The 123,676-nt window shown below is 40.3% G+C and overlaps 5 protein-coding genes across 6 annotated transcripts; 3 read left to right on the top strand and 2 right to left on the bottom strand.

Annotated features, from left to right (window-relative positions):
- Positions 1-26,539: 26,539 nt before the first annotated feature.
- Positions 26,540-33,624, bottom strand: tceanc2 (transcription elongation factor A (SII) N-terminal and central domain containing 2). The gene is made up of 4 exons (XM_060829733.1): positions 33,482-33,624; positions 31,072-31,213; positions 29,558-29,751; positions 26,540-26,852 (listed from the first exon to the last, which is right to left on the bottom strand). Exons 1-4 carry the CDS (start codon positions 33,569-33,571, stop codon positions 26,664-26,666), a joined length of 615 nt encoding a protein of 204 aa, XP_060685716.1. The 5' UTR covers positions 33,572-33,624; the 3' UTR covers positions 26,540-26,663.
- A 295-nt stretch (positions 33,625-33,919) lies between these two features.
- tmem59 (transmembrane protein 59) lies at positions 33,920-68,611 on the top strand. Its single transcript, XM_060829734.1, has 8 exons — positions 33,920-34,139; positions 43,209-43,314; positions 46,145-46,239; positions 55,746-55,895; positions 58,235-58,316; positions 59,844-59,967; positions 64,194-64,311; positions 67,715-68,611. Exons 1-8 carry the CDS (start codon positions 33,951-33,953, stop codon positions 67,865-67,867), a joined length of 1,017 nt encoding a protein of 338 aa, XP_060685717.1. The 5' UTR covers positions 33,920-33,950; the 3' UTR covers positions 67,868-68,611.
- Positions 68,612-77,446: 8,835 nt separating this feature from the next.
- Positions 77,447-79,258, top strand: LOC132818501 (low-density lipoprotein receptor class A domain-containing protein 1-like). The gene is made up of 4 exons (XM_060829560.1): positions 77,447-77,531; positions 78,156-78,287; positions 78,364-78,492; positions 79,070-79,258. Exons 1-4 carry the CDS (start codon positions 77,447-77,449, stop codon positions 79,216-79,218), a joined length of 495 nt encoding a protein of 164 aa, XP_060685543.1. The 3' UTR covers positions 79,219-79,258.
- Positions 79,259-81,427: 2,169 nt separating this feature from the next.
- Positions 81,428-109,353, bottom strand: lrrc42 (leucine rich repeat containing 42). The gene is made up of 8 exons (XM_060830258.1): positions 109,109-109,353; positions 97,977-98,462; positions 95,547-95,678; positions 94,783-94,901; positions 92,275-92,363; positions 90,190-90,303; positions 88,695-88,770; positions 81,428-81,909 (listed from the first exon to the last, which is right to left on the bottom strand). The coding sequence occupies exons 2-8, from the start codon at positions 98,441-98,443 to the stop codon at positions 81,656-81,658; spliced, it is 1,251 nt and encodes a 416-aa protein (XP_060686241.1). The 5' UTR covers positions 98,444-98,462; positions 109,109-109,353; the 3' UTR covers positions 81,428-81,655.
- hspb11 (heat shock protein, alpha-crystallin-related, b11) lies at positions 109,297-120,126 on the top strand. Of its 2 annotated transcripts, none has more exons than XM_060830260.1 (5): positions 109,297-109,437; positions 115,538-115,644; positions 116,193-116,261; positions 116,376-116,419; positions 119,873-120,126. In XM_060830260.1, the coding sequence occupies exons 1-5, from the start codon at positions 109,343-109,345 to the stop codon at positions 119,978-119,980; spliced, it is 423 nt and encodes a 140-aa protein (XP_060686243.1). In that variant the 5' UTR covers positions 109,297-109,342; the 3' UTR covers positions 119,981-120,126. The 2 variants fall into 2 exon arrangements, with proteins under 2 accessions (XP_060686243.1, XP_060686244.1); XM_060830261.1 differs by having other exon boundaries at positions 119,876-120,126.
- Positions 120,127-123,676: the final 3,550 nt, after the last annotated feature.

Genomic DNA, 123,676 nt, shown 5'->3' on the forward strand with positions numbered 1-123,676 from the left:
ATAGGGCTGGTCCTGCTCTAAGGACATGATATAATTGTATGTTTCCAGTTGTAATGGTGTATTAATCAGTTTGGAGACCTGACTTTTTGGAGGGTGGCCATTTTGTAAAGTTTTTTTTTAATGCCTTATTAGCAGGAAACTCGGTGCAGCAGTAAAGCCCAGTTTCTGTGAAATTAACCCTAAAGAGCAGTTAATATTCGAAACAGTGACTTCTTCATCTCTGGATGCTGCCTGACTTGCCGTGTTCTTCCAGCCTCCTGTTTGTCTACTTTGGATTGCAGCATCTGCAGTTTTTCTGTCTCTGTGAAATTCTTGTTGTGTTAATTTTCCTATTATAGGATAGTGCAGCTAATCAGGTTTGTGCTGGTTCTTTCAAAGCACAAGCCATTTAGTCCCATTCCTAGTTCTTTCCCTATTTCCCTGCAATTTCTTTTAAAGTATTTATCAAATTCCTTCTGGAAAGCTATTGTGTTCCATCACTCTATTAAGCGGTACAATTCCAAATTCAAATTTTGTTAATAAAAAGGTTTTTCCTCATGTTGCCCCAGTTCTTTTCATCACCCTAAATCTGTGACCGCTGGTTATTGTCATTTCCATGTTTGGAAAAAGTTTATCTTTACTTCCTCTATTTACTCTAATTTTCTACATTGGATGTAGCTTGTCTTAAATGAACCTGTCAAGGAAATACACACATCATAAAAAGTGATGTTATTTGGGGAAGGTGCACTTTTTGAACAGCACTGCTCCCGCACAATCGTGTGATAGTCACATTCTCAGTGAGGCCAATATACTCAATCATATCTTGAGCTGGGGCCATAGAATATCAGAAATAAACTTGTGACATGATCACACTAAATTGCTGAATAGATTTTTAAAAGACCTGATAATGGGGGCATTAATAGTATTAAACTTAATACAGGTGAAATAATTGTTTGTCAATAGATGGTGCTGAAAGAAAAAAATGACCTTTATTCGGCTAACAATTAGACTGTTAAAATATTTTTATACAAATACAAGTAATATTAGAAATAAATTGATTGAGTTACTGCTCTATGCATTATTAGAGTATTTAAATATTGGAGATTTTAAGAATGTGGCAAAACATTGATGAAGTTAAATAGCTGACAAGGAAATAGAGATAAGTATCACGGCACAATCAATGGTAACAGAAATAACGATTAGAGCAGTTTAGAGAACAATGAGAAGGAAAATCATTGATAATTACAGAAGTAATGATAAAGTTTTTTGAAAGACTATTTAGGACTTCTTAGTATTACTGACAGATACTTCAGGACAAAATGGATTGGAATTTCAGCTGTGGCAAAGGTGTTCAATGATTATTTTACGTCAATTCACGTTTCTCTGGATGTTATCCAACAGCCAGGTGTGACTTGGACTGTAAATGGAAAATTGATAGTTTTACAATAGAGAGCAAGATATCTCAAAATAAAGCATCTTAAATAAATGACATGGGCACTGACTTGAAAGAGCCCCGTCCTTATCCTTAACAGCTTATTGGGTTCTGGGATCATTCCCTCAGTTTGGAAAGGTGCTGATTTTGGAATATGAAAATAAAAAGTTGTAAGTCAGAGACAAGAAACACCAGGTTCATAAAACCTGGCATGGATTAGAAATTATTTCCATTCACATAGGCAGAAAATTGTGGTTAATGTACATAAATATGTTTGGAGGTTGGTTATCAGGGGTGTCCTGCAGGAATTGTTTAAGAAGGGCGGTAAAGACAAGCCAGGGAACTATAGACTGGTGAGCCTGATCTCGGTGGTGGGCAAGTTGTTGGAGTGAATCCTGAGGGACAGGATGTACATGTATTTGGAAATGCAAGGACTGATTCGGGATAGTCAACATGGCTTTGTGCGTGGGAGATCATGTCTCACAAATTTGATTGAGTTTTTTGAAGAAGCAACAAAGAAGATTGATGAGGGTAGAGCAGTAGATGTGATCTATGTGGACTTCAGTAAGGCATTCGACAAGGGAGACTGATTAGCAAGGTTGGATCTCATGGAATACAGGGAGAACTAGCCATTTGGATACAGAACTGGCTTAAAGGTAGAAGACAGAGGGTGGTGGTGGAGGGTTGTTTTTCAGACTAGAGGCCTGTGACCAGTGGAGTGCCACAAGGATTGGTGCTGGGCTCTCTACTTTTTGTCATTTACATAAATGATTTGGATGCGAGCATAAGAGGTATAGTTCGTAAGTTTGCAGATGATACCAAAATTGGAAGTGTAGTGGACAGCGAAGAGGGTTACCTCAGATTACAATGGGATCTTGACCAGATGGAGTTTAATTCAGATAAATGCGAGGTGCTGCATTTTGGGAAAGCAAATCTTAGCAGGACTTATTCACTTAATGGTAAGGTCCTAGGGAGTGTTGCTGAACAAAGAGACCTTGGAGTGCAGGTTCATAGCTCCTTGAAAGTGGAGTCACAGGTAAATAGGATAGTGAAGAAGGTGTTTGGTATGCTTTCCTTTATTGGTCAGAGTATTGAGTACAGGAGTTGGGAGATCATGTTGCGGCTGTACAGGACATTGGTTAGGCCACTGTTAGAATACTGCGTGCAATTCTGGTCTCCTTCCTATCGGAAAGATGTTGTGAAACTTGAAAGGGTTCAGAAAAGACTTACAAGAATGTTGCCAGGGTTGGAGGATCTGAGCTACAGGGAGAGCCTGAACAGGCTGAGGCTGTTTTCCCTGGAGCATTGGAGGCTGAGGGGTGACCTTATAGAGGTTTACAAAATTATGAGGGGCATGGATAGGATAAATAGGCAAAGTCTTTTCCCTGGGTTTGGGGAGTCCAGAACTAGAGGGTATAGGTTTAGGGTGAGAGGGGAAAGATGTAAAAGAGACCTAAGGGGCAACTTTTTCACCAGAGGGTGGTAGGTGAATGGAATGAGCTGCCATAGGATGTGGTGGAGGCTGGTACAATTGCAACATTTAAGAGGCATTTGGATGGGTATATGAATAGGAAGGGTTTGGAGGGATATGGGCCGGGTGCTGGCAGGTGGGATTAGATTGGGTTGGGATATCTGATCGGCATGGACGGTTTGGACCAAAGGGTCTGTTTCCATGCTGTACATCTCTATGACTCTATGACTGTAATTGTTCCTGGGGCCAATGCTTTTTAATATCTTTATGAATGTTGCTTTGACCATGATGGGAAAGTGAACTATTTTTCTGTAGTTCCAGTAATCCACAGGTCACAACATAATTGTTTTACTTGGGTCCCGATATAATCCATTTCTCGACTATAGTTTTAAAATAAAAGATCCATCAACTTTCTTTAATGAGCACAACATTATTTATTTATTTTAAACAAAATTATTCAATGATGATGCAATACTGGTTAATGAATTTAGTTTGTAATATGAAAATCTAAAATTTTACTCCTCTAAATAACTGTTACAACATGGGGTAAACCGTCCTGCTTAATTTAAACCAGCAACACAGTGCAGTAATCTGACAATTCGAGAGTCCAAGAGCTATTTAAAGTAAAAATTAACAACTTTATTTCTTAAAGTATAACAGACAATAATTAACTCACAACTATTTACAACTCCTTCCTCCACCCTATATTTTACCTTTCCTTCTATAATATTAGTCCGATAAAAGCCCCCGATTAAGAGTTACCAGAAATTCAAGTTTCAAAAACCAGCCAGCTGTTGAATCTTCTATTTGGATCTTCCTGTGTCGTTGTCTTCTTAGGGATTATGCTTCATAGGTCACAATAAAGGTACCTCTAAGAGAGCTATTCTCTGGGCAATCTGCAGATGTCGTTGGTTTGGTGGTTCTCCTCCAACTCTTAAGTTTTTTTCTGGTCTTATACCCCCACAGCATCGGATTGTGTCATCGGCTTTTAAGATTGCCAATAAACTAAATTCAAACTTGATTGTAATTTGGTATTTTTCAGGGTATAATTTAAACTGATTGGCTTAATTCAAATCTGTTTTGTCATTTCCAGGCAACCAGCTAATATAACTTTTGACCCAGTGTTACATTGTTACCTTATTCAGAACTATCGGTGCTGTGTCAGGTAGTTCTTCTCGCTTTTTAACTCACTTAAAGGTACAGTACACCCACATCTTCATAAACATAACCCAAATAAACACTCAGACATACACTGAATAAAAAAAATTTTAAAAAAGGTTCTCTCTTTGCAGTTTGGGCAGAAAATACGTTTGGCGAATTTCTCTTAGTTCTTGATGGCAGAAAGAGGATAAGATGTGAACTGTTCAAATGTGGCTAGCAAACATTTTTTGCATGCAAAGACTGATAACAGGCAGATATCTCTAGGGTCTTTGCTGATACGTTTTGTTCAGGAAACAATATTGAGGATTCCATGAAGGCAATCTGTGTTCAAACTAGACTGGGACTCCAGCTACCATATTGGATCCACAACAAGGAATTTTTCAAAAACAGAAGAGCTGGGCCAGGAATCTCTCTTCCTTCTTTAGGTTGGCCACCAATTGGAAAATCCAAATGACCCCCAAAGCCAAATCTGCAACCCGACAGTCTTAAACTCAGGCAGCAGCTCCACAGAAACAAGCAGTTACCACAAGACTTGTGACTTTAAAGAGATCACTTCGTTTTTAAAACAAGTTCCAATATCTTTCACTGACCTTTAAAAAGTAGCCAGGTATTCAGAATCATTCAAAATGAAGTCCATGATCATTATTAATACGAGTAGAAAGTGATGTCTGCAGATGCTGGAGTATCAGAGCTGAAAATGTATTGCTGGAAAAGCGCAGCAGGTCAGGCAGCATCCAAGGAACAGGAAACTCGACGTTTCGGGCATAAGCTCTTCATCAGGAATGAGGAAAGTGTGTCCAGCAGGCTAAGATAAAAGGTAAGGAGGAAGGACTTGGGGGAGGGGCGATGGAGATGTGATAGGTGGAAGGTGGTCAAGGTGAGGGTGATAGGCCGGAGTCGGGTGGGGGCGGAGAGGTCAGGAAGAAGATTGCAGGTTAGGAAGGCGGTGCTGAGTTCGAGGGATTCGACTGAGACAAGGTGGGGGGAGGGGAAATGAGGAAACTGGAAAAATCTGAGTTCATCCCTTGTGGTTGAAGGGTTCCCAGGCAGAAGATGAGGCACTCTTCCTCCAATCGTCGTGTTGTTATGGTCTGGCGATGGAGGAGTCCAAGATCCTGCATGTCCTTGGTGGAGTGGGAGGGGGAGTTAAAGTGTTGAGCCACAGGGTAGTTGAGTTGGTTGGTCAGGGTGTCCCAGAGGTGTTCTCTGAAATGTTCCGCAAGTAGGCGGCCTGTCTCCCCAATATAGAGGAGGCCACATCGGGTGCAGCAGATGCAATAGATGATGTGTGTGGAGGTGCAGGTGAATTTGTGGCGGATATGGAAGAATCCCTTGAGGCCTTGGAAAGAAGTAAGGGAGGAGCTGTGGGTGCAAGTTTTACATTTCTTGCGGTTGCAGGGGAAGGTGCCAGGAGTGGACGTTGGGTTGGTGGGGGGTGTGGACCTGACGAGGGAGTCACGGAGGGAGTGATCTTTTCGGAACGCTGATAGGGGAGGGGAGGGAAATATATCCCTGGTGGTAGGGTCCGTTTGGAGGTGGCGGAAATGACGGCAGATGATTCGCTGTATATGGAGGTTGGTGGGGTGGTAGGTGAGAACCAGTAGGGTTCTGTCTTGGTGGCAGTTGGAGGGGCGGGGCTCAAGGGCGGAGGAGCGGGAAGTGGAGGAGATGCGGTGGAGGGCATCGTCGATCACGTCTGGGGGGAGTCTGCGGTATTTGAAGAAGGAGGCCATCTTGGCTGTACGGTATTGGAACTGGTCCTCCTGGGAGCAGATGCAGCGGAGACGAAAGAATTGGGAGTATGGGATGGCGTTTTTACAGGGGGCAATGTAGTCTAGGTAGCTGTGGGTGTCAGTCGGTTTAGAATAGATGTCCATGTTGATTCGGTCACCCAAGATAGAAATGGAAAGGTCTAGGAAGGGGAGGAAGGAGTCTGAGACGATCCAGGTGAATTTGAGGTCGGGGTGGAAGGTGTTGGTAAAGTGGATGAACTGTTCAACCTCCTCGTGGGAGCACGAGGCAGCGCCGATACAGTCATCGATGTAGCAGAGGAAAAGGTTGGGGGTGGTTCCAGTGTAGTTGCAGAAGATGGACTGTTCCACATATCCTACGAAGAGGCAGACATAACTGGGGCCCATGTGGGTTCCATGGCAACTCCTTTGGTTTGGAGGAAGTGGGAGGATTGGAAAGAGAAATTGTTCAGGGTGAGGACCAGTTCAGTCATTCGAAGGAGGGTGTCAGTGGAAGGATACTGGTTGGTACAGCGGGAAAGGAAGAAGCGGAGGGCTTTGACTCCTTCGTGATGGGGGATGGAGGTGTACAGGGACTGGATGTCCATCGTGAAGATTATTAATATGAAGTCACTATAGCAATGCCATCTGTGTAAGTGCACAAAGCTTCTGATGGCACACAATTTGTCAATGTCAGAACTCTGCAGTATTACAAATTTAAATACGTTTGATGATTAAACCAGAATCTGACAAATATTCTTTAATGTAATTAAACATGTAGAGTGTAATGGGGGGGGGGGGGTGGGGTGGGGGGGGTGGCAGGATAGAAACCAAGCGTGCTTTCACAATGCACGATTCCTAATTAAACTCAGTTATAATTGCTTATAACTCTCCAAAACATCATGGCAAGAGTTGAGAAAATGTAACTAAAGCAAATCGAATATTTGGTTGCCTAGATAGAACTATTCAATGTAAAACAATTTGTCTTCTCCTGGGTAAAGCATGTTCGGAATGCTGCATTCAGTTTGGATCTTCTCTTTCGTGGACTATCCAGAAGTTCTGGGAAATTCTGAAATTATTCAAATTGAAAGATTAAAACTATTCTGAAAGATTTAAATGGTGGGTGTCTTCCCTATAGAAATGTCTAGTTTTGGAGATATTTTGAAAGATATAAAACATTATTACATTGTTTGATATTTTTCCTTCCAAGACACAGTTTCAGCTAATTAGGTTGAGGAAGATCAAAAGTCATGTATCTAAGTTATGAAAGTGTAGAGGTAGGTTAGATGCTGGATAGTCCCACATCTGCCAGAGAATAGTCAACATAGAAACATAAGACTTTGGAGTCGGCTATCAGGCCCTTCAAGCTTTTTCCACCATTCAATAAGATCTCAACTGGTCACATCATAAAAGGTAGGTAAAATATCAAGCACCAACAAGCTGAATAGCCTCTTCCTTCGTGCTGCAATAACTCTCTGACTCATGTATGACTTATGTGATCTCATGATCTTGTGTTGATTAACTAAGAGAATTTTTTTTGATTGTTCTTGGACATCTTAAACCTTTTTTCTCTACCAGCAGATTATAAGATCAGTGGCAGGGGTAGAGGGGTGAATGTGTGCTTGTGGGTATGGGTGTCTGTACAATGCCCATGCCAATGCTGGTGTCAGGATTGGCTCAGTGGACCTACTGGTCTTTTCCATTGTGATTATTTAATATATTTGCCTGATCACATTTGTCTACAGTAGCCTGACTTCAGTAATGGTGCTGATATGACAATGCTACTGTTACTGCAGCAGTGCATAGTAGATGATCTACCTCTCCACTTTTATAACTTAAATATATGATCTCTGGTCTTCTCCAACTTAATTAGTAGGCTGCAGCAAAGCAACAATAATTTGACATATTGATATTTGAGGCACTGTTTTTATGCAGAACTATTTTGTTCAACATTTCATTCAAAGTTGATAGGTCACCAGTGACTCGGTTGATGTTTTACCCTGGTGCTGAGTTACATAGATCAGGTTTGATCCCTGCTGCCTGTCTGTTATTGACATGGAGGTGCTAGTGTTGGACTGGGGTGGACAAAATTAAAAATCACACAACACTAGGTTATAGTCCAACGGGTTTATTTGAAAGTACAAGCTTTCGGAGCGCTGCTCCTTCATCAGGTAGCTAGTGGGGCAGGATTATAGGACACAGAATTTATATAAAAGATCAAAGTGTCATACTACTGATACAATGTATTGAACAAACCCAAATTGCTGTTAAGTCCTAATCACTGGGGAGATCCAAGATGGCGGTGATCCAACAGGTCTGAGTCTGCAGAGCTCTGCCCAAGACTCAGGCAGAGTGCGGTGTCCACCCTCACTTCACCTGTTAAACTATTGAAAATAGTTTTTGCCCAGCACCCTTAGCCATTTTGCATCAAATATTAACAGTTTGGTGCTTTTTAAAAAATGACTAAGGGCAAAGGCTCGTTAAACTCCAAGAGAAGAGCGACGGTTCATTGAGGAGACCCAGTCCAGGTGAGAGAGTCAATCTCAGTCATGCTGCAGAAGCATGACCGAGAGATCAGGAAACTTGGGCAGCATGTTGGAGGGGCGGAGCAATGGGCCTCGGCCTCGGAGACTGCTGCTGAGTCATCTGTGGGTCAGGTCCGGGCTCTGGAGCAGTGAGTCCAGACCCCGGAGGAACATAACGATGACCTCAATTGCTGGGCCTTCCCGAATGGGAGGAGGAAGACCAGCTTGTGGATTTCCTGGAGCAATGGCTCCCACAGCTGCTGAAATTGGAGTTGGAGCTGGGCCGGGTACGGGTTGAGCGGGCCCACCTGATTACTGTACACAGGCCAGGGTCGGACCATTGCCAATGCCCAGTCCTAGTCCAACTTCAACATTATAGGGAAAAACAAATACTGCTGGAGGCTTCCAGAGTCTTGGGGAAGGATTCCCATGCCATGATGTACAAGGGCTCCAAGATAATGTTGTTTCAGGACTTTTCTCTGGCTGTGGTCTGCAAGTGGAGGGCATTTGATGAAGAAGCATCTGAGAGACTTAAATATTCAAAATTCCATGTGATATCCGATAACGCCACACTTCAGTCATGGAGGATTTGTATATAACGTTGGATCACCAGAAAAAGTAAAATAATTCCTGGACGCTCTAAAATAGACTGTGGGACTTGAACTGTATGGACAACAACTTTATTTTGCCCCCCTTTGTCTTTCCTTCTTCCTTTCTTCCTCTTTCTTTCCTCCATCCTCCCTTTGGGAGAGTGGGGGGGGGGGGGGGTCTTGGGGCTCGTTCCTTATTCTTTCTTCAGTCTCTTATCTATAGCTTGCATGGTTTATCTGATTATTGAGAGATGTCTTGTAGTGTTTTTATTTTGTAATTTTGTAATCTTATATACTTTTATCTTGTGCTGTTTTGTTAAGTGTATCTAGGTGATAGTGTGGGGGGGGGGGGGGGGGGGGGGGGGATCACCCACTTTTAACTTCTATTTTATGAGATAGTGGAATTTACTTATTTTACTTTGTAATGCCTGGGCCAAGGGCAGGGCCCTAGCTGGGAGAGGTTATGGTGGGGTTATTGGAAGGTAGTAGTGACCCCTGTGAGCAAGGGGGAAAATCTCCCTCTAAATATAGTTTATGTTATTTTTATTTAGGAGTAGGTCTTAGTTATTTTGATTTAACTGTTTTAAAGAGTTTTTTTTAATATGTGAATTGTTTCTGGTCTGTATTCAATGTCTTTTGGGTGGGGTTCTTCCTCTTGGGGGGTCTCGGGCTTCCCTGGACGATCATGGCTAGCCATTTGTTTAGGTGGTGCACCTGGAATGTCAAGGGGAGCCACTCGCCAATCAAATGGAAAAAAATACTATCAAGTCTTAAAAAAGAAAGGGTTGGCATAGCTCTCTTACAGGAGACACATCTACTTCATAAGGAACACTCAAAGCTACAACATGGTGTGTTTGGTCAGACGTTCTTTTCATCTTGCAGCTCAAAAAGTAGGGGAGTAGCTATTCTTATTCAGAAGAATCTTCCCTTCCAAATGCTAAGCCAGTTGAGTTTGGACAGTATATATTGATTAAAGCCCTAATATATGGAGAGGAATACATGATTTTGAATCTTTATTGCCCCCTCGGCACACCCTTTTAAATTTGTAATGGAAGTGTTCTCTAAGTTGATGGCTTTCGGGGTCATAGGGGGAGATTTTAATTGTATCATTGCCCCAGAGACAGACAGGATATCTAGGAACTCTGTGGGCATATCTTTGAGATCTAGGCAGCTGGCAGATCTGAATAGGAAGTTGGGGGCTGGTAGATGTGTGGAGGTGTCTCCATCCAAGGGCAGAGACTTTACTTTCTGTTCTAACGCACACAAGTGCCACACCAGAATCAATATGCTTTTTGTCCCCTTGACCCTTTTGAACTCTATATTGTTCTGTAAAATAGGTAATATAACTATTTCTGTACATGCTGCAGTATATATGGAGGTTAAGATGGTTGGTGATGAGATAGGTCCCTGACATTGATGTATGGACCCTCTTTTATTGAAGGATGACAAGTTCATAAAATACTTTTCACAGAAATTTAAAACCTTCTGGGATATCAACTTGGGCACAGCTAGTAACCCCTCGACGATGTAGGAGACTGCAAAGGCATATGCGCGAGGCCTGGTCATCTCACATTCTGCGACCCCGAAAAGACAAAAGGGAGGGCAACAGCACCTGCTCGAGGCTCGCCTAATGGCAGCTGAGACAGTGTATGTTGATAGACCCTCCATTACTAAACCACAGCGGATCACAGCCCTTAGGGCAACTTTGAATACCGCACTTACTCAAACAGCAAAGAGGGAGATATTATTTGCGAAGCAGAGACTATATAAATACTGTGACAAGCCTGGCAGGTATCTAATGTATCTTGGCAGAAAGAAAAAGGCTTCCCAAGCCATTACATTTATTAGAGAGTACTGGTACCCGGACTTAAAATCGTAAAAAGATCAGTGCAGCCGTTAGGAAGTACTATTTTGGATTGCATAAGTCGCAGGACTGTGAGGACAGAACAAGGAAGATGGAGTCTTTCTTTAAAAATCTGGCCCTCCCAGGCCTAACCTCGGAGCAGGTGTCGTTCTTGAATGCCCCCCACCCCGACAACCCAGGAAGTACAGGAAGTGGTGAGGCAGCTTCAGAGTGGCAAAGCGCCTGGACCAGATGGATTCCAGACTGATTTTTATAAATAATTTATAGGGGAATTGGCCGGGCCACTTATAAATGCGTATAACTATTCATATAGCCAGGGCTGCCTCCCGCTTTTGTTGAGAGAAGCAAATATTTCTCTCATTCTTAACAAGGGAAAGACCCCAGAAGACTGCTTCTCATATAGATCCATATCCTTGTTTGGAGAGGGTCTTATCATTCATTATAAAAGAAGACCAGACGGGGTTTATAAAGGGTCGTAGATCAACTAATAACATTAGAAGAGTCTTAAATATGGTACAAGTTTGCCAGCAGAGAGCGATACCAAGTTTAGTTGTCCGCCTTGATGCAGAGAAGGCATTCGATCAGGTATAATGACCATATCTTTTTTATTTGCTGGAACGTTTCTGCATTGGAGAGCTCTTTGCTAAATGGGCCTCAGTATTATATAATGATCCCAAAGCAGCGATGATCACCAATGGCTTAAGTTTGGATGGCTTTAACATCGGCAGAGGCTGTCGTCAGGGATGTCCTCTCTCACCATTATTATTTACGCTAGTGATCGAACCGCAGGCGGAAACTATACGAACTGACCCTAAAATAACGGCTCCGGAGGTTGGAGCGGGCAAGCACAAAATTACTCTCTATGCAGATGATGTCCTCCTTTTCTTAAATGATTCTTTGACATCTGGGCACCGACTAATTCAAATGATCAATTTATTTGGTATGTTCTCAGGCTACAAAATCAATTTTATGAAATTGGAGGCCATGCCATTGGGAGATCTTGCCAGTATATCCAATTTTCTGGATGGATTCTGTTTTCCCTTTTGGTGGTCACTAGGAGGTTTTCTGTACTTAGGTATTTTCATCACTCCGGTATTTGGTCAGCTATATAAAGCCAATTACACACACTTATTAGAGAAAATAACACAGGACCTTCAACGCTGGGAAGATCTCCCTATATCTTGGTTAGGCAAAGTAGCCTTAGTTAAGATGAATATTTTACCTCGTCTTTTATACCCCATGAGAATGCTCCCCTTGATGCTGCTGAAACAGGCACTGCGTAAGCTTTAGGATTGGCTTGGATCCTTTATTTGGCCCCTTACCAAATTAGAAAAGCTGCAGCTTCCACAAGTAAGGGGAGGGCTGAACTTTCCGGATTTTAGGAGGTACCAACTGAGCTCCCTATTATCTTAAAAATAGCTGTTTGGGTCTCTTATGACCCACAATCAATCTGGTTAGATATTGAGGCCTCCCAAGCAAAACGTCCCCTCATCAATCTATTATTTATGGACAAGATGAGAGTTATTATGGACTATTATAAAAACCCTATTGTATTAAGTACAATCAAAGCCTGGAGGGTAATGCGACAAGATGAGAGTAACCTACAAAAAAACCTCCCCTTATACCCATATAGTGGGAACACTACGATTCCAGCCAGGGTTGACCGATGCTATATTCAAAATCTGGGAGTTCAGAAGTATCTCCTGTTTAGGAGATCTGTTCGATGAGGAGGTCATGACGTCCTTTGAGCAACTACACCAGAAATTTGGGCTACCCAGTAGGGACCTCTTTCGGCATTTTCAAATACGAGACTTTATACAAAAGAAGACCACACTGATAATCAATCCTTATAAATCGGATAGGGAAAGGAGAGTGCTTCGGCAGATGGGTCTGCCCTCGGTCAGTACTCTCTACCACCTACTATGCAATAAGGTATCGAAGGACATGGAACGGTTATATAAAACCTGGAGTCAAGATTTAGAGCTTGAAATCTCCTTAGAAATGTGGGAGGATGCCTGGGAAAATGCCAGGAAGATCTCTATCTATGACAGAACTCAGGTTACTCAATTGAAGATATTTCACAGGGCTCACATGGCACCTAAATGACTTGCAAAGTTCAAGGCAGGAGCATCCCCAATGTGTCCTAAATGCAAGATCGAAGTTGGTACTCTCACGCATTGTCTGTGGACATGCCATAAGATCCATAGGTATTGGGACAGAGTAGTGAATGCATTGACAAAGATTTTGGGTACGGAGATTGGATTGGACCCAGTGTTCCTACTCTTGGGCTCCGCAAATATCCCATGTTTGGATGTATACGGGAGGAAATTATGCACTATCCTTTCCTTTTGTGTGAGGAAAAATATTTTAGTAAATTGGGTATCCGAAGGTCGCGGTGTGTGTGTGTATGTGTGTGGGAGAGAGGTTCTTCCAGATAAACTTGTTGGACTATAACCTGATGTTGTGTGATTTTTAACTTTGTCTAATCTTGGTAAAGGCAATGCAATAAGAAGATGGTGATAATGTCTAATACAGAGACCAAGTTCTGGTTATAGAAAACGATGGGTTTGCTTATAGAGACACAGATAAGGTTGTTGGTAACAAAAATAAATGCCTCATTGCTTTAGTTGAACTCAGGATACTTAGCTTAGCATTATCATGTCACAATCTGATACATCAAACAGGGACTAACATTGATTGACAAACTTTAAGTCAGTTACTTACATTTTTACCATGTCTAACATCTATTGGTATCAAACTCTAACATATCCTTCAATTATCAAAACTAATGTTGGTAGTATCTTTCTATCTCAGAAGATGATGGACTGCTTTCGAGGAATATATCATTTCTGGATTGAACATTGTTTGTTGTAGCTGCAGAGGCCAATTCATGAGTGGCTATTCCTCATTCAGCTGACACAGTCAATAGTATTGGCTCAAAACTGGCAGATGTTTGCCATGATCTTGTCATTTCTTCAATCCACTGCTTTTTCCATTCCCTTTCTAATGATTGTCTGCAGGCATGGTCTTTTTGCATGTTTTATAACTCTATGACTTCCCGTGCATCCAGTCCAATCCTGATCGATCCAAGGTCCCCTTTGCAGACATCCTTGTACCACAGACATGGGTTCTCAGTTGGTCTCATGTGATTGCAAGCTCTGCATAGAGTTTATGGGGATGTGGTCATCAACAATTCGGCTCATATGACCCAGCTATTGGTGTCAGTGGTAACTCAAGTGAGCAAATTTGCTGGGGATACCTGCATACCTTTTTAGTACAATGCTGCAGGTACAAATCAATATGAAGAAAATTAAATATCTTTCCATCATGAAATACTTTAATTTAACTTTTCATTTGTTTTCTTTCTTTCTTAAAACCTCTAACTAATGCTGCTGTACACTTACATTGTACATTGCCCAGATAGTTATACTTCCTGCATGTAACCTAGACTGTAATTGTTACCCACTGACCCCTGCTGGAGAATGTGAATGTAAGAGTAGCATGATCACAAATAACCAATTTCCAAGGAAACTCAAAGAGGATTCCCTACGCACCCCACCCCCATCCATTTCCCCAAAAGAAACAATATGCCTGATATTTAGTATATTTAGACATTAAGTGAATTTTCATAGGAACATGTCTCAGCCATTTAACTCTTTAAGCCTGGTCTGTCTTTCAACCAGATTGTGGCTGATTTGCAACCTAAATCCATATACCTTTCTTTACCTTTGGCTAATAAAAATCCATAAATCCTGGATTTTGAAAAACTGACCCAGCATCAAATGCCATTTGCAATGAACACAGTTACAAACTTCTACCACCATTTGCATGTCAAAATGTATCCTAATTCCACTCCTGAAAAGCCTGGCTCGAATGTTTAGCCTATATTTCTGGTCTTTGACTCTATAATGACCAGTCATTGTTTTTCTGTATTGGTTCCACCTTGAATCTTGTAAAAATTTGACAATCCAAAATATTCCTAAGATATAATGCCCAATATTGAACACGATAGTCCAGGTATTTAATCAGGGATTTATGTATAGTCCTTCAGATAAATACCATATGTCTCTTTTTGTTTATACCTGTCCATGATGTATTAATGACTTATGCACATAGATAACCAAGTGTCTATGGACCATTGATGCCTCTAGCTTTTCAGCTTTTAGACAGTACTCTGACATATTCCTTTTTGGATCCACATTGGATGATCTCATACTTGATATCCATTTGTCAGTTTTTCTCATTTATTTAGTCCATTAATACCTCTTTTACTTTTAATTCAGGAACCAAATATCTCATCTGTGTGGCCATCGTTCACATCTAAATCAAAACCTAATAAAGTTATTTGACCCAATGTTCACACATGAGCTTTCAAATAGGAGTCATGAAAAAGTGATCAAAACAAGAGTTCTGACTAATTTTAATTTACCCATGAGTTTTGACCAATACAGCATGAAGCAGGAAACTACGACACTTATGTAGCAGTTTCACACAAAGCAGATGTTGTACTTGTTTTTTTTAATATCGATACTTTCATTGAAAATTTAACATTTTTATAAGTTTACAAAAATAAAAAAAATCCCAAGTATAAACATTGATATACAATTAAATCTTAAATAAATAATAACCAAAATTTAACAAAAGAAAAATACCGAGAGAGAAAAAACAAAACTCAACTAACTACTAATCTAACCTACAACTAACCAGTGTGTATAATTAAGTCTCTTACATTATTCAAATAAGAGAAAGAAAAAAACCAAAGGATAACACAGAAATTGGATAGTGAGATACATGCTCGGAATGTGTTAATATCAAATGTAACAAGGCCCGTATTTGTACGGGATTCCTCTCCCAAGGGGCCCCGGACCAGCCAGGTTCGCAATCTCAATTAAATAAAAGCCCTTATTAGGATAGCTGAAATATCTGTATTTATATAATTCAAGGAGGGCTGCCATATTTTATAAAATAATTCAGTCTTTCGGTGCACCATATTTGTAAGGAAGTCAAGGGGAATACATTCCATAACTAATCTGTCCCAATTTGAAAGTCCAGGGGGGCCCTCAGTCAACCAGTTCACCAAAATATTTTTCCTTGCACAGAAAGAGAGAATAGAAAATAATCTCTTCTCGTGCATATACTGGGAGGGTAAGTTCAAAAAGTCCGAAAGGAGAGATACAGGGTCCACTCTAATTTCCGTTCCTAAGATTTCTGTCAGAGCACTTGCTACTTTAGTCCAATATCTACGGATCTTATGACAGGTCCATAGGCAATGTACAAGAGTGCCCACCTCTATTTTAAATTTGGGACACATTGGAGATGCTCCTGCCTTAAATTTTGCCAACTGATCCGGTGCTATATGGGCCCTATGAAGTATCTTCAGCTGAATAGCCTGAGTTCTGTTGCAGATGGTGATTCTTCTGGTGTTTTCCCAAATGTCATTCCACATTTCTATAGAGATTTCTAGTCCCAAATCCTGATCCCATGTTTTAAGCAGATTGTCCATATCTCCCGATACTTCATCATGTAGTAAATGATAAATAGTACTGACGGAAGATACCTCCATTGGCTGTAGCACTCTACATTCTCTATCTGATTTATCTAGTAACGTAGTCTTCTTCTGTATGTAATCTCGAATTTGGAAGTATCGAAAGAGGTCTCCATTAGGTAATCTGAATTTCTGACGCAGCTGTGCAAAAGACATCAGGACCCCTTCTTTAAATAGATCCCCTAAACAAAAGATACCCCTGGATCTCAAGAGTTTGAAAGTGGCATCTGTAAACCCTGGTTGAAATCCCCATGCTCCCACTATTGGGGGGATGTTTTATGTGAGTTGCCCTCATTTTGCCGCATTATATTCTAAGCTTTAATTGTGTTTAGTATTATAGTGTTTTTACAGTGATCCGTAATGATTTTCCTCTTGTCTGAAAATAAAAGGTTAATAAGTGGGCATTTTATTTGAGAAGCCTCGATGTCCAGCCAGATCGATTGCGGGTCAGACAAGACCCAATCAGCTATGTAACTTAATAGGGAACTTAACTGATATTTCCTAAAATCTGGGAAATCCAATCCTCCCCTTGCCTGTGGAAGCTGTAGCTTCTTCAGCTTAATGAGGGGCTGTCTATGATTCCAGATAAAGGAACCCAACCAGCCATATAATTTACGTAGTGCCAGCCTCGGCAGCATCACTGGAAGCATTCTCATAGGGTATTGGAGACAGGCAGGACATTCATTTTAATTAGTGCCAGGAAATTGGAAGGTCTCCCCATTGCTGGAGGTCCTGTCTTATCCTTTCCAGTAAAAGTTATCCTTGTATAACTGACCAAATACTGGGGCAATAAAAATGCCTAAATATAAGAAACCCTCCAGGGACCACCAAAAGGGAAAATGGGATCCGTCCACTAAGTGGGGTATCACAGCAAGGCCACCCATTGGCATAGCCTCCGATTTTGAGAAATTAATTTTATAGCCTGAGAATGCACTAAATGTATTAATAACTTGGATTAAGCGAGACACGGACTTCAGAGGATTACTGAGGAATAGGAGAACATCATCTGCATAAAGGGTAATTTTATGTTTACCTGTACCAATCCTTGGGGCTGTTATATTAGGGTCAGCCCGTATAGCTTCTGCTAGTGGCTCAATTATTAGCGTAAATAGCAAAGGCAAGAGAGGACATCCCTGACGGCAGCCCTATCCACACTGAAGCTATCTGAGCCTAATCCATTGGTAATAACAACTGCTTTGGGATCACTATACAATATTGAGACCCATTTGGTAAACACCTTTCCAACACCAAACCTTTCCAATGTGTAAAACAATATGACCATTCAACCCTATCGAATGTCTTTTCCGCGCCTAATGAGACTACTACTCCTGGTATCTTTCCCTAATGGCAGGCTTGAATCATATTCAAAACCCTTCTAACATTATTGGATGATATACAGCCCTTAATAAACCCCGTCTGATCCTCCTTTATGATGTGTGGCAATACCCTTTCTAGCCTCAATGCTAATGTTTTAGAGAGGATTTTAAAATCTACATTTAGCAAGGATATTGGTCTGTATGATGTGTAATCTTCTGGGTCCTTTCCTTTTTTAAGGATAAGAGAGATATTTGCCTCTTTCAACGAAGGCGGGAGACAGCCCTGACTTTATGAGTAATTATACTTGGCCATAAGTGGACCAGCCAATATTCCTGTAAATTCTTTATAGAATTCAGCTTGAAAGCCATCTGGGCCAAATGCCTTACCGCTCTGAAGTTGCCTGATTGCATCAAGTATTTCTTGGATTGTTAGGGGAACATTCAAGACCGATACCTGTTCCGGAGTTAAGTCAGGAAAGGTCAATTTTTAAAAAAAAATGATTGCATCATCCTAGCCCTGTCTTCACAATCCTGCAATTTATATAAATCAGAATAAAATTTTCTAAAGATTGCGTTAATCTTTTTATGATCATGAGTCAAAATACCTGTCTTTCCTTGATAGACGTGATAGTTTGAGGGGCCTTTCTTTCTTTGCAAGAAATGCTAAGTATCTACCCGGTTTATCGCCAAATTCATATAACGTTTGTTTTGCAAATAATATTTCCCTCTTAGCCGTTTGGATAAGCATGGTGTTTAGAGCTGTCCTAAGGGCCGTAATCTTTTGCAATTTGATAATAGAAGGTCTGTCAGCGTATGCTGTTTCAGCCGCTTTTAAGCGAGCTTCAAGCAGACGCTGTTGTTCTCCCTTTAATTTTTTCTGGGTCACCGAGTATGAGATGATCAAACCTCGCACGTAAGCTTTGATGGTCTCCCACATCATTGATGGGTTGCTGGCCGTACCTAAATTAATTTCTAAAAAAGTTTTAAATTCTTGAGAGAAGTACCTTACAAATTTACTATCTTTCATCAGGAAGGTGTCTATACACCAATGCCGGGGGGATGTCTCATTGTTCCTCGCCTTGATTTCCATATATACAGCAGTGTGATTGGAAAGTGCTATACTGCCTATTTTACAGGATGATATGGAATTTTTAAAAAATGAGGGAGCAAAAAAACATATCGATTCTGGTATGACATTTATGTGGATTGGAGTAAAAAGAAAAATCTCTGCCCTGTGGATGAAGACATCTCCATACATCTCCTAGTCCTAATTGTTGTTCAGATCCACCAATTGTCTAGATCTGGGAGATAGTCCTGCAGTACTCTTGGGAATCCTATCTATTTCCGGATCCATAATACAATTACAGCCTCCCCCTATAATTGTCTGACAGGCACCAAGAGCCAACAATTTTGAGAAGGTTTCCTTTATAAATTTAAAAGGATGTGCCGGGGGGCAATACAAATTTAAGATCCCATATTCCTCTCCATTTATAAGGGCTTTAATCAGAATATATCATCCGGATTTGTCTTTTATCTGATTTAGAATTTTGAAAGGTAAATTCTTCAGAATAAAAATAATAACTCCCCTGCTTTTTGAGCTAAAAGAAGAAAAAAAGGCCTGATCAAATCCACCGTCGTAATTTCAAGTGTTCTTTATCCAATAAATGTGTCTCCTGTAGGAGAGCTATATCAACCCTTTCTTTCTTGAGGTTTGATAGTATTTTCTTCCTTTTGACTGGCGAATTACTCCCCTTGACATTCTAGGTACACCACTTAACCGACTGATCAACCGTAATCGTCCAGGCAAATCCGAGACCCCTCGGGAGGGGAAACCCTATCCAGAACATCCCGAGCATAGAGCATATAAAATTCACAAAAATAAAGGCTCTCTAATACACTCACAACAGTATAATAAAAATACTATTTCTAAATTTTAAAAAATGTATTTAAATGGAGATTTTCCCCCTTGTTCCCAGGGAGTATCACCTCCTTTCCAAAGGTCCATCGTATCTTCTCCCAGCCAGTGCCCATCCTTACCCAGGCGCTCCTCAATAGGATGAGGAAAGTTCAAATATACTACAGAACTAGAGTTAACAGTGAGCACCTTACCGCCACCCCCCCCCCCACCCACACCAACACCTGGATATATTTGGTAATGTTAATACCATGTATAAACACATATAACTATAAAATTACAACCTCAACAAGTAACAATTAAATATAATAATATAAAATAACAAGGGAAAACAATCCTGTCCTAGAGACAGAGGTAAAATAGAATAAGGTAAACCATCTGCTCCCACCATCATTAACTAGACCCCCCGCCTATATATATAATAAATATATATATAAAATAATAATAAAAAGTGGGGGAAGAAAATCGTTAAGTAGAGAACAAATAAATAAATCCCTCTCCCCACCCCCCAAGATAATATTAAACAGTAAGGTAAAAGAAAAGGGGGATGAATACATTAAAAAAAGGGGGGATGTAAACCCGAGTGGGGGGAAAGCAAACCAACATCAATTATCTCTTACAATTTATTTAAGAGAGTCCCAAAATTTATTGGCCTTTTCCAGCGATCCGAAGTTATACACGGATCCTTCATGGTTAAAGCATAGCGTCGCTGGGTAGCGCAGGGAGTACTGAATATTTAAGTCCCTTAAACACTTCTTTGCCTCATCGAACACCTTCCTCTTTCGGACCAGAGCTGGGGAAAACTCCTGGAATAACATGATCATGGATCCTTTATAGATCATGGCTTGGTATTTTTTTCAAGATTTCTGGAGGCTTCTAAGAGTATCTACCTCTCCTTATAGCTCTGCAGCTGGAACAGGACCGGGCGGGGGTGCTGGTTCAAGCCGGGCCCGCGTATTGCAATCCGGTAGGCCCATTCCACCCTTACCTGGCCTGATCCAGTCTCCAGATTTAAAAGCTGTGGAAGCCACTGTTCAAGGAACTTGTAAGCTGGCCTTCCTCTTCCTGTTCGGGAAGGCTCAGCAAACGAATATTTTTTTGACGACCTCGATTCTCGCTGTCGTCAATGTGGTTCTCTAAGGTCCGGACTCGCTGTTCGAGAGTCCGGACCCGATCCACGACCAATTGTGCCGTAGTTTCGGAGGTTGCGGTCTATAGCTCCGCCCCTCTGACTCGGCGCTCAATTTCCTTAATGTCTCGGTCATACTTTTGCAGCGAGGCCGAGAGTGAGTCCCATTGGCTTTGGGATTCTTCAATAAAAGCATCGATCTTTGCATCCAGTTTGGAGATGATTTCCACAAGGCTCGCCACTGTAGGTAAGTCCCCCCGGGGCGGCTGCGGATGCCTCTGCTGCAGCTGGAGAGGGTGGGAGAGGGGTTCCTGCTTGCTGAGAGCTGCATGCTCCCTTCCCTTTAGTCATTTTTACTGGAGATTAAATTGTTTAAATTCAATACTAAACAACTAATTACATTAAGTAAAAGCTATTTTAAATGATTTGGTGAGAGTGGTGGGGGTGGGTGACCACTTTGCCCAAGTCTTGGGAGGAGCACTGTAGACTCAGACTTGCTGGGTCACCACCATCTTGGATCCCTCCAGATGTTGTACTTGTTGATGGAGGACATTGGGAGATATTTTAAATGACCATCTGGGAAAATGATGTTCTGGCCAAAAGTCTTTCATCAGGAAGGGCTTTTGCCCGAAACACCGGTTTACCTGCTCCTCGGATACTGCCCAACCTGCTGTGCTTTTCCAGCATCACACTCTTGACTCTAATCTCCAGTATCTGCAGTACTCACTTTCACCATCTAGGAAAATGCCCTGTGGTCAATGTACTTCTCTGGGTAACCACCTTTTCCTAACATTGGTGATGCCTGTCATTTTTTTTAAAATTGTAGACATTTATTTCAAGCCTTATTTTAGTTTTACCAGTATCAACAGTATTCTATTTTTGTACCTTTCAACATTGGAAAGTGAAGTATAAGAATGGAAGTCATAGTTATTTTAAGCAAATATTGTTGGTTCATTCAAATCAATGTATAGTTAGATTTTTGGCCAAATAATCTTTTCTTGTCTCTCTTCATCCTTTTATTAAAAGTAAAGCCTTGGCAGAAGACCAAAGAAGTCATTTGACAGAAACAAAAATCATTAATTACTGGAAAAACTCAGATCTGTCAGTTTACATGAGAAAAAGAGTTAATGTTTGGAGTCCTGTGACCTTTCTTCAGGTCATTTGATCTTGGGAGATGGTGCAGAGCTTGGAAACAGAACGATGTTGAACATGGGCAGGTTTTCACCTGAGGTCAGTGTGAAATAGTTATTTTTCCATAATCTGTGGGCCAACGCACAAGCACTCAGTTGCAGCAGTTGAGGAGTGGGGGTGGGGGGGGGGGGGGGGGGTTGTTCAGTTCAAATTGAGCCCTTTGTGAAGAGTAGAAGTCATTTTTTTGGGAAAGGTGAGAAGTGCATTACACTGAAAGCAATTTACCCACTAAGTTACTTTCAAAATCTGTCATTTGCACAATGTAGGAATGAATCTATGTCTCACTAGTCAAAGGTACAACTAATTGGAGAACCAGTAAGCTTTACCAGCATTAATTGAACAATCAGACCTGATATTCTTTACTGCAATTCTTTATCCAACCAATGTCTGAAAGTCAGTTGGTATTAATTATTTTAAAAATATTTCAAGATAAAAGCAAGGGGATTTGGTAGAAATCTTTTTGTCCTACTCTAGGGCTTCAGTGCAATAAACCCTGTTTGACTGTGGTGCAGAAGTGAGGGAGGGAGTGGTGCACTGTCAGAGATCCTACATTTCCTATGAGACATTTGACTGAGGCTCCACCTGTCTTCTCAGGTGGTTGTAAAAGCTCTCACAGTGACGTTTAAAAGAAGGCTAGAGGAATTATTTTGGATATTCTGATCAAATTTTGATCAACAATCTCAATTAACATTTTTTTAAAAGTATCTGCTATCACATTGCAGCTTGTAGGAGCTGAAAGTATGCAAACTGTTGGTTACATTTTCTACACATTACAACAGCAACTTTTCTTCAAAAGATAAAGCACTTTAAAATGGCTGGTGATTGTGAAAGGTTGCCTCATGAATACAAGTCTTTTTTCTATTCTCCCATCACTTCATCACTTGAAATCCAATAGAATGCAGGAGTAAGTGATTTCAGTGTTGGAACAGGACTACAGATTTGATCAAATAAAAGTGGATATAAAAGGAGGGTTTGAAATAAACCAATATTTACTTCGAGTGACACAGTGTAGCAAGGCTGGGATCATATAATAGTCTATCAGCCATTGTTAAATGTGTATCGATGTAAGTATGCAATATTTACAAACAACATGAATTATGCAAGGCATATGCATCACCTCACTTTCCATGCCAAATGCTTTAAAAGAAGTAACTTAAGATATGTCCTTCAAGCACTGAGAAAAGTTTTTATTGGATTTTAAATGTTTTCACTTGTCTGCCACACCTAACCTATAAACCATAAAGGAAAACAAAGGAGTTAAGCAAAGCAACATTGTGCCAAAACAGCTCAGTACACTTAATGAGCAACATTCTGATAAACGGTCACCTTGCATCAAGAGGAGCAATAGAAAGCAGCGGCCCAGTGATATTACTGCTAGACTATTAATTCAGCAACCCTGGTCATGTTCTGTGGGCCTGGGGTTTTAATGTGGCCATAGCAGATGGTGGAATTTGAATCCATTAAAAGTCTAATGATGACCATGAAATCATTGTCAGAGGAAAACTCCAACAGATTCATCTATGCCCTTTAGGGAAGGAAACTATCACCCTTACCTGGTCTGGCCTACATGTGACTCCAGATTCACAGCAATATGGTTCACTCAACTGCCCTATGGGCAATTAGGGATGGGCAATGAATGCTGGCCTAGCCAGCTACACCCACATCCAATGAATTTTTTTAAAATCAGCAATCAACATTCAAGGTGCAAATAAGCAAAGCTAGAAGTTTCAAAATAGAGTAGGGAAAAAAGGCAAGATGCATGGTTATCAAGATGCATGGCTTTTAAGAACTAACATATTGTTAAATGAAGTAGAATTTACAGAAGTTATGGGTTGGACAGATACTTTTTTAAGCTTTCGTGTTGTCTGTGTTGTTACTTTGTGTTAGTTTTGTCTAATGTATTTACTGCAGGCCTCATTTTTTCCATTTTCTGTGTTTGTTGCTGTCTAATATCTATGGCTTGTACTGTGTCTGTCCATTCATGGTCTGTTGCAATAGTGAGTAAAGTTATTTGGTGCAAAATTTCCTGGTTGTATTCACAAAGTCTGTTGTGGGCATCATTAATCATTTCTCTAAGCATTTTGCAGCCATTTTGCTCTGCTATTCTTTTGGCTAGTGGGGTGTTAAGGTGAGGTTTAAATTTAAGACATTTAGGTCGTACCGGTTTCCTTAGACATTCGTGCAGGAAGTACAGTTCTTCGCGGGTGGTGCTCTGTCAGATGACATTGGTTTCCCATTATCAGTTTTAGAGCATTACGCCCATAGGTGTTAGCAAGTTTTGAGAAGATTTGTAGCTCAGGTTGAGGTTCTGGACTTGAAAGACCTTATACAGACAACAAGCAAAACTAATGTCATTTACAAAATACCTTGCAAGAACTGTAACAAACACTACATTGGACAAACAGGCAGAAAACTACTCACCAGGATACATGCACATCAACTAACCACAAAAGAAAATCCACTATCATTAGTATATTTGCATACAGATGAGGAAGGACACCACTTTGACCGTGACAACACATCCATCTTAGGACAAGCCAGAGACATGCATGAGAATTCCTAGAAGCATGGCATTCCAAACGGAACTCTATCAACAAACACTGACTTGGATCCCATATACCACCTCCTGAGAAAAAGAACAGGAAAAGAACAAGAACATCAATCCAAGGAAACCTAAAGTGGGCCATACCACCAATGCTTCACTGAAGGCTCACTGATGATGTTCCTTAGTGTGATGATGAAACTATCGAAAACAAACCTTCCAGCTCAGCGAGCAAATGTATTTCCAGAAATTAAGGATCTTTCATGTTATTTATTACATTAAAGTTTGACCATAGCCTGGAGTGGGGGTGTTACTGGACTAGCAATCCAGAATCCAGGCTAATGTTTGAGGACATGGATTTGAATTTCACCACTGTAGATGGTGAATTTGAATTCAATAAAAGTCTGGACTTAAAAGCTTGACTAATAGAAACACCAGCAAATGCCACCAAAAAAAAACCCCAAACTGGTTCATCAATGTCTTTTGGGGAACAAAATCTGTTGCCCTTATCTGGTTTGGTCTAGTCTACATGTAATGTTAGACTCACAGCTATATGGCTGATGCTTAACTGTTCTCCAGGTGATTAGGGATTTGTAATAAATGTTGGCTTAGCCTGCAATGCACACATCTCATGAAACCACCTCCACACATTTTTAAAAAACAGTTAACAAAGATCTAGTGGATTTAATAAGGGTTGATAAGCTACTCTATCAATCATAAGAATGATAGAATAAGATAAGATTTTAATTGGTGTAAAATACATGTTGTATCTAGCCTGCCCACAAACAATTTCCATAGTAGTACAGTTCCCTTGTTCGTGCTCCCAAAATTAAGCTGAAGAAAAACAATGATGTTACAATGTTCAATATGTGGCAAAAACAGGAAAGGACAGGAGTTATCTTTGACCTTCAATTAGATATCACTCAATTTTTGGTAAACCAGTGAGCTCAGTGTGAGATTGAAAATTATTTCAACTCAGCGCCTCATTAATAATTCACTGTAAATCATCACTAGGTAACAAAAGAAATCAATGAATTTTATTACAAAGTACTTAACAAAGTCAAAAAGTATTATTGCAACTTTAGCATTTAAAAGGTAAGATACTTTCTAGCAAGGCTGGAAATGTTGCTTTCAATTCCCTACCATCCTGATTTGAATGTGTAATCACCACTGCCTCTTTGCCACTGGATCGAAGACCTAGATTTCCAAAGCCAGTACTATTGTGGAATTACCATTGAAAGGACTTAGCAAGATCCAAACCTACTTTTTCAGAGCTACTAGGAATGGACAACAATAGTGTAGCATGGCCAAATGTAAACTGGTTCAAGAAGCAATTACTGTACATAAATTTTGTAAAAGGTAGACTGAAAAATATGGCAAGTATGATAGATGGGATAATGTCATGAAACCATCAAAGCTGCAATTATCTTTTCCTGTTTGCCTTTTCCTTAAGAATGTATAGGTGTGGTGCTTCAGATAGTTATCAGCCTTTTGTACATTATTGTGGAGGACATTGCAGCTCAGTCGAATCCATTTTTGGATGAAAGCACACTTTTCAGATAGGGGTTAAGAATATACCAGCTAAATCTTGGATAATGTTTCTTTCTATAACCAAGGTTTTCAAGCCAATTGCACTGCTTTTATCAGTTTTGTTCTTCCCTATTGCTGGTCAAAATCCTGGAATAGCTTAACAATAGAGGGTATCCCTACAACCCAAGGAAGTCCACGGTTCGAGAAGGCATCTCACCACTATGTTTGGGCAAAGGATTGGCAATAAATGCTGATAGAGCCAACAATGATCTTGCTGCATGAATAAATAAATCTAATGATCAAAAACTGAAGCCAAAATTAGTCTACACACCTTAAGAAGCATGATTATATCTTTACAGTATCATCAAGAACCCGATCTTAATAATGTGACAGAACAGGTTCAGTCATATGCACCAAATACCTTTAAAAAAATTTTAAAATACATTTAAGTTACAATGAAGCAACCAGTTTAATCTGCCCAACTAATTATCACTGACCCCAAAATATTCTCTCAGGAGAAATTTTGCATTCATTGGCAACTTTGTCATTATGCAATTATAGACAGTGAGTCACAAACAAACCAAAAGAATTCTCCAACAGCTGTGTACAAAAACCAGGAATTTATTAATAAAGATCACACATTTGACATATTCATATTCTTATGATTTAAATAAAAAAGGCCACAGTTTAAAAAGTTCACAATTTTTAAGTTTATGCATAATTCTTTAACAACCCAGAATGAATCATTTCTTGTGGTTTTCAATGAGCTGCTTCACTGGCAGTCTGTAGGTTTTAACTTGTTCTCGGACTTCAGACTTCTGTTTTAAAGTAAAGACCAGAGTTCGAACTGTCCGTCCGTAGGGGATGTTGATCAAACGAGAACACTGATGAAAAATCTCTCGCTCTATATTTTCAATCAGCAGGTCATCATTCTGTAGAAATATTAAACAGTGTATTTGTGAATATATAATGAGTGGTAAAAAAACGTAACAAATGACATTATGCCTTTAAATGCTAAAAGCTACATATTCACATAAAGTACCCTGAAATAATGATTACAAACCAAGAAGAGCTTATAGCACAGTCAATGACTAGAAAGAACAAAACAAGTCCATCTATACATGTCAAAAATGATTGTGCTCTTTATAAAGTGATGTGAAAGATATGCTAATTCTGATTAAGGCTCTCTTCTCTCACTCACAGGTCGCTTTGCGACCTCCACTGAAAAATATCTCCTGGTATCTCCATTACAAGTAGCAAATATGTGACAAGGAGTCACACGTAGGCTAGTCCAATTAAGGACAGCAGATTTCCAAGAATAAAGGCAGTCAGCTAACCAGATGGGCTTTTAAGAAATAAAATCTGGTAATTTAATCATTCCTGACAAATTTTTCCGCCAGACTTATTCATTAGTTGATTTTAATTGTGGTGGGTTTCTGAAGCATTTCCCTGGGTCTCTTTCATAATAGAATATGCCATCATCCCTTGAAATGGAGCCTTGACATCAATCCCAGACTATATAACTGACTCTTAATGTCTTAAAAGAAAACTAAGGCTGGCAAATAAATATTAGCTTGCCCAGAGCTTTCAAAGCAAAATATCTTGTGTGCTGTTTCCCTGAACTCAGGAGGTTTTTATGTATTTCTTGTCCTAGTGTAAAGCAGCCTTGAAGCTAGTGAAGTGCAATATCACCATTGAACGACTTAGACTCCATACACACTTGGTGAACGTGTTGGAAATGAATCGGATGCCACTATACAGTTTTCATTTTCCAATTATTTTACTGTCATACCCAGTACTGACATTTCCTATTCTGAACTTCAAACTATTTTTATGTTTTAAAACTGGAAAAAAGACAGCTGCAATTCTTTTGCATATTGAAACAATTCCCCTCAAATGCAAGCAACAAAAAAGTCTTGCAGGATTGCAGATCAGTGCCTTTCCCTGAAACCAATCAAAAATTATCTTGTCAGATTGGATGGGCCTTTCTAAAGCTATGACATTATTCTCTAAAACTCTTAGAGATGTTAATCCACAATACAGGATGTACAGAGTGAACATCACTCTTTAATGGGCGGCACGGTGGCACAGTGGTTAGCACTGCTGCCTCACAGCGCCTGTAGACCCGGGTTCAATTCCCGACTCAGGCGACTGACTGTGTGGAGTTTGCACGTTCTCCCCGTGTCTGCGTGGGTTTTCTCCGGGTGCTCCGGTTTCCTCCCACAGTCACAAAGATGTGTGGGTCAGGTGAATTGGCCAAGCTAAAATTGCCCATAGTGTTAGGTAAGGGGTAAATGTAGGGGTATGGGTGGGTTGCGCTTCGGCGGGTCGGTGTGGACTTGTTGGGCCGAAGGGCCTGTTTCCACACTGTAAGTCTAATCTAAAAAGGATTTTGAAGTTCTTTAAAAAACCATCTGATGAGGCAGCCATGTTCTTGTCTGCTTTTAAGAATCAGCTAAACGTTGTTTTACAGGTAGTTCCACAAAAGCCATCAAAATAGTTTAGTTGGCCAGAAAACCATACCAACAAGTAAGCTGCAAGTCATCAAGCAGCCAAGGTAACAAACAATAATATTGTGAAAACAAGACTTCCCAGAGAGGAAACCACCATACATGCTCCATTTTCAGGCTCACCCGAGAATCAACTTTCCAGAAATTTAACTATAAGAAACATCACTATCTGCTGTGAATGCTTTACAAGATCTTCACTTATTACAGAATCATAAATCATCCTCCTGTGCAGAAGGAGGCCATTCAGCCCACTGAATTTGCACCAACCCTCTGAACAGCATCCCATCAAGCCCCAGCTCTCACTGTAATCCTATGTTTACCCTACCTAATGCACATCCCTACACATCCCTAAGCATGAGGGATAATTTTTTAACATGGCCAATCCACCTAACCTGCACATCTTTAGGACTGTGGGAGGAAACTGGAGCACCCAGAGAACATGCAAACTCCACATAAACAGTGACCAAAGGCTGGAATCAAACCCAGGTTCCTGGTGCTGTGAGATAGCAGTGCTAATCACTGAGCCACCAGACTGCCCAAAAGTAACTTGGCTTGTACAGGGATCAAACCCATAATCTTGCTGTTATTAGCACCATGCTCTGAACAACTGAACTAACCAGCCACTTCAACCTTAAAGTACTGAAACAGTCCAAGACACTCCTGACCTGCTAATGAGATCTGAGATCATAAATCAGTGACTAGGATAACTGTGAATCTGTAACAGTATATTACCACGTCCTGTATCTTTGTGTGTGTGAGTGAGTGAGTGAGCGAGTGAGAGATGTGTGTGTGTGTGAGAGAGAGAGAGAGAGAGAGAGAGAGAGAGAAAGAAAGAAAGAGAGAGAGAATAAACAGGTATATGAGATGTTGCACTTAAGATACATGTATGAACTTCAATTTTCAAACCCTCAAAAGCTCCTTGTTTGATTATTCCATTGGGAGATACATTCCAAGAGTTAGAAACCTTTTTCATACAAAACATACTGAACATGGACAATAAACATACATTTTGTTTGTGACATTACTGGATTTCTTTTACTTCATGCGAACTTTTACAAATGTGAAAATAATAATACTATAACAATCTTGTTTTATTCTCAGTGTAAAGTTTTATTTTTTTAAATTACCTTCAGTTCCAAGGCTTCAGATAACAGTTTTCGAGCATTACTCCTAAGACTCTCTGTTTTAGGATCACATCGCACCTCAATGGATTGTTTATTTCTATTTTCTTTCATGAAAGTTTTCCACGTTGTGTAAATGGACTGAGCAAGCATGGCCACCTCAGGGTCCGAATTTTTACGCATCTTGTTTACTGTGTGCCCTGAGAAATCCAGGAAGTAAATACCAATTAGCGTAGTGTAAATAGGATTTTACTTAGACAATGATGATTCCATTTCTAGTCAAAAATTAGCTATTGCTCACTGTAAACAATCACAACCATTGGACCTACTGTAGAAAAAGGGTCACACTATCTTTTCAAGATGAAAATCTCAGAGAGAAGCAAATAAAAACTGAAAGAACAGTGGATGCAGGAATTCAGAAACTGCTTGAAAAGCTCATCAAGTCTGGCAGCATTTGTGGAGAGAAACATTTCAGGTCCAGTAAACTTTCCTCAGAACACAAAGACAGCAGCAAGTTTGTTTTGCCAATAAACTCTCAGTTTGAAAGAACAGAATAGAAGAAATGTTTTAACTGAAATTTAGCAGATTTCTATTACAGGTACTTCCATCCAGGAGGGACAAACCAATACCAAATATAGCACTGTTGAGATTTGAGCTAGAGTACTGATCTCAAGATCAAATGTGGCAACTTGCTGTTAAGTACAATTCAGCCTCCACATCATGCAATATATGATTTCATTGAGCTATTAAGGAACTCCACAGGTCTAATTTTGCATTGGTCACTACATGTTTATTGCCATTTCAATCTTATTACATGATATGACTGAAAGATTTTGAAATTCTTTTTCTGTGCTTCAAACTTCGAAAGAGAAATTTGTTATTTTTGTCAACCTTTTGCCTGTTTTTCGTAAAGACAATTTCTACGTTTGGGTCCCTTGTACCTCCTACTGAATCTTATACATCTTGCTCAGCAGAGATTCACCTTTTGTTTCTCTCTCCACATATACTACCTGATTTTCAGTATTTCCTGTATTTTCTTATAATGACAAAATCCAAAATATGTTGAATTCATGTCCATTTGTGATGACATTTATTTTTTACTTCATGCTTTTTCCAATATGATGTTTAGAAAGATCTATGGCATCACTGATGAATACATTTCTAACTAGAACATGAACATATGTTTGCATCAATAACTTGAATCAAAATACTAGGACATACATCCCTTAGGAAGAGGAAAAACAGCGAATAGAAATTGGAAACTTCTGAAACGGTACATATTCCTCAATCGATTACATTAGAAGTATTAGAAAATCCATCAACCCAGTTTAAATCTCTCAAATGGTTCAGTGGAATGAGCCACACTTCAAAATATTGAATTTGGAAGTCATGAGGAACAGAACACTATTCCATTAGAAAGTTGCAAAACATAACTTATAATAATATCAGGATTTTAAAAGCTTTTGTTAGAAGCAAAATTACAATCTTCAAAGTAAGAACTGTGCAGTTAAAAGTTTTACCTATTTTAGTTGAGAGCAATACTTCTTGTGAAGGTATTTTCTTCTTTAATTCATTTAATGCTTCCATTAAGTTTTCCTTTGTTTGACTAGGCAGTTCCAAAATAGCCTTGTATCTGTTAATATCTTCAATCACCACAACTCTCTATTTTGAGAATAAAAAAAAATTAGTCATGACCCAAAAACTATTTCAGCATAAATATCAAAGTCATGCAATAAATTGCGTGTTTGAGGTTTTGGAAGAAATCAAACATACTTGGCGATGTCAAGCCATGAATATAAAATTGCAAAAATGTGAACACTGACAAAAATGCAGATTGTCCGAAGTTATACACATGCTTTAAAACAAGAACAGCATTTAAACCTGTTATGATAACGCTAAAAACTGAATTTTTTAAAGTAACAAATGTCTCAAAATATAAATGAGAACTGAAAGACAAGATTTCATTTTGTACAAAGACTTTTGCCTTAACAAGCAACGTAATTCAACATTAAGCAACAGGCAAATGGTACATCAGCTAAACAAAAGCTAAATGTCTTTAATTTTATCAGTGTATTATATTTGTGCAGATGATCAAAACCTTGGTCAGAGTTAAGTTTTAAGGAGTACTTTAAATGAGAAAACAAATAGTGAGCTTAAAAGGAGAGAATTTCAGCATTTACAGCTGAAAGTGCACAAATCAATGGTAGAGTAATTAAAATTGGACACCATCATGAGGCAAGAATTAGATATGCAGATATCTTGGAGGGTTGAGGGGCAAGCAGAGATTATAGAGACGGGGAGGAGAGAGGTCAAAATGAGAGTGAGGAATTTTAAAACTAAAGACATAACTTGACCAGGAGCCAATGTTGGTAGTTAGCAGAGGGCATGGCTAACAGAGTCTTGGATGAGTCTCAGGACTTATGCTTGAAAGGCTGACTCTGCTGCTCCTCGGATGCTGCCTGACTGGCAGTGCTTTTCCAGCACCACACTTTCTGACTCACAGAGGGTGGAATCTAGGTTTTTTTTCCAGGGATGCATCGGGATAATCAAATCTAAATGAAAACATAGGGAGAGGCAAGGCTTTTAGCAGCAGGTGAGCTTGGGCAGCAACAGCGTTAGGGGCAATTTTCATTATCAGCATGTTGCTTCTGTCCAAAGACAGGACTGTAGATCATTGTAGTCTTTCCATAATTTTTACCTTTTTTTTCCATTTGTCATCATCTCAAGCCATCCAACACTAATATTCTCTTCCTTACTCTTCTTTCTTGGAAATCTCCCCATATCACTTATTGGTCCTTTTTGTCTCAAAATGTGCCTCTGGAAATTCTCTAACTTTCCTTAATTATGTTCAACAAATGTAATTCTTCATCTTACGTTGTTTTCTCTGTCCAGAAGAGGCTTCGAATTTTCCTCAAAATTCACATTTCAAAGCTATTTAATTCTCTCCTTCTGTAAAATCAATGTAATGGACATAAAAATAGGAATCTTACTGTGATGGCCAACACACACAGTTAAGAGCTTATCTTGAGATTAAAAACTACACCAACATTAGGGAAGTCTGATTTAACCTCACACAGATATCTGGAGGAGGGGTGAGTTCAACAGGTAAGTGATGGAGCAGAGAAATAGGGAAGGGGTATTTCCAGAACAGCAGATGATTCTCTGGCTGTGGTTAGACAGATAAGAACATAATCAGGTGAATATAATCCTACTCAACTGGATGAGTTAAGTTGCATTAGAGGAGGATGGTGCAGCCAACCATGCAGTCAAATTAGGGAGAATCTGATAAAGACAGAGGGAAAGTTTCCCCTCTGTCATTCACAAAGGATGTCATTTGCTCATGTGTTAAAGGTGGAAACTTGAGCAGAAGAATTAAAACATGGAACTCCAGAAATGGATGGACATAGATTTGGAGGATGAGAACAATACAAGCACTTTGGAGGGGGAGAAAAGGGAGGGTGGCGCTAGGGCAGTAGTTTGGCACTGTGGAAAACATAAAATAAAACAAAATTTTAAAAATTGCGGATGCTGCATATCTGAAACAAAAACAGAAGTTGGTGGAGAAACTCAGCAGGTCTGGCAGCATTCTGTGGAGAGAAAACTGAGTCAACGTTTCAGGTCCAGAGTGACTTCTTAAGAACTCAAGACTGGACCAGAAGAGTTAACTCTGTTTTTCTCTCTCTACAGATGCTGCAGATTTGCTGAGTTTCTCCATCAACGTGGGTGATTTTTTTGTGTGATGAAACAGACTGCGACTGTAACAAAATCTCTCCCATCTCCAGCCTTTCACTTATCCTGAAAGACGTGCCCTCTCTTCCCCCGAGCAGCAAAGCATCACTAGGAAACGAGGGAGACCAGCTGGCAAACAAAGCCTAGCCTTGCAATTTAACCCAAATAATTCAACGGCCCCAAAAGAGACCGGGAATGTACCTTTAAAGACTCGAGAGTGACCTGGCGGCAAACCTTGGCGCGGTGCTGCTCTGGGCCTTGGTCCCTGCCCTTTCCCACAGAGTGATCCATCAGCAGCACCCCACTCCTGGACAACCTCCCTCCTCCTCCTCCTCCTCAGAGACAACCCGGCCCACCCAGTGCATGCTGGGAGCCGCAGGCCGCAATCACCAGGGAAAACTACACATCCCAGCGTCCCCTGCGCGAAACCAGAGGCGACTTCCGGAATGTTTTTTGAAAAAAAAAGCGAGAACAATTTTTTCCCCCAAAAAAAGGAATGATCTATTCATATCATCGGCTCCAAAAAAACAGCCTTGGCCATGGAATTCGACTCCATCTCGAGGGCTATATAAATTTTGAAACAAAGACCTGACAATAAGGGTTGAGGTCACTGAGGGTGGTTGGAGAGCGCATGTGCGTTGAGGGTTGGATCATAACAAACAGAGTGAAGATGGCGGAGGTAGCTGGAGGGGTTGTGTACAGAGCTCCTGCCCTTAGTCTTCTGCTATATGTGGGCATCGCGTTATGTTTCTTCTCCCCTTTGTCACTGGCTTCCGATGCCTTCGAGGCGGTTTTGGGTGACACTGCGTCGTGTCAAAAAAGCTGCGAGATGACTTACAGCTTGCACACTTACCCGAAGGTAGGGCAGACCGGCCGGCAAGGGGTAGAAACAGAGGCCTGTGTTTATTTTTTTTTAAACGAGGCTGATCCTTTGTTAATATTTCTAATTGTTAGTCATCTTGGGTTCGTGTTTCGTGTCATGGAGTGCATGCGTGATCCAGACAGGTTTGAAATCTGCAATTTATTTGTTGGAGCTTTTGAACTGAGTTGACGGATCCTAGGGCGTTTCAGGGAAAAAAAAGGCGACTAGTTGTCCAGAGCAGTAATTAACTCTGAGTGATCAAAAAGTTATTGTACTACTCGAGGGACAAGAACTTTTTTTTAAATGCTTTAATATTACAGTGAAGTCCTTTCATAAAATGTTCGCGTGGCATCGAGTTTTTATTCCTCTCTCTGCTCTGGCCTCTTGACAGTTGCTTTGGCTTTCGTTTACTCGAGTGTTTTCGATCTGTGTTACCGTATGTGGTTTTTGTGACTACAACAGCCACTCTCTCCATTTATTCATCACTTACACTTTGATATTTTTGTGAAGCACGTTAATGACCAATTCGTGGCAAGATTTATCTCCTTTAACGGACTGTATATTTTTTTGTTTTTGTTTTGAAAAGGTCAAAATGTATGCAAAAATGTGGTTACAAGGCTTTGCCTTGCACAGTGATTGGGTTCTCAGTCACCACTTTGTCATGTCTCTAAAGAGGAGTCAAAACTTTTGCATTGTGAGGTATCAGTGGATGAGAGAAAGTGGGCACTGCAGATGCTGGAGATTAGAGTCCAAGTGTGGTGCTGGAAAAGTACAGCAGGTCAGGCAGCATCCAAGGAACAGGGAAGTTGATGTTTAGGGCATATCCCCTTCAATAGGAATGAGGAGGTGGGGGAGCTGAGATAAATTACTAGAGGTGGGGGAAGTTGATAGGTAGATGTAAGTGGGGGGGTGATGGGTTGGAGGGGAGGGTAGATTGGATGGGTGGGAAGGAAGATTGACGGTTAAAGGTTCAAGAGGTTGGTGCTGAATTGGTGGGGTGAGGGAAGGTAAGGAAACTGGTGAAGTTGATGATGTAGCTGTGTGGTTGGAAGGTGTCAAGGTAGAAGATAAGGTGTTTTTCCTCCGGTTGTCTGGTGGCTTGGATTTGGTGGTAGAGGTGCTGCCCAGAACTTGCATGTCGTGTCAATAGGAGGGAAGTTCAATTGGTTGGCCACAGGACTGTCTCTGGGACACACTTGCCAAACAACCTAAGTGACTGACCACGTCACCACCTCCTCCCACTCTGCAAAGGACATGCAAGACCTGGGCTGCCCTTACTGCCAAATCCAAGCCATCCGACAGCTGGAGGAAGAACGCTTTGTCTTCTGCCTTGTGACCATCCAATGATACAGCATCAACGTTGACTTCACCAGTTTCCTGATCTTTCCTTTCCCCACCTCATTCCAGATACAACCATCCAACTCAGCACCACCCTCTTGAACTGAACTGCCTATCATCCTTCTCTTCACCTGTCTGCTCCAACCTACCTAACCCATCCAACCAGACATTAGATTAGATTACAAGCCTGGAAACAGGCCCTTCAGCTCAACAAGTCCACACCAACCCGCCGAAGTGCAACCCACCCAGACATTTACCCCCTACCTAACACTATGGGCAATTTAGCATAGCCAATTCACCTGACCTGCACATCTTTGGACTGTGGGAGGAAACCGGAGCACCCGGAGGAAACCCAAGCGGACATGGGGAGAACGTGCAAACTCCACACAGTCAGTCGCCTGAGGTGGGAATTGAACCCGGGTCTTTGGCACTGTGAGGCAACAGTGCTAACCACTGTGCCACCGTGCACTCTCCCATCTGGTTCTACTACTTAATGCTTTACCCATCCCAATACCCCCCCCCCCCCCCCCCCGCCCCCCCCTCAAAAAATCCTGATGAAGGTAGTCATGTGTGAATGACTACCATGATGGTCAGGGAAGTATTTTTAAATATCTGAGGGTTTCTCAGCTTGGTTTGGAGACTGTTTTCAAAGGAAAATTTTGGATTTAAGTCTGTCAGACTACTGATTGCGTTTGGGGAGGAAACATGATATGATCATGGTTAAGTAAGCATCTGATAATGCCATATAATATCATATCATCTATTTAGTTTCTCAATAATTGTTCATGGAAAATGGGTGTTGCTGGCATTTATTGCCCAAGGCATAATTGGCTGTCAGATGCTGATAATCTTTGTCATAGAAGCCGTGAGCCTGTGCCTTGAACTTTTATCGGGGCTCCCGTGTGCTGCAGTGGTAGTGTCCCTAACTTTGAACTCGAGACTTGGGCTTAAGTCCCAACTGCTCCAGAGGTGTATAATAACATCTCTGAACAGGTTGAGAAACATAGGTTGAACCATTGCAACCCATGAGAAATCCTTCCATTTGCTGTTAGGAAGTAAATTATGCAAATAAGTTGCCTATGTCACACCTGAGCTGTAAATGTCAGTATTCTCAAGTTTAACAGCATTTGTTTTTGAACACTTTCTTGTGAATGGTAGTTTAAACTTAAATTCCTGCATGATTTAAGGATTATGGAGTGCGAGTTAGGCTAGCATTGATTACCAATTTCTAATTGCTTGGAGTGCTATTTAAGAGTAAAAAGTGAGGTCTGCAGATGCTGGAGATCAGAGCTGAAAATGTGTTGCTGGTTAAAGCACAGCAGGTTAGGCAGCATCCAAGGAACAGGAAATTCGACGTTTTGGGCCAGAGCTGATGAAGGGCTCTGGCCTGAAACGTCGAATTTCCTGTTCCTTGGATGCTGCCTAACCTGCTGTGCTTTAACCAGCAACACATTTTCAGTGCTATTTAAGAGTCAACCACAGAGTTAGTCATACATACAACATGGAAGCAGACTTTTCAGTCCAACTTGCCCATACTAACCAATTCTCCCAAACTGAATTACGGTCGTTTGTCTACATTTGGTCCATATCTCTCTCAATCTTTCCTGTTCATGTACCTATCCAAATGTTTTTAAACGTTGTAACTGCATCTGCACCTACCACTTCCTTTGGTAGTCCATTCCATTTGTAAGTTGCCCCTCAGGTCCCTGTTTAAATATTTCTCCCCTCTCCTTAAAATTACACCCTCTACTTTTGAATTCCCCAAACCCTGGGAAAAGGCCATTGCTATTCACCTTATCTATGCCCCTCTTGATTTTATAAATCTCTAAGGTCATCCCTCAGCCACCACCTACACACCAGTGCAAAATGTCTCAGCTTATCCAGCCTATCATTATAACTCAAATCTTCCAGTCCTGATAATATCCTTGTACTTGCTATTGATCTGGAGTTACAAAGGCCAGTGAAGTAAGGATGGCTGATTTCCTTTTTTAAGGATTCTAATGAAACAGATGAGTGTTTGTTTACAGCAATTGACTGACTAGCTTTTTAATTCCTGTTTCAATTTAAGAAGATGAATTCAGTATGTAGTTTGGTAATATTCAAACCCATATCATAACTGGGGTTCTGGGTAACTAGTCCAGTGACACTACCTAGCTCATTGGATCGTTCAAAAGTTAGGTTTACCATAGCCCTTCCCTCAATAAGTTTTCTTCTGCACAGACCTCTAAGGTCCATGTGTAGTATTGACTGCCAGAACTGGAAGTCATTACTGAAGTAGGAGACTTTAGAAGATAGCTTTGATTTTAAAATTTCTGTGCAAGTATGATAGTAAAGAAAAGAGAAATTCTGTAGTTGCTTAAAGTTTGGAAATAAACTTTGGTAGCAGTTGAAGTATCAGTGTGAAGACCCTTCCTCAAGATTGACTGACATACAAGTATATTGGCAATTGTGAAGTCTCTTCAGTGCAACAATTAGAATAGTCTTTTAAAAACATCAGTGCCTATAGTGTGCAGAAGGAAGCAGTGCTTCTAAACAGCATGACATGTTGCATAATTAGCTAAACTTTAACACAGTTTAGACTCTTCAGACACACTCCAGTGTTTCTATATAACCTTGTTTTTGGTGGATTGGATTAAAACAATGTTAGAGATCATTTATCTCTATTGGAGCTCCTAGAGCAAGTTTGGTTTATTGTATTCCAATATAATTGTGCAAATGTAATAAATTTGAGCTTTGTGGGCAACGAGTTTGAGTCATCTGATATTTGTGACAATTGCATGCACCACCAAGATCTACAACAATAGACCAAAGCTTTTGCCTATTTTTTTAACACATTTCATTGCATTTATAAACTCTTGAATCATTTTTTGACTTTTTGAAACTTCAGATAAACCAGAAGAACTCAGTTAGGATGCCCACCTAAGTGCTCAGTCAGTTGGTTTGTTGGTTGTAATGGCTATTGTTAAGGTAGCATGATTGTGAAGCAGTATAATTGTTCTGCCCTAAGCAAAGGAGATGTAGGTGAATCAGTCCATGTTTCTGTATTACCTTGTTTTTTTTTTAATTTCAGATTTCACTGAAATAGATCTGGCTGCAGATGGTTTCACTGTGTCCCATAGTCAAAACCCGGTCCCATAATTTCTGGCTGGAATTCTGCCCAGGGTCAAGAAAAGTCAAGGCTACAATTAGAAACTGTGTTCTTAAGTTGGAGTATGCTTGATATACACTTATTGTACTGACTTCTTGCCAGTGACCGGGACTTTTGCCATACAAAGAGCAGAGGATGTTGGAAATCTGAAACAAAAACCAGAATTGCTGGAGAAGCTCAGCAGGTCTAGCAGCAGCTGTGGAGAAAACAGTCAGCATTTTTGGGTCCAGTGACTCCAGTTGTAATAGTTTTTTTTAAGATAAATCTCGTCGGGGTACACTTTTTTTTAGAATACAAAAGGGAACTGGTACAATTAAGGCATCCTTGCAGGCATTGGAAGTGCAAGGTTAGTAGACTGATGCTAACATCTGAAGTTGCGCCTGTGAATTAAAACGGACGAAGGATTGCTTAACAAACAGGAGTGGGGAACCACCTGGAATTTTCAGGTCAACAGGCTATATAAGCAGTGCTGGTTCTGTAGCTACTTACAGAGAAACCAAGCATAATGTATTGAAGTTTGTTAACAAAGTTAGGTTGAATGTAAGCTGAGGAGGTCAGATGTTGCGTGAACAGGCAATAAGGTCACAAAAAGGAGCTACAATGTTGGTGAGTGTTTAAATTATTCACGGACTACAGGTACAAAGTAGAATTTCATTAAAAGTTGAGAGACTGTGGTGTTCCTGTACAGGAAGTTAATGTGCAAGTACTTGTCTGCTGAAAGTTAGTTCTGGGTCATTAGATTGGTTCAGTTGTTGGGAATGTTGACTGGTTTACAAACTGAGGGAATCTAGGGACATGAGAAGTGTGCAGGAATATGATATCTAAATGTGCTGCAGAGCAGGCTTAGAATCCATTTGTCTACTTTTTTATTTCTTGGGTTCTTAGAATTTGAACAATAAGTACCTATTTGTTTGATTGGAAGTAAGAACTCATAATATACAAGTTAGAGCTAATTCCTTTTTTAAAAGAAATTTTACATACCTCCCAGTAATTGTTTAGCAGTAGAAACCTAGTCAGTTCTACTACAGGCAATATCCAAAAGATCTTTGCCCTTGAAAGTGTATAATACAGCCATAAATATCAACGTTAGAACCTGCAAATGCAATTTTTGTGATTTTAAGTGTAAGAAATACCAGGGTGTAGTGCTGAAGATCAGGGGCACTGTTGAATTGAGTATCTTCCTATTTCAAGCTCTTAGTGTCAGGATCAAGAATTTCCTGATACAGAAATTTAACTTTACCTGTGTGTCCTAAACCCCATAAAACACTTTGTGCGAGTGAAGTTCTGTTTTTTTAACTTTGGGAGTTGGCTATCATTGTTGCCTATCCCTGATTTGCTTGTGAGATAATGTTGATGTGCAGTCTATCTAACAACTGCTACATTTATCTGTCCTTAAATTTGACGTTCCTGGAAATAATTGGAGCAAAGTTATTTTCTAGAACTTCATTAAAAATGATTCATTTTAGTTATTCCTGGACCAATGTGAAATTGTTAATTCTCTCAATCCTTATTCCATTTTAATTGATCTTTATCTTTGTTCTTGTCTGCTGTCCAGTCATATTATTCCTTCCTTTCTTTCCAGCGAGTAGGAATAAAGAATTATAGCCGTACACTTTATTGCAGTTTTTCTAGTTGAGTTCACTATCAAGTTTGTCACGATTCAGACCACCCTATGCGGTTCTGTATTTCACCCAAGTGAAGCCACCTTTTGTAGTTCCTTTAGTGAGATTCCTCTGTCAGCCGACGTGACTTGTCAACAGTACAGCCAAAATGCACACCTGTGGTTTGTCTAACACTGCCTAGTGACCCTTCATGTTTGAAATAGTACTTTTGTGTGGCTTTTTTTGGATTAAACTATATTGATTTATGACCTGTCTCTCTGATATGACTAGGTTTTGCTTTCTTCTCGCTAATACTTTCTGTATGTAGTTCTGTTTGAAGTTAAAATTTGAGATGAGTCCTTGCCAATTTTTTAAAAATTTCATTGCCCCACATTTATGCTGTGTACAATACCAGCATTTTTAAAACTTAAACAAAATGCTTGCAAGGTTTATATTTGAGAGGAAAAAAAAATGCATGATCCTGCTCTTCCCAATTCATGAATTTTTTTTGCATCTGGACAGATTTGAGATGAGATGATAAAAATTGACTAAGTTTTTTTTGTATTTCAACATTTCAAATGTAATTCATATATTTCTTGTCAGCAGGCTGGAGGTATGTCCTGCTGTGCGTTGCTAGTCTTTGAAAGACATTAAATTGAGTTAAATGAATCTCGCCTTCACTGGAACCCAGGAAGCATTTCAATGTTTTCAGATTTGTCTGTTTGATGCAATTTCAGTATTTCTATTTTCTTTGTTCCCCTCTGCCATTGGTAGTAATAAAAATACTGCATTTTGCTTTTGTACAAAAGTGAATCTTGAATCTTCCATTGTTCAAAGAGAAAATGTGCTGTAAAAATGCATACAAACAATTACTGAGCACTAGAACTTTCGAAAGCTGACTGGGGACAGATGTTCACTGATTAAAGGGGCGTCTGGAAAATGGGAAGCCTTCAGAAATGAGATAACGAGAATTCAGAGAAAGTATATTCCTGTTGGGGTGAAAGGAAAGGCTGGTAGTTATAGAGAATGCTGGATGACTAAAGAAATTGAGGCTTTGGTTAAGAAAAAGAAGGAAGCATATGTAAGGTATACACAGGATAGATAGTGAATCCTTAGAGTATTAAGGAAGTAGGAGTATACTTGAAGGAAATCAGGAGGGCAAAAAGGGAACATGAGATACCTTTTGGCAAATAGAATTAAGGAGAATCCAAAGAGTTTTTACAAATACATTAAGAACAAAAGGCTAACTAAGGAGAGAATTGGTCCCCTCAAAGATCAGCAAGTCGGCCTTTGTGGAGCCGCAGAAAATGGGGGAGATACTAAATGAGTGTTTTGCATCAGTATTTACTGTGGAAAAGGATATGGAAGATATAGACTGTAGGGAAATAAATGGTGACACCTTGCAGCATGTCCATATTACAGAGGAGGAAGTGCTGGAAGTCTCCCCAGGACCTGATCAGAAGTACCCTAGAACCCAGGGAAGCTAGAGAAGTGATTGCTGGGTCTCTTGCTGAGATATGTGTATTGTCAATTAGTTACAGGTTAGGTGCCGGAAGACTGGAGGTTGGCTAACATGGTGCCACTGTTTAAGAAGGGCGGTAAGCACAAGCCAGGGAACTATAGACCAGTGAGCCTAGTGTCTGTGGTGGGAAAGTTGTTGTAGGGAATCATGAGGAACAGGATGTACATGTATTTGGAAAGGTAAGGATTGATTAGGGATAGTCAACATGGCTTTGTGCCTGGGAAACTTGATTTGAGGTTTTTGAGTAAGTAACTGCATGGGAGACAGATTAGCAAGGTTAGACCTCATGGAATCCAGGGAGAACTAGCCATTTAGGTACAGAACTGGCTCAAAGGTAGAAGACAGAGGGTGGTGGTGGAGGTTTGTTTTTCAGACTGGAGGCCTGTGACCAGTGGAGTGCCACAAGGATCAGTGCTGGGTCCTCTACTTTTTGTCGTTTACATAAAATGATTTGGATGAGAGCATAAAAGGTACAGTTAATTTGCAGATGACACCAGAATTGAAGGTGTAGTGGACAGCGAAGAGGGTTACCTCAGCTTACAACAGGATCTTGATCAGATGAGCCAATGGGCTGAGAAGTGGCAGGTGGAGTTTAATTCCCAATAAATGGAGGTGCTGCATTTTGGGAAAGCAAATCTTTGCAGGACTGAAACACTTAATGCTAAGGCCTGAGGAAGTGTGGCTGAACAAAGACCTTGGAGTGCAGATTTATAGCTCCTTGAAAGTGGAGTCATAGGTAGATAGGATAGTGAAGAAGGCATTTGGTATGCTTTCCTTAATTGGTCAGATTTTGGAGTATAGGAGTTGGGAGGTCCTGTTGTGGCTGTACAGGACATTGGTTAGGCCACTGTTGGAATATTGCATGCAATTTTGGTCTCCTTCATATCGGAAAGATGTTGTGTAACTTGAAAGCGTTCAGAAAAGATTTACAAGGATATTGCCAGGGTTGGAGGGTTTGAGCTATAGGGAGAGGCTGAACAGGCCGGGGCTGTTTTCCCTGGAGCGCGGAGGCTGAAGGGTGACCTTTATAGAAGTTTACAAAATTTGAGCAGCATGGATAGGGTAAATAGGCAAAGTCTCTTCCCTGGGGTCGGGGAGTCCAGAACTAGAGGGCATAGGTTTGGGGTGAGAGGGGAAAGATATAAAAGAGACCTATGGGGCAACTTTTTCACACAGAGGGTGGTGCACGTATGGAATGAGCTGCCAGAGGAAGTGGTGGAAGCTGTTACCCATCCAAATGCCTCTTAAATGTTGCAATTGTATGTGAATAGGAAGGGTTTGGAGGGATATGGGCCGGGTGCTGGCAGGTGGGACTAGATTTGGTTGGGATATCTGGTCGGCATGGATGGGTTGGACCGAAGGGTCTGTTTCCATGCTATACATCTGACTCTTTGACTCTGTTTGGATGTACCAGTAGAAGTGGCTTTTTAAAAATTTTCCTTCCTCCATAATTACAGGAGGAGGAACTCTATGCTTGCCAGAGAGGATGCAGACTCTTCTCTATTTGTCAATTTGTTGATGAAGGCACAGACTTAAACAAGACCAAAAACGAATGTGAATCAGGTAAGATTTTAAACTATGTAGCTTGTCATGGATGCACTGTGATCCAGTAGAACATTTTGGGAAACTAGAAACATGTATAAATCATGTTACATTTTACATTGTAAAAGGAATCTAGTTAAGCCCACATCTTTAAAAATTTGTACTGCAAAAATCATTTTTAAGACTGGCACCTTCACTGAGCATGGTGGGAATCAGAAATGCACTGCCTGGGAAGATATTGGAGGCCAGAAACTTAAACCTTCAAAAACAAAAATTTGGATGAACACTTGAAATATCATAATATTCAAGGATATGGGACCATGCAAGTAATTTGGATTAGTGCCGTAGTAGTTATATTAGTGCAGATTTGATGGGCTGAAGGAATGTTTCTGCAATGTATGGCTCTGTGACCTGTTAAATTAGACCTTCTGCTCTTCATTACATCTTATGAAATCTGTACTTTTTTTTAAATGCCTTGCATTACAAAATATCCCATGCCTTCAAGGAACACTTGGCATGGGTGTATAGAGTTGGAGAAGCTGACCACAAGCTTATTCAAGAAATCACATTTTCAGGAATTTCTTAAAAGAGAAACTAGAGATACAGGAAGATTTTTTTTCTTAAAGGAAAGAATTCTGGGGTTGACCAATAGTAAACTGCATTTCAGTTGAAATCCAGGATGTTAAATACCAGCATTAGAACACTACAGATATCTGAAGATATTACAATTTTAAATGAGGTTACAGGGGTAGGATAGTGTTCATTGAGGCAACTGAAAACCAGCATGAGAATTGTTTATTAACCTGGTATCATTATATAGCATTAGCAGTATGAATGATGGGTAAGAGTTTTGGTGAAAGTTAGGCCGAAAATTTTGCCTGACCTCTGTGTACAGTATACTCGTTTATAAACTTTCTCCTCCAGCACAGCTTTGAAAAAGTCGAGTTTGGAAAAGCAGTAATGAGGTTTTGAGCAACAGATGAAACGAGGCAATAACGAAGTTGATTTTTTAAAATATACATTGAAAAGTGGGCAGTTTTAGTGATAGATGCAAAAACATATATATGTTACAGTACCCTTTTTTGCTGGCTCTGGATATTTCGGAACTGTTGCTTGGCAGATAGCATTGAAAACCTCCAACTCTTCCAAATGCGCACATTATTGGAGTTTCTGTTATTGGCTTTTTCAGTATCATTGATTAATTCAATGGATTATTGGATTTGGGCTGTTTTAGGGTACTTCTGTTTCGAGAAAAGTTTCAAGATCTGTGCTTTTACCATACTAAAAATGATTTTTTTTCACTGAAATAAAAATGGGCAAATGGGCAGTCCTTTATTGAAACTAGATGTGCTTCTCGCGATTTTGTTTTGTAGAGAAATTATGGCCATGAAGAAATAGTACTTAAAATGTCAGGACAAAGTTTGAACAAAGAGACACAATTTTGTTGAAACGATTTTGATTGCTTAAGCAATATTACATGCTTAACAAATACTTAAGGCAACATCTGGTAGTTGTGTGTGACGATAACCTTTTTAAGGTTATTCTTTCCTTTGTTTTTTTTTGAGAGGTCATAAAGGCAGAAGTGCTGAACTGGCTACTTTAATAATGGCTAACAGATGATGCCTAAGTCAACAATCAAAAGTCTTTCGAGTTTTTATTTTAAAAACCCTTGTATAATGAAAGGGGAGTGGCCAGTTCTCCCACTTCAGGGTTTGTCTAGTTTTGGGTTAGTTTTTAGCTGGGGACTCAACGAAGCAGCTCCGTGCTGATCCTTTTTTTTTCTCTCTGACATCTCCTGTAAGAACACGTTTGAATTTACCTTTTTGCCAAGGGGTGTATTTATGGGATATTGCAGGAAATCCAAACAGCTCTTTAAGTTTCTTTTTCATGTCTGTTGGGTTTTCAAATAGTTATGCTATTCTAAATTCAATTTTCTCTTGTTAGTATGTAAATAAATGATTTCAGTTTTAAACAAAGTAGAATTTGACCAGCTGTGTCACTCCTGGAATGTTCACCTTACATCTGTTTAAAACAGCGAGAAAGGCTAGGTTCTGGGCTACATTCTTAAAATATTTTAGAGGGGGTCAGGCATGGTCCATAACAGTGGCTTTACCAGTGTGTTTAATGGGTGCATTAGGCTGCTTCACTTTAATGCATTAACATTTTTTTGTTTTTAAATACAACATTTATTTTGAATGTATGCCCTTTTTACCTGGAAGTTAACAGGAAACTGGATTGCATTGCTTAATTTTGAATTAATTTTCATTGCTCTTTGAATAATTTAATATATTCCTGAATCATACAGTGCCTCTTCCTCCACTGCAGGTTTGATTTTAATTGTTCAGAATATTATAGATTACAGGGGTGGATGTTGAGTTTATTTAGTATGTTACTACAAATGCAATACAGGAACGATGCATTGAAAATAATGTACTTTTATTGGTATGGATAGCTGTAATTTTTTAATTAGTTCTGATATAATTGTAGTTCATGCAATCCCATGTTATAAGAAAATCATGTAATAGCAGCGCCATTTGAACAAATAGGGCTGAAATCTCATTCGAATAAATATATGCTTTAGAAGGGTAATCATCTAAATGCACAGTTGTGGGTGTGTTTTGGCAAATTCTTGACTTAATAAACTCTGTGAAACAAAACCAGTACTTGCTGATAATAAAACTAAATGTAAAGAGTAGCTTCATTACAATATTGAGCATAAATGGTAATCAGGTTCCTACATTGTCTATAAGCGTGTACATACTTATTCATATCACTGTTGCATAGGTTACCTGAGTCTAACTTCGGCTAAACAGAAGTGCCTTCTGTTTTACAATTTACATTATCATTTCAGCTTGTGCAGAAGCATATAAACAACAAGATGAGCAATTTGCTTGCAACCTGGGATGTGAAAACCAGCTGCCATTTGCTGAGCAGAGACAAAAACAGGTAAGAAAAAGAGAAATAAACTGGTTACCAATTTGGAAGAATGAAAGTTAATAGAAGACTAGAAATATTTATAATGTGAAAATAGAGGGTTGGAAGCAAGTTGGGAAAGAGGAGGCTGCATAACAAGAGTACAGAGTCTTAATAGAACCTGTGAATAAATTTTTATTGACCTTTTCAATATTTGTATTTACATATGTAATGGGAAAGACTGAGAAATTATGGATTGAAAGTTCTGAAAAGAACAAGTTTATAGAACTATTGAAAGAGAAACCTAAATAGACCTGATGTCTGACATAAGGTTATGTTAACTCAAATGCAACTTTCCCATCCTAACAAAACTTGTGGTTATTAACCAATAATCAGTTACAAGAACGGTGGAATGCTTATACAGATAAATCTACATCCCAGTAGTTCATTTCCATACAAAGTTTCAGATTTGAAAGTTATCTGATTATGGTGTCCTATGGCTGGTATTGTTTAAGCTTTCCTACAGTTTTGTCTTTACATTTTAAAGCTACATTTATCAAAGTGAATATTTTTGTTTCCTTAAATGTGTCATTAAACATGCTCATTCTGAGAAATAGAAACAGGCAAAGGGTGGCCTACATGCAGAATTTCAAACATGAGGCACGATGACTGTCCTTAAAAAGAAGTGCAGGTTTAGATTAAGTGTGATGTTAAGGAGCCCAAGTAAAGCTGAAATGGATGGAAAGACCCACCATTGGTTAGAGTCATAACTAGTACAAAGGAAGATGGTTGTTTATGGAGGTAAGTCATCTCAGCCCCAGAACATCATTGCAAGAGTCCTTCAAGATAGCATTCAAGCCCCAAACATCTTCAGCTGCTTATGAATGACCGTCACTCTATCAGAACTGGGGATATAATCTAATTGTGCACTGCTCAGTTCAATTCACAACTTCGTATTGTGAAACCATTCGAATACTATAACGTTCTCCAGTTTTTGTCTAGTAATTGCAAGTAACCTCCACACCCCACAAATGCCAGGCAATGACCACCACTATAGGTATGTCAGGAATAAAAGGATGACTAGGGTAGGAATAGGTCCAGTCAAGGATAGTAGTGGGAAGTTGCGTGTGGAGGCTGAAGAAATTGGGGAGACACTGAATGAATACTTTTCGTCAGTATTCACTCAGGAACAGGACATTGTTGCCGATGTGAATATTGAGTCACAATTAGAATGGATCGCTTTGAGATATGTAAGGAAGAGGTGTTGGAAATTCCGGAAAAGGTGAATGTAGATCAGTCTCCTGGGCCTGATGGCATTTATCCTAGGATTCTCTGGGAAGCAAGGGAGGAGACTGCAGAGCCATTGGCCTTGATTTTTATGTCCTCATTGTCTACAGGAATAGTGCCAGAAGACTGGAGGATAGCAAATGTGGTTCCCTTGTTCAAGAAGGGGACTAGGGATAACCGTAGTAACTATAGGCCGGTGAGTCTTACCTCTGTTGTGGGCAAAGTCTTAGAGAGAATTGTAAGGGATAGGATTTATGAACATCTTGATAGGAATAATGTGATCAAGGATAGTCAGCATGGTTTTGTGAAGGGCAGGTCGTGCCTCAAAACCTTATTGAATTCTTTGAGAAGGTGACTAAGGAGGTGGACGAGGGTAAAGCAGTAGATGTGGTGTATATGGATTTTAGTAAGGCGTTTGATAAGGTTCCCCATGGTAGGCTACTACAAACAATACGGAGGTATGGCATTTGAGGGTGAGTTGGAGGTTTGGATTAGGCATTGGTTGGCTGGAAGAAGACAGGGTAGTAGTTGATGGTAAAGGTTCAACTTGGAGTGCAGTTACCAGCAGTGTTCCACAAGGATCTGTTTTGGGATCATTGCTGTTTGTCATTTTTATAAATGACCTGGAGGAGGGGCTAGAAGGTTGGGTGAGCAAGTTTGCGGATGATACGAAAGTCGGTGGAGTTGTTGACAGTGAGGAAGGATGTGGCAGGTTACAGCGGGATATAGATAAGCTGCAGAGCTGGGCAGAAAGGTGGCAAATGGAGTTCAATGTAGGTAAGTGTGAAGTGATTCACTTTGGTAAGAGTAACAAGAAGATTGGGTACTGGGCTAATGGTCGGATACTTGGTAGTGTGGATGAGCAGAGGGATCTTGGTGTCCATGTACACAGATCTCTGAAAGTTGCCACCCAGGTAAATAGTGCTGTGAAGAAGGCCTATGGCGTACTGGCTTTTATTGGTAGAGGAATTGAGATCCGGAGTCCGGAGGTCATGTTGCAGTTGTATAAGACTCTGGTGCGGCCGCATCTGGAGTATTGTGTGCAGTTTTGGTCGCCATACTATAGGAAGGATATGGAGGCACAGGAACGGGTGCAAAGGAGGTTTACCAGGATGTTGCCTGGTATGGTAGGAAGATCGTATGAAGAAAGGCTGACGCACTTGGAGCTGTTTTCATTGGAGAAAAGAAGGTTTAGGGGTGACTTGATAGAGGTGTACAAGATTATTAGGGGTTTAGATAGGGTTGACCATGAGAACCATTTTCCACGTATGGAGTCAGCTGTTATGAGGGGGCATAGCTTTAAATTAAGGGGTGGTAGATGTAGGACAGATGTTAGGGGTAGATTCTTTACTCAGCGAGTCGTGAGTTCATGGAATGCCCTGCCAGTAGCAGTGGTGAGCTCTTCCTCTTTATGGGCATTTAAACAGGCATTGGATAAACATATGGAGGAAAGTGTAGGTTAGGTGGACTTGGATCGGCGCAACATCGAGGGCCGAAGGGCCTGTACTGCGCTGTATTTTTCTATGTTCTACAACAAAGAATCTAACCAGCATTTAATGACATTCAATGGCATCACCATCACGGAATCCCCCTCTATCAACATCCTGGGGTTACCATTGACCAGAAACTGAACTGGATTAGTCATCAAAGTATGTAACTGCCAATGCACATCAGAGACTGAGAATCTTACAGCAGTTAACTTGCCTCCTGACACCCCAAGACCTGTCCAAAGCATTTACAAAATACAAGTCAGGACTGTGATGGAATACGTCTGAATGCGTACAGCTCCAATTAAACTCAAGAAGCTTTAACATGACCCAAGACTAAGCAGCCCATCTGATTGTTTGTGAATGTGGTACCATTCATTCCACCACCACCACCACCACCACTAGGACTCCAGCGGAAGATAGTATTTATTATCTATAAAATGCATTGCAGGAATTCCTCAATGTTCCTTGGGCAGAGTCTTCAAAACCCACTATTTGGAGATGCTGGTGCAGGACTGGGGTGTACAAAGTTAAAAATCACACAACACCAGATTATAGTCCAACAGCTTTAATTGGACGCACAAAGCTAGTGTTTTCCAGTTAAACCTGTTGGACTATAACATGGTGTTGTGATTTTTAACTTCAAAACCCACAATCACCGTTGTCTAAAATGACAAGGGCAGAAGATATAAATGAGAATATGGCAAGCCACTCTCTGTCCTGACTTAGAAATATATTGCTATTCCTTCAGCATTGTGTGATTGAACCTTTGGAGCTCCCTCCATAACAACATTGTGAATATACCAACACTAAATAGACTGTGTAGTTTTCAAGAAGGCAGCTCACCACTGCCACCTTGTGGGCAAGTTAGGGATGGGTAATGAATGTTGTCCAGCCCATATCCCTGTGTGATGGGGGGGTGGGGCAATCATTCCTTCCTTCACCACATCTTGTATATCAGTTGCAGCTCTGAGCATGGAATCATGTTATGTGCAAGGGATAGACCAATTTATTATGGGATCTTCTGTGACTTTGTGCAAATTATTACAACTGTTCTTGGAGGTTAAGCAGTTACTAAAAATGCCAGAATTAATCATGATAGTTGCAAAGCATTGAGTAAAAGTTAACTTGCTAAAAAAAAAATAGTTTTGGGAGAGGAACAAAGTAATATAGAGGACGTGCAATGGATGTTGATGATATGGATTTAAGCTGGCATTTGACAAGAACCCTTGATTGGGCGACGCGGTGGCACAGTGGTTAGCATTGCTACCTCAGTGCCAGAGACCAGGGTTCAATTCCTGGGTTCAATGTAGAGTTTGCACAATCTCCCCGTGTCTGCGTGGGTTTCCTCCGGATGCTCTGGTTTCCTCCCACAGTCCAAAAAATGTGCCAGTTAGGTGAATTGGCCATGCTAAATTGCCCGTAGTGTTAGGTGAAGGGGTAAATGCAGGGAAATGGATCTGGTTGGGTTGCTCTTCAGAGGGTCAGTGTGGACTTGTTGGGCCGAAGGGCATGCTTCCACACAGTAAGTAATCTAAACTAATCTAAATTAGTCAGCAAAATAAAACCTCGTGGGCTGTAGAGGAATTGTTTGCTGACAAAACCAGAACAAAGGATAACTGTTAATGTTTTTGCAAGTAGAAAGCAGTTTCCAATGATGTTCACCAGGGCTTAGTGTTGGATCCCTTGTTTGGTTTTATTCATGATTTGGATTTAAGTTTGGACAGTGTGACTGGGAAGTCTACAGATGACTGAAATTGGACATGATCTTCCTAGTGAAGAGGATGGCTGTCAATTGTAGAAATGTAAAAAGCGGCAAATGGAATTCAGACCAGAGAATGTGAGGTATGCATCTGGGAAGGATGAACAAAGCTAAGTACAGAGGAACCTGGATTATCCAAATAAGATCGGTGGGCACTATTTCATTCAGATAATTGATGCCTCTCCTCTGGGGCTCAGTTTTCTGTTAAGTCTGCTCCTGGTCAGGAGACTGCAGCACACCGCGCACGAGCCCCACCACCGCCGCCACGTAACCCCAACCCTGACTAGTGGTGAGCTCCTGCCCTGGCCATCCTGCACCAGTGTCCCCCTGCCCCTGTCAGTCCCCCTCCCCCTCCGGGGCAGCCGGAGTGGACACCAACAATATGACTGCTGCTGTCTTTGTGGGGTAAGTCTCCAAATTGTGTACGCGCACGCACTCTCATGCACACAAATTTGACGCGTTCCACCTCTGCCCTGTACAGGGCAATGTTAGAGAGAATATCTGGGGAAGGGGGATTTAGGGTTCACCCTATGTAGAACTCCAGGGAAAGTGTGTGGGGAGAGAGTAGGGGGCGGGTGGTCAGTCATTTGGAGATGGTGCCTGGGCTACCATCGATGTCCAGGACTGTTCTCTGGAGCATTTCAGTAAGCGGAGATCTCTTTTATAAAAGACACGATCAAGATTGAAACCATTCTTTAATGTAACGTTTCTATCGGGACCTCGATCTCCATCAGATAATCCGGTATTCAGATAATCGAGGTCCCTCTGTAATGCACAAAAATACCGAAGGGATAAGGGAATGATGAGATCTTGGAGTGCATGTTTACATGTCCTTGAAGATGACAAGACCAGCCAATAAGAAGGTAAAGCATGAGCATTGGATGAGGTAGATAAAACAGGGGTATAATGCTGGCACTATATTTAACAAAAAGCTGGATGAGCCACACGTGAAATTTTGTGTCCAATCCTGTTTGCTTTGGTACAGGAGGATGCAATTTCCCTTGAAAGAATATGGATGAGGTTTTAGAATGTAGTGTGATTGGGCAAATGCAAATGAAGTATAATCTGGGTAAATAAGATGTTATCCAATTTGTTAGCAAAGCTGGAAGACCAATTTTTATTATTTGAGCACTGATAGATTGGGAAAAGAAGAAGGTCCTTGTACACCAGTTGCTGAAGATAAGCATGCAGGTGCAGCAGGTGGCATGAGGATGAGTGCAGGCACAGGCATGTTTTTGCTGTAATTGCAAAAACTTTGAGACCGCACTTGGGGTATTGTATGCAGCTTTAGTCTCACGAGTAAAAGATGTTCTGGCAATAAAGGGAGTGCAACAAAGATTTATTACTATTTTAAGGGCAATGTTTATGGGAATTTTGAAGAATGAGGAAGGGAAGTCTTTACAAACTTAAAAATTCCATCAAGACTAGATGGGATAAACAATGGAAGGATATTCCCAAAACTGAGTTCAGAACCAGTGGTTACGGTCTCTGAGTTCTGAGTAAGCCGTTGAGCTAAGGAGAAGTTCCTTCATCTAAAGCGTAGTGATCCTGTGGAGTTCCTGTCACACAGTAGAAGAGGCTAAAAAAATTGAATGTTTTTTTTAAGGAGGTATATGTAGTTCTTGAGTCTAAAGGGAGCAAAGGATATGGGGAGTAAGCAGGAACAAGGTACTAAATTGGATGATCAACCGCAATCATACTGAAAGGGTCAAGTGGCCTGTTCCTATTCCTATGTTACAAGGGTTTGAAAATTGCAAGTGATGCAAAAAATTGCTTAAACTGCAGTTGTTCCTCTTAAAACTGAGGAGTGGCATTATTGAGGGACACCAACCAAGCATCTCTTCACTCTGCTGGCGAGGTCAGTTACCAGGGGCACAGATCACTAGTGATTTGTAGAAAGAGAGCAGGAACATAAGGAAAATATGCCTAGCAATTGGTGCTTATCTAGAATTTGCTGCCAGGTTTGTTGGTGAAGCAGAAATCTTCAGTTGTTCATTTAAGTACCTGGATCTGTGCTTGTAATTTTTGACCTGCAGGGCTGTGATAAATGATTATAGAGATTGAATCAGAACAGAATCATGCAATGTGAAATCAGACCATATGGCCTTAAGGGTAGGAAACACAAGGAGAATGTCTATGTGGAGTTTGCACAGTCACCCGAGGCTGGAATTGAACATGGGTCCCTGGTGTTGTGAGGCAGCAGTGCTAACCAGTGTGCTGTCTTTATAGTAGGATTAGAATGGGTGAGTAGTAATTTCTTTCTCTGGCCTGTGAAGACCTACTGACTGGATGGCTTCTTTCTGTACCATCACTTGTCTATGGTGCTTTAAGTACTTCTCAAACCCATGACTACTGCCACCTAAAAGGACAAGTGTAGTAGGTACTTGTGGATGCTATCATCGGCAAGTCGCGCAGCATCTTGACTTACAAATATATTGCCATTCCTTCACACTTCAAATGATGCAGCTCCTATAATAGAGATGATGGGAGTACCTTCACCTTATGGTGTACAACATTCAGGAAAAGGGCTCAATGCTACCTTTTGCAAAGGGAGATTTGGTTTAACAAATGACCTTGTTAGTGAACTTTAAGGGTTTTTTATTATGCATTCAACACTAATGGCGATATCTGAGCTAGAGTAAATTTTGAAGTCATAGTGCAATCCACATTTGACCATTGACACCATTTTTTCTTTATTTCCTATTTCTCGAAGTGGTGTGTGAGCCAGGTCTAAACACCTAGAAAAGATTGCATGATTTTGTTCCTCAGGATAGCTTCAATCCTCTTGTATCCTTTGACCTAAGTAATGTTAGGGGGGCATCTGAAAAAAAATCAAAAAGGAAGAGGTCAATCAACAAAGTAAACTGATCTGAGCACAAAAGCAGGAGAACTAATCTTTCCACCTGTTTCTTGCATTGTACCCTTCTTCGTGGGGAACATTCTCACTGAAGTTAGAAACATGAAAGCTCACTCGTCGTGGCAGAGTTGGACATCACATCCACAATGGAGGAGCTGAACAAAGTTATTGATTCATTTTGGCAAAGACAAAGATCAAGATTCTGATGTAGTACAGGACACCCCTGTCCTCTAGCATCATGCAGGCAGACCCTGTGCAAGAATAAGAGTGACTGAAATGGTTGTAACAAATTATCAAATGATTTCCCTGCTGAAGATTGTGGTAAAAGTATTTGTCTGTGTTGCCGTTGGTAGATTGCAAATCCTGGCTGAAAATATCTACCTTGTATTCCAGTGTTGTTTCAGTACTGGGAAATCTCTAATTGATGTGATCTTCTTAGTCTGACAGGTGCAAAAGAATTGCTGTGAGCAAAAGAGATCATTCTTAAATCCTTATTGATCTCACCATGACATTTGTCCCATCTGAGTAGAGATGGGTCTGTTAAACTGCTGGAAAAAGAAACTAGCTCGCTACTGAAGCTGTTTATGGCAAACTAATACACTTTGGGATTGCATAGGTTATCTTTGTTTTTTTTTGCTTTTGATGTGCCTTCATGCCATCTTCAGAGGGTGTCTACTTGCATGCCAGACTGATGAAAAGTTCCTTGACCCTGCATGCCTAAGTTCTCGGAGTTGCTGTACATGGAATACCAGTGGAGTGCAGTCAATATCAAGGAACAGCTTTTTTGCAAATGAACACACCTGTGTAATGTTTGGCCTGATCATCATCAGCAAGACAAATACCATAGAGTATTTCTGTACTACTGTCTATCAACATTGTCAAATATGGTGCTGGAGGATGTTGATGGCTTCACATGCCTAGACTTCAGTCACCAGATATGTTGTTTAATGCTGATGTCAAAGATGTACATATGCCTATGCATGTATCCTCTCTGAACAAGACTCTCCTTGTTTTTATTTGAGAGTCAGTAGATCCTTATTCAATATACTCAAATGCATTTGGTCTGCCAGCTTGCATCCTGTCTCAACTGTTGAGTGGAAAAGATAGCATAATTTTTTTTGCATCTGCAGTTGGGAATTTGAGTGTGCATAAGGTATAAGCAAGTAGGGAGAGAGTTAAATTTAGGGTTGTGACAAAGGCTCAGCTAGCATGGCTTTGACCAGATAAGAGTGTGCAGTAAACAATGAGATGCTGGAGGCAAGGGTAGTGGGTTAACTCATTGTGTAATGTCAGATAGCTTCAACTTTATTGTTGATGCTTGCTGATTGGGTGATCGTTACAATCAATATAGATGTTGCTTTATTTGGCTGCAAGTCCCAGTAAGTGACGATACAATTCCTTAAGAATCTGCTGTTCGAGAGAAGACTGAGTACTCAAATTGTCCTGGCTCCTGTGATTGGGAGCCCTGTAGGTTTAAAAGACTTTCCCAAAAGTGGGAACTGCATCTTATTTCTGTTTGTACTTCATGGGGAAGAGCGCAGTTGCTGGCTTCCCTTCTGTCTGAAAATGGGTCTAAAGCTTCAAGTTTTGCCTTCAGAAGACCAGGAAATGTGCTAGTGCTGGACATAGTTCCATGAGTGCAGGCTATCCTTGGTTATGTTGGCTGATTCTTCACTTTTGATGGCAGAGAGATTCAGGTGGATTTATAAAATATTCCATCCAGTCTGTTCCTGGCTAATTAATTTCATTATGTGCAGTTTCTTCCAGAAAACTACAACTAAATGTGAAAAAAGTTTGCAGAAACTTGCACGGCTTTATAAAATTGAGCAAAAGCTAATGGGTAAGAAAATAAGATTCATGGTTGAGGACTGGAGTAATAGAACTAAAGAAAGATATCAACATAGTGAAAACTTTTCAGATCGTATCTGCAATGTATCAGCTACAGAAGCTGAGAATTTGATGCCAACCTAATGCAAGTTCTGAGGATCTCCAGATCTAATCCAAAATGCATGTTAGCTATTTCATTAACTTTCAATTGGACAGGGATTATTGATGAGTCACAGCACTAAATATAATTTCCTTATTCTACTTTAACTTGGGATAGATTTATTATACTTTTGAGTTACAAATGATCATCTTCCCACAGCTCATGTCCATGGTTCCAAAAATCCACTTCGTTTACCCCATCAGCATAATGTCTGCTTTCTACAGTGATTTGATGAATTCAGCTCAGAGCTTCTTCACTTCATGGACCTTCTATTTGCAAACCGATGATGGCAAAGTAGTTGTATTCCAGGTAACAGTATTGCACTTGAATATTTGTTGTTAATTAAATTTAGTGCATGAATAAATGCAAATAGTGCTGTAAGTGTGCCGCATCTGAAATAAGAAGCTCACATCTGTGGATTGATTCTTTGGAGAGAACTGTTAACCTTTTGCCAGATTTATCTTTTTCTACTTAGTGGATTCTGTGTTTCTCTAATGCATGCTGTTATGGGTTTTTTTAACTGATTTCATTCACTGCATCTTTTTTTTTGAGAAGCAAGTTATTACCAAGGCAGTGTAGGGGAGTCCAAAACTAGTGGGCATAGATTTAAGATGATAGGGGAACGATTTAAAAGACCTGAGAGGCAATGTTTTCACACAGAAGGTGGTGAGTGTATGGAACAAGTTATCAGAGAAGGTGGTGGAGGTGGGCACGATTACATAATTTTAAGAGGCATCTGGATGGGTACACGAATAGGAAGAGTTTAGAGGGATAAGGGGCAAATCTATGACTCTAAGTGCTGGCAGATGAGACTAGATCAGTTTTGGGTATCAGGCTGGTGTTGGGTTGCAGAGTCTCTTTCCGTGCTATATGACTCTGTGAAATAGGTGGCATTATGGATAATAATCGAGCAATTAGAAGAAAGTGAGTGTAGGCAGTTCGAAAAATGAACAAGTGGACAAAAATTAATGGAATTTTGAACACTAAGTTCTGTTGCCTTAGCAAACTCATGTACTGAAATCTTGCTTTCAAATGAAGGTTCACCAAATTATCTGGAAATGCTTCCAACTGCTATATACTCTTACTTTTTAATCTGTCCCTTGAAGCAAGCAAGCTTTACCTGTAACTAAATGTTCATAAACTCATCAGCTGCCATTTTAAGCTACAGTGAACATAAAACCCTTCAGAATGACATCTGGTCAGTTTATAATCGTTGCATCTGATTAAAATTACTACTTTTGCATTGTATGTCAGAATTTTGATTATTGCATGTCATTGTAAAACTGCTTGCTTCTGTCCTCTGCCAAATGTTTCATATGTTATGTTTACATAATACCTTCAATCCTTGCTTATCTTGTCTAAATGCCAATAGATAATTCGTTATATACGCTAACTATTGCAGGTTTACAGCGAACTAAGCCTTATTTTGCAGATGGCACAGGGACACTGTTCTTCCTCCTCCAGTGATTATCAGGAATAAGGTTCCGGTCCAGTCTATTCTATCAGGTCATTGCCCAATTCTCTGCTTACTGAGGTCATCATCTTTACATGGACTGGGGATTGACAGCAGGAGCTTCTTATTTATAAGGCTTTGAATAACACTTGCAACTTGATGTTTAATAAGTTATCAGCTGTAGGTGTACATAGTGCAAAGTCCTTTGATTAGTTGTCAAGCAGGCAAAGCTATCATGTGTTTTGCAGTCCTTATAGGATAATTTACGTATGTGCATTTGTCAGCATGTACTGACTACTGATGCTGTATGGAAATTAAAATTTAAACTCTGAAGCCACATCTGATGCTATATTTCTGTGGTCTTTAGGAGTTAAGTTTTAAGATTGTGATCTATGAATTGGATGCAAATGATTGAGTGTTGAAATAAATCATTGTCGGCATCTGTAAACTGCACGGTGATCCTATCATTTGCACTTTCACCTATATAAATCAAAATGAATGTATATGCATAAAATTTCCTTTGAACAATCCTTAAGTGTTTTTATCATCCTTTGGATAAGGGAAGTGTTTAAATACACAATTGTAATGCTTTCAACTTTGGTCATCCTGAAGTGTATTTGACAGAAGGGATATACATCAGTGTACAGTATAGGAATTGAATCAGCCAGGCAGATGGCCTCTTTATGGAATTTGTTAAAGATATGTATGATGCAATTGGATAATTTGCTGGAAATGAGTTTTTTTTAATATAAAACTAATCCATCACCCTTTGACTCATTTGAAAGGAGCTTCCATTAAAAAATATAGATTTTTAGAAAAAAGGTATAGTTATTAAATAAACAATATTTCATAACATGAAAAACCTTTTTTATAGGCAGAAAAGGTGGAGGGCAAGAGGTAGGTAGTTTTTCAAAATATTAAAATTGTATCTTGAGGTTAGTATGTAGAAAAGCTTTGTCCTTGGTTTAGTTTTGATTGTCATATTTAGTTTTTGAATCAGTATCACAGTGAAGGTGTAGAATCTGAGTAAACTGGCACTTATGATCTGTCTTATTTCATAGCCCAATATTCAAAATTTCTTCTATCCAAGTATGGGTTTGATGTCTAGGATGATTTGCAAATATTTTGCCCTGTTCTTACCTGCAAATTAAACTGTCAAATTTTAAAATATTTATTCTTTGCCTTTTCCTTCCAGTCTGAACCAGATGTACAGTTTATGGTCCCACAATTTGAACTGCAAACAGAAAATTCAAAAGAAACTTCTCAGGCACTGTCAGGTAAACTTTTTTTTTTAACCAACTGTGATAAATTCCTGTTGTAGGACTGTTTTTTAAAAAAAGGGAGTAATTTTCAGGTAGTCAGCAAACCTGCTTTATTTGCTTTGGTAGCAGATATTTTGAGATAATCACCCAGGTAGGATGTCTAGCAGGATTCAAACCTGAAGCGCAGCTACCACCACCAGTTGAGCAGAGTAGCAGCCTTACCATCAGTGCATTACGGATTTAACACTTTTTTTTTGAATGATTCCTTATTAGTGACTCTTTAGCTGAATATGTTACCAACTTTAAAACCTATGAAACAGAATATCGAAGTGTGAATTCAGGTCTGTGCTGGTATAACTGATCTTAGCAGGGTAGTCATCCTCCCATTTCAAGTGGTGTCATTATGCTTGCATCGAAAAAAACAGCTCTGCAAACTTGTCCCCATTTATCCAACTCTTCTTCTCCTCAATTGTCTTACAATGTTATTGTAATTCATTCTCAACTTTATAGTAACTTTGTTTTCTTGAATCTGTCCGAATAGATTACTTCCCCTGCCATGGTATGGGAATGGCCCCTTTACAAGTCAGGTGTAACATTTTTATTGACTGACTGACTGACTGACTGACTGACTGAGTATCCATCCTCCTTATCGTCTTTAATTTTTTTTGTGTTTTCTTTGGTCTAATCAACACTATTCAACAATTTGTCATTTCTGTGCAGCCTAGCTTGCTAGGACTGCTCATGCTTGGTGTTCCGCTTAGAATTCAATTTTGTGATTCAAGTTTGGTTACTGACTTCTCTCTCCAGCTAGTTCACCGTTCCCACTGAGTTCCAAAGATCTGCTATTTTTAGCTTGCAGTCCATAAATGCTTCAGATTTCAAATTTTTGACCTTTTGTGTTTTAAATCCTTCATAGTTTTTTGCCTCATGCTATATGACTTGAAGCCCTGCAGCAATTCCTCCAGTTTGTCTATTCCTCCAATTCTCATACTCTTTGTCTTCCCACTGACCGTTCAGTCTTCAGTTCATTTAAGATCCATGCTACGGAGGTTCTGTTATTGACTTTTCCATCATTTTTTAAGAACTCCTGAAATCTGTTTGTCTAAATTTTAGTTGTCCTCCTGAAATCACTTTTGCCACTTCATCATCAAATTACTTCATTAACATAATAATAAGGATTTTTTTTTCCCTGGAATATCATATGCATGCTGTTTAATTGTGATGCAGCAAACTGCCTTGGAGTTGAAAGACTGCATTCATATCCACAAATGATCTTTCTGTACTATTTTCTCTCCAGGATTGTTTGAATTATTATTGCTGTATTCATCTTTAGTGCTCTGATGTCTTGCTATTTGTTTCTGTCTACAAGCTGCTGTTGTCGTCATTGATGCTGAGTTTTCCTAACTACTCCTCCTAATGCACCATTTTATACAGATTTCCTTGTGTTGGAATTGAACATCACCCAGAAAACTAACATCTTGTTAGTTTCTAATGCTTTTCAAAATTCTCAACAATACTATCTTTTGTGTTCTTTATCAATAGATCACATAGCCAAGGCTATTTATGATGATACTCGCAAAACTTTCAGAAAGGAGCATGGAACTGGCTTGTATATGAAAGAAGGTCATGAACAGGAGTACCAGAGTGTCTTGGAATGTTTGTCAAGGTAGGTGTTTTGGTGAATTGTGCCTCGGCAAAATTGAGAATGGATGGAAGATATGATTCATTCAAAATAGTTGTATAATGAGTTATTTAATGTGTGCAGAAATGCAGTCTAACTATAGTTAAGATGATTCTCCAACTTGCATACTAGTGTAAGAATGGATGTCCTGAAGTCAGTCAAGTTACACTCAATCACCAATCTAAACTGAGACTTTATTTTCAAACAAATATTTGTATGCAAGGCCAACATTTATTCCCTTCCTTAATTGCCTTTGGTAGTGGTGAGTGGCCACCTTGAGTCATTGCAATTGCCGCAATTACGCTGAACAGTGCACTTTCTCTGTAGGAGTTAAGTGATAAGCCATTTCAGAGGACAAGAGTGTGGTGCAGGAAAAACACAGCAGGTCAGGAAGCATCTGAGGAGCAGGAAAATCTGTTTTGGGCAAAAACCCTTCACTCGCTCTGCTCATTTCAGAGGACAGTCAAGAGTAAACCAAATTGCTGTAGTTCTGGAGTCACATGTAGACCAAACATGTAAGGATGGTAGATTTCCTCTCCAAATAGTGTCAGTAAATCAGGGTGGATTTCGTATGTACATCTGGTTCTTTCATAAATACTATTTTTTTTTCAGGTTTATTAATGCATTGAATTTAAACTACTCCTGCTGCTGTGCTTGTATTTTAGTTTGCCTCTGAATCCTTAGAGCCAACGCACTGCATTACTAGTCTGGTAACATTTTGCCGCTGTATCAGGGAAGATAATTTATGCCACATTTGAAAGTAGAAAATTGAAAGTCTCATCAGTCAGCTTTAGCAGCTTGCACTATCCATGCTTGAGCACTTTCCAGAATACAGTCATTGACGATCCGTTTCTCCACCTAGACAACCTGATGTTAATTATGGGGAATAGATGTTAAATCAGATATTAGAGATATGCATTTTATCATGAGGACAAATTGGCAATTTTTTCTCTTGCAATAGTGAGACATCAAAAGTAGATGTGTGCAAAGTGCTTTGAGATACTTTTGGTCATAAAGGTGGCTCTGTAAGTTTAGTTCCTTTTTGTAACTGAATGATGAAATGGGCTTGAGGGACAGAATAGCGTATTCCTTTTTCCTATGGTATTGATCTCTAATGCTGTAGAATTCTGTTATAATTGATCAGTTGAGAATTCCTGATCCTGCAGGGTATTCATTAATTGCCATTAGAGGGGAGTAGAGTTGGATGATAACAGGTTCAAACTTTGGTTGAAATAGTGAGCTAGATTTTCCCGGAAGTAGCAATGTTACTCTGACACCTTTTTCTATGAAAGAAGGCGACCTGACATTTCTGAAATGCAATACCACTTGGGGCTCCTTCTAAACTATGGAGCCATATTTCCAATCTAACAGTTGTTTCGTAGCAGAGAGCTGTCAGAGGAAGGCAACCACTTCTCCTTTCACAGCATTTTGCTGCTGCATTCTGATATTTTAAGGTCTTGACAACCACTTTGAAAGCTGCTATCATGGAATGGACATGGGGTGGGTCTGGCGGTAGGATCTGCCTGATTTGAATCCATTGGATAGTAGGGTGTTGAGTTTGGCCTCTTGGAGTAGAGGGAGAATGGAGTCTCAGGAGATGTAGTTGAGGGGTGTGTGGTATTTAGATGAATAGTTACTAGTTGGGAGTTAGACGAAGTATTCAATGCTTTTAACTGTTTTACTCTTTTTATGGGAGCCATCAAAAGTCTCCAATTTAAATGAAGACTTTCAAAGGGATCTTAGCATGGAGGACTTGTGTAGTGGGTAATTGAGTTTCATGGGCAGTTTCTTAAGAGTATGCCATAATGGCGATTCCAGAGTCCCTATATACAACTCCTAAAATGTTGTTGAGATACAACTGACTGGCCTGTGGAAAATCTGCCTGAGTGTTTTAAAATGTAGGTGATAGTCCTCCATGTCTAAACAACTGCCAGCCTATCAATTTAGAAAATAGGAGCAGGCCATTTAGTCCTTCAAGCCTGCTCTGCCATTCAATATTATCCATTGGCTAATCATTCAACTCCATACCCTGTACCTGGTTTTCCCCATACCCTTTTGATCCCTTTAGCCCTCCCTCAGCCTTGTGACTAACTGCTTTTTGAAAGTGTTCAGTGTTTTTGATTCAACTACAGGTTTACCATTTGTTGAAGAGATTTCTCCTTATCATGGTCTTAAATGGCTGCTCTAGTATTCTTTAATCTGTGGCCCCTGGTTCTGGATTCACCAGTGATCAAGAACATCTTTTTGTGCATTTACCTTGTTTTAAGTCTCATTTAATCTTGCAGGCTTCTGTGAGCTGTCTCTGCTAGTCCTTCAAAATACACACAGCAATTCTGTCCAATTTCTCCATGCCTAAGTCCAGCCATCCCATCAATCTGTCTAGTAAATCTTTGTTACTCTCTGTACATAGCCAGAATATCCATCTTCAGAAGCTGAGAACAAAACTGCATACACTACTCCATGCGTGGTCTCACCAAGGCTCTGTGCAATCCCACTGCCCTGTGGCTGACGACTTCTTCAACTCCCCCTCCCATTCTGCCAAGTCCTGGGTTGCCTCCACTGCCAAAACCTAGCCACCAGTCACCTGGAGGGAAAATGCCTCACCTTCTCCCTTGGGACCCTTCAACCACATGGCATCAATGTTGAGTTCATAATTTCTCTGACTCTTCTCTCCCCACCGATCCAACCTGGCACTGCCCTCTTGAACTGTCCTATATGTTCACCTTCCTTCACCTATCTACTCCACCCTTCACTCTGAGCTATCACAATCTTTCAGCCCCCCACCCCCCAACTGCATCTGGCCATTACCTTCCCAGCTACCCTGCCCCATCCTCCCTCCTTTTTTATCTCTCAATCCCCTTAACTCCCTCATATGTTCCTGATAAAGGGCCCGAAACATCGATTCTTCTGTTCTCAGATGCTACCTGACCAGTGCTTTTCTAGTGCCACACTTATCTACTCTGTACAATAGCAGCAAGACACCCCTGCTCCTCTACCCATCCTCTCACTAAGTCCAGATACTTTTTGTTGTCGTCACTGCCTGCTGCACCTATAGGACATCCAGCTCTTGTTGCATCATCCTCCTATCTCACACTCTTGCTTTCTTAGTCTCTTTTTCTCCTCCACCAAAATAAGCCTGGAATTTCCTTTTTTCTTTATAACTAGTGGGGTTACATTAGCAGCCCTCTAATCCATTGAATCTATACCAGAATCAACAGAATCTTAAATGATGACCATCAATTCATCCATTACTTTAGGGCCACTCTAGGGTGTAGATTATTGACACCTGGAAATTTAATGGCCTTTAATCTCCTATAAATTTCTGTAACAACAATTCCCTACAAAGACCAAATTTCTTTTTCCCCCTTCAGTTCGTCACTCTAACTAGAAATGATATGTTTAGGGCATTGTGTCGTTCTCCTTATGAAGTCAGAACCAAATATGTATTTAATTGCAACTAAAACAAATTGCTGGAGAAACTCAACAGGTCTGGCAGCATCTGAAGAAAAGGCAGAGTAAACATCTTGAGTCTAGTAACCCTTTCTTTTAGCAGGTTCTGTAGACGGTTCCTCCATGTATTGACCAAGGAAACCATCCCATTACATACTCGCTCCAGGCATTCTTCTTTACAGTTACTGTTGAACTCCCCTCGGATTTGAACTAGAGCAAGTCAATAATCCATAATGACCATAAAACTAACCTAAAGCAAATGAACACTTTCAGAAAAGTGTTAGCACAAATAATTTTAAATGTTTACAATTATGTCTTATCAGAAAGAAAGGCTACTTTCATCCACTTAATGTGTTGTGGGGAGTCATATCACTTTACCTGTTGAATTTGTTATTTTTTTTAAAATTTGATGTTGGTTTAGTTCTTTCCTGTGGCTCATGACAAAGCACGACAACTTATCCATTGTAATGTGCCAACCAGGGACTGAGATTACTTTCCAAGTTGGCAATGTAATTTGGATCCCAACAGTGTCATTGAGCAGAGACAAAAATGGAAGTAGAGGAGGTGATCTGTGGCCACTTTACCAGTTTCCTTGCTTCAACCTTGAGTCATTAAAGAGCTGTTAGTTCATAGGCAAGGAATGAAGGTACAGCAAAAGCAATACTTTTGCAAACATTTTGTTCACTGCTGTTTAATCAATTCCAGTCAAAGGGCTATAAGTACAGAATTATTGACCTCCTAATAAATCATTGATATTTCAGGAATGCTGGAATCCCTCGCTGGATATTAACCACCACCCTGGTACTCTCCGTGCTTGTATTGTTGTGGATCTGTTGTGCAACTGCTGCCACAGCTGTGGAGCAGCACATTCCATCAGAGGTAAGACTGAGTTTTAACACCCTAATGCTATCATATTTGAAGAAAATAACTGCACTTTGAATGCAGGGCTCACCAGTATATGAATCTGCCATTTGGTCGTCTTTGCCATTTAATAAAATCATGGCTTGACAGATTGTGACCACCTCTCCACTTTGCTAACCGTAGATAACCTTGGATACTGGACTACTGAGGAGTTGATCCACCACTACCTTAAAAATATTCAGTGGCTCTCAACATTGAGAGGAAAAAAAGTATCCATCTTAAATAGGACATCCATGACTTTTAAACACTAATTCTAGTCCCCCTAGAATTTTGCCTCTGTTCCAGTGGCAAAAAAAATCATTTCAGCATCCTGAGCAAATATGTCCTTTTTTTTTCTCTGTTCCATTCTCCTTGCACTTAGCAATAACATTCCATTTGCCCTCCTGACCACCTTGCATCTGCATGTGAAGTTTTGGGTTCACGAATAGGATACTCCGTTTCCTGTATTTCAGTTTTGTGATTTCCCGCTTCCCCGCCCCCCCCACCCCATTCCATTTAAGTGATATAGAAAAGCAGTATTCTTCATGCCATTTTCACGTTTTCCTATTTTACACTCTGGCAAATTTTTGCCTACCCATGCCAGGACTGGTTATGTCCTATTCGTAACTAACTTTTCTATATTAGTCATCAAGAAATTTGGCATCCTTCATCCATGCCCTTGGTATGAATTGTATATTGAGGCTTGGCAGTGAATCTTGTGACACTTATGATCCCAGACCAGACTGCCAAAGGTTTACTAGCATCTGAAAATCGGTAATTTTAAGGGTGGTGGCATTTCACATGCTTCCTCAAAAACTTAAGTTAGATGATATTCCCATTCTGAAGCTATTCTGTCTGTCTGTCTCTTCAAATGTTGCATTGATTTTCAGAAATAATTTATTTTAAAAAATCCCATTTCGGTGCCTCCTTAAATTTAGTACTTTGCCTGCTTTTCAGTTCTTCCATCAAGACTAAAAATTAGTATGTTGTCATTTCTACTATCTTGTTAGGTGTTAATTTGTTTATTTTAGTGTTAATATGAAACAGCCCATCTCCTAGGTGGCGCAAGGAGCATGTAAGCACAGACTTCACATGGCAGTGCTAAAACAAAGCTGCCTTCCAACTAGGAAAAAGTTTGATCCAACCCTTGGGAATTTGATGTCTTTGTCCCCAGCTTCAATGCTTCCTGAAGTCCAAATTTATCCTAAAATTGCTGCTTCTTGCTTTTCCAGCATGAAGAGCAACCTAGCTACACTACTGTGCCGGCACTACTTTCATGTTATTTGGTGGAGAATTACATGCTCCTGGGATTCTCTGTACAGTACCTGAGCCTCAGTAGGACTATCTACACTTGTATACCCAAATGTAATGCATAGAAGATAGTGACATTGACTACTCTTGCAGATTAATTTCTTTCCTTTTGTGAAGATGGGATTGGGAAAGGGAGATGTTTTTCTGCCAGTTACTGATATCACCAGGCTTGTGTGCGGGCACATGTGGCCATTTTGACAGCCATCTTTGCATTCATGCTAGCTTTAATTATTTTCATTTAAGTTTGCATGAATTTATATCCTCTCTCTTTCTCATTTTATTTACTTATCTGTTGTAGATGAAAGCTTGCGTTGAGGGTGATTTTTGAGGTATAGCTGCTTATAGCCTCGGGTACCTTGCTTAGGCATTTATTCTTTGTTTATGAGCTTCCACAGTGAAGGCAAGTTCTAACACTCAGTATTGATAGCAACCTTATCTGAGATTCTCACGCAGTTGCCAAGGCATAACGATTTGAATGGGAAATCTTTAATGTGTGGCGAACTGGTACTGATTGTACCTGTACAGGCATCACAGTTGGGTTTAAAGAACTTTTTAAACTTTCTCTACATTGCTGTTGTCATAGCATGTGCTGTGCTTAATTCTTAAACTATAAGGACCATTCAAAGCTAGGTTTTCTTAACACACCAATATGAACACAGACTTCCAGATTTTTAAAAATTTCTACAGATAAATCTTCCCATCTTGCCTTTTTGACCTTCAGGACTGCAGAAGGATCAATCTATAAATGTGATTAGAGTCAGCAAATCAGAGGTTGAATGTCTGATTACTTGTCTAGTGGAGCTATATTTTGCAGTTGATGCAGTGTTCATGGGTTGCAGAGTAGTGAGAATGGATGGATGTACTGGAAACTGACAAGTGTCCCCATTTCAACTCTGTTTGTCAAGAACTGCCCTGCGCATGTTGGTTTGGCCACTTTTTGAAATATTGTGTTTTTGACATTGGTTAGGTCACTTGTTGGAATATTGTGTGCAATTCTGGTCTCTTTCCTATAGGAAGAATGTTGTGAAACTTGAAAGGGTTCAGAAAAGATTTACAAGGATGTTGCCAGGCTTGGGGGATTTGAGCTATAGGGAGAGCTGAACTACAAATCTTCTCACCTTGCTATAGGGAGAGGCTGAATACGCTGAGGCTGTTTCCCTGGAGTGTCGGAGGCTGAGGGTGATCTCACAGACTTAAAATCATGAGGGATGTGGATACGATAAATAGACAAGGTCTTTTCGCTGGGGTAGGGGAGTCCAGAACTAGAGGGAATAGATTTAGGGTGAGGGGGTACAAATTTAAAATGGATCTAAGGGGTGACTTTTTCACACAGAGGGTGGTGCATGTATGAAATGAGCTGGCAGAGGAAGTTGTGGAGGTTTGTACAATTGCTACATTTAGGATTTAGGCCACGTGCTGGCAAATGGGACTAATTAATTTAGGATATCTGGTTGGCATGGATGAGGTAGACCAAAGGTCTGTTTCCACGCTGTACATCTGACTGTGGGCCTAATCTAAGGAAATATTCAGCATGATGAGTCTCAGCATTCATGAAACTAAAGAAATTTAAAATGCTGCTTTACATACAAAGGGAAATTAAATTAAAAATCGCCTTCCTTCGATTTGGACGTGGTCAATGATCGAGAGTAAGCTGCCATTCTCATCAAAACAGAAGCAGGCCATTGGTCTGTTCAAACCAACTCCACCATTCTGGGGAGTTGGCTCAGTAATTAGCAATTCTGACTCTCAGCTCTAGCGACCTGGGTTTGATTCCACCCTCTGTCTGTCTGTGGGGAGTTTGCATGTTCTTAGTGTCTTTGTGGGTTTCCTCTGGGTTGCTCTGACTTCCTCCCATATTCCCAAGATCATACTGAGAAAGTGGTGGATGTGGATACAGTTACAATATTTAAAAGACATTTGAATAGATACATGAAAAGGAAGGGTTTGGAGGGATATGGGCCAGGAGGGACTAATTTAGTTTGGGATTATTTTCAATATGTTTAGGTTGAAGGGTCGACATCTGTGCTATATGACTCTGTAACAAGTGACCACGTGTGCATTTCTGTTACAGAAACTAAGCATATATGGAGACATGGAATTTATGAATGAATTGAAGCTAACTCCATATCCAGCATCTTCGTTGATTGTCATCAAATCCAAGGATGAAAAGGACATGGCAGGACCCATACCTACTAAAGTGAACTTGGATCACTCGACAATTTAGACAATGTGGATGAAATTTGGACTCTCCTTGTGTTCTGAAATTTTAAAGTGGTAGTTTTTGCCAAATGTCTAGTTGAGGTGAAATTTCAAAATTAAGATAAATATTGTTTTTGTTACATTCCTGGATGCAAACAATAATTGGAACTTTAGGGTGACATAGATTTGAGCTGTTTTATTAAAGGGGTCGATTCTAAATAGCTCTTAGTGTTGCACAACACACTTGTCTGCATGTTTGAAAACTTGTAAGCAGCTGACCCTTTTGATCGCACTGGTTGTTCCTTTGTACAGATTAAATGTCACTGCTTGTAACACTTCTTATGATGTTATTTCTACAATCTGGATATTTAACTCTAGTTTTAATCAATTTATGTATTGACATCTTTTCCTTTTTCTGTACCTGCATCATGGATATCTTGCTCTTGGATACATGAAAAAGTTGCGTGCACACATTATGTAAATATTAAGCCACAATAACCTCAGAACACAATTTATGTTTTTCCCATTTCTCAGTAACTCATTGATAATAAACCTTGTGGCTATTTTACAACTCAGCTGTGTTTTCTTTTAGTGCACTTCCATTGTTTTCTTAAAGTTAAACATTTTTTTGCTTTGATTTATAAAATCTTTATAATCAAACTCTAGTACTGTTTGTAGTTTTGATCCAAATGTAATTTCCTCATGGGGTTTGTGGACAACATTTTTTTGTTCAAGGAATTATAAAATAAACATTGGTTTGATCACCTCATCAAGTGATGCGATGATGTTTATTCTACTTCTTTAAAAATGTGAAAAATTTGGACGTTTTTCCCAAATAAAAACAAAGTTTGCAGATCTTTGTATTGTTTGCAATAATGCAGTGTGACCTGTAGGATGTTGGAGAGTGGTGTGCTCAGCAAATGATTGGATAGAATGGAATAAGAATGGATTATTTGGCTGCTATTCAACAGATCAGACTGAGTAAATTCTGTTGTCAGATTTGCTGCCTCAAAGGAATGGATAGAGCTGATGTGCTACCTTTTAGAATTCTGCAGTATCTGAATAATTAGCTATTGGAAAAGATCTTCAATAGTAAGCATACAGTCTTGATAATACTTTAATTACATATTAAAGAGAAAGCTGCTTTATGAAAGTATTTAGAAACAAACTCTTTTTAACTCTCTTTTATAAATTGATTAAATTTAGGCAACCATGTTATATTCCTCGTAGTTACCAATCACTTTTAGCTTCCAGTTTCTCTGAATGGAAAAGTATTGAAGAATTTGCGTCACCTTTTCATCTTGTTTATGGTGATCAGATTATTTTAACCATAATGTTCTTCTAATCCCTTGCTGATTCTGAATTTTTAAAAAAATGTTCAATTTAACTTTAGCAATCACTTGATTACACCAGTATTAGCTATATCATTCTAGTAACTTGTTTGCGCCTTAATCTTTTCACTGCCTAACTGATTACCTAAGATTATAACAATAGTCCATCCTATTTGAATTGGCTATTCTGTCTATTGTGCGTGTACTTTGAAACCCTTTGAAAATAGCTCAGGAAGTTGGAAGGTCATGTTACAGCTGAACAAGATATTGTTTAGGCCACTATTGGATTATTGCACTCAATTCCACAAAGATGTTGTGGAACTCGAAAGGTTTTAGCTCAAACCCTTCAATCAGAGTAACTCTTTTTTTCTATGTGGAGAAGCTGAATAGGCTAGGGCTATTTTTCCCTGGGATCTTTAGAGGGGTGATCTTAGAGTTTACAAAATCATGAGGGGCAGGGACAGGATGAATAGCTGAGGTCTTTTCTCCAGGAGAGACTAGTCCGAAATCACAGGGCGTAAGTTTAAGATCAGAGGAGCAAGATTTAAGAGGCATCCTTTTGTTTCAAAGGGTAGTGTGCATATGGAATAAGCTGCCAGAGGAAGTGGTGGAGGCTGGTACAATTGCAACAATTTTAAGAGGCATCTGGATGGGTACATGAATAGGAGGGGATCTAAAGGGATATGGGCCAAGTGCTGGCCAATGGAACTAGATTAAATTAGGATGGTTGGTTGTCATGCAGTTAGACCTACCTTGTCCGTGCTTTCCGTGACTGTTTGACTCGCTTCTGTTCTCAACTGTACCAGTCTTAGATTGATCTCATTCCTCACTATCCCCCGGCTCCCCCCACCTACTAGGTTAAATCCTCCTGAGCAGCTCTAGCAAATCTCCCTGCCAGTATATTAGTCCCCTTCCAATTTAGATGCAATCCGGCCTCCTTGTACAGGTCACATCTACCCCAAAAGAGATTCCAATGATCCAAAAATGTGAATCCTTCTCCTGTATAACAGCTCCTCAGCCATGCATTCATCTCTATCCTCCTATTCCTGTCCTCACTAGCTTGTAGCACTGGGAGTAATCCAGAAATTACTACTCTCCAGGACCTTTTTTAAATTTCTGCCTAACTCTCTGCAATCTCCCTTCAGAATCTCAACCTTTTCCCCTCCTGTGTCGTTGTCTACATTGGAACCAATGATGTCCTGCTGGTCACTCTTCCCCCTTGAAAATTCTGTACCCTCTGAGACATCCTTGATCCTGGCACCAGGGAAGCAACACACCATTCTGCTTTTTTTGCTGCAGGCCATCGAAACCTCTGTCTGTACCTCAGACTACAGAATCCCCTAACACAATTGATCTCTTGGAAGCCGACATACCCCTCGTTGCATTAGAGCCAGTCTCAATACCAGAAACTTGGCTGTTCATGCTACATTCCCCTGAGAATCCATCACCCCATACATTTTCCGAAACAGCATACCTGTTTGAACTGGGTATATCCACAAAAGACTCCTGCACTAGGTGCCTACCTCTCGTCTTTCCTGGAGTTAACCCTCTATGTGACTGTATCTGAGACTTTTTCCCCCCTTCCTATAACTGCCATCCATCCGGTTGCTGTTGCAAATTCCTCATCGCTTCTAACTGTCTCTCCAACCGATCCATTCAATCGGATAAGATTTGCATCCATCAGTAGTTATGGCAGATATCATCCTTAAACTCTCTTTAAACTCCCACATCTGACAAGAAGTACATATCATTGTACTAAAGGCCATTTTTACTCCTTCCTAATCTACAAACCTAGAAAATACCAATGTCTTATTCCTATACAATACATTGCCCCAGGTTAAATGAATAGTTATGGTTATATTTTAAGTTTAATCAAGAGACATATCTCTAAAAACATAAGCAAGAAAAAACCCTGTTTGGGTGAAGTTCACAGCATGGAATCGGATAAGTTAATCATTGTTTTAAGTGTGTCCGACAGAAGAGCTGCAGTAGTGATTAGATCACTGATCACTACCTCACCCTTTCTTGTTGGACACACTTAAAACAATGATTGTTTTATCTGATTCTGTGTTGTGAACTTCACCCAAACAGGGTTCTCCAAGATTAGTTGTGAATTTCACTATTTGTTAATTTTACCAGACGCACTCCGATGTCCTGCGATACATGAATTCAAAACAGCAAAAGCAGTAACTGTGCAGGTCAGCAGTAACTGTGCAGATAGTTGAATTGGTTTTGTAACATGGTGATTGTTTCCATTTTTAAAGAAAATGTATATAAACTTAAGGCATCTCTGTCCATCAACAATGGTTTCAGTTGTATTTGAAGATGTCCTTGGTGTTGAAATCCTGTTTTAATAACTGAGGTAACAATTGCACATGGATTATACATTGGAGCTCATTATCTTACCAGATCGAATGGATCTACTGGAGAGACAGAAGCAATGAGGAATTTGCAACAGGAAAAGTATGTGATGGATGGCAGTTATAGGAAGGGGGGAAAGTCTCCGATACAGTCACATAGATGGATTAACTCCAGGAAAGGTAAGAGAGGCAGGCAGCTAGTGCAGGAGTCCTCTGTGGCTCGATCCATTTCAAACAGGTATGCTGTCTTGGAAAATATAGGGGGTGATGGATTCTCAGGGGAACGGAGCATGAACAGCCAAGTTTCTGGTATTGAGACTGGCTCTAATGCAATGAGGGGTACTTTTGGGTTCCAAGAGATCTCTAGTCTGAGGTACAGACAGACGTTTGTGACCAGCAGTGAAAAATCAGAATGGTGTGTTGCTTCCCTGGTGCCAGGATCAAGGATGTCTCAAAGAGGATACAGAATGTTCTCAAGGGGGAGAGGGGCCAGCAAGAGGTCATTGCCCACATTGGAACCAACGACATAGGAAAGGAAAAGGTTGAGATTCTGAAGGGAGATTACAGAGAGAGTTAGACAGAAATTTAAAAAGGAGGTCCTGGAGAGTAGTAATATCTGGATTACTCCCAGTGCTACAAGCTAGTGAGGGCAGGAATAGGAGGATAGAGCAGACAAATGCATGGCTGAGGAGCTGGTATACGGGAGAAGGATTTACATTTTTGGATCAGTGGAATCTCTTTTGGGGTAGATGTACCTGTACAAAAAGGCCAGATTGCACCTAAATTGGAAGGGGACTAATATACTGGCAGGGAGATTTGTTAGAGCTGCTCCAGAAGTGAGTCAAACAATCTCGGAAAGCAGGGACAAGGTAGGGCTAATAAATTAAACTGCATTTATTTCAATGCAAGGGGCCTAACAGGGAAGGCAGATGAACTCCGGGCATGGTTAGGAACATGGGACTGGGATATCATAGTAATTACAGAAACATGGCTCAGAGATGGGCAGGACTGGCAACTTAATGTTCCAGGATACAGATGCTATAGGAAGGATAGAAAGGCAGACAAGAGAATGGGGAGTGGTGTTTTTGATAAGGGATAGCATTACAGCTGTGCTGAGGGAGGATATTCCCGGAAATACATCCAGGGAAGTTATTTGGGTGGAACCGATAAATCAGAAAGGGATGATCACCTTATTGGGATTGTATTATAGACCTCCTAATAGTCAGAGGGAAATTGAGAAACAAATTTGTAAGGCGATCTCAGCTATGCCACAGTGGCTCAGTGGTTAGCACTGCTGCCTCACAGCACCAGGGACCCACGTTTGATTCCAGCCTTGGGTAACTGTCTGTGTAGAGTTTGCGCATTCTCCCCGTGTCTGTGTGGGTTTCTTCTGGGTGCTCCAGATTCCTCCCACAGTCTAAAGATGTGCAAGTCAGGTGAATTGGCCATGCTAAATTGTCCATAGTGTTAGGTGCATTAGTCAGAGGGAAATGGGTCTGGGTGGGTTACTCTTCAGAGGGTCAATGTGGATTGGCTGAGCCGAAGGGCCTGTTTCCACGCTGTAGGAAATCTGATCTGATCTAATCTATCTGCAAGAATAATAGTGTGGTTATGGTAGGGGATTTTAACTTTCCAAACATAGACTGGGACTGCCATAGTGTTAAGGGTTTAGATGGAGAGGAATTTGTTAAGTGTGTACAAGAAAATTTTCTGATTCAGTATGTGGATGTACCTACTAAAGAAGTTGCAAAACTTGACCTGCTCTTGGGAAATAAGGCAGGGCAGGTGACTGGTTTCAGTGGGGGAGCACTTTTTGGCCAGCGACCATAATTCTATTAGTTTTAAAATAGTGATGGAAAAGGATAGACCAGATCTAAAAGTCGAAGTTCTAAATTGGAGAAAGGCCAATTTTGATGGTATTAGGCAAGAACTTTCGAAAGCTGATTGGGGCAGATGTTCGCAGGTAAAGGGACGGCTGGAAAATGGGAAGCCTTCAGAAATGAGATAACAAGAATCCAGAGAAAGTATATTCCTGTTAGGATGAAAGGAAAGGCTGTAAGGTACAGGGAATGCTGGATGACTAAAGAAATTGATGGTTTGGTTAAGAAAAAGTAGTAAGCATATGTAAGGTACAGACAGGATAGATCGAGTGAATCCTTAAAAGAGTATAAAGGCAGTCGGAGTATACTTAAGAAGGAAATCAGGAGGGCAAAAAGGGGACATGAGATAGCTTTGGCAAATAGAATAAGGAGAATCCAAAGGGTTTTTACAAATACATTAAGGACAAAAGGGTAACTAGGGAGAGATTAGGGCCCCTCAAAGATCAGCAAGGTGGCCTTAATGTGGAGTTGCAGAAAATGGGGGAGATACTAAATGAGTATTTTACATCAGTATTTACTGTGGAAAAGGATATGGAAGATATAGACTGTAGGGGAATAGATGGTGACACCTTGCAAAATGTCCATATTACAGAGGAGGAAGTGCTGGATGTCTTGAAACACAAAGGTGGATAAATCCCCAGGACTTGATCAGGTGTACCACAAAACTCTGTGGGAAGCTGGAGAAGTGATTGCTGGGCCTCTTGTTGAGATATTTGTATCGTAGATAGTCACAGGTGAGGTGCCAAAAGACTGGAGGTTGGCAAACATGGTGCCACTGTTTAGAGGGATGGTAAGGACAAGCCAGTGAGCCTGACGTCGGTGGTAGGCAAGTTGTTGGAGGGAATCCTGAGGGACAGGATGTACATGTATTTGGAAAGACAAGGACTGATTCGGGATAGTCAACATGGCTTTGTGCGTGGGAAATCATGTCTCACAAACTTGATTGTGTTTTTTGAAAAAGTAACAAAGAAGATTGATGAGGGCAGAGCAGCAGATATGATCTGTATGGACTTCAGTAAGGCGTTCGACAAGGTTCTACATGGGAGACTGGTTAGCAAGGTTAGATCTCACGGAATACAGGGAGAACTAGCCATTTGGATACAGAACTGGCTCAAAGGTTGAAGACAGAGGGTGGTGATGGATGGTTGTTTTTCAGACTGGAGGTCTGTGACCAGTGGAGTGCTACAAGGATCAGTGCTGGGCTCTCTACTTTTTGTCATTTACATAAATGATTTGGATGCGAGCATAAGAGGTACAGTTAGTAAGTTTGCAGATGACACCAAAATTGGAGGTGTAGTGGATAGCGAAGAGAGTTACCTCAGATTACAACGGGATCTTGACCAGATGGGCCAATGGGCTGAGAAAAAAAGCAGATGAAGTTTAATTCAGATAAATGGGAGGTGCTGCATTTTGGGAAAGCAAATCTTAGCAGGACTTATACACTTAATGGTAAGGTGTTGCTGAACAAAGAGACCTTGGAGTGGAGGTTCATAGCTCCTTGAAAGTAGAGTCGCATGTAGATAGGGTAGTGAAGAAGGCGTTTGGTATGCTTTCCTTTATTGGTCAGAGTACAAGCCATTGGTTAGGCCACTGTTGGAATATTGCGTGCAATTCTGGTCTCCTTCCTATCGGAAAGATGTTGTGAAACTTGAAAGGGTTCAGAAAAGATTTACAAGGATGTTGCCAGGGTTGGAGGATTTGAACTATTGGGAGAGGCTGAACTGGCTGGGGCTGTTTTCCCTGGAGCATCTGAGGCTAAGGGGTGACCTTATAGAGGTTTACAAAATTATAAGGGACATGGATAGGATAAATACACAAAGTCTTTTCTCTGGGGCTGGGGAGTCTAGAACTAGAGGGCATAGGTTTAGGGTGAGAGGGGAAAGATATAAAAGAGACCTTAGGGGCAACTTTTTCATAGAGAGGGTGGTATGTATATGGAATGAGCTGCCAGGCTGGTACAATTGCATCATTTAAAAGGCATTGGATGGGTATATGAAAAGGAAGGGTTTGGAGGGATATGGGCTGGATGCTGGCAGGTGGGACTAGATTGGGTTGGGATATCTGGTCGGCATGGACAGGTTGGACCGAAGGGTCTGTTTCCATGCTGTACATCTCTATGACTCTATGCTAGTCGACTATTTGTTGAGATTACTGTTGAAGAGTTGAAGAGAGAGGTTTTAGTTATTGAAGTCCTTTAGAGTTGCAGTCACTGCTCTACTGTATAAGGTACATGCAACCATTTGTAGACAGCATGTTCTGGTAAACAGTAATGAAAATGACCAGATGTTTGTTTTGATGGTGATGGTTAAAACAATATTTATTCCCTAACCAAAAGGGAAAATGCCTTTACTCCTCCTCAAAATAGCAGCACAGGGTTTTTTTTATTCATTTGAGAAACCAAATAGGCCAAATGAAATATAGGGGGCAGAGTTTAAAAAAATCAACTTTGTTAATAAGTTTTTGTTTTTAAGACTTTTTCAGCTCTATCTTATTCCTTAGATCCAGGTTCCATTTCTATTCAACTTTGAAGCATTGTTGGCAGATGCTGGAGGCTCATGATTTATGTGCTGCTGTACTGAACAAAATTTATAGCATTGACTTCGATAAAGTCTTGGCACAAACTACATCCATCTATTTTATTTATCTATGTTACACTTAGTATCTAAGTAACGGATTTGTATTGAAAGAACTGACATCACTGGATCATTTCTACAAACCAAAATCTTCCCAGTAATAAAGACTAACGTCGTGCAGCAGGAACTGGCAAAAATGAAATTTAGTAAGACGTACCCGGAAAATACCAGCATGGTACTGAAGAGAATTGACAGAATAATATCACAACGTTCAATGGAGGATAGTATACACTTTACTAATGTTTCTTTCTTTATTATCCATTCCATCAACATATAGCGAAGTTTTGATGTCGCTTCTTTTGGTTCAACACTTTCCGTGACATCCAACAACAGCAAAAAAGGTAAATGTGGGGGAATGGAAAATGTGCGCTACTTTTAATTTTGTTGCACTCTGTAATTTGTTGATGGATGGATTTTGCAGGAGGATATGAAATGATGTTGTTTTCTCTTCACCCTCCCATCAGATTGTTGGGATTGCAGTCAGAGTGATCCACCACCTCGTTGCTGGTGCTCCAGGCAGTGCTGCTGGATCTCTATTGTGATGCTTTTATTGGGAGTTACTGCTGTTGCTCTGGCATGTGCTGTGGCCTTTGGCATTCCAAAAAATACTCAAGGTTAGATTCATGAGGTGGAGCTTTCCAATTTGCGCCCAGATATCTGTTGTCCAGCAATATTAAAGGTTGTGGATTTTTAAAAAAAAAATTGAATTGTATCTATTAACCATATTGTGTCTAACTATATCCATGTAGTATTTTAACTGGTATAAAGAAGTTCCCTTCTCACAATACTGGCAATGTCTTGAGTTTGGCATGATGAATTTCTGGTGATTACATCCTGGCATTTTAATTTCTTGATTATTATTCAGTTGTATTTGAATCCAGCAGCAACAATGTAAATTAGACTAAATTGGATAAACTACAGCAGGGCCCATATCTGTAATTTCAATTGACTACTGGTCACAGGAATTGTGTCAAGAGCTGATCAAAGGAAATTTGAAAACTAAGGTCAAGGCAATTAAATCAGTCAACTGAAGAATGACTCATTTCCTGCAAATCGCACTTCTCTTTGTGATGCTGGAAAATGCCATGTTCCATTCACAAATTAATAATGATTTCATAGTTTATACTGATTCACAAGATTTTGCTTTCAGGCTACGTTAATTTGTCTGAAATCCTGAATGTAATTTATAATCTCAGACCAGATCCCTAAGTTTGATTACAATGGACTTAACTTGAAATTTTGGGTACTTGGTAAGAAAATGAAGCCATTAGATTCTACTGGTTTAAAAAACTGATACAAATTTTACTACACAGTCAAGAAGTAAAATCTACCGTATGTACCTCTTTCTGGCATCCAGAATTAAGCAAATAAGAAATAGTAGGCAGATTGTTGTGAAGAACATGTCATTTGGCATATTAAATAGCAAATGTAAGCAAGATAAATATCATGAAGTTCTCAGTCTCATGAACACTGCCTTCCTCACAAGTAACTTCGACTCTTTCAAATATTTATCCTTTTGATTTTCCTCAAGCCACTCTTTTTTAGACTGCACACCTAATGGTTTGGGCCACATTCCACTGGATTCATGAAGCTGTGCTCCAGCAAATCACTGACATGGTTCCCTCCCTCTTCCATGGACAACTAGATTTATTAAACTGGGGCTGCCCCAGGTTTCTCCAAACTCCAATCTCCTGATTGCGACAAGCTGTAAATGGCTCTTGAGCTTCTGAGCCCTAATTGTCAATAGCATGAACAAGTGTCCTTCTGAGGCCTTTAGCTTCCTATAGTTTCCTTGAGTTCTAACTGACCTGAGTAAACCTATGCTGCATGGACTTTGTATTCTGCTTTCCCTGGGCTAGGTAGGAGCGGTTGGAGGAGAGGGGTGCTCAACTGAAGGGAGGCTTTTAAAAAATCGAAAAGAAATACAAGAGCAGAAGTGCAGGGGAGTGTGATAGGAAAGAAAATATAAGCAAAAGAGCACAGTAGAAATTGGAGCCAGAGTGGGGAGTAATGGTAAATAATTAAAGTTCAAGACTTTTTACAATGTTGTGTGCAGGATAAGTGGTGATTGGAGAATCAAACTGTTAAAACTCAATATACCCTTTCCAGACAGATTTTGTATAACTGCAAATAATCATTCAGGATTCCTGTGTGATGACCGTGTCACCTGTTTGCAATCTTCTCAAGTTTGCCACAGGATTGAGGATTGTTTGGACAATGCTCATGAACCTGCAATGTGCAGTAGGTATTGTTATTTTTCTTTTTGTATTTAATTTCCTTTGAAGTGACTTTAGCTGATGCCCCACTCTTTTGCCAGGTGACTTGCCGCACAATCTACCAAGCTATCTTGTGTTTAGATGTGGCAATCCTAATTCATGGATTTACACTGACCAAGTGTGTAATGGGTTCAACAACTGTGGAGATTGCTCAGATGAATCAGGACCACGTGAGCATTGATTCTTATCAGAATCCAGTAAATCAATAACATTAGTCTATTTCATTGCTTAATTCAACCTAGGTTATTTTTTTAAAAAAAAGTGTTTTGAGTTTGTTGCAATGTTTTAAGAAAGTAGTTAAACAATGTTTCTGATGCATTAGAAACTCTTCCACATAGCTGGAAAGGGACATTGTTTCAGGGCACTGCACTTTGGCTGGGGAAGGTATATATGGGGTATGGCAATAAGATTGTTCTTGATAGGTTGTTAGTTAACACACTAGTAGTTGGAGAATGTATTTGCTTCTGTTTATCATGTCCTTGGGGTGCTGCATGAGTAAGATTGGTGTGGAAAACAGGAGTGTCCCCATTTATGAGCTTGCAACTATCTCCAATTAAGGTTTTATGGCATATCTAACCGTACTATATGCAATCAGAAGTATTTGATACAGTTAATAGTTCTTAAACATAGCATCTGTTTCTAGCCCTAAATGTCACCTGACCATCTGCAGCATATTTTCTATGTTAAGATTTAAATATGGTTGATGTCAAACTATTGCTATATTTTTGGATCTAATTTTAATTTCAGTGTCCAACTGTCTTCCGTGTGGGCCACAGTACTGGAGCTGCAAATCTGTTGTCTCTCAGTACTGTAACTGCATTCCTAGAGAACTGTGCAGGGATGATGTACAACACTGTGTGGATTGGTCAGATGAGTACACCTGTCCTGTAAACTGATGCCAGAAGTGGGAAGGAATAGCATAACACCAAGGATGATGACAGCCTGAGTATCAGTAATCCCATATTGCTTAACAAGGACAGCAGATTTCTGTTTTGTGCTTCTTTTATCTACAAAATGCATCTTTGACCTGCAAATGGCTTTGGAAATTACTGCATCTCACTGCATACACTATATTTTAAGCTGTTACAGACTCAAACTTACACAGATGCAAGCATCCATCCCATTCTTGTGAAACAGTTGTGCAGCATTATTGTCTATTAAAATGGTGTCCATGTTCAAAATCTCCAGCATAACAAGAATCAATGTTAATTAAACTGTAATTGGTTTGTGCCTTTTTCCCCTATCGTTGCTATATTTCACAATTGCATATTCTGTGATTTCTTTTACTTGTATTGTCAAGCTTCCTTGAAATACACATTCATTACATGAAATGTCTTTTGATGGGAAACAGTGATTTAAAAACAAAAAAAACTTAAGGTTTCTGTATGTGAGATTATAATTGTTCTGCCAGGCAACAGTATATATAGTTGGAGGTCGTAATCCAGAAAGATAGCTTGAGAAATGAGGTAGGCATTAAAAGACCTGACTTTAAACCTCCAGATTTATCCAATTTAAGAGCTTAAAACTCCCAGCATAGAGAGCCTCCTCACAAACACAGGGAAATGTCAGATTGCTTCCAGTCCACATAAGACAGCTGAGAAACTAGCTGTGCAGGTTTGGCCCTGATTTATCCAAATCACAGGCTATTGTTTACCCTGCATTTGTCCCACCAGAGTTAAAGTGAAACAGTGGGTTATCAAAACCAGAAAGATTACAGTTCATTACTTTTGATGACCTGACTTTTGAAACTCCTGTAAAAGCTGTTCCATCATGGACTCCCTCAATGATTGCTCATGTTTTATAGTTCACCTTCTTTTCTCTGGATTCCTGGAAACTGCACTCCAGCACTTAAGCCAAAGCTCATTATTGAAAAGCATTTGGCGATATCAAGCCAGTACTGCCTCCTTTTGTTTTAATCTGGTTCACTTGTACAAAAGCAAACACTGTTTGTGGGCCTTCAATCCCTGATCTTGGCTCTACTGAACTGTTAACCGTGCATTGGCTTCTTTTGAGTCTTTTGCAGCTCCTCTGAATTCCCTGGCCCCTCACTACACAACTATTATACCAGGACTAGGACTACAACACTCGGACTTCCCTGAACCCCAGCCATATCAAACCTGATCAGTTCTTTTTAGCAGTGGAACTAACCCCAACCCTGCCTAAAATGAAGCCTGCTTTTGCACAGTCTTTCAGTGTCTCACCTTCAGTCCCAAATTGTCCTGGGGGACCTTTTAAAATCCTTAAAACAGGTTCTGCTCCATTGCCAGGTAGAATTGAATGTAATGTTTTGGAAGTCAAATTACACTGTCCTGAAAGAAGGCTGCACCTCCTTAATACACAAACATCATTACTCCAATAGTTTTGCTTTCAATGAACTCTGACAGGGAACATGAAAATGAGTTTTTTTTAGATTAGATTCCCTACAGTGTGGAAACAAGCCCTTCGGCCCAACCAATCCACACCAACCCTCCGAAGAGTAACCCACACAGACCCATTTCCCTCTGACTAATGCATCTAACACTATGGGCAATTTAGCATAGTCAATTCACCTGACCTGCATACTTCTGGACTGTGGGAGGAAAACCATGCAGACACGGGGAGAACTTGCAAACTCCACACAGGCAGTCACCCGAGGCTGGAATCAAACCTGGGACCCTGGTGCTGTGAGGCTGCAGTGCTAACCACTTAGTCACCGTGCCACCCTAGTCAGTAGGTTTCCTAATGGTGTCCAGGTTAAATAAAGAATTTCAAATCATCATCTATTGCAGTCTATGGCTGAACCCTTTCCAAAATATGGTCAATTTTCCTAGCATCGAGGACCATGTGATAACCATTTTTGACAATCCTTTCAATGAGACAAATACTCAATAAACAAACATTTATTGTAAAGACCCCATGCAAGACATTCAATGCCTCCCTTCTCCATCTTCCCTCTGATTTTAGCTGTACCATAATGAAAAACATTCTCGATGCCAGACATCTGTCTGCAGAAGATGTGAAAACTGAACAGGCATGTCATTCTCAGGAAATTATTTATACAAAATGAAAACTTAAACAGCCAATGAGACTAAAGAAAAAATAATAATTGAGAAACTGTCAGATCTCTTATGATCTAAAAATATTTATTACATGATTCCAATTTATCATCCAACTCAAAGTGCAGTTAAATTCAGAAATCAAGATGAAAAATGGTGTAAAATAACATGATACTTTTCATCTTAGACAAAGGCTGAACGTTAAAACCTTTATATTGTAGTTCAACCATCCAAGCCTCATTAAACCAGGGAATCATAATTCTTTTTCACATGACCTGTGAAAATTACTGAGTCCTTCTCAGTAACAGTTCAAGATGTCCCAGTCATCCAAGGTCAGCTCAGCATGCTTACGTTTCACAGGAAGGGAAGAACAACCAGTCACTTCAGATTGTCCACCACTTCTTTTCATGGCCCCTAGAGTGGAGGTTACAGTGGACTGCACACTGTGATCCTTATTAGGTTTTCTGTGAAACTGTATTCTGATTGGTTCGTTGACTTGCACAGTATTTGAAAGTCCATCAGTTCCTACACTGATTAGTTTGTTTGCTCCATCTACAAAACAAGTGAAGTTATCATTGTTACATGAATGTAATCAAAGAGTTGCAAGTCATTTTACAAACTAAATAGGTGGTGTGACTGTGCAATAGAAGATGGATGAGTTAGTAAAGTCATTATTTTCACTGGAAATGGCAGTGGAGAGGAAAGTCCAAACAGATTAGCTTCAATTCCTATACTCGATTGCCACACAGATTATACTTCAATGGGGAGGTGTATTTGGATGATTTCCTACTCGCAGTCATTCCTGAGGTTGAAATGTGAACAATGGATAGAGATTCTAGAAGATGGAAACTACCTGTAAATGTGTTTCTCAAAAAGAAGCCATTCAGGGCAGAGAATAGGCAAATTTTAAAAAGTACACACAGTTGAAGTTGATATGATATATATGGATGTGAAACAGACTAACTAATAACTGTTTATATTGGGAATTCAGGATTAGAGGCTAATGTGCTTCATGCATGTAACTTTCCATCTTCAAAAACTGAGATAAATTGTACATGGTGCCTTAACCTTCATTAGCATTATGTACATGCAAAGCCATGTGCTGATTTCTGCTAATGCACAAACACAAACTACAGACCAGCAGTTTAACACCATTTACAAAGAAATTCTTAGACAAACACCACTGTGGATTAATATTTCAGAAAGAAAGATCATGCTAAAAAGGCAATCAGCATGGATTCAGGGATCAGAGGTAATGTTTAGCTAAACTGGAGCTTTTATAACACACATGATAAAAACATTTTATATCACCTCAAAGATTGATAAAATTTCACCTTGCAATTAATGGTTCATGGTGGGCACTGAATAGTAGCTAAAGTTTAGTAACAAGCTAAAAATGAGGGCCATTTTCTGGTAAGATGTCAGGAGCGATCACTGTTGGAAGGATTCTAGGTAATCCAAGATGGAAGCCTGGAAAAAATTGTGGCTGTAAGAGCTGCTCCTTTTTTTGAGGTATTTTCAGTGTTGGAGTGGATTTCCTCATTGTAGGATTACGAAGTACTGTTTTATAAGCTGTTGCATTGTTTTCGAACTTTGGGGAAAAAAAATCAAATTAACAGCACTTTAAAAAAGGAAGGGAAACAAAGGCAGCAATCATGTGGTGGGAAGTGAATCAACGGAGAAAGAAACCTATTGCCTCAGCGGTTTGATTTCAAGTATCGCTGGACATTGGAATTAATCTATGAAAAATAAACAAACAGCGAAGTAAACAGCTGACCTTGGAGAAACCAGTGTTGGGCGATCACAGCAGGGGAACAGCTGAGTGACTAGTTTTTTTTTGCAAATCTATAATAGTGAGTTCTTTTTGATTATACATTTTTACTGTGATCTGTCCCTTGATTAAACTTTAAAACTAAAAAAATCATAGGTACCAAGTTAGCCTGGAGCAGTGTTTTTAAGAGTAGTAAAACTGTGCTATTTTCTGTAGATTGTTAAGGTGCAAAGATAGCCTCTAGTAAAGTGATACGCTTTTCCTGTCAGATGTGAGAGATGAGGGAGAATTTCCACATTACTGATGATTAGGTCTATAAGAAGTGTGCTTGGTTGAGAATCCTATCTGATCACATGGATTGGCTGAACTGCCAGTTAGAAGCAACATGAGATGGATGGCAGTTGCAGGAAGGGAGATAAACTGAAGGTACAGTGAAGTAGGAGAGGGAGGCAGGTATTGCAGTAGTCTCCCATAGCTATCTCCATCTCAAACAAGTATGCTGTTTTGGAAAATGTAGGAGGCAATGGACTCTTTGGGGAAATTTCTGATAATGAGACTGATTCTAATGTAACAAAGGGCACATCAGTTTCCAAGCATTCAATTGTGATAGGAGTCGCTCTAGTCAGAGGCACAGACAGATGCTTCTGTGGCAGAGAATGGTGTATTGCCTCCCTGGTACCAGGATCAAGGATAGCTCAGCGGTGCAGGATATTCTCAAACGTGAGATGGATCAGTGGGAGGTTGTTGTACACATTGGAACTAACGATATAGGAAGAGAGAAGGATGAGATTCTGAGGAGACAATATAGAAAGTTTGGCAGGAGTTTAAAAAGGAGGTCCATGAGGATAGTAGTATCTGGACTACTTGTGGTGCCACAAGCTAATGAGAATAGGAATAGGAGGATAGAGCAGATGAATGTGAGGCTGAGGAGCTGGTGCAGGGGAGAAGGGTTCACATTTATCAATCATTTGAACCTTTTCTGGAATAGAAGTTCTAGAGCTACTTGGGAGGATTTAAACTCGCGAAGGGTGGGGGAACCCAAGGAGATAGTGAGGAAAAAGAGCAGTCTGACAGTCATACAGTAGGGAAAAGGAGTAAGTCAAACAGTCAGGGAAGGCAGGAACAAAGCAGAGAATGAGGTATGAGTGACAAATTAAACTGCATTTATTTCAATGCAAGAGGCCTAACAGGGAAGACAGATGAACTCAGGGCATGGTTGGGAACATGGGACTGGGATACCGTAGCTATTACAGAGACATGGCTCCAGGATGGACAGGACTGGCAGCTTAATGTTCCAGGGTATAGTGCTATAGGAAGGATAGAAAGGGGAGCAAGAGATGTGGGGGAGTGCCGTTCTTGATTAAGGATAACATTACTGCTATATTTTGGGAGGATATTCCTGGGAATTTGTACAGGCAAGTTATTTGGGTGGAACTGAGAAATAAGAAAGGGATGATCACCTTATTGGGATTGTATTATAGATCTCCTAATAGTCAGCAGGAAATTGAAACAAATTTGTAAGGAGGTCTCAGTTATCTGTGAGAATAATAGGGTGGGTATGGTAGGGGATTTTAATTTTCCAAACATAGATTGGGACTGCCATAATGTTAAGGGTTTGAATGGAGAAGAGTTTGTTAAGTGCGCACAAGAAAATTTTTTGATTCAGTATGTGGATGCACCTTTTAGGGAAGGTGCAAAACCTGACCTACTCTTGGGAATTAAGGCAGGACAGGTGACTGAGGTGTCAGTGGGGGAGCACTTTGGGGCCAGTGACCATAATTATATTAGTTTTTAAATAGTCATGGAAAAGTATAGATTGGATCTAAAAGTTAAAGTTCTAAACAGGAAGAAGGTCAATTTTGACAGAATTAGGTAAAGTTGATTGGGGGCAGATATTTGCAGGTAAAGGGTCAGCTGGAAAATGGGAAGCATTCAAAAATGAGATAATGAGAGGCCAGAGACATTATGTTCCTGTTAGGGTGAAGGGCAAGGCTGGTATGTATATGGAATCCTGGATGACTCGAGTAATTGAGGTTTTCATCAAGAAAAAGGAGGAAGCATATGTTAGGTAAAGACAGTTGGGATTTTGTCAGTCCCTACTTGAGGAAAATTAGTATCAATAAAAAGGTGGTTTTTGAAAAGTTAACTAGATTGAAGGCTGACAATCCACTCGGGTGCAGCTTATCTGGTCCAGAATGTTGAAGATGGCGGCTATAGGGATAATGGATCCATTTGGTGACTATCTTTCTAAGTTTTGTAGATTCTGGAAAGATTCAGGCAGATTGGAAACTAGGAACAAGAACCTTTCTATTTCATAATGCTTGGGGTAGAAGAATGGAAAACTACAGAACTGTTAGTTTGACATGACTAATCAGGAAAATATTAGAATCTATTCCAAAGGGCCTGACAAATCGACACTTAGAAAATAATGGTAAAATTAGGCAGAATCAACATGGATGGATTTATGAAAGGGAAATCATGTTTGATAAACCTGTTGGATAGAATAGTTAAAAGAGAACTAGTGGATGTGGTGGATTTGGATTTTCAGAAGTGTATTGATAAGTTCCCACACAGGACAAAGAAGACAAATGAAATAAACAGGCCACTCACAGGTTAGTAGGCTGTTTCTAGTGGAGTAACTCAAGGATCAGTGCTAGTTTCACAATAACTCATACAATTTATATAAGTATGCATGAACCAAATGTAATGTTCCAAAGTTTGCAGATGACAAAACAAGTTGTGAATGTCAACTGTCAGGAAAGTGAAAGGAAGCTTCAAGCAGTCTTGGGCAGGCTAACTGAATGGGAAAGAAAATGGCAGATGAAAGATAAGTAAGAAGAATTCAGTTTCGTAGGGAAAAAAAACAAAGAACATTTCTTAAATGTTGAGAGTAATCAGGTCAGCGTTACACAGCATGAAACAGACCCTTCGGTCCAACTTGTCTACTCTGACCAGGTATCCCAATCAGACATAGTCCCATTTATGAGCATTTGGCCTATATCTCTCAAACTATTCCTACTCGTGTGCCGATCCGGATGCCTTTTAAATGTTGTCATTGTACCCACCACCATCACTTCCTCTGGCAGCTTATTCCATATATAACTTTTTCATGCAGAAACTGGTGTATCTCAGGTCCTTTTAAAATTGTTTCCCTCTCACCTTAAACCTGTGTCCTCTAGTTTTGGACTCTTCCAGCCTCTGAGAAAGACGTCAGCTTTTCACCCTCTCCATGTACCTCATGATTTTATAAACGGATATAAAGGTCACCTCCCAGCCTATTCAGCCTCTCCCTATAACTCAATCTTTTCTGTACCCTCTCAAGTTTAACAACATTCCTTTAGAAGAGCGACTGGAATTGTACGCAGTATTCTAAAAGTGGCCTCACCTTTGTCTTATGCAGCTGCAATATGATAATCCAATTCCTATACTCAACCTTCTGTCCAATGAAGGCAAGCATGCCAAATGCTGCCTTCACCATCCTGTCTACCTGCACCTCCACTCTCACAGAGGTTAAGAAACAATAGTGTTCCAAGGCACCTGGTGTCCTTGTTCTTGACTTAGTGAAAGTTTGCTTGCAGGTGCAACAATCAATAAATGGCACTCGAGCTTTCATCACAAGGGGATTAGCGTATAGAGTAAAGATACCTTGCAGTTGTATAGAGCCTTGGTTGAGAGTATACTGAGTATTTTCTACAGTTCTAGCCTCCTTATATAAGGAAGGAAACACCTGCCATAGAGAGACAGCATAGTGAAGGTTCACCAGACTAAGTCGCTGAGATGGAGGAATTGTTTTATAAGGAAAGATTTAGGAAACCAATCTTGGATTCTCTGGAGTTTGAAGGAATGAGATCTTCATGGATATTTCATGATTATGAAGGCAGTTGATAACAAGACCTCAATGTATTGTTAATGGAAATTCCAAAGAGTATTTTAGTTGAGCTGTTAAACCAATGATTTAGCCACTTTAGGTTATGGGCGGCACGGTGGCACAGTGGTTAGCACTGCTGCCTCACAACGCCTGAGACCCGGGTTCAATTCCCGACTCAGGCGACTGACTGTGTGGAGTTTGCATGTTCTCCCCGTGTCTGCGTGGGTTTCCTCCGGGTGCTCCGGTTTCCTCCCACAGTCCAAAGATGTGCGGGTCAGGTGAATTGACCATGCTAAATTGCCCGTAGTGTTAGCTAAGGGGTAAATGTAGGGGTATGGGTGGGTTGCGCTTCGGCGGGTCGGTGTGGACGTGTTGGGCCAAAGGGCCTGTTTCCACACTGTAAGTAATCTAATCTAATCTAATGAACCTCAGTGTTATATGAAGAACAAGGAGTGCACCTGATGTCCTTCAACCAACATCACCAAAAAAAGACTAACCATGGGACTTTGTTGTTGAAATGAGTGCTGTGTTTGCCTAATAAATTAGTAATTACACAAAGTATATCAATGGTTGTAAAGTATTGGGGATATGGTATGGTCCTTATTAATGGAAGTTCTTCCTTTCTCTTCTGAAGAAAGAGAATATTTGGAAGGAGAGTGAAAGTAGTGCAGACTGATTTTATTATTTACATAGTTGTCACCATTGAGATAGACAGTATAAATGTGTTGCATAAACAATTAGATGCTTTTTTCAAGAAAGAATTGAGATATTTGGTGAGAAGAAAGGTAGAAGGGGTTTAGGTGGAAACATATTGGCTCCAAAGCTATTCCCAAAAATTCAAATAGTAATGTGGAAGCATATAACTGATGATGCAGTTATTTTTAACAAAGCCGCACAAAGCTGTTATGACACAATTCTGGGAGAGAATGCACTTGAACCTAGCTCTCCTGGCTCAGAGGTAGGGATACTACTAAGTCACCACAAGACTCCCTAAACAATGCAAATCTGTTAAATATCAGAACTATTGGAGTTGTGGGTATGTTCAGCAAGCTGGGAAGTTGATTTGCAGACATTTCGTCCCGTGTCTCGGTGACATCTTCAGTACTTTAGAGCCTCCTGTGAAGCACTGCTGTACTGTCTCTTATGGCATTTATTTGGTTTGACAGCTGTCCTTAGTAGCCATAAACACAGATGACAAGGACCACAAATTTGACTGGGAGAACACAGTGGTCATAGGACAAGCCAAACAGAGGACGGCCAGAGAATTTCTAGAAGCATGGCACTCAGCCACGGACTCCATCAACAAGTACATATACCTAGACCTAATAGTCGGCCACTACAACGAACAACTTGAACCAGTAACTGGAAGGAGCAGGAACGGAACCAAATAAATTCCAGAAGACACAGTACAGCAGCACTTCACAGGAGGCTCCAAAGCACTGAAGATGTCACCGAGACAGGGCGTAACGTCAGCAAATCAACTTCCCAGCTTGGTGAACATACCCACAACTACGACAACTGGCACCTGAGCTACGAATCTTTACAGAAACATCAATCAGAACTGTTTAAGCAGGTTCTAATTGAGTAGAAATTCCAATTGATTAGGATCTAGGTGAACATCAGGGTTATACTGGTTGCACAAGACTTCTCATTTACCAAGTCAGTGGCTCTGTTGTACACTTCCTCCAAGATACTTACAGAATCGCTGTGCCACTGTTCTGCCACTAACATTCTCGCATCGTCTAACAGACACACGTTCCCATTGATAAACCACCTGAAGTGCAAAAAAACCCAAAAATTCAACAAATAGGCAAAAGAAATACAGTTATCACAACACACAAGGCGTTATTTCTGCATTCTCCATGTATACAAAATGAGCAAAGCACTTAAAAGATGTTCGGCCCTCCTCCTTTCCCCAAAATTCTGCTCTACATTCTGCTTCTCTATCTCTTTTTGCTAACAGTCTAATTTATTTCTGAATGCTTCGGTTAAACCTACTTATATCACAATATCTAGCAGTTCTTTGCAGACCTTAACCAAGTGCTTCTCAAACCTTTTCCCATTGTGTCATTTTCTGTGATCCCAGACCTGTAACAGCCACTTGGGAGGCAGCAACAAGGTGATAAGGAAAGTCTGGGTTGGGGTTATTGTTTCACTTGTAAAGTTTTTAAAAGTTAAAAATGCACCGAGTTCTCTGTGTTGGGTTTTCCACACAGCATTCAGATTTTCATAGTCATCTTTCCATTGTCAGTCCACTGATTACCAGGTTTATTGAATTCCATTTTAAAACTTAATGTATTGGGACCTTATAAATTCCAACGTTGCACATCCAGAGTCAGAAGATTCCACTATGACTGCACCATTATATTATTTACAGGAAGTGAGTTCTGTCTTGAATGTAATGAAACAGCACAGAGGAAATGGAATAAAGGTTTTAATTGGAAGTGAAAACACTCAAGTACGAATATATTTTCTTAAATGTACAGTTAAAAAAGGGCAAGTTTAATCACAATGTTTGCTCATAGCGTTACATTGTAGACTCTATGATGGGTTGACAGGAAGTGCAACTCTGCAGGAATAATTGTTAAAACCTCCCTCCCTCAAATCGGAAGCAACATTCAGCAAAAGATCAATCGCTGGGAAAGCTTCATCCTGCAAATTCCTGGAGTGCGTCCAATTAAAACACGTTCAAATGGCAAATTCAGCAATTCAGAGCACCGACCTCCTGTGTTATTGACAGAATCATTGAAACATTGCCAATCATGCTTTCCCTCGAGCATGAAGAAATTTCTGTTTAAGATGTTTTGTACCAGCATGAAGAGCTCCACAATCATGTTTGGTACTCGCCAGATGCTGGGTAAAGTTCTCTCTGCTCTGTCCACACAACGTACCACAAATCAAGCTGAGAATTGAACTCAACAGTGTTAGATGACTTGGCTGAACTTGTCAAATTTGATTCAATGTGGCAGTAATTTTGAGCTGTAGGTTAACAGCCAGAAAGACTTAATTTCAGAGGATTCCTTTTGGGCAGATTAAAAGAAGTCTTTCAATTTATTAATCGGGGAGGGTTGGAATTAGGTCTCGTAACTAGTAAACATAAGAATCTGCAAATTACATCTTTTAAAAATCCAGCTCATTATTTGTCAAAATCATGCTGAAAAACGAGAATACTTCTGCCCCAAATGCACAGTACCTGCTCTGCCCAGCCTTCTGTCCTGCAGCAGGTATGCTGAAACACCTCCAGAGGTTCCCCAGCAGGATAAAGCGACAACTTGTTCTGAATCATTTGGACTGATGAACAATTGGGCTATTACATTAAAAAAAAAGAGTTAAAATAATTGAGATATGTTTTTACACCATCGACTTATGTAGTTTGGGAAATTAGAGGGGAATCTCAGTTGTTTGGATATATTAAGTAGGGGTGCATGCAATATGTTAGGTGATTGGAAGAAAACTGTACCCAGGATTACAATAATGATAACAGCTTACTCTGTTGATTTGATTAGTCAACACATGACTCAACATTACACTGACTATTTTGGCTCCCCAAATTTTATCGAGGTAGCCAATCAGTGGCAGGGCAGTAGCTGTGGCATTGCTGTTATGTCATCACTTGACTAGTGGAAAAGGAGAAGATGGGAAGAATAAAAATGTCAAACGTTCTGCTCCTGATCAGCATCAAACAAAACTCACTGCAAATTGTGTCTAGACAGTGAGTAAGGATGGATTCAGTTTCAACAAGTACTGTTTTGTACTAGTGGATAGACTAGAGAGTCAACATTCATGAGACTTAGATAAGAAAACCGGCCATTTAGGCAAGTTATAAAAAAAAATTGTTGGTGCAAGTGAAACTGTCTTACAAGAATCAGTGCCTTTCAGAAGCAGAGAGAGGGAGGAAAAGTGAAACAAGAACGACAGTGATATGGCATCAAAAGCAGAACAAATTTTACACAAATAACTATAGTGTTGCAATCTAACAGTGAGATTCTTTTTCCTCTGGAGGTTGAGTGGTGACCTTATAGAAGTTTATAAAATCATAGGGGCATAGATAACATGAATAGCAATGGTCTTTTCTTTACAGTAGGGAAGTTCAAAACTAGAGTGCAGGTTAAGAGAGAGGGGAAAGATTTAAAAGGAACCCAAGAGGCAACCTTTTCAAACAGCGGGTGGTGTGTATATGGAATGAACTGCCAAAGGAAGTGGTAGATGCAGGTACATGAATAGAAAAGGTTTAGAGGGATATTGGCTAAATGCAGGCCAATGGGACTAGATTAAATTTGGGAAACAATAATGGGAAACCCGGTCAGCATAGAGGAATTGGACCTGTTTCCATGTTGTATGACTCTAAGTCAGATTAGTAACTCTGTTTCAAACTTGAGCAGTTTAACTATCAAAGGAAGAGATTAAATTATAACCAAAATCACAACATTTGTCCTTACATCATAACAATAACTTAGAAAAAGATTCCATGAGTGTTATCAAACAAAATTGATTGAAATCAATTGATTTGTATTGAAACATATTAAGAAGGGTGATGACCATAAGTTTGATTAAAGGGGATAGGATTTAAGGAGTATCCAAAACCAAGGAAAAAATAGAAAGAGAAGAGAATTGGGCAGCTGGGCTGGTGGAGTGATTAAAACTGAGATACCAAAAAATGCCAGAACTGGCACCAATGCCAGAACTGAAGAGAAAATAACTAATTTTAAAATTAAGGTGTTGCCAGACGAGAAGCTAACATAGATCAGTTAGCATAGGGCTGATCGGTCAACATGACCTAGTGCAATTTCAAAAAAGGATAGATTCTGCGATGAGGTTATGTGGTGGAAATGGGAAGCCTGCTTCCAGGACAGCACTGAAACAGTCAAGATGTAACAAATGCATGGATTAGAGTTTCAGCAACAGATGAGGTGAGACAGAGATGGATTCAAGCAGTAAAAAGGAGATGGACGTAGGCAGGATTGAAGATGGAGGGGAAATGTGGGTGAACATAAATCATAAAAGGTTATGAGCAGTCTGATTTATTTTGATTTGTTCTATTGTATTTGTCAATTCACTTGATGTGGGAATTGAATTCAATTTTAAAAGTTTGTTGATTGTTGCTGATTTTTAAAAATGTTATTATTCCAGACAGGCAACGTTGTTAAACATGTTAGATATCACTTAGAAATCCGTGGCTTATTTCCAATATTTTTAAATCAAATTCCACATAAGAGTTTCAGTTATGGATATCATGAAATTAATAGTACATTGTATGGAAACTACAATCCATCCTCACCATAACACTGGTTCCCGAGATATCCAGAGCCCTCAGTTTTGAAAAGCAGCACAAATATCGCATACCGTGCTCACTGATTCTGGAGTTATCTGGTGCAGAAGAAACAACAATGCAGGTAATAATTTTTTTTTGTTTAAGGATCCTACTGTGAGAACTCTCAGAACAAATTGTAGGTTAATTCCAAGAAATGTTTAAATTTTTGAAATCAATTGACAACACCCCAGTGTTTTGTATTTGTTCTTGGGCTGTGGATGATGGTATTTATTACCCATCTGTAATTCCCCAGAGAAGGTGTTGCTGAGCTTATATCTCATGTTATGGACTAGATCAGACCACAGAATACAATCTTAAGCAGGCAGCCCAGGCCATAAGTTTGCAATTTGTTTTGGGTAAGTGTACAGTGAAAATTACCCCAAGTTAGCGATGTTGACTACTAGGTTTTAAAACAGACATTTATTTACAAAATTATACAATGAAACACAAAGAACAGAATAAAGAATCCCTACAGAATTCAGTCTATCCAAACTAGACTTAATTATGCTGTTCCAAATATAAACAACAGTCCCAATAAGCAAACCCCTTCAAAACACAGTAAAAGAAATGAAACCGATGCTTACAGGGCAGAAAGAGAGACAGCTTGTTCACACAGTCCCCTGCTGAACTCCCAACTTGTTCTGGACTGAACTGTTCAGCTAGAGAGCTGACCACTCCCCTTTCATTATACAGGTCACTTGTAAAACATAACCACTTTGGCATGAAGTCTCATATGTTTACATATAAACAAAATGCTTCTCAAAATCCTTTTCAACTCTGTACCAAACTAGTTTTAATTAGAGCCCGGCCCATTTATGATCCCTCTGGAAAAAAAAAATCAAGGACACAGTATCCTTGAGAAAAGGAACAGCTTTTAGAAAAAAAAGGGATCAGCTTAGTGACACTCAAAAGATGACAAACTCCAACAACACATTTGAGGGTTTTGAGTCAGTGCGACTTTTCTAATATATAGCGGCATTCATGATAGTACTTTCCAATGCTAACTCACAAGTTATTCAATGTACTGAATTCATATCTTGAGACTGAAAGTCTGATCATTGGTCTGTAGTTACTATGTTACCGTATCCGTCGTAATATAATACTGATTTTTCAGTGTAACTTTGGTTTGTATAGTGCTCTCATACAGAAATCACTACACATTTTCAACAAACTTGCATTTATATAGCAACTTTTATAACTATAAGTGTTCAGACTGCTTTGTTCACAAATTACAATAATGACTTAACTTCGAAAGTAATGGAGGAAATATGGCAGCCAATTTAACACAGCAAGGTACCACAAACAATCATGTGATAATGACCAGAAATTCTGCTTATGTGATGCTGACTGAGGAATAAATATTGTAATGTAGGAAACATGGCAGCAATTTACACACAGCAGGACAAACATTGTCAAACTAGCCCATCTGAACGGGCATACGTAGTTTAACATCAGATCCAAAAGACAGCATCTTCAGTGGTGCAGCACTCCTTCAGTACTGCGCTAGAATTTCAGTTTGATTTTTATCTCTTGAGTCCTGGATTGGGATTTGAAAACACAACTTTCTGATTCAGAATTGAAAGTGCTACCAACTTAGCCAGAGGTGACACCAAGGTTATATACTGTATGTTGAACTTGCAGTTCTTCAATGCAGATGTTCTTGAATTATTGCAAATGATCAGCCCTTCCCTAACTTTATGATGAATTACAGCATCAATTAGGAATAAACTTCAAGGTTATATTACCACTGTGGATGGTGCCCTTAAACTTGTGCAGAGACTTACCACTGCAGTGTAAATCCACAATGTATTGATTCCTTTCTTTTAGAATGCATCCAACTAGAAATAATTACCTCCATCTGTGCTGAAGAGTCAACCTTTGCACAGTGGTAGCATCCTCACCTCTCAGTAAGAAGGTTGTGATTAAAGCTTTGCTGCAGAGCCTTGAGCACATTGTTTTGGTCAACACTGCAGTGGAGAGCTGAGGTGCTCTCTTTTGTACAAGACGTTAAACCAATTATATCTGGCTTTTGGATGAAACATTAAACTAAGCCCTTATAGTAGCAACCACAACATTAAGTTCAAAAGTACTTAATTGGCTTTGAAGTACCTTGAGAAAAGATGTATGCAAATGAAAGGGGTAGCTGGTGACATAATGTCACTGGGCTGCTAATCTAATATACAAGGCTATGGATCTGGGGATATACAGTTGAATTCTACCATGATAGTGAAATGTGAATTTATTAATCTGAAAGTAAAAACTGGTCCACTCTACATGTTACACCAGACCCACAGCAAGGTGGTTGACTCTTTACTGCTCTCTAGCTCTGTAAGCCATTTCAATCAGTTCAAGAGCAACTAAGGATGAAGACAAATGCCGGGCTTGTCAGCGATACCAACAACCCATGCAACAAAGTTCCTGTTGTATAAATGCAGAAAGTCAACCAGAATAATTTGGAAGCCCATAAAAACTTACCAGATAGATCTAGCACTTCCAAATTCCCCAAGCCTTTCTTTACTACTCGAACAGATGCAGTCATTTTCTGTAATCCAGAGTCTGAGAGGCCATTATCCTTAAGAAATAAGCAAGTGAGACTGGACGAAGAAAAGGTAACAAAGATCAATGTGTAAAGTGAGGAAGAAAATAATTTTACCACAACCACTTCAATTATCATTCAGTTCAAAAATAACGCTACCACAAACACACAAGGCAACAAAGTTTACAAGGAAAGACATTAAAAATACTTTTTCACAAAGTCAGGCCATTAAACTGGGGAAGGGGAAATTGATCACAAAATTTTACAAAGCTGCGGACTCCTGCGTCAGTAATTTTATGACTCCTATATTACTCGCAGTAAATGAGAAACAAAAGCAGAAGCAGAATTATGTTGCTTGGTCTGTGTGACTGGATTAAAATGATTCAGGGATCACAAAGGAACAGTCTGTATGTCCTACTGGTGAGGATACTGTAAAGGTAGGATAGGATTGGGTAGTTCATTTCTGCCAAGTTAAGGACTAATTATTTTTAGAAATATCTTCACATCGCTAGCATTAAATGATTAATTATTGCACTTGGTTTTTGCTCTGAAGCTCTCAAATCACTATGGACTATTGATCCTGTCTGCAGCTAAAGGATTGGATCTGCTCAAGTTGTGAGACACTTCCATAAGAACTTTGTTTTTATGGAATTGATAAACATATCTCAAAGGACTTTTAACGAAACACTACCCCATACTGTACCTTGCTAATGTTTCAGATGTTAAGTGTATTAGGAGCTCATGTTCATCCCCCAGCTTACAGCTCGACAGATCCAAGCTCATCAAACCACGTAAAGACTGGATTTCTTCCAATTTTTCTGACACCGTCAAAAATCTGTGAGAACGTAAGATACTTTATTAAAATACTGGAGTGAATCTGGAGACCATGGAGGTGAGGGATTTTCATGTCTTCATTGCAACAAGCACTTCCCAAGTCTGCTATGACACAGATTTGGTAAATACAAAGATAACAGAATGATGGGAGGCCATTTGTCCCATTCAGTACGCACTGGCTCACTCAGCATTTTGACTTGATGTCAAATTATTGCCAGTTCTCCATGACCTTGCACATTATTTAAATAGAAACAATCATCAAATGCTCTCAAATGTTTCAATCGAAACTGCCTCGACCACATTTTTAGCAATCCTCCAGCCCAGACCATTCACTGCCTGAAAAAGTTTTATTGTGTTGTATTTGCTTCTGTTGCAAATCATTTTAAAATCGGTTCCCTTTTGTTCTTATTCCTCTTGCAAGCATTAACAGTTCTTTGCCATCTATTCTGTCCAAACTCTTCATGATTTTGAAAATTTGCATTAAATCTTCCCTCTGTCTTCCCCTTTTCAAGGAAAACAGTCCTATCTTCTCCACTCTATGCTTATAAATGAAATTGCTCATCTGTGGAAACCATTTGAGTAGACCTCTTCTGTGCTGTCCCCAATGCATTTACATCCTTTTTGTTGTATGATACCCAGAACTGTATGGTACTCCAGTTGGCAGCACAGTGGCTCATTGTTTAGCACCACTGCCTCACAGCACCAGGGTTCCAGATTCAAATCCAGCCCCAATGACTGTCTGTGTGGAGTTTGCACATTCTCCCCATGTCTGCGTGGGTTTTCTCCAGGTGCTCCGGTTTCCTCCCACAGTCGAAAGATGTGCAGGTCAGGTGAATTGGCCATGCTAAATTGCCCATAGTGTTAGGTGCATTAGTCAGAGGGAAATGGGACTGGGTGGGTTACTCTTCAGAGGGTCGGTGTGGACTGGTTGGGCCGAAGGTCCTGTTTCCACACTACAGGGAACCTAATCTAATCTAACCACTGTCCTATATAGATTCAGCTCAGCCTCCTTACTGTTGTATTCTATACTGTTATTTATGAAGTGTAGAATATTGTATGTTTGATTAACAGCTCTCTGCAGCCTGCCAACTTCAATGACAAGTGAATAGACACCCAGGTCCCTCTGCTCTGCTCATTCTTTGGAATAATACCTCTCATTTTATACTGTCTCTCCATGTAATTTGTACCAATATGTATCATTTCTCACTTGACCACATAGAATACCATCTGCTTACTCTGCCAATGTGTCAACATCCTTTTGAAGTTCTTACTGTCCCCTTCACAGTTTACAATTTTTCTCCCATGTTTCCTATTGCTTAGCCAACTTTGTTTCTGTGTTGTTACTGATCCTTTTATTCAATGAGCTACCTTCCTCAAGTCTGTGTGTGGCATCGTATCAAAAGTTTTATGATGTCCTTGTAGACTACATCAACAGCATTACCCTGAAACAAAGACATCCCATAGCCCACTGCTACCATCACATAAAATGAAATGTGTGACAGAACTAAGGAGAAAAGACAATTCTGCAAATAAGACACAAACAAATAGAACATGAAGCAGCACAATTCCCTCATTTACAAGACTCAAACAGTATAAATAATCACTAGGTTATACAGAACTTGAATACTGATTTAAAAAAGACATACTGATAAGCTTTTTGGCCTGCATTGGTAAGGACAGATGTAAAACCATGAAACTGGAATAGATACAATATCACAGCAGTTTTGTTTTGCCATTTTAAATTTAAATAAAACCTTGGGAATAATTATTCCCTGCTACATTCTTCAGAGCAATGCCTCACCACAGCTTTTCTCCAGTATAAATACTGTTCCCTTTGAAATTTGACATTCTTGTTCAAGTTGAAAAGCCTCAACGGCATGTTTATTTTCTTTCAGCACTATAAATGATTGGGAATTTAATTAAGTCAGCACAACAATGTATGATCTAAGGACTTTAATACAAAACACAGGGTGCATTAAATTTTTCACTTTCATTCTGTAAATTAATGTGATTTGCATTTCACAATATACTGTGCGTTTTTGTACTGAAATTTCATGATTGTGCACTCCTATATTATTTTATAATTCATTTTATTTGAATTATCAATAACTTATGAATTATTATTGCTTGTGTTATTTCTATCATAATGTTTCAGTAAACCATTTATTTAAGATGTTGAAAATGCAGCAGGATTAGCAAATATAGGTAAACAGAAATGTTTCAGATTAATTTCTGAATGGTGCTGACTTGTACAATCTAGAATTCTCAATATTGCCATATCAGATAACATAGTTTGTACCTGTTTCGTAAACACAGGGACTGGAGCACTAGACTTCCGTAAGCTTCACTGAATTTAAATAGAGCCTTGGTACTTGTGTCAGGGTCAATAAATTTTTTCCTCGCTTCTACTGCAATAAAAAGTTTTTCTGCAATCTGTTCTGGAAAGCCAATTAATGAGTCAACATGCTGTATGTTATCAGCTATAAAGCCAAGCACCACATCAAAAAGCGACTTGGGAGAATAACGAAGACTGCCTTCCTTAGTATATGTAAAGACAATGTGATCAGTCCTGCAAGTGCTTGGCTTGTCTCCATCCTCGATACACAGTTTAACAGTGAAGCCCTTTTGAAACAGTCGCAGTGACTTGGATTTTTCAGTGCTCGGCTTTAGGTTTGGAGCACCATTCAACAGACGCAATTGTCCTTTTTCACGTACATAGATAGGTCCAAATTCAAATGCAGGTCTTGTATTGGTGTGTGAAGACATTGGAGGACAATCTGAAAAACTAACCATAAACTTAAATAAATTAAGGCATATCTGATGTTTTTTAAAACAATTAAAACTTCAAGAAAAAATATTTTTAAAAACCCATAATTCAGGACACATTTTAAAACAACTACTTTTTTCGGTGTATAGTTTAAACTCATACGCATGGCTTTTATTCTTGATGTCAAGTCAATGATAACAATTAATTTCATACAAAATCAGTTCTTCTGATTTAGTCTGACACTGATCCCAATGCTGTACAAACAAGACAACTTCTCATCCAATACCTTAATTTTCCAATGACCCAATCAGTTATCTCCTATTCCTGTGTCAGTCTGGTTTTACATGTATACAAGAAGTATTCACGAGAATAACAGACTGGAGCCCTTTATCATCTTCCTCACTCCTCACATTCCTTTATCAGTACCAGTGAACTCACATAGACAGTGATTAGAAAAAGTGAATGAAACTTTGGACAAAATATGGGTTTCATATGGCTTTTCAAAGTGTTAAAAGACTAGAAATATCAAGAGCTTTAGGGAGGATGTTCCAGAGTAGGACCATTGCAACATAAAGGCTCTAACATCAATAGTATGTACATTGGAGGGTTCAAAACAGGATGTCAGTCTGCACATACAGAGGTAATAACAGTAAATCTACGAAGACATTTGTACAAGAGGATGATGATTTTAAATATAATGTAACGGGGAAGAGAGAGAATTAATGTCAAAGCAGAGATTTTAGCATTTATACAAAAATTGATTGAACATTGTGCTGGTTAGATTTTTAAAATTCATTTGTGGCATGTGTGCATTGCTGGTTGGCCAACATTTAGTGCCTAACCCTAACTGCCTTTGAGGAGGTGGTGGTGAGCTGCCTTCTTAAACTGCTCCAGTCCAAGTCTTGTAGGTCGACCCACAATGCTCTCGAAGCAACTGGTCAACAGTAACCCCAGGATGTTGATAGCAGTGGATTCAGTGATGGTAATGCCACTGAATGTCAAGGGCAGTGGTTAGATTGCTTCTTCTTGGAGATTGTCATTGCCTAGCATTTGTGTGGCACAAATGTTACCTGTCAGCCCAAGCCAGGATATTGTCCAGGTTGTATTTGAACATGGATGCTTCAGTAGCTGAGAAGTTGCAAACGGTGCTGAACATTGTGCAGTCATGACGAACATCCCTACTTCTGACCTTATGATAGAGGAAAGGTCAATAAGGAAACAGCTGAAAATGGTTGGGCTGAGAACACTACCCAGAGGAACTCCTACAGTGATATCCTAGAACTGAGATGACTGACCAGTAACCACAACCATCTTCAGGTTGCCAGCTATGACTCCAACCAGAGGAAAATGCCCCTCGCCCAATCCCACTGACTCCAGTTTTGCTTGGAATACTTGACACACTTGGCCAATTGCAGCCTTGATGTCAAGGGCTGTCATTCCCACCTCACCTCTGGAATTTAGCTCTTTTGTCCATGGATGGGTAATAAATGCTGGTGTGGCCAGTGAAACCACATCCCATAAATGAATAAAATAAAACTTCCTGGTTCCTTCGTCCAGGTTATTAATATATAATGTTAATAGATGTGGTCTCAACTCTGACGTCTGCCAAACTCTACTGGCTAGAGTCATAGAGATGTACAGCATGGAAACAGACCCTTCGGTCCAACCCATCCATGCCAACCAGATATCCCAAACCAGTCTATCCCACCTGCCAGCACCCAGCCCATATCCCTCCAAATCCTTCCTATTCATATACCCCATCCAAATGCCTCTTAAATGTTGCAATTATACCAGCCTCCACCACTTCCTCTGGCAGCTCATTCCATAGAATTACCATCCTTTGTGTGAAAAAAGGTGCCCCATAGGTCTCTTTTATATCTTTCCCCACTCACCCTAAACCTATCCCTCTAGTTCCAGACTCCCCGACCCCAGGCAAAAGACATGTCTATTTATCTAATCCACGCCCCTTATAATTTTGTAAACCTTTATAAGGTCACCCCTCAGCCTCCAATGCTTCAGGGAAAACATCAAATCCTCCAACCCTGGCAACATCCTTGTAAATCTTTTCTGAACCCTTTCAAGTTTCACAACATCTTTCCGATAGGAAGCAGACCGGAATTGCACGCAATATTCCAACAGTGGCCTTACCAATGTCTTGTACAGCTGCAAAATGACCTCCCAACTCCTGTACTCAATACTCTGACCAATAGAGGAAAGCATACCAAACGCCTTCTTCACTATCCTATCTACTTGTGACTCCACTTTCAAGGATCTATGAACCTACACTCCAAGGTCTCTTTATTCATCAACACTTCATAGGTCCTTACCGTTAAGTGTATAAGTCCTACTAAGATTTGCTTTCCTGAAACGCAGCACCTCGCATTTAACTGAATTAAACTTCATCTGCCACTTCTCAGCTCATTGGCCCATCTGATCAAGATCCTGTTGTAATCTGAGGTAAGCCTCTTCGCTGACAACTACACCTCCAATTTTGGTGTCATCTGCAAACTTACTAACTGTACCTCTTCTGCTCACATCCAAATCATTAATGTAAATGGCAAAAAGTAGAGAGCCCAGCACTGATCCTTGTGGCGTTTCACTGGTCACAGGCCTCCAGTCTGAAAAACAACCCTCCACCACCACCCTTTGTCACCCACCTTTAAGCCAGTTCTGTATCCAAATGGCTAGTCCTCCCTATATTCCATGAGATCTAACCTTGCTAATCAGTCTCCATGGGAAACCTTGTCGAACGCCTTACTGAAGTCATATAGATCTTCACATCTACTGCTCTTCCCTCATCAATCTTCTGTTATTTCTTCAAAAAAATCAGTCAAATTTGTGATACATGATTTCCCACGCACAAAGCCATGTTGACTATCCTAATCAGTCCTTGACTTTCCAAATTCATGTACATCCTGTCCCTCAGGATTCCCTCCAACAACTTGCCCACCACAGACGTCAGGCTAACTGGTCTATAGTTCCTTGACTTGTCCTTACCACCCTTCTTAAACAGTGGCACCACGTTAGCCAACCTCCTGTCTTCCAGCACCTCACCTGTGACTATCGATGTTACAAATATCTCAGCAAGAGGCCCAGCAATCACTTCCCTAGTTTCCCACAGAGTTCTAGGGTACTCTTGATGAGGTCCTGGGGATTTATCCACCTTTATGCATTTCAAGACATCCAGCACTTCCTCCTCTGTAATATGGACATTTTTCAAGATGTCACCATCTATTCCCCTACATTCCATATCTTCCAGATCCTATTCCACAGTAAATACTGATGCAAAATACTCATTTAGTATCTCCCCCATTTTCTGTGGCTCCACACAAAGGCTGCCTTACTCATCTTTGAGCGGCCCTATTCTCTCCCTAGTTACCCTTCTGTCCATAATTTATTTGTAAAAACCCTTTGGATTCTCCTTAATTCTGTTTGCCAAAGCTATCTCCTGTCCCCTTTTTGCCCTCCTCATTTCCTTCTTAGTATACTCCTACTGCCTTTATACTCTAAGGATGGACTCAATCTATCCTGTCTACACCTGACATATGCTTCCCTCTTTTTCTTAACCAAACCCTCAATTTCTTTAGTCATCCAGCATTCCCTATACCTACCAGCCTTTCCTTTCACCCTAACAGGAATATACTTTCTCTGAATTCTCGTTATCTCATTTCTGAAGGCTTCCCATTTTCCAGCCGTCCCTTTACCTGCGACCATCTGCCCCCAATCAGCTTTTGAAACTTCTTGCCAAATACCGTCAAAATTGGCCTTTCTCCAATTTAGAACTTCAACTTTTAGATCTGGTCTGTCCTTTTATATCACTATTTTAAATCTAATAGAATTATGGTCGCTGGCCCCAAAGTGTTCCCCCACTGACACCTCAGTCACCTGCCCTGCCTTATTTCCCAAGAGTAGGTCAAGATTTGCGCCTTCTCTGGTAGGTACATCCACATACTGAATCAGAAAATTGTCTTGTACACACTTAAATTCCTCTCCATCTAAACCTTTAACACTATGGCAGTCCCAATCTATGTTTGGAAAGTTAAAATCCTATTGCCATCCTGAATAATCCCCACTTTATCCCCATTCTCTGACTTGGGCCAATCAGCCAATCCTCTTGCCATGTCAAATACCTTACCCCTAACACCACAGGCTCTCACCTTACAGAGTAATGGAGTCATACCGTACAGGAATAGACCCTTTGGCCCAACTTGATCACACCGACCATGTTTCTCAAACTAAACTAGTCCCATTTGCCAGCTTTTGTCCCATATCCCTCCAAACCTTTCCTATTCATGTACCAGTCCAAAAGGTCTTTTAATTGTACTTGCATCTACTACTTCATTCTACATACAAACCACTGTGTGTGTGAAAAAGTTGTCCCTCAGGTCCCTTTCAAATCTGTCCCTTCTCACCTTAATCCTATGCCTCTAGTTTTGGACTGCCCTACCCTTAGGGAAAGAGACTTTATAAAAGATTTTCTAAACCTCTAAGGTCACCTCTTAGCCTCCTATACTCCAGGGAAAAACGTCTGAGCCTATCCAGCCTCTCCTTACAAGTCAAACCCTCCAGTCCAGTAACATCCTTGTAAATCTTTTCTGCACTCTTTACAGTTTATAAACATCTTTCTTACAGCAGAGTAACCACACTCTTATGCAGTACCCCAAAAGTGGCCTCACCAATGTCCTGTACAGCTGCAACATGACAACTCCTATACTGAAGGGTTTGACCAACGAAGGCAAGTGTGCCAAATGCCTTCTTCACCAATCTGTGACACCACTTTCAAAGAACTATGTCCCTGAACTACCTATTGTGGTGTCATCTGCAAACTAACTTAACCATGCCTCCTATAATCTCATCCAAATTGTTTTATGTAAATGACAAACAATAATGGTTCTAGCACTGATCCTTCTGGAACACTATTGGTCATAGGCCTCCAGTCCAAGAAACAATCTTCCCCCACCAATCTCCATTTCCTACTGTCAAGCCAATTTCTATCCAACTGGCCAGCTCTCTCTGGATCCCATGTAATCTAACTTTACTAACCAGCCTGTTTCTGCGTGGGTTTCCTCTGGGTGCTCCAGTTTCCTCCTGCAGTCCAAACTTGTGCTGGTTAGGAGAACTGGCCATGCTAAATTGCCCAATGTGTTCAGGGTTGTGTAGGTTAGGTGGGTTAACCATGGGAAATGTAGAGGTACAGGGACCAGGGTAGGGGGGTAAATCTAGGTGAGGCGCTCTTTGAAGAGTCAGTGTGCACTTGTTGGGCCAATTAGCCTGTTTTCACACTGTAGGGATTCCAGGATCTATTCTAACTTTGTTGAAGGCTTAGCTAAACTCCATGTCGGAAACGTCCATCACCCTGCCCTCATCTATCCTCTTAGTCACGTTCTCAAAAATCTCAATCAGTTTTGAGAGACACAATTTCCCATGCACGGTGAGCATTCCTAGTCAGTGGCAGCTTGTCAATGGCCTACTGGAAATCCAAATAGATCATGTCCATTGGCTTTCCTTTGACTAACTTGCTCATTACCTCCGCAAAGAATTCTAACAGATTTGTCAGGTACGACCTCCCCTTGAGGGAGTCATGTTGACTCAGCCATATTTTACCATGCACTTCCAAGTACTCGCAATCTCATCCTTAATAATGGACTCTATAATCTTACCAACAACCAAGATCAGTCTAATTGGCCTCTAGTTTCCAGTCCTTTGCCTCCCTCTCTTTTTAAACAGAGGTGTTATATTAGTCCATTTCCAGTCCTCTGGCACCCTCCCTGACACCAGTGATTCCTGAAAGATCACTACCAATGCTTCCAGAGTCTCCTCAGTAATTTCCTTCAGAATTTTAGGGTGGAATCCCATTTGGTCTCGGTGATTAATCCACCTTCAGACCTTTCAGCTTCCCCAGCACCTTCTCCTTAATGATGGTCACTACACTCACCTCTGCCCTCTGACTCTCTTTGAGGTTCTGGAATGCTGCTGGTTTCTTCCACTGTGAAAATTGATGCAAAGTACTTATTCAGTTCCTCCACCATTTCTACATCCCCAGCCTCACTTTTTAGTGGTCCAATGTCCGCTCTTGCCTCTCTCTGACCTTTTATGTATCTAAAAAAAATCTCTTGCAATTTTCTAGCTAGTTTAGCCCCATTTTTCACCTTTACTGTTTTTTTAGTTATACTTTGCAGGCTTTAAAAGCTTCACAATCCTCTGGGTTCCCATTAATCTTCACTCATTGTATACTACCTCTTTTGCTTTTATGCTGTCCCTAACTTCATTTGTCAGCCATGGTTGCTTCGTACTCCCCTTAGCATGTTGTTTCTTCTTTGGGATGAATTTCTACTGTGCCTCCCAAAAACCCCTGCTATTGCTGCTGCACTGTCTTCCCTGCTAACAGTCAACTCCGACCAGCTCCTCCCTCATGTCTTTGCAGTTACCTTTACTTATTTTTAATAACATTACATCTGATTCCAGCTTCTCCCTCTCAAACTACAGGGTGAATTCTATCATGTTATATTCTCTGCACTCTAGAGGTTCCACTTCACCTTAAGCTCCCTAACCATGTCTGCCTCATGACACATTCCCAAGCCTGTTCCCTAGTGGGCTCTACCACAAGCTACTCTAAAAATAAAACATCTTGTAGACATTCCACAAATTCCTTTTCTTGAGATCCACTACCAATCTGAGCTTCCCAGTCCAACTACATATTGAAGTCCCTCATGATTATTGTAATAATGCCTTTCTTACATACATTTTCTATCCTCTAATTTATTTTCTTCCCCACATCCTGACTACTGCAAGAACATATTTCCTACTGGGGTCTTTTTTCCCTTTGTGGTTCTATCCACACAGATTCTATGTCTTTCAAATCTATATTACTTAGAGTCATAGAGATGTACAGCATGGAAACAGACCCTTTGGTCCAACCCGTCCATGCCGACCAGATATCCCAACCCAATCTAGTCCCACCTGCCAGCCTCCGATACTCCAGGTAAACAGCCCCAGCTTGTTCAGCCTCTCCCGATAGCTCAAATCCTCCAACCCTGGCAACATCCTTCTAAATCTTTTCTGAACCCTTTCAAGTTTCACAACATCTTTCCGACAGGAAGGAAACCAGAATTGCACGCAATATTCCAACAGTGGCCTAACCAACGTGCTGTACAGCCACAACATGACCTCCCAACTCCTGTACTCAATACTCTGACCAATAAAGAAAAGCATACCAAACGCCTTCTTCACTATCCTATCTACCTGCGACTCCACTTTCAAAGAGCTATGAACCTGCACTCCAAGGTCTCTTTGTTCAGCAACACTGCCCAGGATCTTACCATTAAGTGTATAAGTCCTGCTAAGATTTGCTTTCCCAAAATGCAGCACCTCGCATTTATCGGAATGAAACTCCATCTGCCACTTCTCAGCGCATTGGCCCATCTGGTCCAGATCCTGTTGTAATCTGAGGTAACCCTCTTCGCTGTCCACTACACCTCCAATTTTGGTGTCATCTACAAACTTACTAACTGTACCCCTTGTGCCCGCATCCAAATCATTTATGTAAATGACAAAAAGTAGAGGGCCCAGCACCAATCCTTGTGACACTCCACTGGTCACAGGCCTCCAGTCTTAAAAACAACCATCCACCACCACCACCACCCTCTGTCTTCTACCTTTGAGCCAGTTCTGTATCCAAATGGCTAATTCTCTCTGTATTCCGCGAGACCTAACCTTGTGAACCAGTCTCCCATGGGGAACCTTGTCGAACGCCTTACTGAAGTCCATATAGATTACATCTACTGCTCTGCCCTCTTCAATCCTTTTTTTGAATTGGATATTTAGTTCCCAATCGTGATCTCCTTGCAGCCAAATCTGAGAGACACCCACATCAGACCTGTCAATTTCAGTTTGCACGACAAGCTCATTTACCTTGTTTCATATACAGTGTTTATTTAAGTACAACACCCTCAGTCCTACATTGACTGCCGCTTCTCATAGTTGTCCTCTTATTTGCTATGACTGAAATTCCTGAGCTTTTCTATACTGTCTGTCCTATTACTTGTTCTGGAAACTTTATTAATCACTGCTGAGCCCTCGCCGCTTTTAACGTTTTCCATACAACTGAACCTACCCTCCCAATATTTATAGTTTAAAGCCCTATCCACAGTCCTGGTAATGCAATTCTCCAGGATACTAGTCCTAACATGATTCAGGTGAAACCCTTCTCATTGGAAGAGCTCTCTCCTTCTCCAGTCCTGGTCTCAATGTCTCATGCATTTGAACTGGTTTCTCCCAACCAATCTTTGAGCCATGTGTTTATTTCTTTAAATTTTGTTGACTCGCTGCCAATTTCCTCTTGGCTCAGCTAGTAATCCAAAGATTACCACATATTCATCGATTATATTCATAGACATAAGGGTTCCTCGAGCTGGAATTCTTCCTGTGGGACTCCAAATTTCTAATAGTACTTTTAAATTGCTTAATTCTCTAATTTTATCCACTATGTTATAACCACTAAACTGGTTCTGCTTTTTAATTTAGCCCCTAAACTGCTCATATTCCCTTAGCAGAACATCTTTCTACCTAGATTGTTGGTACCTATCCATGACAACTGGATATTTCCCTCCCACTCCAAGTTCTTCTCCGGCCCAGATGAAATACCCTGAACCTAGGTGCCAGCCAGGCAATGTAGCCTTCAGGACTCTCGATCCTGGTCACAGAGAAATGTCCATTTCCCTGGATATACTAACCCCGATTACAACTACATTTTTCTTTTCTCCCCTTCTCTTGAATGGCTCCCTGTACCACAATGTTTTGATCAGTTTGCTCATCCTCCCTACAGCCGGCAATCTCATCCACATGAAGAAAGAATCTCAAACCTGTTAGATAGCTCAAGTGCTGAGATACCTTCATCATTACATTCTGGATCCCTCTACCTGCCTCATTTGCAGTCACATCCTCCTGTCCCTGACTGAATTTGAGGGAGTTCATTTGAGGGGTGTGACTGCTTCCTGAAACATAGCAGCCAGGTATATCATCCACTCCCTGATGTGTTGCAGAGTTCAGATTCCAGTTCATCAAAAAAAGGTTTTAGATTGAGGGGAGAGCAGATTTTAGTAAAATAAGGCAGGATCTGGCTAAGGAAGGCTGGAAACAGCTACTATTGGGGCACTAGAGATTCACCAGATACTGCCTGGGATGTAAAATTTAACTTATGAAGAAAAGTTTGATAGGCTTGCATTGTTCTCATTGGAGCAGAGAAGACTGAAGGAAAGTCTGATCAAGATTATGAGGTGTATGGACAGAGTGGATAAGGAGCAATTTTCCCCCTTATTTGAAGTGACAAGGAGACACGGTTTGAGATGAGGAGCAGGAGTGGGGGAGGTAGGGGTGCCAGAGAAATGAAAGCAAAAAAGTCTTTGGTAACAGTGCTGCCTGGGAGAGTGGTAGAGGCAATTTTCTACATTCTTTAAGAAGTACTTGGATGTGCTCTTGGAATGTCATAATATTCAAGGCTATGGATCAAGAGCTGGCAAGTGGGATTACGTTGATAGTCAGGTGTTTCTCATGTGTCAATGCAGTCTCAATGGGCCAAAGGGACGATTCTATGAGCCAGAGTTCCTCAAGCAACCAACAGTTTTTTTTAGATTAGATTACTTACAGTGTGGAAACAGGCCCTTCGGCCCAACAAGTCCACACCGACCCGCCGAAGCGTAATCCACCCATACCCCTATATTTACCCCTTACCTAACACTACGGGCAATTTAGCATGGCCAATTCACTTGAACCTGCACATTTTGGACTGTGGGAGGAAACCGGGAGCACCCAGAGGAAACCCACGCAGACACGGGGAGAACGTGCAAACTCCAATACAGTCAATCACCTGAGGTGGGAATTGAACCCGGGTTTCTGGCGCTGTGAGGCAGCAGTGCTGACCACTGTGCCACCGTGCCACCCTAAATATCTGTTGCTACAGATGTGGTCACTATGAATTATTTTTAAAAAATAAATTTCCAAAATTTATCATGAAAACATTGAGTTTAAACAAAAACATTTATGATGTTCAGATCACTATGCAAAAAAACCCACTAATCTTTAATCGTATTCAATTGTAATTATCCAGTGTATTTTTTCAAGGTTAAACTACATTCTGAGCACATAGTTTATTAGGAAGCAGTCAAAACAACCTGTATTCCCCTGAAGTTTGTTTTAAAAGTCACATATTAGTGTCCATCTTTGATTAAACCAGTTGTGAATTGTCACAACGAACATATTGCTTCATGTGCATACTCTCAGTTATTGCTATCCCATATAATTAATTACATGATGAAACAAAATACTAACATCCTTAAATTTCTTATAACTCATATCAAGTTAATTTTGAACTTAACCACAAAAGTATCTCCAGTATTGAAAATAAACGTTCATATCTATTTGGGAGAGGGATAGGCAATACAGAATCTGGATGAGTCCAAAAACAATTAACTCAGCAACTCACTGGGAAGATGCAGAGTGAGGCTCTTCCCATTCTAGACTAATAACTCTTCCAGCTCTCACAAGTGGCTTCAAATGCCACATCCTGAAAATGAGGCATTCGGGGATGGGGAGAAAACTGTGGTTGGACAAAAAAAAATTAATCCCTTTCCCCTAAACTTCTCCCCACTTATTCCCCAAACACTTACCTTAACTGGTTACTGCTAGCACCCGACTGCAGTCACAAAGATTTCCAAATGAGCTGTAAAACTGACAAATTTACCAAACCTCCTTCTGCCAGCACTTCATGGGCACGGAACCATGAGACAGAAAATTGAGGGAAGGTGATTGTGGGAAGGACCGGAAGTCAGTTCCCGAGTGTGGGGGGAGGGCGTATGTAAAGGACCGGAAGTGGCGGGTTGCTGTGGTAACGGGGACGGGACATGAAACGGGATTTCGGTCTGATGGTGGCGGGGACGCAGGTTGTGTTGGCGGCGTCTGGGGATGAGAAATACCCGCCGGAGAACATCCTGGACGGGTGAGGGCCTTCAATCTGTCTCTGCGGCTGGCGAACAGGGTCTTCACCCTAGATAACAACACATTGCATTGATATAGCGCCTCACGTTGAAAACTTCAAGGTTCTCATTTCTCTGTGAGAAATCCCATCAAAGTATACTGTTAGTGAGCATTCTTTTAAAATGTGATTGGTTGCTTTGACAGCCTGACGCTATGACTTTAGCTCCATGCCTGGAATGTGCAATAAAAATGCATCAATTAATTGCAATAACAGCGTAAGGTGATAAGAGATAAAATTCTTGGCGGAGAAGTAATTAGATCTCTTACTGGGACTTCTTCCACGCTCAATAGCGAATACCCCTGCTTTGCTGGAGGTTGCAAAATATAGTCAATTATAGAAAGAGCTTTAATTTATATTTCCCAACTACCAGATGTCTCGACACATTTTCCAGCTAATTAAGTCCAATGAAGTGTAGTCACACTTGTAATGTAGGAGACACAGCAGCTAACTGTGCGCACCACAAGCTCACACAAACATAGAAATAACCACAGATTATCTGCTTTTGTGAGTGACAAATATTGGTCAAGATACTTGGTATAATTTGCCTGCTCTTCTTCAAATGCCAGTGTCTCCCCTATTCTCTTCTGCCACCCCTTCGCCCCACCTTTGATTAAATACAGAGATTGCACCAAAATTGAAAATGTAACTAAGCTTATTCAAAGAATTGCCACTTTATTGGCCAGAAGCTGGAAAAGAAACTTTGCCTAATATCTTTTTTTCTTACCAACTACCTAAAGCTTTGGACCACATTCTGCTATGTTTACTTTAGTGATGGAAAGAGTATATACCGCAAGGTAAGAGTTATAGCTGAGGGAAAGGCAATTACGATGCGATTAGACAAGATTTAGAATGCATAGGATGGGGAAGGAAACTGCAGGAGATGGGCACAATTGAAATGTGGAGCTTATTCAAGGACCAGCTACTGCGGGTCCTTGATAAGTATGTACCAGTCAGGCAGGGAAGACCTGTTGTCGAGCGTGAGAGCTGTGGTTTGCTAAGGAAGTTGAATCTCTTGTCACGAGGAAGAAGAAGGCTTATGTTAGGATGATTTGGAGATGCTGGTATTGGACTGGGGTGTACAAAGTTTAAAAATCACACACCAGGTTATAGTCCAACAGGTTTAATTGGAAACACACTAGCTTTCGGAGCGACGCTCCTTCATCAGGTGATTGTTAGGATGAGATGTGATGGCTCAGCTTGAGAGTTGCAAGTTAGCCAGGAAAGAGAGAGCTAAGAGGAGCCAGGAGGGGGCATGAGAAGTCATTGGCAGATAGGATCAAGGAAAAGCCTAAGGCTTTCTGCAGCTATATCAGGAATAAAAGAATGACCAGAGTAAGATTAGGGCCAATCAAGCATAGTAGTGGGAAGTTGTGCATGGACTCAGAGGAGATAGGGCAAGCACTAAGTGAATACTTTTTGTCAGTGTTCACACTAGAAAAAGACAATATGGTCGAGGAGAATATTGAGATACAGGCTACTTGACTAGATGGGATGGAGGTGAATAAGAAGGATGTATTAGCAATTCTGGAAAATGTAAAAATAAGTCCCCTGGGTCAGAAGGGATTTATCCTAGGATTCTCTGGGAAGCCAGGGAGGAGATTGCCAAGCCTTTAGCTTTGATCTTTATGTTGTCATTGTCTACGGGAATAGTGCCAGAAGATTGGATGATAGCAAATGTTGTTCCCTTGTACAGGAAGGGAAGTTTAGCCAACCCTGGTAATTGTAGACTTATCAGCCTTACTTTGGTTGTGGGTAAAGTGTTGGAAAGGATTATAAGTGATAGGATTTATAATCATCTAGAGATTAATGAGTTGATCAGGGATAGTCAACACAGTTTTGTGAAGGATAGGTCGTGCCTCACAAACATTATTGAGTTCTTTGAGAAGGTGACCAAACAGGTGGATGAGGTTAAAGCAGTTGATGTGGTGTATATGGATTTCAGTAAGGCATTTGACAAGGTTTTCCATGGTAGGATTTTGCACAAAATACGGAGGCATGCATTGAGGGTGATTTAGCAATTTGGATCAGAAATTGGCTAGATGAAAGGTGGTGGTTGATTGGAATATTCATCCTGGAGTTCATTTACTAGTGGGGTATCGCAAGGATCTGTTTTGGGTCCACTGTTGTTTGTCATTTATATAAATGACCTGGATGAGGGCGTAGAAGGATGGATTAGTAAATTTGCAGATGACACTAAGATCGGTAGAGTTGTGGATAGTGATGAAGGATGTTGTAGGTTACAGAGAGACATAAGTAAGCTGCAGAGCTGGGCTGCGAAATGGCAAATGGAGTTTAATGTGGCACAGTGTGAGGTGGTTCAATTTGGAAGGAATAATGTTCTAGCGAAGAGGATAAATAGGGTGGTCAGTAGGACTTTAAACTTCTGAGTTGGGGGGAAGGGAAAGTGAAAGCGACAGGGAGTATGGTGTTAAATGGAAAGATAAGCAGCAGGATAGCATGTGTCCAGGCGGATTTAAAATTAAGGGGGTGGGGTTGCCTTGTTAGTTAAGAACAAAATTAAATCAATGGTATTGAATGACATAGCGTCGGATGATGTGGAGTCTGTGTGGGTGGAATTGAGGAACCACAAGGGCAAAAAAACCATAATTGGAGTTGTGTATAGACCTCCTAACAGTAGTCAGGACCAGGGACGCAACATGTACCGGGAAATAGAGAAGGCATGTCAGAAAGGCAAAGTCACATTGATCATGGGAGACTTCAATATGCAGGTGGACTGGGTAAATAATGTTGCTAGTGGATCCAAAGAAAGGGAATTCATGGAATGCTTACAGGATGGCTTTTTGGAACAGCTTGTCATGGAGCCCACAAGGGAGCAGGCTATTCTGGACCTAGTGCTTTGCAATGAACCAGACTCTATAAAAGATCTTAAAGTAAGGGAACCCTTAGGAAGTAGCGATCATAATATGGTAGAGTTCAGTCTGGAGTTTGAAAGAGAGAAGGCAAAATCGGATGTAATGGTGTTACAGTTAAATAAAGGTAATTATGAGGGCATGAGAGAAGAACTGACAAAAATAGACTGGAAGCAGAGGCTAACCGGGAAGACAGTAGAGCAAAAATGGCAGGAGTTTGTTGGTATAATTGAGGACACTGTACAGAGGTTCATCCCCAAGAATAGAAAGATTATCCGGGGAGGGATTAGACAACCATGGCTGACAAAGGAAGTCAGGAAATGTATTAAAGAAAAAGAGAGATCCTATAAAGTGGCCAAGAACAGTGGGAAATCAGAAGATTGGGGAAGGCTACAAAAACAAACAGAAGATAACAAAGAATGTAATAAGAAATGCGAAGATGAAATATGAAGGTAGGCTAGCCAGTAATATTAGAAATGATAGTAAAAGTTTCTTTCAGTACATAAGAAACAAACGACAGGCAAAAGTAGACATTGGGCCACTTCAAACTGATGCAGGAAGCCTAGTGATGGGAGATCAGGAAATAGCAGGAGAACTTAACAAGTACTTTGCGTCAGTTTTCACAGTGGAAGACATGAGTAATATCCCAAAAATTAAAGGGAGTCATGGGGCTGAGTTGAGTATGGTTGCCATTACGAAAGAGAGAGTGCTAGAAAAGTTAAAAAGTCTTAAAATTGATAAATCTCCTGGCCCCGATGGGATACACCCTAGAGTTCTGAGAGAGGTGGCTGAGGAAATAGCAGAGGCATTGGTTGAGATCTTTCAAGAGTCACTGGAGTCAGGAAAGGTCCTGGATGATTGGAAGATGGCTGTTGTACCCCCTTGTTCAAGAAAGGATCAAGACAAAAGATGGAAAATTATAGGCCAATCAGCTTAACCTCGGTTGTTGGTAAAATTCTAGAATCCATCATTAAGGATGAGGTTTCTAAATTCTTGGAAGAGCAGAGTCTGATTAGAACAAGTCAACATGGTTTTAGTAAGGGGAGGTCATGCCTGACAAACCTGTTGGAATTTTTTGAAGAGGTAACAAGTAGGTTAGACTAGGGAAACCTAGTGGATGTGGTCTATCTAGACTTTCAAAAGGTCTTTGATAAGGTGCCACACGGGAGGCTGCTGAGCAAGGTGAGGGCCCATGGTGTTCGAGGTGAGCTGCTGGGATGGATTGAGGATTGGCTGTCTAACAGAAGGCAGAGAGTTGGGATAAAAGGTTCTTTTTCAGAATGGCAGCAGGTGACGAGCGGTGTCCCGCAGGGTTCAGTGTTGGGGCCACAGCTATTCGCATTATATATTAATGATTTGGATGAGGGGACTGGGGGCATTCTAGCGAAGTTTGCCGATGATACGAAGTTAGGTGGACAGGCAGGTAGTACTGAGGAAGTGGGGAGGCTACAGAAGGATCTAGACAGGTTGGGAGAGTGGTCCAGGAAATGGCTGATGGAATTTAACGTGAGCAAGTGCGAGGTCTTGCACTTTGGCAAAAAGAATAAAAGCATAGACTACTTTCTAAATGGTGAGAAAATTAGTAAAGCCAAAGTACAAAGCGATCTGGGAGTGCTAGTCGAGGATTCTTTAAAGGTAAACGTGCAGGTTGAGTCCGTGATTAAGAAAGCGAATGCAATGTTGTCTCTTATCTCAAGAGGGTTGGAATATAAAAAGAGAGACGTGCTACTGAGATTTTATAAAGCTCTGGTTAGGCCCCATTTGGAGTACTGTGTCCAGTTTTGGTCCCCACACCTCAGGAAGGACATACTGGCACTGGAACGTGTCCAGCGGAGATTCACACGGATGATCCCTGGAATGGCAGGTCTAACATATGAGGAACGGCTGAGGATCCTGGGATTGTATTCGTTGGAGTTTAGAAGATTGAGGGGAGACTTAATAGAGACGTACAAGATAATACATGGCTTGGAAAGGGTGGACGCTAGGAAATTGTTTCCGTTAGGCGAGGAGACTAGGACCTGTGGACACAGCCTTAGAATTAAAGGGGGTCAATTCAGAACAGAAATGCGAAGACATTTCTTCAGCCAGAGAGTGGTGGGCCTATGGAATTCATTGCCACAGAGTGCAGTGGAGGCCGGGACGCTAAATGTCTTCAAGGCCAAGATTGATAGATTCTTGTTGTCTCGAGGAATTAAGGGCTACGGGGAGAACGCTGGTAAGTGGAGTTGAAATGCCCATCAGCCATGATTGAATGGCGGAGTGGACTCGATGGGCCGAATAGCCTTACTTCCACTCCTATGTCTTATGGTCTTAACAGGAATGCAGGGTACTGGGCTAATTGTAAGCTTCTTGGTAGTGTAGATGAGCAGAAAGATTTCGGTGTCCAGGTACATAGATCCTTGAAAGTTGCCACTCTGGTTGATAGGGTTGTTAAGAAGGCATATGCTGTGTTAGCTTTTATTAGTAGAGGGATTGAGTTTCAGAACCATGAGATCATGCTGCAGCTATACAAAGCTCTGGTGCGGCCACATTTGGAATATTGTGTACGGTTCTGGTCACCGCATTATAGGAAGAATGTGGAAGCTTTGGAAAGGGTTCGGAGGAGATTTACTCGGATGTTGCCTGGTATGGAGGGAAGTTCTTAGGAGGAAAGGCTGATGGACTTGAGGTTGTTTTCATCAGAGAGAAGAAGGTTGAGAGGCAACTTAATTGAGACATATACGACAATCAGGATTAGATAGTTTGGACAGTAAGAGTCTTTTTCCTCAGATGGCAGTGGCTAGCACAGGGACAAAGCTTTATATTGAGGGGTGATAAATATAGGACAGATGTCAGTGGTAATTTTTTTACTCAGAGAGGAGTAGGGGCATGGAATGCACTGCCTGCAACAGTAGTAGACTTGCCAACTTTAAGGGCATTTAAATGGTCACTGGCATATGGATGAAAGTGGAATAGTGTAGGTTAGATGGGCTTCAGATTGATTCCACAGGTCGGCGCAACATCGAGGGCCGATGGGCCTGTATTGCACTGTTATGTTCTATGTTCTATTCTATCACAGTTAAGGTGCGATATAAATGCAAGTTGTTTCCATCTTGACTTCTGTAAGGACTGACTATCTGTGACACTAATAAGACATAGAAAAAAATGGATAAACAAAAATGCTAAGTCTCATATTGTACTTCTGCTTACAGTAATACAGAAACATTTTGGATTACAACAGGAATGTTCCCACAAGAATTCATCCTAAGTTTTGCTAATCTCATAAAAATTAGCTCAATGAAAATTCACTGTTACAATGGTAAGATTTTTTTGCTGCTTTTTAATCACTTTATTTGAATTATCAAATGATTTACCGAGATAAACAGGATATTTTAATCAAAAAACAACAAATGCTGGAGATAATAGCATGCTAGAAAGCATCCATGGAGAAAGAGCAAGCTAACATTTTGAGTCTAGATGAGTCTTCATCAGGCTGTGATCTCTCTCCATGGAAGCTGTCTGACCTGTTGTAATCTCCAACATTTGTTGTTTTCAGTTCAGATTCCAGCATCTGCAGTAATTTGTTCCCACAGGCTATTTTACCTAGTTCTGTATGTATCCAAAGAATAAAATGCAATGAACAGTGGTTCTTAATTATTCATGAACTTGAAAAAAATTTTATGCATTTGGCATCATGAATACATATTTGGTTTTGAAATATATTTTGTGCATATATTTCAGTGTAAATGCATGAGTAAACATTGAACTATATTGCCAAGTTTATGAGAATAAAGCAATTCACCAGCTACTCACAATAATTATAAATATTCCAAAAATAATAAGTATCTTTTTGGTGTGCTATTCCAGTGCGCAGCCTTGGTATTGAGAGAAGCATAGCAGGAGAACCTGTAGATTTCGAACCAATAACTAACACCGGTAAGTGTATTCAACAAATATTTTGATGATATCACCAAGATTGTTGTGGAAAATAGTGGCTTCTGTTCCATTTCATTTGATGGTTTTCATCCTGTGGTGCTGTCTTTTTACCAGAACTTGAGCGCTCTGAGGAACAGCTTCAAGTAGAGGAATTTACAGTAAGTAAAGTTCGCAACAAGCTGAGGTAACATATTAGTCTGTATGAAATCATTATAGTCAGTTCCTCCCCAAAGTAGGAGTGAATGTTGTTATAGTGATTTGATTTTCCCATCCACTGCAGTTCTTGATCTCTATGATGTTGTTGTAGCAAGCCTCTGAGTGAAGGACAATCACTTTCCCATGTTGGAAAATGGGGGCAATTCAAATAATGTTGTACGCACACACATTACTAAATTTAACCAGCTAATTCAAAATAGTATTCATTATTTTGGGAGTGCAAGGTGCACTGCAACCTAGTTCGGTAAGTGAAGTAACAAAAACAATTCATGGGTCAAAAATGGGTGGAGGCTTGAATTAATTATAAATACCAGCATAGATTGATTTGACAAAATGGTCTATTTCTTGCTGTATTGGTAACATCAATGCAACACAAATGTCAGGCAACGACTTTCTCCAACAAGAGATAAGCTAACCATTGTCCCTTGACATTCTATAGCATTACCATTGCTTCACATTGAGAAACCCCATTATCATGTTTTGTGGCACTACCACGGAGTTAAATGGGACAGACTTTGAACAGCACAGCAGTTCAGGCAGCATCCAAGGAGCAGCGAAATCGACGTTTCGGGCAAAGGCCCTTCATCAGGAATAAAGGCAGAGAGCCTGAAGCGTGGAGAGATAAGCTAGAGGAGGGTGGGGGTGGGGAAAAAGTAGCATACTGACATTTTTTACAAACCCACCGACTCCCACAGCTACCTGGATTACACCTCTTCTCACCCCACCTCTTGCAAAAATGCCATCCCGTATTCCCAATTCCTCTGCCTCCGCTGTATCTCCTCCCAGGAGGACCAGTTCCACCACAGAACACACCAGATGGGCTCCTTCTTTAGAGACCGCAATTTCCCTTCCCACATGGTATAAGATGCCCTCCAATGTATCTTGTCCACATCCTGCACCTCCGCCCTCAGACCCCACCCCTCCAACCATAACAAGGACAGAACGCCCTTGGTGCTTACCTTCCACCCTACCAACCTTCGCATAAACCAAATCATCCACCGACTTTTCTGCCACCTCCAAAAAGACCCCACCATCAGGGATATATTTCCCTCCACAACCCTTTCCGCCTTCCACAAAGACCGTTCCCTCCGTGACTACCTGGTCAGGTCCAGGCCTCCCTATAACCCACCCTCCCATCCTGGCACCTTCCACTGCCACCGCAGGAATTGTAAAACCTGTGCCTATACCTCCTTCCTCACCTCCATCCAAGGCCCTAAAGGAGCCTTCCACATCCATCAAAGTTTTACCTGCACATCCACTAATATCATTTATAGTATCTGTTGCTCCCGATGCGGTCTCCTCTACATTGAGGAGACTGGGCGCCTCCCAGCAGAGCGCTTTAGGGAACATTTCCGAGACACCCGCACCAATCAACCACACCGCCCCGTGGCCCAACTCCCCCTCCCACTCTGCCGAGGTCATGGGCCTCCTTCACCGCCGCTCCCTCACCACCAGATGCCTGGAGGAAGAACGCCTCATCTACCGCCTTGGAACACTTCAACCCCAGGGCATCAATGTGGACTTCAACAGTTTCCTCATTTCCCCCGTTCCCCCACCTCATCCTAGTTCCAAACTTCCAGCTCAGCACTGTCCCCATGACTTGTCCTACCTGCGTATCTCCTTTTCCACCCATCGACTCCACCCTCTCCTCCACTCACCAATTGTACTATATGCTACTTTCTCCCCCCCTCCTCTAGCTTCTCTCTCCACGCTTCAGGCTCTCTGCCTTTATTCCTAATGAAGGGCTTTTGCCCGAAATGTCAATTTCGCTGCTCCTTAGATGCTGCCTGAACTGCTGTGCTCTTCTAGCACCACTAATCTAGAATCTGGTTTTCAGCATCTGTATTCATTGTTTTTACCGCAGACTTTGAACAGATCTAGCACCTCAAGTCTGGCCATCCATAAAGTGCTGTGCCCATCACAGCAGCAGAATCATGCTCCAACACAATATGCAACCTCATGGTCCAGCATACCCCCACTCAGCTATTACCATCAAGATAGGGGATCAGCCCTGCTTCAAAGGAGAGTGCAGGACAAGCATCAGGCATACCTAAAAATGAGTTGTCAACCTGATGAAACTATCAAACAGACTATTTGTGTACCAAACTGCATAAGCAGTTAGTTACAGACAGAACAAAACGATCCCACAAGCAATGGATGACATCTAAGCTCTGTCGTCCTGCAACATCAACTCACGAGTGGAAAATTAAACAATTCTTCAGAGGAGGAGTGTCTACGAACATTCCCATCCTCAATGATTGCAAAGTCCAGCATATCAGTGCAAAAGGTAAGGTAGAAGCAAACGCTGTAATCTTCAACCAGACGTGCTGAGTAGATCTTGGCCTCCTCCATTGGGCCCCAGCATCAGAGATGCCAGTCTTCAGCCAATCTGATTCACTTCACGTTATAAAAAGAAATGGTTAGAGACACCAGATACTGCAAAGGTTCTGGGTCCGGCCAACATTTTGGCAATAGTATTGAAGAGTTCCGAATTTGCCGCACCATAGCTAAGTTGTTCCAGTTCAGCTACAACAGTGACATTTACTCAAATATGTGGAAAATTGACTAGATATGTCCTATTCATAAAGGGCAAGGCAATCCCATCCAGTGTGTGCTTTCTACAAGGTGCAATGCAGCAACTCACCATGGCTCCTTTTATAGCATGTTCTAACCCACAACCTCTACTATTTATACCAAGGAAAGAAAATATATGGGAGAACCACCATCACCTGCAAATTCTCTTCCAGATTATAATTATCCTGACTTAGAATGAATGTTGCCATTCCTTCACTATTATAAATGTTAAATACTTAGTACTCCTTTTCTGTGGGTGTACTTACCCTCCATGGATTGCAGTGATTCAAGTTAGCTGCAGTAATTTAAGGGCAACTAGATATGGACAATCCATGTTTATTTTTGAATTCATTCTGGAGATGTGAGCAAAACTGACTAGGCCAGTATTTTTTGCTCATTCCTAATTCCCCAGAGGGCATTTAAAGAGTCAACCATATTACTATGGATCCAGAGTCACTTGTGGACCAGTCAAGGACAGCAGATCTTTTTACCCTCAAATGGCCATTAGTGAACCAAATTGCTGTCAACAATTGACAGCAGTTACATGGTTACCATTAGGCTAGCTTTTTATTGAATTTAAATTTCACAATCTGCCAAGGTACCATTCAAACCCATATTCCCAGAACATTCATCCTGGTATGAGTCCAGTGACATTACTACAGCCTCACTTTATGGGTGGTCCAACCTGTGATGCCCAAATTCTGTGAATGAGTTAAGGAATCACATTCTATGATGATATAATCTTGAAAATTATATTGTGACTTAGCAGTGTGCTAACTTTAAAAAAAAAAGTGAATTAACAAATTATATTCTCTATATAGCAGGATGGAACTAGAGCTACACATCTACGATTTGTCATAAAGTCTGGTTTTGATCACTTTGTGTCAGTACACAAGGTTACAGTGGAAGGTGCAGAGGAAGATGCCTGAGTCTACATTGTACAGTCATTAACAAGACTTTATATGAAACACTGATGTTGAGAAAATTTACCTAGTGTACATACTTCTGCAGTATATTTACTATAAACCATACATGTTTTGGATTGTGATTGTTATGAATAAATTATTTTGGTTTAGTAAGTCTCTACAATCTTCATTGTTAACGCCTGAAAGTACTTGGTTAACATCTGAATGAACCATCAGAACCAGTGCACGATCTTCCTCTTACACTGTTGAAGGGTCTTTCTCTGGTACGTGATCATTCTCTGACATAAGTCACTTCTGGACCTACTGTCAGTATTTGCAAAGTGCTTTATTACTCTCCATTCTCTTACATCATTCTGCCATTCCACGGCCCTTATTTAATGGTCATTTCTGAAGTGTGAACCAATACAGGGAAAAAATTTCAATCTTTAGAATGAAGGCATGTCAATTTACTTCTACTTATGACTTGGATATTAAAACCATGTGGACCATTACCTAAAAGGGAATTAGTTACAGTTAAATTGTATTTTTCCACTTAATGGAGTAAAAACTTTCAAAAGACTTGTTGAATAGTAATCATTTAATAGTACAGAATGTAAAACATCATAGTTTATTAATTCTTGGGATGAACATGTCACTGGCTCAGCAGCATTTTTTGCCCATCCCTAATTGCATTTAAGATTCAGGGAGAAAGTGAGTACTGCAGATGTTGGAAATCAGACTAGAGTGTGAGGTGCTGGAAAATCACAGCCAGTCAGGCAGCAGAGGAGCAGAAGAATCAAGCACAAGCCCTTTCATCATGAACAGTCAACCACATTGCTGTGGAACTGGAGTCACATGTAGGCCAGACCAGGTAAGGAGAGCAGTTTCCTTCCCTAACAGGACATTAGTGAACCAGATGGGCTTTTCACAATAATCGACAATGGATTAATGACCATTACTTGATTCCAATTTTTTTTAAAAATTGAGTTAAAATTCCACTATCTGCCACATCAGCATTCAAACTCACGTTCCCAGATCATCTGGGTATTTGGATCAACAGTCCAGCGATAATACTAAATGCCATTGCCTCCCAGAGTTACATACTCTTAGCTACATTGCAGAACATCAGCCCTCAGCTTTCCTTGGGTTTTGACTGTAAGCTTCATAAACAATATAGCTAAAACCATGCACCTACTGTGACTATATGCTATAGATCTTGACAAATAGGGCAAAGTGACATATTAAAGTTTACGTGACTTTCATGCTGGAAAGTTGAAAAGCAGAGAATATCAATACTTCAGATCTTAGCAAAAATTGATTTACTTTGTTAAAATTCTACAAATACTGATCTTATTTTCCCAGCTGGAAGGATTAGATATGAATAATTATGGTGCTACCAATTTCACTAAATGCTGGTCAAGGAGCTAATATTTTCATGGGAAATATTGGTGATACTTTAGCCAAAATAAAACCTCAATATTATTAAAAAAGTGATAACTACCCAATCTTGTCTGAAGTGGCATGCTGCTAAATATTTTAATTTTACCAATTTGTTCAATCTGATTTAATTCCCACTAATGAGGATATTAAGATCATTTAATTATTTTCAGTAATGCTTGCTACAACTATAATTTTGCCACTTGTTGCATTGTACTTAGTTGGTCAAATTAGTCAATCTTGTGAAGCTGTTTACAATGCTGTTTTTATAACTTTAAAAACAAATGTACAAGTATTCTCTAATTTTGATTCTTAATAACCCTTTTGAATACTTGCCTTATATCTTGTCTGTTTACTGCAACAAATCAGAAACATTGCAACTAGAAGAATTAATGCTGAACTAAATGAGTTAAGAAATCACATTGGAAATACAAAGTTTACACCTCTTAAATAATCGTATTAGGTACTCATTGAAGACATAACTGCACACTAATGATGCAACATTAAAAGTGAGATGATTGATTTTTATACTAAGTTCCTGAACATGAATTACACATCCCTTTTGGATATAGTACATGGTTCTGCAAACTTAACAAGTGGACCGAACCAATGTCTATTTTCAAATCTGATTAATTTGGAAATTTTTCAGTATAAAAATGCTACCATGTTTAAGTGATTGCTACATGTGCTTGCACACACAAAAAAATCATTTTGATCTGCCTGAAAAGAACACAGAAGAGAATAGGAAGGATTACAGATGGACTGCCACTTATAAATCTGAAAAGCCCACTCTAACCTTTGATTTATATAGGAAAACAAGACCAAGGGACAGTATTTTAGGACTACAATTTGCAAGAATCCATGAACCTTGTTCATTTTGGAATAAAGCTGCACTTCGGCAAATATTTTTAACACTCTCATTGCTGAATGTTTTAAGAGTACTATATATAGTGTTCAGTATCTTTTTATTTGTCTTATATCCTGCTGCTGCTAGTGCAATACCCCCCCCCCCAAAAAAAAATGTGGAATGTAAAATCCTATCTTTCAAATGACATTACAATTTTCATTTATCTGAAGTAAATGAAAATAAATAAGCATTACACTAAGTTGTTTTTCTTCCATATTCAGATCACCACATCACAGTTAACAACTTAAATCTAAGGAAGTTATAATTTGGAGATGCTGGTGTTGGACTGGAGTATACAAAGTTAAAAATCACGATACCAGGTTATAGTCCAACAGGTTTAACTGGAAGCACTGCTCCTACATCAGGTGGGTGCAAGATACAGAATTTATAGCAAACGTTTACTGAGTGATGTAACTGAAATTATACATTGATAAATACCTTGATTGTTTGTTAAATCTCTCATGACCATGATAGTTTCACTTCTTTCATATGTAATTCACAAGACTTTGGAGTTTAATTCCAATAAATGCGAGGTGCTGCATTTTGGGAAAGCAAATCTTAGGATGTATACACTTAATGGTAAGGTCCTTGGGAGTGTTGCTGAACAAAGAGACCTTGGGGTGAAGGTTCTTAACTCCTTGAAAGTGGAGTCGCAGGTAGATAGGATAGTGAAGGCAGCGTTTGGTATGCTTTCCTTTATTGGTCAGAGTATTGAGGAGAGAAGGGGGGGGGGGGGGGGGAAAGAGAGAGGAGAGGTAGGAGCTGAAAAACTGCACCATGTTCTTCACGAACAGCAAGACATCATCAAATGAGGATCAGCATCTCACCAAGCCCTTCCCACACCTCTACTGCTCGCCTTTAAACCACCAAACCTCAAATAAATCAATGTTTGTAGCAAACAGCCTGGCTTTCAAGACAACTCCATACAACTCTGTCACGGTAGGCGCTTCAAGACGTGTCAGAGTGTGAACATGGATACCACCATTACACATAGGGACACCTCCCACTACATACGTGGCAGGTACTCATGTGACTCAGCCAACATAGTCTATCTCACGTGCTGCAGGCAAGGAAGCCCTGAGGCACGGTAGATTGGTGAAACTGAACAGAAGCTAAGGCAACGAATGAATGAATACCGCACAACAAACAGACAGTGTTCCCTCAGTTGGCGAACATTTCAGCTGTCCAGGACATTTGACCTTGGACCTTTGGATGACCATCCTCCAAGACTGACTTTGGGACAGGAAGGAGCGAAAAAGTGGCCTAACAGAGACTAATAGCCAAGTTTGGTACCCATAGGGAGGACCTCAACTTCTTGTCACACTACAGATGACCACCATTGCACCACACACACACACACACACACACACACACAC

Source organism: Hemiscyllium ocellatum, chromosome 9 (assembly GCF_020745735.1).
Source record: "Hemiscyllium ocellatum isolate sHemOce1 chromosome 9, sHemOce1.pat.X.cur, whole genome shotgun sequence".
Classification (NCBI taxonomy): domain Eukaryota; kingdom Metazoa; phylum Chordata; class Chondrichthyes; order Orectolobiformes; family Hemiscylliidae; genus Hemiscyllium; species Hemiscyllium ocellatum.

Excerpts from the sequence above, each read along its gene's own strand:
- tceanc2 (XM_060829733.1), bottom strand. The coding sequence starts at position 33,571 with ATGGATCACTCTGTGGGAAAGGGCAGGGACCAAGGCCCAGAGCAGCAC. Across the intron at positions 31,214-33,481 it reads TCACTCTCGAGTCTTTAAAG|AGAGTTGTGGTGATTGAAGA; the intron begins GTACATTCCCGG and ends TTCTCAAAATAG. Across the intron at positions 29,752-31,071 it reads ATTGCTCTCAACTAAAATAG|GGCACACAGTAAACAAGATG; the intron begins GTAAAACTTTTA and ends TGGATTTCTCAG.
- tmem59 (XM_060829734.1), top strand. The coding sequence starts at position 33,951 with ATGGCGGAGGTAGCTGGAGGGGTTGTGTACAGAGCTCCTGCCCTTAGT. Across the intron at positions 34,140-43,208 it reads GCTTGCACACTTACCCGAAG|GAGGAGGAACTCTATGCTTG; the intron begins GTAGGGCAGACC and ends CCATAATTACAG. Across the intron at positions 59,968-64,193 it reads GTCTTGGAATGTTTGTCAAG|GAATGCTGGAATCCCTCGCT; the intron begins GTAGGTGTTTTG and ends TTGATATTTCAG.
- LOC132818501 (XM_060829560.1), top strand. The coding sequence starts at position 77,447 with ATGTCATTTGGCATATTAAATAGCAAATGTAAGCAAGATAAATATCAT. Across the intron at positions 78,288-78,363 it reads TCATGAACCTGCAATGTGCA|GTGACTTGCCGCACAATCTA; the intron begins GTAGGTATTGTT and ends CTCTTTTGCCAG. Across the intron at positions 78,493-79,069 it reads CTCAGATGAATCAGGACCAC|TGTCCAACTGTCTTCCGTGT; the intron begins GTGAGCATTGAT and ends TTTTAATTTCAG.
- lrrc42 (XM_060830258.1), bottom strand. The coding sequence starts at position 98,443 with ATGTCTTCACACACCAATACAAGACCTGCATTTGAATTTGGACCTATC. Across the intron at positions 94,902-95,546 it reads ACATCTGAAACATTAGCAAG|TCTCACTTGCTTATTTCTTA; the intron begins GTACAGTATGGG and ends TTCTTCGTCCAG. Across the intron at positions 90,304-92,274 it reads TCTCGGGAACCAGTGTTATG|CCCAATTGTTCATCAGTCCA; the intron begins GTGAGGATGGAT and ends TTAATGTAATAG.
- hspb11 (XM_060830260.1), top strand. The coding sequence starts at position 109,343 with ATGAAACGGGATTTCGGTCTGATGGTGGCGGGGACGCAGGTTGTGTTG. Across the intron at positions 116,262-116,375 it reads CGAACCAATAACTAACACCG|AACTTGAGCGCTCTGAGGAA; the intron begins GTAAGTGTATTC and ends TCTTTTTACCAG. Across the intron at positions 116,420-119,872 it reads TTCAAGTAGAGGAATTTACA|CAGGATGGAACTAGAGCTAC; the intron begins GTAAGTAAAGTT and ends TTCTCTATATAG.